The 144,179-nt window shown below is 43.3% G+C and overlaps 2 protein-coding genes across 5 annotated transcripts; both read left to right on the forward strand.

Moving 5' to 3' along the window:
- Nucleotides 1–10,337: 10,337 nt before the first annotated feature.
- Nucleotides 10,338–78,808, forward strand: LOC147902453 (ribosomal protein L11 methyltransferase-like protein). 3 transcript variants are annotated; one of them, XR_015540874.1, is made up of 9 exons: nt 10,338–10,824; nt 15,183–15,269; nt 16,428–16,484; nt 35,935–36,075; nt 47,199–47,264; nt 71,048–71,215; nt 77,618–77,890; nt 77,962–78,388; nt 78,494–78,808. XR_015540874.1 is itself a non-coding variant. In XM_087373456.1 (8 exons), the coding sequence occupies exons 1-8, from the start codon at nt 10,495–10,497 to the stop codon at nt 78,067–78,069; spliced, it is 1,230 nt and encodes a 409-aa protein (XP_087229582.1). In that variant the 5' UTR covers nt 10,338–10,494; the 3' UTR covers nt 78,070–78,808. The 3 variants fall into 3 exon arrangements, 1 of the variants encoding a protein (XP_087229582.1); XR_015540873.1 differs by having other exon boundaries at nt 77,962–78,380; nt 78,484–78,808; XM_087373456.1 differs by having other exon boundaries at nt 77,962–78,808.
- A 21,385-nt stretch (nt 78,809–100,193) lies between these two features.
- On the forward strand, nt 100,194–118,718 carry LOC147902454 (DNA-binding protein S1FA-like). Of its 2 annotated transcripts, none has more exons than XM_087373562.1 (3): nt 100,194–100,243; nt 100,391–100,464; nt 118,054–118,718. In XM_087373562.1, the coding sequence occupies exons 2-3, from the start codon at nt 100,411–100,413 to the stop codon at nt 118,267–118,269; spliced, it is 270 nt and encodes an 89-aa protein (XP_087229688.1). In that variant the 5' UTR covers nt 100,194–100,243; nt 100,391–100,410; the 3' UTR covers nt 118,270–118,718. The 2 variants fall into 2 exon arrangements, with proteins under 2 accessions (XP_087229688.1, XP_087229687.1); XM_087373561.1 differs by having other exon boundaries at nt 100,205–100,243; nt 100,381–100,464; nt 118,054–118,717.
- Nucleotides 118,719–144,179: the final 25,461 nt, after the last annotated feature.

Here is a 144,179-nt window from a genome sequence, read left to right on the forward strand (position 1 = left end):
CACTTTGTTTGCTTACCACACTTAAGCCTACGTCTCTCACAGGAACACGACTCGAGGTCCTAAGCTACACATATACTACAACCGACAACCCCGATATATCTGTAGGTGACAAAATGCCTCGGAACCTAGCATACTGAGAAAACCTTGCTCTTCCTATGAAAGCAGTAGGAAAGAGCCAACAACAAGAGATCTTTGTTGGCGAGCAGATCTTTGTTGGCGAGTAGTTGTCATCTCGTTGGCAGCAAAGTTGCTTGAAGTTCTTTGAGATCCTTGATTGCAACAACAGGTTCTTATGGAGCTACTCCATTTTTAGGAGCAAGTTCTTGTGGATCTACTGTTGGCATGTTTCTTGTTGTCGGTGTTGCACCATTGAACATTGCGATCTCCCACATGTATCACTTCTGTGCTACTCATCGTAATAAAGTGATATATGTTCTATGTATCAAATGTGAGTAGGATTGTAATGTCTCAGAGATATCTTGCTTTTGTTGAGCCCAAGTTTCAGCTGAGAAAGTTGTCAGGGATGAAGATAATTTGTTGTTCACATTAGAAGGTTCTTGTGGGACTTCCATTGTGATGGGCATTACTTGTGTGGCCGATTCTTACATAGCTACCCTGATGATAAATGCCAAATTTCTCAGTAAGGAAGGTTCTTATGTGTCTCCCAACATGGATTCAGTATTTGTCTTGGCAGGTTCTTGTGTTACTGTCTCTTTTTTCAAGACGGGTTCTTGTGTTACTACTAGTTGCCTTGAAGATGGTGCAATAAATTGACATGCCTTGTTATAACTTGGGGTCGATCAGGTTCTTGTGTTACTGTCTCCTTTTTTGTCACAAGTTCTTGTGTAACTACTCGAGAGGAGGTAGATTAATTCCTTTGTGTATGATCCTCTTGCATTGTTGCTTTTCCCTTGTCCTTGCAAGCATGTTCTCGCTATTCTTGGCAGCTTTGCAAAGTAGGCTCTTGTGTGACTACTACTGGTGCATCTACACTTGTTGATGCTTTAATATTGATACAATTAGGGCTCCATTCCTACTTTTGCAATGGTGTAAATTTTGACTTAGGGCAAGCATGGATGGGCTATTGATTGTTGAGGCGAGGTTTGGGTACCCATATATAAGAGTTGCCAAGGTAATATCCCTGGGGGCCTCAAGTAATTTTATGGGAACCCATTGGTAATGTACCTTCGTTATTGGATGGCGTCGTCCTCTTCTTTGATGTTGAGGTTTGTTGTTTACATGAGGGGGTGGCTGGTGATGGTGAGGCTCGATGTTTAGAGGAGGGGGTGGCTTTATACGTTGAGGTTTCTTTGGAATCCAAAAATATGATTCACCCTCAAAGTATCCTTGAGCCTTCAATAGATCCTTTTGGACCCATATTTGCTTGGTTGCTCTTCTTCTTTGTTTTCTTTGTTGGTGAGGTGCTTGCCGAGGTTGACACGGAAGTGGATGTTGATGTTGGTGCTTGAATGTTGGGCCAGTTGGTAGTTCTTAGCACATCTTTTTGGGTTGACTCATCACCAAATAATCCTTTGTGTCCTGGATCCAGCTTTTACCAAGAATGGCGGCTTCTGTTAAGGTACCTGCAGGAGCTACAAAAAACTTGCAAGGCACAATGAAATTGTCCAAGGAAACATTCAACATTAAAGAACCAATAACCTTAATACATATACCCTCTATGGACTGAATTTCAAAATCACATACTTGAAGGCATACTTGACCAAGATGCTTTAATGTCTCCCAGGAGATGAGGTTTTTTCTTGCTCGCCAATCTTCCATGGCTTGTATTCGGCATGTTGCACGTGTTGATGTTATCTCTATCCAAAGTTGAGATGGAGTCATATCTATCTCATGAGGATCAATGGCATTGTCAACTCCTAGTTCAATTTGATTAGGTAGTACCCTTCTTATGGTGTAAAAAGGTGTAATGGAGTTAAATTGTTCATCATCAAGGTGCATTGTCTGAGTGCCCTTAGCAATTGGTAGATCTATTACCGCTAGTGTATGCATCCAATCAAGTGAGTCTTCTAGTTATGGTAAAGGAGCACACCAAGGTTCATCAAGACTCTCCTCATTGTCCTCCTTCTCATATTTTTAAACCAACTTTACCGGCATGGACCTATTGGTGGTATCCAATTCAACTACAAATAGATTTCCGGACCTATAGTGTGAGCCTTCCATGTTTGGAGATAAACCCTCATGACTTGCTGATCTTTCCTTGGATAAATGTTGTTGGAGTGCCAATCATGGATCAATCCTGCCATACTCAAGAAAGGTCTCCCTAGTATAGCATCATACCAGGCTCATACCTAGGGTTGTTTTGGAAATCCATTACAACAAGGCACAGCTGATATGTGAGACCAAAGGTTTTGATTTTAATGTCCTTGAGTACTCCTATGGGATGAGCCATGCCTCCATCAGCTAATTTAACTACCAAGAAAGTACTCTCTTGGTCGGGACTTCCCCACTTTTTCCAACATTGTTTCATGATGATGCTAAAACTTGCTCCTCCGTCTAAGATTGCTAAAGCTTTATGATCATGGAAGGAGATGGGTAACACTGCAAATGTGTCATCACTCTCAAAGTATTGGCCCAATTTGTTGACTGACATCCTTGGAAGGTCTGTAGTTTGATTGGGACTTCAACATTCTCAGGATTAGTGGATTGGGGTGTCACTATTTTCATCCAATCCAAGAGGTCTCTCCATAGAGTAGGATTACCCCGTAATAGTGTCGCAATGGGCATCTTGATCTCAGTGGGGATAGGAATGAGATCGGAGTGAGGCTAACCTTGCAATATCGCAAGGACCAGTGATAGGCTCCTTGCCTATGGAGTTTGACTCTTCTAAGCCATATAAGGACATGTTGTCCTCCTCCTTTAGTTGTTGCAAGGCGGGGTCTTCTTCAAACATCTATTGCATTAGGGTCGATCCCTCTATTAAAGGGCATGTCACACCTTCTTCATCTACCCTTTTAGGTATTTGCAAGGAGTTTGAGGCTCGAGGGTTTATCTCATATCTTGGATGAATTGTATTAGCACTCTTGCTTGCCTTGGGCCTAAGCTCACATTCATCTTGGTACTTGCATACCAATTTATGTGCCTCGGTGAGACCTTGTTTCCCCACCCATGGGCTGGGATATTCACAGTGACCCTCAGGTGTTGTGGCTTGGCCATGGGTTGAAGCCATTATCGTTGCCTCATTTGCATCATGCGGTGCTGCTTCTATTTGAAAAGGTACCACCAAAGGAGGAGGATGTTGCTAGGGAGGCCGTGTCTTCATCCGACCCATCTTGGATGATGACCTTATTTTGTCCCTTCCTAATCTTTTTTGCACCCTTGGTGCTTACTCGTGCTAATTAAATTGCCTCTCTAGGCTTTGACGTGTGAGCTTTATCCCTTTTGGCTTGTTTGCAAAGCTCTTTATTAAGGGCTTTAGCTTGTAACCTCATGATCACATTCAAGGATATGGATGACATTTGGCCTCTCTCAATGCTTAACAAGTTAAGGCTTGTGGACTTTGATGGCCTTCTCATCAAGCAATCCTTAAAAAGATGGTCCACACCACACCAAGTGCACAATGGCGGTGGTGTATTAGATGCTTGTGCACATGTGATTGGCTGCTTAGATTGCCCCTTATATGGACACTCATTGGCAAGGTGTGGCCCTTGACACATATGGCATTGAATGGGTTGTGCCTTGGTCAAGTTGTTCCTATCTCCCATTGTTTGAGAAATCGGTGCCGTTTGGTAGACCGTAATGTGTTGGTCATCTTGTATGATTTAGTGACTTATAATGTTGGACCAATTTGCCTTGTCACCATTTTGGGGATAGTTGTTTCCACTGAAGGTAGGTTTGGGGTCTCCCGAATCACTAGGTAGCTCTTCCACTAATACTTGATTCAAGGGAGTAATTCGTGGAGGTGGTGGTTGAGGTCTCAATACTGGCGGGGGTAATGGAATATTTTGAGCCCTAAATTTCCCTTGATTGGCTGATGTGTCTCCTTGTATTGCCCATTGTGCATAATTGGATGGATTGGGCGGTGCAGGCAATGGTAGATGCGGCCTTTGTTCATACATGGGTTGAGGAATAACCCTAGGATAATGACATTGGGATATGTCATGATTTCCCCAATGAACACAATGGGCATAGTAGAGCATTGGCCTGGCCCTAAGACAAGGGCATTCCTTAGTGGAATGATTCCTAGTGCATACCCCACACTATATGTTATCTCTTTGTGGAAATAAATGGGGGTTACTGGGAGCATCTTTTGGTGCTTCTATCTTCCATTGTTGGCTCAAATTGTTTAATAGATTTGTGGTCAACTCTTCCATGTTGAGCACCTTGGGCATCATGCTTGCATCCTTAGTTGCTTCTGAGGTTGAATCCTGTGCTATTTAGGACATATCTAAGGGCTCTAAACCATTGTCCAACCTTGCCACCAAGACTCAAGCTAAAAGCATTGACCTTGTCTAGATCCCCAATATCACCAAAGGTCTCGCAGATTTGTTCAAATCTCTCAACATGGGATATTGGGTCTAGCCCCAGACCTTTGCTAGTGAGGAGCTTCTTCGATGGTAGCAACATATTATGAAGGGCTCCAACATCTTTTGTTGCAGTAGGTTCTTGTGGACCTAGTCCATTTTTAAGAGTAGGTTCTTGTGGGTATACTGCTTTGGAATTGAGTGAATGTCATATTGAAGGAGTGGGTTCTCATAGCTTCATCCATAAGGACTGTTTACGATACAGCAGGATGTTGTGGAACGGTGGGTCCTGTCCCGTACATTGGTGGCCCTGATGAAGGGTTTCATGGATTTGATGGCACGAGGTTGGGATGGGAGGATCCATGCCCAATAGGCAATTGCATTGTGACTTGGGTTGGGTTGGGCCTAATAGGTTGGACTAGAGGTCCTCTAGGGAGTAGTATGTTCCTTGTAGGCATAGGCCTATAAGGGGCACTTGTTGGGTAGGGAATGTCTCCCATGTTTTGCTGCCAAGGAGGCATCATAGGTGGAGGGTCTTAATTGTGTGCCTTCAAGGCTACTCCTCTGCACCCTTTGCTCTAGCATTTGGGACCCTTGTGACAATGTGGGTCCAAATCCATCCCCATAGGATTGTCTGTCATCAAATAATTGGTACAACAAGGATTGATTTCCATCAGGTATCGTGGGACTTGGTTCCCTGATATTGCTTTTGACATCGATGGTTGGGCCAGCACTTGAGGCTCTATCATTGCCCTAGTCTACCCAATGAATTCACCATTTCTGCGGGTGGGTCACTCAGACCAAACCTTCCTAGCATGTTTACAAATGAGTCCCGTATTCGAAATGTTGTGGAAGGAGTAGGTAATTGAGGACATACTGAACTAGAGTTTGGAGCTACAAAGGCTCTAAGGTTGGGATTTTCACCCATCTCTCCATCAAAGCTCATTGAATTTTCAGAGCTGGACAACTCAGCTAGGGATGGTCCGTGCACTGAGTGGGCACCAAGTATTGAGGATCCTGAGCGAATAGTTGTGAAAGAGGGTTGTTACATTACCTTCCTAAATTGCTTAAAATGTTAGATATTCCCAAGGTCACTAAGCTCATGTATTGAAAGTTAAAACCGACAAGTCTTTCCCTATCATTCTTGTTTTCTTCTTGGCATTAAGACCATGTGTAAAGATGGGATCTATCACCCTACTTTGGAAAGCCTAATTTCCCTTTTTGCAGTGGCTATCCTCCGCCTCAAAACAAAAATAACTACAGCATCCTCTTGTTTTAAGTCTTTTGGGAGTTCCTTACTCCATCCATATAATGTGTTTCTAATTCAAGTTGAGGTGGCACTAAATGACGAGCGAACTAAGACAAACAAGAACAGTAAGCCTGGTAATGTGCATTCAATGTGGAATAGATCCCACAAAGAATTTGCCTTGGGTATCAAACTTTTGAAGCTGACATTTCCAAACCTCTTATGCCATAATGTACTCAGGTATGCATCCTAATTTTGATGATGAGCTATTAGGGCTCTTGGGATTGGGGCTACTGTAAACAATTTGAACATACAACCAATCTTGAAACCTTGGGAAATGATTGAGATGGGATCTCAACTTCCACAAATGTGCATCCATACTTAGGACAATCTCCATGTCAGCATCTAATAGAAAGAAGATCATATTTCGTTGTTGGGACATAGAATGCACCTCTTGTGCTCTTTCATTGTGCCTATATCACTATGAAGAGTTATGTTCCTAATTCCTTCTATCTTCCGAGGTGTGTCATCACATCGATCACAACATTCTCTTGAGGATTTTTGTTAGATCAAAGTTCTGCAAATCAATTTTTGTGTCATGTGGTTGCTTGTATCTAAGTTAAACCACCATGTGTCCTCATGTTTATGACTTTGAGTAGGTGTCTTCTTTGCAAGAGCATACTGAGGGATTATAAGTATTGGATTATTTTCTCGTCTTTTAGTGAATTTTTATACCCCTAAGACTCCATACCCCCTTTGAGTAGAATGACCATGGTGTTGGTTTTGGTTCCTTGAGGATGGAGTCTTTCTACAATAAATATGAGAAGTGTTTCGCTTAGCTTAATTGTCAATCCTTCCAATATGTCTTCCTCTACCTCTAAGGCTCCTCTTCCTCCTACTGAAATTATACAACCATGACTCCTTTATCATATTTTACCTCTTCTCAGGTGCTCCTATAGAAGTGTATCTAGCTTGATTTCAAATGAAGGAAATGCATCTCTAGAGACCATTATAGTCACAAATTGTTCAGTAATCTTTTCCCAATCAATTGAGGGAAATTGCTATCAATTGAGAGAAATCGGATCTCTTAACTTATTGAAGTCAATACATCAGAGTTTGCAACTTCCATGCATAATTAAATTGATTCTCTAATAGTATGATCCCGAACCTATTATTTGCATTAAAATGGCTCTCAAGATACTTTCATGCATTCACAACAGATGTTTGACCTCTAAGAATGGGTATCATAACATCTTTAACATTGTAATTTATGATATTTAATGCTAACCCTGACTTAACATCCCAATCTACTATTGCTTTTGGTATCTCTTGAAGGTTAATTATAGGAAATGATTCCAAAATACTAGTCTAGTGACTTTACAAGGGTGGCACATGAGGAAAATTTTCCTAAAGTAAATGATTGAACTACCAAGTGAGTCACTTGGATACTTCCTACTACCAAGGTACTGATATGGAATTAGATGTGTGAAAATATCAATGATAGATCTCTCTATTATGAGCTAATTTGGTTGTTCAAGCAAGGGCTTAATTTGTTTGGTGGAGCTTAATCTCCTCTTAACTTGTGCTAATCTACAACTAGCCTAAATGTCGATATGAGTAGTTCCTTTTATGTGTTGGTTTGGAGAGGTTGCAACTAAATCAGGAGAGGTTTTGATGATGAAGTTGTGTGAATATACACTATGTAAATGTTAAAAATCAAAATTGAGATCACAACTATGTAGGACATAAGCTGTTAATCATTTAATTGCTTGTTGCTCCCTCCAAATTCATTAAGGATAAAAAGTTACGGCTGTGCATATCCTATAGAGAGAGACTATCTATATGGCATGTGGCAAATGATGGTATGGCAATGTGATGAATGTTGATTGTTAGTGACACGATAGTGCTAATGTGGCAATATTGACATCGTAGTGTTGATTATTGACTTACTGACTATTATTTTGAGTACTCTAACTGTTAATCTAGTTGCTTTGATTATCAATTTGACTAGGCAAAAGGTGCCACATAGCAATTGCTTAGGTGGATAGAGGGAAGCTACAACAAGTGTTGCAGGAGTAAATGGTGTGATTGGTGCGATGCAGACTTTAGAGGCCACTACTAGACAGATTGTGCAGGATAGTGTATGTTGGTAGATTGTAGGCTCAGATGATGACAGAGTAGAGAAGCTGTGAGCTTGCTACTTCATATTGAGGTACGTTTTTCAGGAGCAATAGTAGCATAAGTTGTAGAAGATGGGTGTTGATGTGGAGGTGTGACAGAGTGTGGATTGTAGTATTACGATTCCTAGTTTTTCAGAAGTAGTAGCAGAGGACATAGGTCAAGTGTGCATAAGTTTTGGTGAAGAGCAGGGGTCACTGGGCTGTTGATTACACATAAGAGGATGGTAGAGACAGGCAGTGTAGCAATCATGGGTAGTAGTGGTTAGGTAGGACAGTGGCAAATACGAGTTGGTCAGCGACAACACAGAGAGACTCATGCGAAACATAGACTATGAAGAGGGTCTAGAGGAGAGCTATGCAAGGAGGTCTCCATTTCCTCCAAGAGAGTACTAAATAGGATTTGCATAGAACCTCTATCAAGTGGTGCTGTGCAATGGAGGCAAACATGTAGGAGGCCACTGGAGGCACAACAGGTGGAGCAATAGAGCAGTTGCGATATGAGTAGGAGTGAATGGAGTAGTAGTAGAACATGAAAATCATGGGTAATGCAGTAGAGGTAGCATGGCGAGGCTACTTGTCTGAGCTAGGAGGTGCATACCTTGAGGTAGCGGGACATTCAATGGATGAGGTTGATGATGGAGGCTTGACGACAACTTATTGTGGACTTCGAGGCAAATGGATGTGCAAAGTTCAAACCCAAGGAGGCAAGCAAGAGGTGATGAAAACCAAGGGGACAGCTTTGCTCATGTGGGTTCTTGAAGATCTCAATGAGTCCATTAGGGCTATTATAGCCAAAATATAATTTTGAACCCGTGCCTTGTGAGCACAGGGGTGAAGGACTACTCCACAAGATAGGCCTATGTGGAGGCTAGACACCACATAAATCTCAATGTAAGCTTTAATAAAAAAAAATTAATTCTAATATTTTTCCCCAAAAAGAATCTAACATATATCTTTATTTGAAAATAAATTTCTCTCTCTCTAACACTCCCTATTTTTTCCTAGCCCCCCCAAAATTTTCTATATTTTTTCTTACTTCTCAAATCTTTCCTATATTTTTTCCTTTTTTAATATTATCCTTTTTTGTAATCACACCCCCCCCCTTTTTAATTTCCCCCCCAATTATCCCCTCTTCCCCTAATTATTTTCAATTCTTTCTCCACTTTCCCCTAATTATTCCCAACTTTTTTCCTTTCTTATTTATTTCTAATTTCATCCTCTTTTCCTTAAGGTTCTAGATTTTCCTATTTTCTACCCGTAATTATATTCCCCCCCTTTATCCCCTTTTTTCTAAAATTTTAACCCCCTCCTCCTCTTACTCTAACTAAACCCACCTTCTCTCTAGTCCACCTTACCACACCAACCCCCTTTTGTGGCCCTCAAACTTCTCCTTATGGGGGAACGTATTTTTTTTGGAGCTGAATTATTATATCTTTCCTAACAAAGTAATATAAATATTTCCCCCCAAAAAAAAACTATGAGTTGGATCTATTTCTGGCCATTGAGGAACAGTGTTCCTTAGTTCAAGAAGTGTCAACCATCGATTCATGGGTGTTGGATAGTGGTGCCTCCCATCACATGACCTACAAGAAGGGTCTATATTGTTCCATGCAGCCTCTACAGGAACCCACCATCGTGACGGTTGTAAATAACGCAAAATGCCTTGTTGAGGGTACAGGTACGGTTTCATTTGTTTTTGTAAATGGAGATGTTAAGAAACTATCTAAATAGATGAACTCCCTTGAAAACATCGTTTGCTTTTTCTTTGGCTTTACCACTATACTAGGAGGTAGTGCCCATGTGCACTTACCCTCTTGTTTCTCTTAAAGACGTTTGAAGTTTTTTTTTTTTGGAAAATGTATTTAAAAAAAGACTCACCTACCCATGGTCCAATGAGGGGCATCGTGCCAAGGAGCAACGCAAGTATTGAACGCAGATAGTCAGCTCTAGTAGGCAGACCCCCTTGGGCTATGATGTTTCAAGTTAGAGGCTCAGTGATTCTACTGTCCACCACCTTGGTACAAAATATCATACTGGATTAAGGGTGTTTATAGACTATGAGTGGATTCATGCCACCCGCCTACCTATGGAGGAGGAATAGAATTGGAGGAGGATGGTTGCTGGGTGTGGTGGTGCACACCAGCCAGCGGTTAGCACGCTACTAACTTATGTCCCCAATGTGAGATGGGTGTAGTGGTTGGAGGAGATGGAATGGGCCAATGATGTCGCGGTTGGAAGAGTTGGCCATGGAGTGGGCATCCTCCGAGGGCCGAACATAAATCTTCTGTGTCATTGTCTAGGGCCGACCCTTCTATGGGGCCAACGAGGATGTAATACCTTCAACACCAACGTTTGCAGGATGGCTGGCGGGTGGTGTGAAGGCAAGCTATGTCCACCCATGCTTGCCTGAAGATGCATCTGGGGACATGGGCGGGAAGTGGGCAGGCAATCTTGCGGCGCGTATTGTTGCCGCGGGCTTGTTCTTAAGGCCCACGTGTCGAGTGACAAAATAAGGAAGCAGCTGAAGTACTGAAAACTCTTCTGTTGCAACCAAACATTTGTTTTTCTCAGTGTTGAAACTGAAAAGATGGCAACGCTCTCTTGTAATCACCGCCTGGTTCGTCTCCTTCCGGTTCTTGTGCTCCCCGTTTCCAATGGCCTTCCGAGACTCAAGCCTCATATTACCTTTGTAGCTCCGTTTCATTGCGAACATCCCCGGACCTCACGTTTGGGATCTAGACCTGGCACGTTTGGTTGCTTGCTGCATGCAATGCGCCTAGCACATACACGTGCTGCCACTTCTTCTGAGTTACTCGGACCAGTGGGTGCAAGTCAATTGGAGAATATGGGTGATTATAAACAGCACAACTTAATTCCAACCTTGTCAGCCAGAATCAGTTGTAGCGGCGATATTGCGGTACGTTTGCACTTTTTTTACGTCCAAAGCATTTGCAGGATTACAAAATGAAAATGTAGAGCATTGCATGGGAGCTAGGTATCTTTGTTTTATGTTTAAGCTCTGGGCAGATAATCTATGTTGTGTAGCTCTGGAAACGATTAGTTTATCTGCTGTGTCTAGTAGAAGTCCGAGAAGTTAGCTGAAATAAGCAGTGAGATTTACATTCGTTAAAGATGGACTGGGCTCGGACAGTCGACTCCTCCACAATAGAGAAGTCCATGAAATAGATGAGTGACTTGTTAATGTGCCTTTGTTAAGCCTCTTTGTTTGGCAGTCAGTTCTAGCCTCAATTTATCAGAACCAGTTACATCTAGTACAGATTGGAATTTGGAGGACATAGGTCCCTTGATATTGCTCCCATGCAAGCGTTTGCCTGTGAACGGCACTGACAATACTCAAATAAGACATTCCTTTTAGGTTTGTTTAAGGCTACCCAAAATTTGCAATCTTTGAATAACGTGTGATTGCGTGCTATGTCACTTGCAATTTAAGTGAATCAATTAGAGAACTCCCATCCACAAGTGAGCTTGATGATGTCAGGACCCTTTCAGAACAACAGTGCGTCATTCTTTGACTAAGTCATCCATTGGGTTTGTGTGGAAAGATTGCTTACATTGATATTTCAATAAATTCTTTCTATCGTTAGCTGTGCTTTGCCCTATCAACTATCTTATCTAAGCTTGTTTCCATTAAAATGCTAGCTTGGGAGAGACTAAAACGAGATACTTTAGTTTTCACAGGCATTTGTAGCACGAAGAGAATGCATTTACTTTCAAGCGTAGCCTTCTCCTTTTGTGCTAGCCTTTGTGGCTGAGCTTGCTCCTCATCTTCAAAGTTCTCATTAAAACTTATTACAAAGAGCAAGCCACCCTATATGTATCAAGGTATTGTCAAAGCATTGACTGCAGGTCAAAGTTGGACACAACAACAGAGACCTAGAGAAGGCATTCAGTGCTTTTTCAAAGACGAGGGAAGCCATCTAAATTATAGGGATGGTCAAAGGAACGATCATTCGATTGAAATAAGACAATCAAATGCTTCTATTGCAGTAAGATAGGGCATTGTGCCAAGGTTGTTGTGAAGGAGAGAAACACCATGGCAACATTGTTGTGAGGAGCTGTTCATACCATCGAGGAGGTACCTATTCACACCAATGTTATATTTGTTAATGAGGATAACCAAGTAAAGCACATAACACACAAAACATTACATGTGTAGTCGGTAAAGACGTGCCAAAAATAAAGTAATAAATAAATGAGAATGAACGTAAATTGGTGCCCATCATGTAATGATGGTCTGTTACACTTTCTCTGTTGAATCATCTCTAGGACTATTTGGTACTTGTTTCCACGTTTGAAATTTGCTTGGGTCTTTATGGCAGTCGCAGCTGGTGCAAACCCCTTTTAAAGAAGGTGGTTGTTCTTCTATGATTGGGCAGCTGCACCTTTGGAGTATTGAGGTGGTCGTTGCTATTGGAGGTTCAACTAGAAGAAGAAGAAACAGGATCCTGGATATGGCTGACGTAGAGTCTGCCATGAGAGCTTCAAGAGAACTTTCAAATCATGGATTGGCTTGGGAGCAAGAAACATATATGCATAAAGGGAAAGCAGTAAACTCAAGGCTGATTCATACAGATGTGGAGGGAGAAGATGAACAAAGGAGACCTGACATACGATGCTGCCTTGAAGCAGACCTAAGAAGATTACAACAAAACTGTTCAAGGCCAATATCGCTTACTGTAGTCTAAAGCTCCTTCCAACTGATGGAGAGGAGATGGAACTTTTGTGATGATTTGATGGAGAGGGGGGTGTCCCATCCTTTTTATAGGCTTCTTGAAGGGCAGATTAGACGAAGGGCTGACTGGACAGCAGACCAATCAGCCACCTGCCATGTAGCCTGCCACATGGTAGACATGCTGCTTGCACACAGCCAGCGGGTCTATAGATCTCATACATAGCTAGATAAATCCATTTGGTCACCTATACAGACGTTTGTAAACCTGTTATTTTGGTCCCAATGGGGTGGGATCTTGATGACATTGCCAATGCCACATAACCCACTATGTAGTTCACAATGGCAATTGTGATTGCACAAGCATGATGCATTATGGCGACCCAAATTAATGCATTCAGTGCATTGCATATGAAATTCGGCTCTTGGAAGGGGGCTTGGGTGAGTTTCATTTTGGGCCCAATTTTGGAAGCAAACACTTGGATGTTACTATTTGGGACCCCATGGCATGGTCAAAGCTACACAGTGCATGACGCAAACACCAAATCCAATAATCCAGCCCGTGATGGCTGAATTATGTCTTTCTCCCATCCTACATACATACCAGCTTCTCCTGGAGTCAAAGTGATGAAACCCCAAACTGCCCAATAGGGATCCTCAATGAACGGAGTTGAATCTAAGTATACCTTGGAGGATCGAGAAAGCCCTCATTAGAAATGCGCAAATACTGATCTTTGTGGGGAAGCTGAGCTTCACTGGAGCTCACTGGGTGCCAACCAAGTCCTGAATGTGTGTAGTTGTAGAAGGTCCTCACGTATGACCTCGTTGACCTCATGATACCCGAGTGGGAGAAATGGTGCATCAATGTTGTTCTGGAAGGGGGCAATCTATCAGTGTGGAGCCCCAATCTCTCAAACCACCTGCATGTGTGTGCGTACCAGCATCTCTGATCACCCTCAACTGCTAGGGTCATAGAAAAGGATAGTGCTAACCATGGTAGTCTGCGTCGCCGTGAAGTATAGTCACCTTATCCTCTGACAAGATACAGATAAGTGATGACCTAGAAGGCTATATCAAGATGCAATGGAGACGACCCAAACCATGGTTAACAAGTACGATCACGTTCGATGCGTACCGTTCGATATTAGTGCAGTACTAAACGAACTAAAAAATCTAAGGCGTACGTTCGATGGTACGTTTGATACCCAAAAAAAATGACAAAGATTTTAGAGTTTTGGAGTAGGTACTTGTACAAGCTTTAAAACTTGTACGAACATGTAATACAGATGCTTGATGGAGATAAAGAGGGAGAGAGATTTAGATGCTTGATGCAGCTTGAGCCTCGTCACTTGTTGGAGATGGAAAAGAGAGAGTCGAGACTCAGAGTCGGAGGTAGATGCTTAGTGTGAGATCATAGTGAGGAGAGAGGGGGTTTATATGGAGCCTTGCCATTTGGGAGGCCCATAATCAGTTTGGTAGAACCACCACCAATAACAAAACCAGTCATCCAAAACAACGAAAGCAAAAAAAAAGAACATAACGTATGGATCGTACGGTACCGTACGGAACGTTTCGTACGGTAAACGAGGGCAACCATGACCCAAACTTTGCCTAATGATCTAGTGGGACAGCTTATTGTGTATCATACGCAATACCATGAGAACCTAGAGACGCTCTACCCGAGCCTACTCTACATCAGAGAAATCCAATCCCCAACGAGGGCTACCATCTGTCTGCTGGCCGGACCAAGGAGTCGAAAAGGAGAGCCTTGGTCTAAGGGTCCTAAAAGTGTGAGGGGAAGCACTGTCTCTGCAAACTGGCTAACGAGGCACATCCTCTGCTCAGCATCGCCGATCCCATCGTAACAATAGGACCAGAAAAGAGAAGCCCTAGATCATGGGCCCTATACGTTGAGCAATTAATGACTAACCAAGTGTCGAGGTTGTGGAGCATTGAATTCAAATGATTCATCCACAAGAAAATTAAAAAGCATTAAGGACCCAGTATTGGTTGAAACCTAGGCAAAACATGGTACCCTCCAAGTAGATTAATTCAATCCATCATATGCCTTCTCAAAATTGATAAATGTTGACATGAGTAGTGGCTTTTCAAAAAGTGGTTCAAGGTACTCCAATTCTACGTAGAACTCGTTCGGGCACTATAGGCATTCATGGATCTAGATGAAATACAATAGCTTTAGGCAAGGCATTTAGGCCATAGAGAGTAGTGCGATCCTTCTCCAATAATAGGGTCTTATCATCCCCTTTGGGGACAAAAATTAGATATACATTAAGACCCGACCTTTTGTAAAGTGGCTACTTTTTGTTTCTTTTTCTTTTCCTTATAAAGTGGTGAAGCTTTCTCTTTCCTCATTGAACTTTGGTTTGTTCTCCAATTATATTTTCGTATGTTATACACTTACTTCATGAGCTCCTTTGAGCTCTGTACCTTCGTGAGTGTTTTTCATTTGTTTTAAGATTAGGGAAAACATTTTCTATTGGCTGTAAAGTTGGTTAAATTGAATAATTTTAATTGCACAAAGAGTCTTGATTTTACACTTTGTTGTTGGGCTTATCATTTCATAGGATGGATTGATGGAAGCCTTGATGAGTTTTGGGGCTTCTTCAGTGAGCATTGAAGATGGGAGTTCTAGTGGAACCGTGGATGAAGAGGTAATGCCACACAATTGAGCAGGCAACCGTTTTTTACATGTTTCTTCTTGGAGTATTCTTGTTGTATTTATCACCTAGCGTTCTAAGGATCTTACTGTATGTTAAACCTCAGACTCCATGGAGTCCACAACTCTAGATCTAGAGTTGCATTTCAAAGCATCATTCAATGGTAGAGTTGCCTTTTACTCTTTCGTATCCGCAAGGGCCCAAGCGCTATCTTGAGAAAAGTTGAATATAGATGAAGTGTATACATTGCACCAATCCATCCAATGACATGAAATGGACCTAGCAATCTTGAATGTCCTAGTCCCCTTTCACAGCATTAGACTAGCCTAACCCCAAACTAGGCTAGATATAACTTCTACCGTATGATATGTAGTGGTCATGTGAGACCTAGTTGTTGTGGGCTGTTAAGCAACCTCAATCCTTACGACAATTATTATGCATTTGTAACTGCAGCTATTCAATTACACAAGTGCATATGGATCCACATGCAGGTGTAACATTATGTATATGCACACACTTACACTTTCATGGGTGCCCATGCATACTCCCATACTCATATGTACAAGGATCTCATGTGTACCCCTACATTGGATGCATACTCATTTTATACATACATGCACTCATCCACACACACATACAAGAATGCACATCCATTTTGCATGCATGAATACATATATAAACTTAGACATTTGCCACCATTAGGTCCTCATTGTCAAGACATTCAAAATAAATATCCATTGCACAAACTGCAATTCTAAAAATAGTTGCTGCATTCTTTCCTTTGATAATATGTTTGATGCCCATCATATTTTTTGATAACGTGTTCAGTATTTATTATAAAAAATCAAGATGCTGCATTCTTTCCTTTGATAATGTGTTTGGTGTCCATTATGTTTTTTGAAGATAGGCCTAGCAAAAATAATTCATATTGATAGTTCGAGGGTTTAATTCGTAGCAATTTGCTGACAAATACCTATTGAAAGCTTTTGTGTTCTGAGAAGCTACTTGCATTTAGATGCGTTTTTTACTTGAGCTAAAGGTTTGCAAAGAATATCTATTGTGCTACAACTACAAGAAATGCATATTCTTTGTGCTTTGAACAATATATATTGCTAATTGATGAGTTATGTCCACACCCACATTCCATTTTAGGGTTCGTCAAATGGCCCGGAGGCTTGGGATAACGAGAGGCGGCACTTTTGGAAGCAGGTACATTCCCTAGGTGGACCTAATGTGTTCCCCTTTTGTGGTTATGTGAATTGACTGCAGGCTACCAAATCCCAAAGAGACCAAAGATAAATGCATTGATAGAATATCGAAGCATCGTTTGATGAACTTGTGGAAAGGTTTTGAATTAGAAGTGACCTGTATGGGTTTGAAAAAGAGAAAACAGAGATAAACAACAACAGGAAGAACGTGTCTTTAGCTCTCATTCCAGATGATCTTTTCTCAATTTTGTTAGGTATTAAAAAAAGAGGCCTTGCTTTAATGAACAACCATTTTGCTTTGTGTGTAAGCACTACTTAAAAGAGTATCTATTGGGAACACCTCTACCTAGATACATTCATATATATGTGTGTGTGTGTGAGAGAGAGAGAGAACAAGAAGAAGAAGAAGAAGAATATATTATTGTCCTCTGAAGACCAAAAAATCGGCCTATGGGACCTGAGCAATACAAAATTCTTGTACACAAAGACTCCTCCCTTGGAGGGGAGGGTATTAAGAGAAACTACCTTTATGTAGGTGAGTTCCTGTGCTTGAAAAGCTTATAGACAAACGTTCCTAAAGCTGGGGGTGACCCGCTATGTAGCATATCAGCCAGTCTGTTATGTCCCTCGAGAAGAGAGCTAAATGCTTTCCGGATGTGAGTATAGTAAGGGCATATCATTACCATGTGTTCTTCAGTTTCTGCCATTCCTTGGTCACATAATTGGCATATTCTGCTCTCTTTTGGCATATCTTTCCATCCTCCTATTTCAATCTGCAGCTGGTGTGATCGGGTGCGAAGTGAGGCCAAAGCTCTTCGCATATGTATTGCCATAGGTGTGCAAATGTACTTCTGCGTGGCTGTTTCTCTTCCTGTATAAGTAGCCCAATATTCGGGGTTAATAAATGTACGGTAGTACTCAAACTTATCTCTGTTTTCAGCTGTTTGCCATTTCCTGTGTAGTGCATTCAGCATGTCATGATGAAAGGCATCCTCATCTACCTCCTCTGGAGAGTAGTCCAAGTACCTCTCTACCTCCCATTTTTGGAACCATTTTTTTAAATCTAGTGCCCATCCAGATGCCAAAATCTTACCCTTATTCATCTTTTGGGACTTTTGACTTTCTACCCATGCCCTCTTTGGCAGCCTTTCATTATTCATGCGCTTGACCTGTGTGATGTATCTGAGTACTCTCTTCAAGGCATGCAACTCTATGGGTATGCATCCTATCTCTAGGAGTAGGAGAGAGTAGGGTGTGGTAGCCTTGATGCCAAGGTGTCTTCTAATGAAAGATTTCTGCATTTTTTCTACATCATTCCATTTTGATGATGGTATACTCCCCCCCCACACCTCTACCCCATAGAGCACTGTTTGTACCACATATGCCCCAAAAATCATGTTTCGTACTTGCCACCTTCTTGTGTTGGTATTGCTACAGTCATTTTCAAATTGATAATACTTTCCCCATCCTGCATCAATTCTCCGTTGCACACAGCTGCTCCATTTGTTATTGGCTGGAGAGAGAGAGAGAGAGAGAGAGAGAGAGAGAGAGAGAGAGCTTTTTGATTGCCTGCAATCTCGTGTCTTTGATCATGATGTATATTTGTCCTATAGTGGGATTTTCTCTTGATGTATTATAGCTCTCCCTTTCTGGGATAGCTTCTTTGTAATATATGACTAAAAGATTCCACCAAAAAAAAAAAAGTGTGTGTGTGTGTGAGAGAGAGAAAGAAAGAAAGAAATTTTATTAGAGTCTTCGGAAGACCGATGGGTCTATGAGACTGAAAGAAAACCTGATACAAATCACAGTAAGGGTGGAGCTACTGAAACGAGCATCATCACCCGTGCTGAATCCTAAGTTTGATCATACATAATCAAATACATCTGGATGTAACAATGAAAAGAAAAGGACTGGAGCGGAGCGGAATCCTCCGTATGTCATGTCCCTCTGGCTGGTGCATAGCCGGTGATGGGACGCTGGTGCCGGTCAAGGGGTGCCGTGCGTCTCGGTCTCCTGGACGAGGCTCGACGCAAGACCAGAGCTACTGTGACTCCCATGGGACATATCCCGGGTCTAAACAATGATGGGATCCTTGTGGTAGCCTATATACGATCTTGAAAGTTGGATTTCCAAGATTGGTGGCTGTGGGTGTTTGTGTGTATGTGTGTACATATGTATGTATGTCTGTATGTATGTATGTCGCGAATTGGAGCCATGCCTGCAAAGCTCAATAAACCAGTAAAAACTGCCGCAGCTATTGATGGAGTAGCTAGCTTGCTGTTCGTAGGCAAATCTGCTCTTTTGAAGACCTCACAAAAAACCCATGGAGCTGCCATAGGGTCTGCGCCAACAGCAAGAAGTTGGGCCAAGGGGGCCGTTGATCTGCGCTTTCAACTTTAGGGACCAAGAACCTACCCAACTGCCCATGGGGCTGCTGTCCCACACTAGCAGTGGTCAAAAGAGGGCAGGACTGACCTGTCAAACACAAATCAATCTTAGTGAAGTACTTCGCTCTAGCCAAATGGTCTATCAAATCATCAGAACGAGGAAGAGGTTATCTATTCTTAATTGTCACTTTATTGATCCCAGGCTAATTTACTTGGGCGAATATAGCCCATATTCAGATAATCTTGTAGCTGTGAAGCTAACTCATCCTCCTCGAGTTGGCTCATCCTATAAGGTGGAATACTAATAGGTTGAGCTCAAGGAACTAAATCTATGCGATGATCTACATCCCGTTTTGGAGGTAAACCTTCTGGCAGTTGAGGAAGGAATGCATCCATGAAATCATCTAGCAACGTTCTCAATTCATGGTGTTCAAACACACTTAAATCATTTTTGTTATTAACAGAGACAACAAATGAAGAAAGTGGAGTCAAAACACACTGATACACATCATAATGAGAAGCGTTTATTATATTCGAAAGTTGCATCACATATACAATAGGTCCCTGAGAAGAGGGAATATTATCACATTGAATACAAAATTGGGTGTCCTTGTCCAAAAAAGAGAGTGTATGATCTTTCCATCCAATCAGAATATCGTGGGTTTTAAACCACTCGATTCCGATTAACAAGTCCACATATTCCAAGTGCATGACATAGCATGTAAAAGCAGCTGTGTAGTCTTGAATCCGAATAGAAAGTGCATCGACCTTACTATGCCAAAACTGCTTCCCAGCTGGAAGCTGCACCTCGTAGGTATGATCACTAGGTGTCGTGGACAGCGCCATCTTCTGCACAAGTTTGTAGTTCACAAAATTGTGAGAGCTGCCCGGGTCAAAGAGAATGTGAACTCTTTGGTCCCTTACTTCTCCATAAGCTTGGAAAAGATCATGGGGACCAAATAACGAATTATTAAAAGTGCAACTACAAGAAAGTGGGCAGGTAATGACATTTACAGAAATACTTGTCATCGAGGCTTGGTTAGCTCCCTTAGCTGTGGTACCTTGTCCCACATGGAGCTTTGGTCCTTGCGCTTCCTAAGTGTGGCCCCGCTCCTCGCAAATATAGCGACGTTCTTCTTTCTTTAACTTCAAGGTGCGTAGGAAACGGGCTCGACCATTCTTCGTCTGAGTCGAGTTCTTGTTGGAGGCGTTGTCAATTGACTTTGACTCCCCGGTAGCAGTTGTTGACTAGAAGAACTTCCTCTTGTTCTTTCCACTCGTGTCGGCAGTAGTGGTTCCCTTTGCGCTAGCCATGGTATCATCGTAGATGCGCGTATAGTTCATGCCCTCCTGCAAAGTGGTACACTTCTTGTTCTTGGCTTGTATGAGTCAGGCAAACCTAACAAGGTGACATGATCCATCTTTGTAGCTCTGGTCTGCAAATCACGAAACTTTTGAAGATAGACTTCAAAAGTCAAATTCAGCTTGGACATATCGAGGGCCTTGAGCGTGCCTACGATATTATAGTCCTCCTCCTCCTTCAGAAACTCTTTCTTGAAGACCTCTTCAAATTCAATCCATGTGGCAGGCTTCGGTTAGAGTTCCTTCCACCACAATAAAGCCTTCCCTAATAAATACCCTGTTGCAAGCTGCATCTTCTTCTCATCGGGGTAAGGGTGAAACTGGAAGTGTGCTTGCCACTTGTGCAACCAAGTGTCAACCACCTCCTTGGTTCTGGATTTTTGATCTCCGAGATAGGGATGTGGAGTGATGTTCAGACCTAACACTGAAGCCAAAGCATCTACATGCGTGAGTGCTTGAACTATGGTGGTCAAAAGCGTGATTGAAGCTTGAATCCCTCGGAATTGCTGTGTCAACCCCGTTTGATTCGCATTAACCAGCTCAAACTTCTCATCGAGAGCAGTGGTGAATTCATTGAAGGCAGCCTTCGTAATCAAATCATCGTAGAGGCCCTGGTCGTCCCCACCTTGGTAATCCATATCTTAGGCAGCAAGCAGAAAACTGCCATGAGATTGCACTAGGAGGAGAAAACGGCAAGCAAAGGGGTGGCAAACTGATGAACTGGAAGAAGAGGGGAGGGGGACTATTCCGAACTGTCGACTGCAGTGAACCAGCCCCTGGCTGACGGGATCTAATTAGAGATGGCGGGTGAGGAGGTTGCTTTGCGCGTGTGCGGGTCTTGGAGCTGCTGCATGAGAGATGGCCGCCGAGACAAAGCGCCATGATTTGTGGCTTATAGAAGCCTGCTCTCCCAAAAAGCACACCCCTACTTTTAGTAGGGTTGATGCTTTTTTAATCTTTCCCAGCCCCGATTATCGTCCAGCCTAGTCCCGAGAGACTGGCATCTGTTGCACACCTCTTTCTACCTTCGCCATCAGTGCCTGCTCCCTTGTGCTCACCCAGAAGGATGCATGCAGCCTTCCATCCTGTCTTAGCCCCTGGCTTTCCCTTCATCAGCTCGCTCCTACTTCATCCCTTGCGCCATCCTCTCAACCAACGATCCTCTCCAGAGCTCTTTCCTACTAAGCGATGCTTCTTTCCCTAAACTTTCAGCCTCTCTTCCAATCCACCTTGCTTCCCTCGAATTCACAAGAACTCACTCACCTCTCTTCTATCCCAACCCAGAACCACCAACCCTAAACGATGAAGCAACAAGCACTTGCAGGGCATTAGCAGGAATTTCGAATTTGAGACATACTTGGAGAAAATCACGTCCAAACTTACTCGTAACAGAGATTCCTACCTCAGGAGTTGGCTCTGATATAAACTGTCACGACCCCAGCACTGCTAAAACCTTAGATATGCAAGCAAACACAAGAACATACCAAACGTGAGGATTCCGAGCAGGTTGCTCACCACCCAACCATGACATCTACGGGATGTGATCCCGGATCATGAGATGTCTCCTCCGAGCCACGAGCTGAGCTACTGGCACGAACTGCCAATCAGATCCCGACCAGCCTAGTGTCCCATACCACTAGGTGGCGCCTAGAGGCCTTGGATCTGCTATTGGGCCTTAGGCTACGCTAAGATGCAGGCGTGCGTCCGCGACTCAATCTAGGATTAGACCTAGCACGTGGGAACAAGACTTGCTCCCATTGGTTCTTTGAAGGCTGAACCTCTGGGTCCCTTTTATAGGCTCGGTCCCAATGTGCCAGAAATAGCGAAGACCTAAATCTGGTTCGTACCCTTGCCACTCAACCCGAGAATCAAGCCTGCCTAGCCCTAAGCCTCCCCATGCTGCTTGAGCTCGTCTTGTGTACCCCAGTACACGTCAGATACCAATCCGTGCACATGACAATTGACCCACCAGGATACATGTAGACCCACTTACCCCACTCACCGAGGATCTCTATTGGGCATTTGTGGGTCTCTTCACATAGACTTCATATCAAGAGTGACAAAGCAGAGGGCCTACCCAGGGAGAGGCGCATATGCACATTGTGTGACGTACAGGAGGTTGAGACGGAGGAGCATTTCATCCCCAAGTGTCTTGTTTACTATGAGATCTGAGGGCGTTTCTACTGCCTCTTCAGAGATAGCTCTGGGGTTTTTGTCCCGGTTCCTCTCCTATCTAGACCAGAGATGCTTGACGGCTTTCATTCATGAGGCAGTCAGGCACCCCGAGAGGTCCTGTTTACTATGAGATCCGAGGGCGTTTCTACTACCTCTTCAGAGATAGCTCTGGGGTTTTGTCTCGGTTCCTCTCCTATCCATACCAAAGATGCTTGACAGCTTTCATTCATGAGGCAGTCAGGCACGGCGAGAGGCTACTTTGATCACGGAGACAGGAACAAACTTCTTCCTTGGTAGATACCTCTTAGAGCTCCATCATGGAGTTCTTCCTGCTAGATCACATGGATCACATGGACCCCCACGGGACGAGACCTCAACATGATCGTGACCCAGAGCCAGCAACTCGACAGAGGGTTGACGCGCATATTACACTTGGGGATATCCCCTCCTTGTTCAGAGTCGGAGCCCGGCCGACAGGGGTTACTGTAGCCCTTGTTAGGCACAGAGTTATGACCAGGAGACATCATAGGGCCACACCCGTGAGCGGCCAACAGCACTCTATTGCCGTGTTCATCCCTCCATTGCCTCATCCATCCTGATGTCTTGATGATGTTGACGATGTTGGTGATGACGATGGTGGTAATATTGATATGTAGTCGACCATTGACATGACTATGTTGTACTTAGTACTACGCATTCTGCATTGGTGTGGATGGCCACTTTAGTAGCTCCACCCTCACAGTTAGTTTGTACCAGGATTTTCAGAGTCTCATAGACCAATCAGTCTTCGGAAGACTTTAATAAACTTTCTCTCTCTCTCTCTCTCTCTCTCTCTCCACCCCCAACCTGTGTTGTGCGGGGCTCTTTAGTCTTAGGGGGCTGCTTTAGCCCCCCCGCCACTGCATACGTGCTGCTTCAGGCCCCCCTCTACGAGCGAGGGCCTGTTCCAACCTCACCAGCAGCACACGGCCTCACTAGCAGCATGCAATGGCTTCACACCACATGGTGCTGCCCCAGCCCCCGGCCTTCCTCTACAATAGCGTGGGGCTGTTTCCAGCCCTGCATCTCCCCTCAGGGTGCACGGGACAGCACCACACAAGGCGGGGTTACTGCCCGCGTCTCTACACTGCCCCAGCCCATCACTTGGGCCTGCTCTACCCAAACGACCTGTTCCAGCTGCTCCAACTGGTCCTATACTTGCGCAACAGCAAGAAAAGCATTAAGAAGATCCAGAAACAACAACAAGGTACTTATAGGAGCCCCCAAAATAGCTCTCATTGAAGGCTTTTGTACACCCAGACTTGGCTGCAGGAAAATACACAGAGATTTGAGGAGGAACAGCATGGAAAACAAAGGAAAACAGAGGAAAACAGATACAAGCAATATGCCTGGCATGTAAGTGGAGGGAAAAGAAACTTGTCACACTGAAAAACTACATGGAATTGCAGAATTATTTGATACAATATCTACATGGGGATGTGTGGAAGACACATGGGGAAAGCAAGCTTTGGAAGGTGCCGTGAATGCCTACACAGTAGGAGGACACCCAAATGTATCTCTAAGGTCATCTGTCACCTTCATAAGATTTTGAGTGGGAGAAGGAAAGAGCAGCATATGAATCAGAGAAGATCAGCCTTAAAGACCAAATGCAAGCCATGGGGTCCAGACTACAGCAGCTAAGAGACACGCAAGGAGCTCCGGAAGGTGCACCTGCATCCTTGTAGGCCACCATGCAAGGCAAGGAAGCTCACAGCGGCCCCCAAGAAGGAGTTTATCTCGGATGCCTTGGAAGAGGATAAAAGGAGGAACATTAGGATCTTGAATGTTTTGGTTCGAGGCCTTACAATGGGAGATACTCGAATGGTGGATGCCAAGGCTTTGTTCACCAAAATGGGCATTGAATCTCATGTCTGAGGCAGCCTCGAGAGTGGGTAAGCTTGAGGACTCTGGGTCTCTATGTAGAAAACTATATCTCATCTTGTGTATGACTACAAGAAATTCCATGGATATGACCATAAGGAATGATTATATTTCCAAACAGTGCAAGTCAGGGTCTCAGTACCCTTGAGTCTCATATGTCTTGCCCCCAATCTGGGAGGGGTCCATTTGAATGTCTATTGGGGTCCTGTCAAGAGACACACATCTCGAACTGTTGCCCCCTTCCCCTCCTTGCTGGTGACATCCCATTGCTAGAGGAGGTTATTACTGTCCTCTACTTGTAGAGATGTGAGATCCTCATCCATGTGAAACTATTGACGGTTGCGGAGCACTGTGCATCAGAATAATGCTGCAAGACGGGCCTTTGAATTTCTGAACGAATGACAAAAGGCCAATCCTGAGTGGTACACAACCTCTGAACGATGCTCCCTCAATGCCTGGACCCCCACGGTGGAGGTCAGGAAACTATTGGCATCCTCAATGAAACTGGTGGAGGTTTGTGAGATCCCTCGAACTCTGATGTTGAGAGCCGTGCCGGCTCTCTGCTGCTGCTCGAGAATGGTGTCTGGAATGGTGGCCTTCGCAGGTTTCTATTTTGCCACGTCCGCCCATCTAGTATTCTCCTTGATAGCCGACTGCATGGTGGCTATCCGCTCCTGCTGGTCTTCCTCTCGGGGCTATCTCCACCTGATGATGTAAATTGGTGAGCTCAATACACAGATTTGAAAACTCCTGGTGAAGCTATAAATATATCTTTGCTGCTCAGCCTCTCGTGCACGGAGACAATGAAAGTCTGCGATGGTCTGCTCCAAGATATCTGAGGGGGCTAAGAGCTGCTGTGGCCGGCAGGTGTAGAGGAGGGAGCCGAGGACTGGATGTGAGTGGAGGGGTGCCCGGCGGTGGGTAGGGAGGGCATAAAAGAAGGCTGGGTGAGGGGTATATGGACAGTGGAAAGGGGGTGGAGTGGCAGAAAGGTTGGAGGGATGAGGAGACATTTGAGAGGGGGGCTAAGGTCAGCCCATTGAGAGGCGGGAAGGGAGGCTGGCTGAGGGGGAGAGGTGACAGGAAAGTAGAATGCTATGGGACAAAGGGGGCACTGTGGTAGCAGGGCTTGTACTGGAGGGGGACACCGAAGCTGAGGTTGAGGCTGAGGCTGCTACACAGCGCCAGTTTGGAGCCTACTGCACGTCTTTCTCTTATTTAGGTTGTCGATGGCGTCATGCTGTCCTTTTTGCTTTGTCTGCTATTTCTTTTGCCTTTCCGTCTCCTTTGTCTCCTTTGCCATGTTTTCCCATGTCTGTCTTCCTCTTGTTCTTGCACTCTTCTTGGGTTGCTGCTGTTTTCTTTGTGCTTCACTTAGGGAAGAAGTGCATAGGGCCCTTCATGCCTTGCATTTCAGCAGCTTTGAATTATAATCGGAAAGCGAGGGAGGTGGGGAGGGTGGCAGAAGCAAGGGCAGCATAGTGGGCAGGGGGGCAGGGAGGGAATGGCAGGAGGAAACCAGGCAGCACAAGAAAGGAGCAAGGGGGGGCTGGCCCCTTGCCCTTATATAGGGCTGGTTGGGCTGAGCCAACCAACTTGATTTGCCCAGAAACAAGCCGGTCAGCAACCAACCAGGCCAGTCAGCCCATTTAGGGCTGGCTGGTCGGTCAGTTTGAAGGGGCCTTGGGCCCTATCAAAGGAGAGGCCTTGGGCCTCATTTTGCATCCAGCAGTGCAGCCTTGCAGGAGCAGTAAGGAGCAGCAGCAGACCTATACTCGGGCCTACTTCAGGGAGGTCAAGGAGAATCAGGAGTGCTGCAGACTTAGCTCTACATTGGCTGAGACCTAGGCTGTCTACCAGGGCAGTAAGGTGCTGAGATATGGACAGAGAGTCTACATACGCTCAAGGTAGAGCACGCGGGTTCGAGTCTAGAGATATCCGGCAGATAGTAGAAGTATGTGGTAAGATCAAAGGACCACGCTCTGGTGGGACTTTGGATCTCTCTCTCTTTTGTATTGTGTCCATAGCTTTGGACGGAAATATATATTCTTTTGGTAGCTTTTATATCTGGCTTGTTCATTGTCTATTGATGAGTCTGCACATCTATATGATGCACATAAGTTTAAGAAGTTTGTGATTTCACTCACACTGTGTGAGCTCCTGGGCTATTCTATCAGTCTTCCGCTGTGCGTACCCTCGGTTGGTCGATTTCTAACAAAGCAGAGGGGGCATGGGACAGGGGGGAAGTCAAGGGACAGACGGGAGGGGGAGGTGGGGACAGTCAGGCTAGGGAGGGAGGGAACATGGTGTGAGGTTGGGGAGTGGGGGAACATGGTGGGAGGCGGGGGAGCAAGGTGGGAGGGGGCGGGGGGGTGGGGGAGCAGTTTCCACATAACCCTTAATGGATTAGGTGAAGGTTTTGATGATTGTTATTTTCCCTTAAAAAAAGTACCACCGATTAGAAGCTTTGAAAAATATACAAAAATTAGCAATCTGCAAGGTGCTGAAAAGAGGTCTGGCTGTCTTGCAGCCCCCCTTTCAGGGTCCTAGAGCATTGCCTAGGGTACCTTGGATGTTAGGCACCAATAGTAGCCAGTGTTGTGGAGTATACAACTGGTAGATACCTCAATCCATGACAGTGTAGAAGATGCTGTAGGTCATGCCTTATAGGAACCGTCTCACCTTTCAATGGCCTTCTAGAACTTTCGGTGCCTTGCTTCTAGATAGTTTATTAGCGAATGATATCATACTAGATATTGACGATGGTAGCCACATGTCAAATCTGCTGCCCCCCCATCAACAAAACTGCATCGTGCAACTCAGATATTCCAAGCTATGATACTTGCAATTGTCTCCCAAGCATTGTCATCTAGCGAGAGCTCCGGGAACCAACAAGTTGAAAGAAAGAAAGAAAGAAAGAAAGATTTTTTATTAGAGTCTTCGGAAGATCAATGGGTCTATGAGACTGAAAGAAAACTTGATACAAATCACAGTAAGGGTGGAGCTACTGAAACGAGCATCATCACCCGTGCTGAATCCTAAGTCTGATCATACATAATCAAATACATCTGGATGTAACAATGAAAAGAAAAGGACTGGAGCGGAGCGGAATCCTCCGTATGTCATGTCGCCCTGGCTGGTGCATAGCCGGTGATGGGACGTTGGCACCCGTCAAGGGGTGCTGTGCATCTCGGTCTCCTCGACGAGGCTCGACACAAGACCAGAGCCATTGTGACTCCCGTGGGGCATATCCTGGGTCTAAACAATGACGGGAGGTCCCCCAGAGTGATCTGTGTGTCCCCTCGATGTCTCGTGTGTCGTGCTGCGATCGTCGGGTCGGGTTCTCTGTCACGTCTGCGGCTAGAGACTGGACGATCAATGTCACTCAATGGGAAGAACTCTGTGATCTTGCTCTGAGAGGTGTCTGATGATGTGGCCAAGCCCCGTCGCCTGAGTAAGCACTCTGTGTCGGACCCCCTCGTGAATGAAGGCCGCGAGGCATCTCTGATTTCGGTAGGCGAGGAATCTAGAAAGGAGCCTGGGGCATCTCGGAAGAGGTAGTGGTAGCGACCTCGGATCTCGTAGTACACTGGGCACCTAAAAATAAAATGCTCCTCCGACTCAACCTCTTGACAGTCGCACAATATGCAGCTCCCTAGGAATCCCCTCTGCTCTGCCACTCTCTATGCGGAGGCGGTGTGATGATACCCGAAACTGGCCGATGGAGATCCGTAGTGAGTGAGGCATATGAAGCTCAGTGTACCCCGGTGGTGTGATGAATCCCTCCTCCGAAATACGAAGACAGTAATCTCTATAGAAACTTAGCTTCACTGGAAGCTCCCTCGGCTCCAACCAGGTCCTAAAGGTGTGTAGCTGTAGCACATCCTCTCGAATGACCTGGTTGGTGTGTGGCCCGATCGGGATGGTGGGTGGGAGTACCGGAGGGGCATCTAAACTGTACTGAAAAGGAGGTATCCTATCAATGTGGAACCCTAGTCTCACAAACCATTTGTGAGTCCGTGCATACCAACATTGCTCGTCTCCCTCTGCTGCCAACCTCATGGAGGAATCGAGAGCCAACCATGGCAACCTCTGTCTCCCTGATGTGCAGTCCCCATATGATCTAACCCGGTGTAGATATGTGAGGTCTGAAAGGCTACATCTAGCTGGAGTGGAGAAGCACCAAACTTGGCCTGAATGATGTAATGTGGTACAGACGGTTTCCCTTGGGTCATCCGTGAGAGCATGAGGATTTGTAGGCGCTCCACCGGTGTCAACTCTATCTTTGACATGTCAGGCCCCCAACAAGGGCTGCCATACATACCGGCTGGTCAGACCAAGGAGTCGAAGAGAAGAGCCTTGGTACGAGGGTCCTGGAAGTGGGAGTGGAAGCATTGTCTCTCTAGACGAGCTAGTGAGGCGTATCCCCTGCTCAGTCTGGCCTGCATCGCCGGTCTCTATGTGATCCATAGTCCCATGGTCTCGCCTGAAACCGGCCTGACCCTCTGCTCTGAGCCCTCTCATCTTTGTGAATAGATTGACCGACACATCCAATACAGCTGCATAGATCTTGGACATCACATGTCCAATCATGATAGTCCTGTAGTTACTCGGGTCCATGGGATCCCGTGCCTTGTGGATGGGGGTGATGGTGTTGAGTGTCCAAGTGCGGGGGAAGCCAAGGCAAACAGCATGATTGAATAGATTTGCTAGGATCGGGGCTAACGTGTTGATCCCATATGCGATAAACTCAGTGCATAGCCCCTCATGATCCTTAGCTCGGCCATTGTGCAGTTTCAATGTCGCGTCCTTGACTCCCCCTCTGGTGAACAACGTGCAAGTGGTGGGGCGAGGTGTGTGTATGAGATCTGGAGTGGGCTGGTGTGGGATATCATAAAGATGGTGTGCATACGTGTGCCAGACTCTCGTGTCGGTGAGGGGTGATGGAGACCTACGCTCAACGAATCTCCGCAAAAAACCCTTAGAGTTGTTGCTGTATAAGATGTGCAGCAGCTCCTCCTCATTTCAACGAAGAAATGCTTGCTTCTTCCGACGTACGAGATGTCAGTACTTGCGTACTGTGTCTGGTGTGTTCAGGAGGTGACGTTTGGTTTCAAGTCGGAGCTGCCGGCGATAAGCCTTGCACTCTGCATCGTACCAATTGTTGCAAGGTACATAACCAAGAGATGGTGGTCTAGTGGACCGTGTGGTGTGGGGAAAGATTTGGAGGGCAGCCTCGTGGAGTGTGCGACTAATTAGGGCAACACGGTCCTCTATGAGTGGTATGTGATCTATGTAGGTTAGAAGTTTGTTTAGGCATCCAGAATAGGCCGGTGAGAGGCTGTGATCAAAGTGTATGTCGTGGTAGCTGTTGTGCTTCCTATGTGGTGTGTGTGGTGTGGCTAAGCGTGGGGTGGCGATAGTGAAGAATAGGTATGTGTGATCAGCTCCTGGAGGGAGTGGTGCAACGGTGAAGTCGGTGATACATGAAGTGAAAGTAGGGGATCCCATGATGTAATCTACTACACTAGTGCCCCCCCCCCCCCGGTGTGGGAAGCAAGTAAAACGACCTGAGCAGGGCCATAGGTCAAGCCCGTTGTAGATGATGAGATCATGCATCCTGCCTAGATCAAGGAGCGTGTGTCCATATGGTGTAACAAGCCTTTGTCGGTCCGATGAGGTCCTGGTCATACTTGCTCCGTCTAGGTCCATGTCTAGTAGCATGATAGAGTCGTCTCGGAAGTCCAGGAGTGGTGCCTAGCGCGTGCTCGTCCTGGCGTTGAAGTCCCCAACAAGGAGAACTTCCCCGCGGGCTGAAAGGTCTGGGATATCCTGATGTAAGGGTGCATATGGCGATGTCTCACCCTCCTCTCATGCCACTCTAGCGAAGTGGGATGTGTCTGGCGGGAAGTAGCATATTGCTATGAAAAGGTCACGGGTGTCTGTGCGTCGGATCTGGATCCACATGAATCGGGAGTGTGCGTCCTTCCTCTCAATGGAGATGGCTCCAGCGAGGGAAGACCTGTACAATACTGTGACCCCGCCTGATCCTCGGACTCCTCTTGTATCCCTCATCTCATCCCTGAAGGCTGACTCCCATTTGTAGCCACTGACTATCGGTAGTGGACGCTCTGGGCTCTGGTGCGTCTCCGTGTAAGAGACTATGTCTCGTTCTGTATAAGACTCCGAGAAGTTCCCTAGGTCTAACCATAAGGTACCATTACAGTTCCAAATGGTGCAGTCTAGGGTCTGGGAAACCTGAGTCTCATAGGCCCCCTCCCCCTAGGGGGTAGGGGTGGGAGCCCGACAGGTGCCGGTCAACAACCTACCATCTCGGACCACGGCCCATTTCCCATCCTTGCGGGCACATCTTGCTACTGCAGAAGAACTCGTCGCTCCTCAATCTGTAGTGGTGTCAAATCCTCGTCCATGGACAGGGTGGGATGCTCTCGTAGAGCGACTCGGCGTCGGAGTGTCGCTAGTCGGGCATGTGAATCTCTGAAGTGAATGACTAGGGGCTGCTCTCAGTTGGTTTCTCTCCCAACATGCCATGCTCCCTCTATGCCATGGTCAGGGACCCCCATGGTGGTGGTCACAAAGGTGATCGCCTCCTCCATGGGCGTCGTAGACTATAGTGGTGCTAGTGCTGTCTCGCGTGATCCCTCGTCTCCGAATGTTGAGGGCCTTCGAAGCCCTCTGCTGCTGCTCGTGTATGGCGGCTGAAACGGTTGCCTTTGCGGGCTCCCGTTTCGCCACGTCCACCCATCTAGTCATCTCTGCTATAGCCGACTGTATCGTGGCTATCTGTGCCTCTATCTCTGTGACTGGGGTCCCTCCAGGTGCTGCTCTGAGGGTCTGGAGCTCCTTTAGAAGCTGTGTGATGTCGTGTCTAAGTCCTTGGATAAGGGTGCCCTGCTCGTGTATAATGCGGGCCTGCTCCTGGGTGTATCGGGCCTGCTCCTGAGTGTAATGTGTCAGCTCTGCTTGATGGGCCCGGATGTTGTGTATCTCAGCCAATAGGGAGTCCCAAGCATCTGGTGGGGGCCTAAGATGTCCTAGTCCAGGTGGGAACTGGATCTCGAGAGGGGTTGGAATGAAGGTGGGCTGCTGAGGTTGTACTGAGGGTGGGGACAGCATGATCTAGGCAGGGGAGTGGTATGTAGGAGTAGCGAGGCCGGACGAGGTGATGAAGGGTGGCTGACTGAGAGGTAGAGGTGATACGAGGGGAAATTACTGTGGAGCCGTCGCCGGTGGGGCCAGTGGTGAGGCTACTGGAGAGGAGACCTGTGATGATGATGCAGGAGAGGGGGAGGAGAGAGGTGGCGTAGATGATGAGGCGGATGATGGTGGTGAAATAGTGGTGGTAACCATAGAGTTTGAGGATGTGGTAAGCGGCATGGGCTTTGGGTGGGCCCCTTTCTTTTGGGCCGTGGTGCTGTCCATTGTCAAACCGCTCCGGTTGCTGCGTTTGTTGAAGTCCTCCAGATTGAGTTGCTTTTGTGTTTTTGCCTTGTCACCGTTCCCCTTCCCCATCTCCACGCATATGCAAATTTGGACCGAAGGGTCTCCCGCCTAGTCTCCTATCCTCATCCCCCTGTTCCCTTCATTATGGGGGAGGTAGCAGCGGGCAAAGAAGGGATTGCAGGAGGTCGGAGCTGTTGAAGAAGAAGAAGAAGAAGAAGAAGAAGAAGAAGAAGAAATAATTTATTATTATTATTTTTTTTTCAAAGGGTCGGAGCTACGAGCAGGGGTTTTTATTTTTAAAAGCGAGGGGGGGTTTGGGGGGGGGGGCTGATCGAGGGGTGGGGGGGGGGGGGGTAGCGGAGGGGGTAGTGGGGGGTAGCGAGGGGGTACAGAGGGGTAGCGAGAGGTAGCATCGAGGGGGTAGCGAGGGGTAGCGGAGGGGGCAGAGGGGGTAGCGGAGGGGGTAGCGAGGGTAGCAGAGGGGGTGGCAGGGGGGTAGTGAGAGGTAGCGGAGGGGGTAGCGAGGGGGTAGCGAGGGTAGCAGAGGGGTAGCAGAGGGGGTAGCGGGGGGGTAGGGAGGGGGTAGCGAGGGGGTAGCGGGGGTAGCAGCGGGGGGGTAGCGGAGGGGGTAGCAGAGGGGTAGTGAATATCCTTGCTGATGACCCACTGTCCATCTATCAAAGAGGCTAGCGAGTTTATCTCTATAGAGAAAGCATGCGTTCCCTCTGTCAACCAAGCTTCCATACCCCAAGTGAGGACCTGATAGATTCTTAACATCTTGGCAACAATCCTGAGAGAGCCCAACCATATCCTCTACCCCAAAGGGCAGCTCCACAGTCACAGTGCTATCGCCTCTAGGTCTTTGGTGACTCAACACTGATATGTCGTGTTGTTAGGATTCATGACTTACATTTCTTTTCTAATTTGATCATGGATGGATTTGTGGTTAGACGCTTGTGGAAGGGTATGCCGTTTTGACGGGACACATCCCATGAGGCATAACTCTTCACAAGAGACATATACCTGTATGGAAAATTTCATAAGAAACACTTACTATGTATAGATATTCATGTATACCTTTCTCAAGGGTCATACAGCTTCATAAGGGGCACAACCTTTCATGCATACACGTCTTGATGCTCTTGACCTTTCAAATTTTCACTGTCTATATAAAGAGAGGACATTCATCAAATATTCCATTACTTCTAGTGAATCTTTGTCACTCTATTGTTTACTTATTTACTTCCATTTCTAAGAAATTTTTTATTATAGTTAATGATAAAAAAGTAGCTAAATTTATTACGGTCGTACGAGAGTAAAATGTACTCTCCTGCTATAAGGAACGGTCCCCCACCTTTTAGCCTCTATTTGATACCTAGCCAAGCCCTAGAAGGTATCCGCACATTGGCACATGGAAGAGACAAACAAAAAGCATGCACAATTGTACACCCACCACACTATATGACTGCATGGAGTCCTTTCCACAATCCCATGTCACCAGATGACATGAATCACCATGCTGTTTCCATGCCCCTTTGTGTGCTTGGGCTATCCTAGATTAAGGGACACACCCTTTGGTGTAGGGTCGTGCCCCTTCATTCCAAGTCTCCTAAGGTTTCCAAAGAGTGCCCCTTGGGCAAAGGTCATACCCTTTGGTGGGCACTCTTTAGAGAGCTCTTTTTTGCCAAAGGTCATACCCTTTGGTGGGCACTCTATAGAGAGCTCTTTTTTGCAAACCCCCCCACCCCCTCCCCTTCTTCTTCCCTTCTTTTTCAACCCAAAAAATAAAAGTTAAAAAAAAAAGCAAAAAAAAAGAGTCCGTGCCGCTTTTTTCTGCTCGTGGCATTTTGCAGCCTGCCCAAACTGCCTTTTTGCCTTCCTCCTTGCCTTGGCTGTCCTCATCAGCAGCCGCCCCGTTGCTGACTGTCCATGGATCTTTAGAGGCTGCCATGCCTGTTTCAAGAGGTCACTTTGACCTGTCTTGGGCCTGCTTGCACACCTAGGGCCCAACCCCCATATTTGGTACCAGCATACATGCCCTTATTGCCACCATACAAGACTGCCCGGCCACCGTATGATGCTCCGACCTTGTACATACAGATGGTTGTACAAGTAGCTCGTTTTGTTGTACCCTTTATGCCTTCCCCTACACCACCCCTCCACACACCCCCCACCCCTTGGTTCTGTCCCTTGCAATAGCTGGTACGATGATGAGTGCAAGGCTCTTCGCCTTCAACTCAGATGCGAGACCAAGCATAGCCTTTCGAGCAAACTAGAGACGATATGTGAGCATTGCCGATTGGTATGCCGGAAGAAGCAGGCTTTTGTATGTTGAAACGAGGAGTTAGTAAACATTTTGTTAGCAACAACTCGACTTTTGGTAGAAGTTCATTGAGCGGTGATCCCCGGCCCCACCACAGATACCCCCAGATTTGACACACCTACGCATGCACACTACACTATACAACATTCCACACTAGCCTCCCGACCTGTCACACTCACCTCCTCCTACCTCGTGCACTCTTTTCACCAAGGGGGGTGTTGAAGCTTCATAATGGCCGAGTGAAGGATCATGCACTAAGTTCATTGCATATAGGTCGACACCTAGCCCCGATCTTAGCAAAGCTCTTCAATGAGTGGTTATGCACTGATTTCCTTGCCATGGGCAGTCTCTACATGGACGTGCTCGAGACATTTATGTTCCCTTGTTGTTTTCTTGATTCATTTTTGTATGCAAGTGATGTTGTGTTGTTATCCTTCTCTGCAGAGGGCCTCCAAACCCCAGAGACACTTAGATGCGTTACAATCATTTTGTGAGTCGCATGATTTGAAGGTCAACCTTTGTAAGACCAAGGTCATGATTTTCAACACATCCCGAGCAGCTATGCATAGAGGGTAGTTCACTTTTGATGGATTACCAGTTGGGATTGTTTCATCATACACCTGCATTGAGAGTGGGCGAGCTGAGGGAGTACCTAGGGAGAGGTGGTTATGTGCCTTGTGTGATCTACAGGAGATCGAGTCAGAGGAGCATTTCATCTTTAGATCCCTCGTGTACTACGAGATCCAAGGCCGCTATTATTGTCTCTTGAGAGATGGCTTCGGACTACTCTTCCACTCTTTTTCTTATCTAGATCAGAGATGCCTAGCTGCCTTCATCCATGAGGCAATTAGGCATCGAGAGCGCTTACTCAGATCACAGAGATAGGGATGAGACACCCTGGAAGACTCATCTCAGAGGATGATTATAGAGTTCATCCAGCTAGACCACATAGATCACCATTCCACGAGCAGTTGGTGAGGTAGGGATCCAAAGCCAGCAATGCAACACACCCGACAGAGGGCGGACACATAGATCATGCTTGGAGACATCCCTTCTATGTTCAGGACCAGTGCATGACCAACAGGTGTTACCGTGGCCACATCCATAGATAGCCTCCAGCATTCCCACTGGGTCCATCATGAGCTCCCTTCTAGGGGCCCCATTATCTGCTTTACCAGACTAGACTGGGCATTGGATATGATGATGATGATGATGACGACGACGACGATGATGTTGATGTTATGACTATGTAGTACTGATGATTTTATGACTATGTAGCATTTAGCATCTAGCATGGGGGATGATGCTCGTTTTAGTAGCTCCACGCTTTCAGCTTGTTGTATCGGGTTTCTCACAGTCTCATAGACCCATCAGTCTTCTGAAGACTTTAATGAACTCTCTCTCTCTCTCTCTCTCTCTCTCATCCCTATCCTTTTCGTACTTGTGTTTTGTGTGTGGGTTTGGGTTTGTGCACTGGCACTAAACTTACTTTCTCAGCTTACTTGCTGTTTCTATATTATGCATAACAAGCCATAGACATTACTCCATGCATGCGTTGCTCCTGATTTTGGATTTATTAAAGATATAAGCAGGAAAGTTGTAACATGCATCCCATGAATTGCAGTGTGTTGATTTGCCGAAGAATTTTAGAAGATTTTCATAACCATGGGATTGGGTTCTGCATAATAAGGTTTTATAAGATTTCCGCAACCATGTGATTGGACTTCTTAATTGGTTTTGTGGTTGTTCCGCTGTGGTTCTGTCCTGTAAGACCGTATTAACTTCTGTCATTATTTTGCTGATTTGGTTTTTTATTCCAGAGCCAACTTGTTGCGATGTTTCCACCTGGCCAAAATGTAGAAGAAAGCGTAGCGTTTGCTTTCAACTCTGTGGGACTCAGTGAAGTGCTTCCTTATGAAGTGAAAGAAGTTGCACATGAAAACTGGCAACAACAAGTGAAGGTATGTCAAGGATGACATCTCGTTGTTGTACAAGATATTTGCCAAAAACATATATTTGCAGTACAATACTGTGATTTCAGTGATGTCTCATTTTATGATACTAAGAGTTCTTGACATAGGCTGTTTAATGCATGAAAATGAAAATGGATGAATGGATGCACGCAATTATAAGTCTTAGCTCACTAAGTGGGAAAGGTATTATAGAGATAAATGAGGCATCCAACAGCCTGACTGTTTTTAACAGCATCAAAAGGTTCACCTGCATCATACATGGACACACCTCAACCCTGGCTCCATGGGAGTTGAAACAGGCTTGCATTTCTGAAAGTTGAACCTCTTAACAATCCTTGAATGTATTTTGACTGTTTGAGCACAATGCCTTCCACAAATCCTTCTCATCCTTCTTGATATAAAGGGTACTCTCAGTTGGACTATTCTATAGACCTTGACTAGTCGAAATGTATGAATCTTCTTGTACCAAGCCCATGAGGCTTGTTTCAGCCCATAAAGTGCCTTAATGCAGCTTGCATACTTTGCCTTCCTGATCAGGCATCTGAAAACCAATAGGCTGACTCACATACACTTCTTCATGTTTGAGGAAGGCTGTGTTTGATCTCCAACTAATGTACTTCCACCGAAAATGAGCACCCAATGAAACAACACATTTGATGGTGGTCATCCTTGAAGTGGGGGCAAAGGGTTCATCATAAATTATAATCCATTCCCTTTTGTTGAAAATAGCCCTTGGTAAGCAACCTATGGAAATCAGTTATCAGGTTCTGCTTCAACTTAGGCATCTATTGGTTAGAGCATTCTATGTCATATCATTATCAGTCCTAAATACATCTGAAACATAGCTTACATCTTCCAACACCCGGCAGTAATTGTTCTAAGTGTACTAACTAGGAATAGTAGTAACCGTAGTAACTGGTCCAAACTAGCCTATAAGGCTCATACCATGGAATGTGGCAACTTTACCCCCCCTCCATGGGATGGCTGAAGTATCTTGGAGAAGTAACAGGAATAGTTCGAAGCTGAATCATGGTTGCACATGTTCAAACTTGGGTCTCGGTAGAGTCTTTGTTGAAGAAAGATGCTAAGTTACCTTCCATTCGAACATAGGATAGTTGTATGTCTCTAGCTGATAGTCGCTTTCGAACATGATGATAGTGAACCTCTGTGTGCTTGTTACGCACATGAAAGACAAGATTACACGCAATAGCCAAAGCAATGTGGCTGCCAGTTTAGATTGTAGTAGAAGATGCCCAGCCGACATCAAGATCTGCAAGTAGCTTCCGGAGCTAGACACGCTCCCCAGTAGCTGTACAGGCTGCCTTGTACTCAACCTCACAACTAGAAGTAGCGATTGTAGGCTGCTTCTTGCTGAATCAAGAAACGCATGAAGCACCAAGCATGAAACAGCAGTGACATGGTTGTAAGACACGTTAAGACACGACACGTTAGACACGCTTCAGACACGAGTGTCTAAAGTGTCTTAAAGATAAGACACGTAAGACACGCCATTGTGGTTATAATAATAAATATTTAATTAATATATGTATAAGTATACAAATGTACAACTTGCTAGCATAGCTAGCTGCTAGATTCTAGAAGTACAATAAGCTACACTTAAATAATGCAAGAAGAAACAATGCACTTGTACAATGTAGTTAAGAGTCAAACTCGTCACTCAAGACTTAAAAGTTAAAGTTAAGACTCACGATTGAAGAGCTCGCAAGTTTTGAGTACTAAAAGGTTTAAACTGACAATTGAATCTTGTCACATGTGACATGAATGAAAATTGCATCTCGATACATATAATTGAAAGAAAGCTTTTGACTCTCAAGACTCAAATCTCTAAAGATTCATCCTAATCTGAATCTATGAGGTCGCTCCCAGTGCTAGATCCAAAGTCACCATCAATGATAGCATGGCTAAGTCAAACTCAATGTGTGTTGTTACTCTTCACCCACCCAAAAAAAAAAAAAAAAAAAAACACTAGAGTGTCTAAAGGTGTCTTAAGATAAGACACGTGTCTTAAGTGTCTTAAGTGTCTTATCATAAGACACGAGTGTCTTAACAACCATGAGCAGTGACCAGTTTTGTTTGGGCAGCCAGCTCATTCGCAGTGCATTTGTGTAGAGCACATTTCTTTATTTGGGGAATTTACAATGGCAAGTAGTGATTCACCTACAACATCTTGCTGCAAAATTCTGTCATGCAAAAGTCCATCCAAGAAAACTCTATCAAGAAAACTATGGCCAAGAAAAGACTGGCCAACCTGTAATTCAAGGGAAAAATCTGTTCAAATTTGTACAAATATACTGAAGTGGAGAATCCCTAGGGCAGAGAGGCCAATGCAAGGCAATGAGAGCAAAACCTCAAATTTTTGGCAAGGCAAATGTGTGAAAAGGAGTGGGCATGGCCTTACTAGGCAGGCTGCAGATTTGTCAAAAGCCCCAAATTTGTGGAGGGCAACTGAGTTGATAGAGGGCAAAGGTAGAAGAGGCCCAAATTTCACTGCAATTTCCCAAGATCCTGAGCCAAGAACAAAGCCAAGCCTAAGGCAGAAGAGCCCCAAATTTCACTGCAATTTCCCAAGATTCTGAGCCAAAACCAAACTCTAGCCAGCTGCTGCTGGAACTTGCCGGAGCAGCTGGGAACCAATTGTACGCTGTTGGCAGTAGATCCGTAGAGCTGAAAATCGGTCGTAGAATATGTAACCCGTCGGGGAATGAATTCAATCTCTCACGGGTATCTCTCACACCATAAATGCACACAGGCGCTAAATCCACACTCGAAGAAGTATGCAGGAAATAGAGAAGGAGAACTTACTCATCCACAAAGCATGGGATAACAGCTTAAAGAAGAGCAAGAAACATCCAGCAAGGTACTGGGTAAATAACAATCAGAGGTGACTGTTATGCTGAGATCATAATCATGCACTCCTCTTGCATTGCCTTGGATATGCTTCAGTGGGACTGATGGAGTGTGCCCGAACAGACACAAACCTTGCAAAACCCCCCCCCCCCCCCCCCGTGTGCCCCCCAAATTTCACTGCAATTTCCCAAGATTCTGAGCCAAAATCAAAGCCAAGCCAATTGCTGTTGGAACTTGCTGGAGCAGCTGGGAACCAATTGTACGCTGTTGGCAGTAGATCTGTAGAGCTGAAAATCGGTCGCAGAACAAGTAACCCGTCGGGGAATGAATTCAAGCTCTCACTGGTCTCTCTCACACCATAGATGCACACACACGCTAGATCCACACTCAGAGAAGTATGCAGGAAATAGAGAAGAAGAACTTACTCATCCACAAGGTGTGGGATAACAGCTTAAAGAAGAGCAAGAAACATCCAGCAAGGTACTGGGTAAAATAACAATCAGAGCTGACTGTTATGCTGAGATCATAATCATGCATAAGCATTGCCTTGGATATGTTTCAGTGGGATTGATGGAGTGTGCCCGAACAGACACAAACCTTGCGCCCCCCCTTCCTCCCCCCCCCCCTTGCGCCCAATTCATCCACAAAGTGTGGGATAACAGCTTCAAGAAGAGCAATAAACATCTAGCAAGGTACTGGGTAAAGTAACAATCAGAAGTGACTTTAATGCTGAGATCATAATCATGCAGTCCTCCTGCATTGCCTTGGATATGATTTAGTGGGACTGATGGAGTGTGCTCGAACAGACACAAACCCTGCGGCACCCCGCCCCGCCCCCGAACACACACACACACACACACACACACACATTTTTTTTGTGAAACCACTGTATTTCTTGGGGCAACCATTGCTCCAACCTTACAAGTTTTTCACACACACACACACTATCACGAAAAGATAGAAGATCCAAAACCATTTATGAAGCTGCAATGGCCCTCCAATGGGGGAGAGTGCCCATGTGTGCAAGACATATGTATTTTTGCTATGGACTTCTCTACATGCAAGGGACGTTGAGAATTGAAGGGGGAGAGATTGAGAGAATGCGAGTGAAGGGAGAATGAATGTGTGACATGAAAGGGTATCACCCTTTCAATAGTGGCCTTTGGAATCCAAGGCCCATGTACCCATTTCACTACCCTTAGCCTATGACCATGACTTCCTACCATTCAAATGAACCCATGCATCCTACCCATTCCTACCCCCCTAGGACCTAGCATGTGTGAGTGCTCATCTTAATATAAATATCAAATAGTCAAATACATAATCCATGGCTCTTTGCCATTATACCTACCTAGCCTACCTTCTATCTTAATACATTCCATCGATTAACCTAATACAATCTAAACCATAATATTGTCGTGACATGCCCTCTTGCTTGGGGATCAACTGTCCTCAATTGACAGGTCTTCATCCTGTCATAGTCTTTATGTTCAATTCCATGCTTCATAGTTCTACATTAAGCTTCATTTTCTGTATTCCCTTCTCCATGGTATATCTGCCAAGAAAGTCAAGCATTAGTATGTCTCCATGTAATCGACTTCCAAAAAGAAACTGAAAAGCATAGAGTACTTATCTGTGATGCATCCCTTTTTATCTTCATGAGCTTATCTTCCTGCAAAACTTATTCATGTTTTACAAATTAGGATAAGTACCATCAATCTCGTTTCTTCTTTTCACATGCATCGGTCAAAGCTCCAAGTGACCAGCTTGGAACTCTCTAGTCTTGGGTTGATCAGACCCAAAACTGTCAAGATCACCAGACCTTGTTGAGATATCTCAATGAATCCACAAACCCGCAGGTAGGACTCCATGTCCCAAGTGGATCCCCATAGTGAGCATGCTCACATGAATCACTAGATTCCTAGGAACTAAAAAAGGACCCTACATACACATGAACCATTCATACTAGATCTTGGGCCTCCTCTTGCTTCGCTATCAAGACCATCTAAACTTTGACTAGTGGTTAATGGATTAGGCTTAAGGTAGTAGGCTCAATCCTCCACCGCCATGCGTCATTAAACTTAGCTTCCATGTGTCATCGATAGCAATCTTTGTTCTCCTTGAGCTCTTTTGGCTTTGTGGATGAAGGCAAACCTTTTAGCTCCTCTCATTCACTTCTCGGGCAGCTTAGTTTTGTTGACATATAATAAACTTTGTGTTCCTCTCAAATAGCATCTCTGTCTCTAGAACTCCTTTGGCTCTGGCTACGAGGACTTGAAAGCTTGTTTTGTTGGGACGTGGTAGATTCCTGGGCCTCATTGTGGCATGAAATGATTCCTCTTTGTTGAACTTCTATGCCAACCTATTGGAGTTGCTTGCGCTAGCCGCCTTGCCTTTGTGACCTTCTTGATCATCTATGCTAAATTGTATTTGGTCTTCCGTTGCCTCTTTAATAGATTCTTCGAACCTCTTCCTTTTCTTGTACTTCAATTGATTGCTTTAATTGTGCCCTTTGGCTACTCTGTCGTTGATCTTTGTGCTATCTGTACTCATTGATGGTTCTCACCATTGCTGACTCGTTGAGGTTTTCTCAATTCCCTTACACATGCAGCTTGCAAGCGATCGTTCTTTTTGAGTTTGGCTCCCATTTGGCTCAATTGTCGTTGTTGTGTGTTGATGGAGATTCCGGTTTGCTCCCCAAAAATCAACTTGCAATGTTCAGCCTTGGACCTCTATGATGCAAAGCTGTTGTTGGCTCTCCTTCTTGTGGTGTCAAGCCACTCCTCGTGCAAAATGCCTCCTATTGATGTTGATCCTGCTGCTATGGTGCATGCTTGTAATTCTAGTCTTGCTATTGCTACCAAGTCATCTAGAGGTTTATTTCTCAATTTCTTCATCCTTATACTCCGCTTTTTCTCACTTGCAACTGGGATCGTTGCTTCATTGTGTACCTTGTTCTTCAAATGACTGGCTGCTTCCCTTTCCATCAGTGAGTATTCTGACTTTGTGGGGATCAGCGGTCCCGCCGACGTAGGTTGGCACCACTACCGTTAAACCAATAAGAGCTTGTTCAAGCTTCCAACATAAAACAATAGCCTCCATGGCCTCAACGCATTGCTCTTGAAATTGTTCTTTGAAAGACCGAAGAGGCATCTTGTACACTACTATATTGTTCTTTTTGTTGAACGACATAACATATGATCTGATGGTCCATTCTTTTGCAATTTCCCCAATCTCGGGGGTCCGGGATAAATTTTCAGAGAATTTCCTTATATGTAAACCATGCAGTCTTATATATGTGTGCAATCTCATCAAGATTTGTGTTGGTGAGAAGCATTGCTGTAGATCTGAGAACTCCTCATCATTTGCTTGCCGTAGTTATAGCGTTGAAGCAAGAAGAATATGAAAGATGAGACAAACCAAGGTTTATCGTGTAGAAGAGGTTGCCTCATTCTCGTGTCAGTGTGTTGATTGGCCTCGCTTCTTTTCACTGCTTCTATTCCCTGCGGCATGCAGAGTTTGAACTACCACAAGCCGAGGACCATACCATGTCGTAGAGTTTGAACCATAGCATGTCGCAGAGTTTAAACTACCACAGGCAGAGGAGGACTATAGCTCTGATACCACTTGTCACGAAAAGATAGAAGATCCAAAACCATTCATGAAGCTGCAATGGCCCTCCAATGGGGGAGAGTGCCCATGTGTGCAAGACACATGTACTTTTGCTATGGACTCCTCTACATGCAAGGGACGTTGAGAATTGAAGGGGGAGAGATTGAGAAAATGCGAGTGAAGGGAGAATGAATGCGTGACATGAAAGGGTATCACCCTTTCAATAGTGGCCTTTGGAATCCAAGGCCCATGTACCCATTTCACTACCCTTAGCCTATGACCATGACTTCCTACCATTCAAATGAACCCATGCATCCTACTGATTCCTACCCCCCTAGGACCTAGCATGTGTGAGTACTCATCTTAATATAAATATCAAATATCAAATACATAATCCATGGCTCTTTGCCATTATACCTACCTAGCCTACCTTCTATCTTAATACATTCCATCAATTAACCTAATAAGAAGAACTTACTCATCCACAAAGCGTGGGATATCAGCTTAAAGAAGAGCAAGAAACGTCTAGCAAGGTACTTTGTACAATAAAAATCAGATTGTGACTGTCATGCTGAGATCTATAAGGAGCAAGTATAATCATGCACTCCTCTTGTGTTGCCTTGGACATGCTTCTGCAGATCTGCAGTCAGTTTTGTTTGGGCAGCAAGCTCATTTGCAGTGATAGCCTTGAGGCTTGGCATCTGGCAAAGCTGCAAATGCCAGAGCACATTTCTTTATTTGGGGAATTGACAGTGGCAAGCAATGATTTGCCCACAACACTGGCTGCACATGCTTGCTTGCAAAAGGCTGGCCTACAAAATTCCGTCTTGCAAAAGTGCATCCAAGAAATTTCTATCCAAGAGAACTCTGGCCAAGAAAACACTAGCCAACCTCTAATTCAAGGGCAAAATCTGTCGAAGTCTGTTCAAATATTCTGAAAAGGAGAATCCCCATGGCATAGAGGCCAATGCAAGGCAATGGGAGCAAAAGCCCAAATTTCTGGCAAGGCAAATGTGTGAAAAGGAGTGGGCAAGGCCTTACCAAGCACTTTGAGAGCAAGAGGCTGCAGATTTGTCAAAGCCCCAAACTTGTGGAGGGCAAGTGATTTAATAGAGGCAAAGGTAGAAGAGCCCCATATTTCACTGAGCCGAAACCAAAGCCAAGCCAGCTGCCGTTGGAACTTGCCAGAGCAGCTAGGAACCAATTGTACTTGTTGGTAGTAGATCCGTACAACTGGAAATTGGTTGTACAAGTAACCCATTTTACGGAATGAATTCAAGCTCAGTGATCTCTTTCTCACTATAGATGCATACACACGCTAAATCCGCACTCAGAGAAGTATGCAAGCAATAGAGAAGAAGAACATACTCATCCATAAAGCGTGGGATAACAGCTTAGAAACATTGAGCAAGGTATCTGGTAAAATAACAATCAGAGGTGACTGTTATGCTGAGATCTATAAGGAGCAAGTATAATCATGCACGCCTCTTGCGTCCTTGGATATGCTTCAATGGGACTGATGGAGTGTGCCCGAAAACCCCCCCTCTCTTATTTGTAGGGTGAAGGGGTTGTTTCCCCAAACAGGCCAACTTAGGCAGAGCCAAGGCCCACACTTGACTAATAGATTACCGACCCCGGTCTGTTGTTGCCAATCCCGGCCTGCTACTGCTAGTTCCAATCTGCTGCCGCAAGGTCTATAAATAGGTCCGGGCCTTGCTGCAATGCTGCCACGCATCTGTTGCTGTGCGCAGTTGCTCTTTAGTTAGGCGTTGACTTGCACATTGGCCACGTAGTGGGAAAATTATCTAGGTATAAGCATCCATGTCATGGTCTACTGAACCCTTGTCCTCCTCATATTGGGGTTCACAGATGGGTCATGCTGTTGCCGACCCCGACTCGCTACTGTTGGTGCCCTGATCTACTAGATCTTGTCCTCCTCATATGGGGGCTTGCAGATGGGTTAGTGACCTTGTCTCCCAATGGCATCAACAACCCTTGTGAGAAGCTAGATTGCCACATACTTGAGCATCCATTTATACAAAGTCTTCGTACTGAGTTGATTGAAACTTCACTATGTTGTGTTCTTTGAGGATGAGTTTGGGCATATTTCTGGATTCATCTACACATATGCTTAGCGGACATGCAAATTTCACCTTGTGAAGTTTTCCTTCAGGTTGCGGCTTGCTGGTATTGCGATAATTCTTTCTATCTTAAGTGGTGAGTTGCCCTATTAGCTAGATTTAGATGCTCGTCTGGGAGAGACTAAATTGAAATTGTTTAGTCTTCACAAGCAGTTGTAGCTTGAATGAAGAGATTTTGGACTACTTTGGGATTAGCCTTCTCTTTAGTGCTAGCCTTCGTCATGACTGAGTGTGCCCTTGACCTCCGGAGTGCCGATAGAAACTCAGTACGAAGATTTTGTATAAATAGATGCTCAAGTATGTGTGGGTGTCTGGATTTGTATATGTGAGAGCATATGTTTATACTATAGTCTACACCCACTGTTGGGCGTTGATGACGTCAGTGGGGGTGTCATAGTAGTTAGTCCCTGCTATCTGTGATGAAGTTTATGGTTTTTAACCTTATGAGTGACTATCATGAGATTGAAACTGCACTATGTTGTGTTTTTAGAGGATGAGTTTGGGCATGTTCTTGGATTCATCTAGATATATGTCATTAAATCAGAAGCTTGCACTGGATCCAGCATTTGCAGCATGTTCTTCTTTCCATTTGTCCATCAAATATGTCATTGGGAAATCCTGTCCACTATAAACAATGATTGTTTCAGGACGGCTATCTTGGCCAATGTAATAGTTACGAAGCAATGGACCAGACTGAAACCCTCATCTAGACTCTTATTAACAAGCCCACAAAAGGTAGCCATGGGAGCAAGAAGTTGCCACTGCCGATATCCATCTAAAGTTTATACACCAACTTCTTGCTGCACGAGAGTGCACTAGTATAGATGTTGTCAAAGGATCTACTTCCAAAGGATTGTCTCTAAAGTGAGGCCATGAAATATAAGCTTTTGCCAAAGAGTTTGGCCTTTCCCCTCTCAAAACTTGACCCTTCACGATTTTAGTACTTAAACTCTATTGCATCTCACTGTTTACTGTGATTGCCAAACTTATAAATGCTCCCTTGTAAGTTCCACATACGAGTTTCACTTAGACGAAAAGGCGGCTCAGGAATGACACTTCCAAAGTTGAACAATAATGTGATAAGGTAGGTGAAACAAGGGAGGGATAGATACATCTTGACAAGAAAAGCTATTTATCTGAACTCCTTTGGGCATAGTTGGGAGAGACACATTTCTTTCAAAGGAGATCACAAAATCTGCCAACATGCCTCCTGTAAATCTGCTTCCATATTGAATGCCAGAGCCTAAGGTACACGGGTATTTGTTATTTGGTCCCTAGGGCAGCACCATTTCCAAAACTCCCTTTATAGTGGATTCGAGTAAGAGGTTTCCATGGTGTGGTGATTTTCCCCAGCTTAAAAGGCACTTGACTGATCACCTTTGCGTATGGAAGATTCATCCCTTTTTTAGCTAAAGGAGTGGACTTGGCTATATGGTAAACTCCCTAATTTCTTCAAGTAATCTACATAGATTGTCTGCTCATCTAGCTATTGTTAGTAACTTGGAGGCTTCCCAGATCATATAGAAGGCTATTCCAGAGTTTTGTATTGCAGTGTAGAGGCCTAGACAAAGTTTTTGGTTTTTTGACTGCTAGCTCATGGGTGTTTTTTAGTCTTACACGGAAGCAGGTCTGGTTTCAATGGGTTTCCGTTAACTCTTTGCCCGTTTTGAGCTCCCTTACTTGGAGAGCCATTTCAATGGTTGGCACAGGATGATTCAGCATTACACCATTAGGAGCTCTCTGATTTATTTGCCTAAGTTATTGGCAGCTGCATGTTCACTTTTGTGCTGCAACATTAGTAATCCCATCCATTCTTTTCTTCTTGCCGGCTTGCATGGCACATTTAGAAGGGCATGTACACTTGATCGATGGCCTACCTATTTCGTGGAGGATGCTGTTGCTGCATCATGTGCATATGCTTTACACTCTATATCATGTTTCTGGGATCATAGTGCAGGTCACCTAATGCCACGTATGATCACCATGAAACTTTTATGGTGTTTCTGGGATACTAATGCAGCTCACCTAATGCAAGACTTGAACACCATCAAACTTTCCTTTGTACCCGATTATGATTTTCCTATAAATGTGTATCATTGAAGCTATTGAATGACATTACTCTCATAAATAGCATGGCTCTTTCTTACCTTTCTATCGTAGCAGGCTGAAGGTTGCTATGAATATGCAGAGATGCTTGCATTGATGACATATGAAAGCTGGGGGACTAATCTTGTTTTAAGTTCTTGACTCTCTTTAATGCATTGGTTTGTACTGTATTTTGCACTTGAGGCCTATATCAAAATGGAGATGCTGCTCACAAACAAATGTGTGGCTTGCAACTTGAAACGCACTGTAGTGTAACATTCTGAACAAAAAATTCACTCTATACAGAACATTGTATCTCTTAAGTCTGAATGAATGACAATGCTTCACACTTAAATGCAGGTATGAGGTTTGATTTTAAGTTAATATTCTTTGTCATATTTGCAGGATATGTTTCAACCATTGAAGATAGCAGATAACCTCTGGATCGTGCCAAAATGGAGTACTCCACCTGTATGCTAGCATCCCGATGTCTGTGATATTTTCAGCACTGCACTCTCTTGAAATTATACCAGTTTCAAACCTGCAAGTCGTTTGTTCTCAGAAATCCGTAATTGTTGGTACATGAGAGGAATACAAGATCCTTCGAGCCTGACCTAAAGATTGAAACTGAATACTATCATCTTTCAGAATAGCTATTAATCAGACGACAATGCCGTGAATAATGGGATCATCTACATTCTGAGATCAGTTTCACAGGATAAGCAAATATCAGGAAATCAAAACAAAGGGAGAGGAGAGGAGTCTAGGTAATGCAAGCTCGTGGAACGACGCGTTGTGAAAAAACCAGCTCACCTCTTCATCAGTGACAGTGGAAACATCGTCACGGACAATATCGATGCTGCGGGATGGTGTCACCTTGCTCTTGGTTTTAGACATAGCACGTGCAGATGCCGCTGGTTTCCAAATGGCGTTCACGATAGCCGTTTTGAGAGTCCTCTTGGTAAAGAAAGATGACCGCATTAAATAAAGTCACAATAAAGAATAAACTCCCAATACCTCACATTGATGATGAAGCCCATGGAGAATCACTAGGTTAAATTTTCTTCCTCTCTAAAATGGTTGATTTGTTCTTTTTAAGCCTCCTTGTCTTCAGTTTTAATAAGCCTATAAGGGGCTTTACAGAATGTGCATAAATTAGGGAAGTATTACTACAGACAGATCTGAATTATGCCCTGAAGGCAAATCATCATAAGGCAAATTACAAAGAAAACGTCTTTAGATTCAATTAATAAGTCATCCAGAGGAACTTTATACTTTTTACAGAACTTGAAAAGCCATAAGAAATAAAATCACAGAGAATTACTTTGCATTCATCTTGAACAAAAGTCGTTTCAGTTTATTTGAGTAAGCGAGCAAAGGATTTGGTATATCATGTTTTTCTTGAATCTGTAAGACCTTGTCTGTGTCCAAACATGATGAAGGTTTTTAGACAATTTCTCTACAAGGTATGCCCTAAACTACAGAACCATTCCCTACCAAGGGCAAATCTGTCTTCTGTAGATGTATAATTTGAAAATCTAGGGCATCTTTGTATCCATTTACTGCCACCTCTATATCGTAACGTCCCAAGTATTTTTGTCCTTGCCCTTTGCCAAAGACACTATATACTTGTGCACTTGGACTTTTTGGCAACTTTAATTTCTTAACTAACAAGTAGTTCAAGAAATTATGGGTTCCACTTTCATTAACCATTACTCATACTGTATGCCCTCTTATGTTTCATGCATCCTCACTAAGTCATGGGTCGAAATATGGGCTGCCACATTTTCCATTGACATATAAAACATGGTCAATATTGCCCTTATGATAAAGTCCTCTTCCTTGATATCTTTTAGTGCCCGATAACGGTAAAGCATGTACCATATGCACTTGCTTTTGCTGAGATTTCTTAGAAGTATAGGTGACCTATACCATATGCACTTACCTTTCCTAAGATTGTCATGAAGCAGTAGTCCTTACCCATACAACTAAAATATAAAGTCCCTTCTTTTTATTTATCTCACTCCCTTGTAGGTAGAGGAGAGACGGATCCTTGTATCCTTGTATTATTGTCCATATGGATGAGGATCTCACTCCCTTGCAGGTAAAGGAGGAGACGGATTCTCTTATAGCAACGAGATGCCACCTGTAAGGAGGGAAAGTGGCTAGTGGTACGGGAGGGATGACTCTTGACTACTCCTAGATAGAGGCCTTTTGACACACCCACATAGGTAGAGGGGGTCTATGAGACTTTGAGGACTGACTCATTGAGACCCTAAGCTACATCATGTTGAAAGGCTACCTTGATTGGCCTTGACAGTATATGGCACTAGAGACAAAGGGGGATTAGAGGAGCTATTGTGCTTGGACGCGTAGATGGTTTACAGACCCATGACTTCATCTAGACAGATTGCCATCATTTCAGTATAGCCTTGAGGCCCCATCCATTCCGCTCTTGTATCATGCGGTGAACCAGGTTCATTAGAGAGAACCTTCTACAAAATCTACCCTAAACCTTACGAGCTTTTGGTGAAATGCAGCTTCTACAGAGATTACTGCCTACAGATCTTGGATGAGGGTTTTCTGGGATCCCCCTAGCTATATTCGGATCCATCTCCTACATGCCTTGAGGACTTTGATTGGGCAGTCCGAGTATCCTCTTAATGGCTAGATAGAACGAGCAGAGGGTACCCCATGCGAGAGATGGATCTGCACTTTATGGGACATGCAGGAGGTTGAGACAGTGGAGCACTATCTTGATTGGGCAGTTCGGAGTGTCTACATATGGAGACAAGACAAGCAGAGGGCACCCCGCATGAGAGATGGATTTCCACTCTATGCGATATGCGGGAACGTTTGAAATAGAGAAGCATTCAGATGGCCCGTGTACGATGAGATCCGTGGATGGAATTATCATCTATTTAGGAGCAGATTTGGACCACTTGTGGATTTTCTGGCCCATCATGTTGGCTTTCTTACTTGAGGTGCTTTCTTACTTGAGGTCCAAGGACATACAGACTGGCTCCTTTGATTGCAGAGATGAGACAAAGTGGGCCCGTCAGAGTCCAACCAAAGAATGACCACAGATTTCTTCCACCCCAATGACTCATGTCAAAGGCAGCAAGGGATGTGACACAGTCGAGACCCAGAGAGCTTGACACTGTAGACTCGCTATTGGAGTTTAGGTTTTCATCTCCCAATATGTGAGCCCCCAAATGAGGAGAGCATGGGGAAGGGGCAATAAGGAGATCTCCAGAATACCATGTGGATCTCCATGGGAGCAGAGATGAGAAAGAATGCAAGGCTGCCACATGGGCAGCAGTCAGGCTGCCATGTGAGCAGCATGTGGAGAACTACCTGGCTGTCTTTGGGACCTACAGACAAGGCAGAAGCCTTCAGCAAAGGTCTGCGCTGCAGCAGGAACTATACAGACCTGATTGAAGAGGATCTTGTGGACAGAACTGTACGAAACATGGCAAAGCTGATTCAGGCAAGACAAGTGCAGGTCGGAGGAAGGACAGCAGTAGAAAACAGGCGCAGAAGAGGTGTGTGGACATTTGTTCTTACTGCGCAGTGTTTGGATCTTGTCCTGGAGGTCCGGGCAGTGACTGAAGGTTACTGCATAGGCTGGAGCAGATGGCGCATCTGTACCGGTTTGAAAAAGTACTGTAGCAGATGGAGATTGGCTGGAGCAAGACCTGCAGACAGGTGGAAAGAGAGCAGGTCAAATCTGGACCTATTTATAGGCATATGGGACCAAAGGGGTCCAAGTTTGAGGTGCCGCACCCTTCCCTTAGCCGTGGGAAGTCCCAGTAAGGCTCCACGCCCCTCGAACTCACCTAGTACCCCCTACAGGCTTCAGCCTAAATAACTCCCACCTGGAGTCTCTCCTCAGGCATCCATTTCCGCAGCCTCAAAGAGCTCGACGTGCCCGTCACAACGGTTCATGACGCCCCAATCGGAGTCCAGACGCAGAAGTTATGCCTTTCTGAAGTTTTTCCGTCTATAGGGTTCCTCACTGCGTGTGTAGTGCAGTGACCACCCATGGCCTGTAGCTCGATTCCACCCCTCTCACTCGTGATCTTCACCCCCTAACTCCTAGCTTTCCTTCGTGCGTTCGAACGTCTACAAAGAATGCTTGTATTCACAAAACATCTAAAAAACGTCCACACACAAGCGACAATACACCACTTGAGAGACCTCCCATATATTCTTGCCGGTTCGATGGAGCTTGAAGTCCCCTTCAAGCATTATAGAAGTTGAGAACCATGTCGCCAGGGTCAATCATATGTGCCTTGGGAATCCACCTACATTCTGTCATGGACCTACCTTTAAACTTAACATAAAATTCTACCCTACCCCGTAACATTCTATATTTCAATATTGCCTCCAGCTCATATGGTAGGCTTACAGTGTTAGAGAATGACGAGGGACTTTCCTACCAAACTTGTTGTCTGAGTAGAAACGACACAACAACTGTACATGAAAAGCATTATGAATGCAACCTCCGGTGGTAACTTCATTTTGTAGGTCACCTCATCTAGTGCATACAAGATTTCATACGGTGCATAGAACCGATGATTGAATTTCGGTGTCATGTTTTGCGGGAGCTTAATGTTGCGAGAACTCACAAGCACCAAGTCGCTAGTGAAGAACTCCACGTGCTTGTGCTTTTATCTTTGTATTTCTTCATGACTAGTTTACTTTGTTGCAAGATTTCCTTTGCAATTTTCAATTGTTCTTGCCATCTGTTTAGGAATTCTTCTATGTTAGGATCATCCACCTTTATAACCCCTTATACGCAAGAGCCATTGGCATGATAACTTCTTTATCTGTGGCCAGTTCGAATGGTGTGAAGCCCGTACTCTGATGCACTGTCTTGTTGTAGTGAAACTCAAGAATGTCCAAGTAATCCTTTTGGTCCACTTGAACATAGTTGCGCAAATAATCCTCCGTGGTTTGATATGCCTTTTCAGTCAATCCATTAGATTCAGGATGAAACGATGAGCTGAATCGCAACTAGGTCTCCAATATTTTGAAGAGTTGAGTCCACATGTCACTTTAGAACCCAGGATCCTAGTCAGAGAGGATTGCTAACGGCAGCCCATGGTACTTAAAGATATGTGTGAAGTACAATTGGGCCACATGTTTTGCAGTGATGGGCGATTTGATCGGAATAAAATGATCTTGCTTTGAGAAGTAGTCGACCACCACCATGATTGCAGTGTAGCCATGAGAACTGAGTAGTGCAGTGATGAAATCCATGCTCACCACTTCCTCTTGGTCTGATTGGCCTTGATAAATTGGCATGTTGGACATGTACACACATACTTCACCACATCTTCCTATGTACCCCGCAAGTTTATAGTCATGACACTCCCATAATAGAGCTTTCTTTATATCCAAATCATTCAGGATGTACAAGCGGTTCTCATAGACATAGAGTAACCCATTTTCTTCAATGTACATAGGGGACAACGATCTGTCACATGTCTTGAAGTAATTTATGAGATTTCGCATCTCGTTCCATGGCCTCCTTGATCCGCTCCATCAGGGAGCCTTTGCCAATGTTGATTGCCATAAGTTCTGGCTTTTTTGCTCAATGCATCCAGCATTGCATTCGCTTTCCCTGGCTTATACTTAGTTGTAATATCAAACTCCGCCAAGAAGTCTTGCCAACGTGCTTGTTTCACATAGATATTCGGAAAGTACTTCAATGAGATGTTGTTGGTGAATACCTTTGTGTGCTTGTGCTGCACGTAATGCTTCCATTTTCTAAGACATTCTACCACTACCAACATTTCCTTCTCATGCGTCGTCTACCAATGCTCTGCTGCATCCAATTTGCGAGACTCATAGGCCAACGGGCGCCCATCCTACATGAGCACCCCTCCCAGTGCCAAGTCTAATGCATTTGTATGTATTACAAAAGGTTTGCCAAACTCTAGGAGCTTCAACACAGGTGACGAGCTCATGATCTCTTTCATCTCACCAAATGCGTTACCGCATTCATAATTCCAGTCGAACTTCTCTTCCTTTTGTAATAGGTCATTTAGTGGAGCTATGACAAGGAGAAATCCTGATTGCTGCTCTTTTGAGAGGTCTTTTTGTACTTTGAAGACATTATGTGTACAAATTATATGATGATCATAATATAAACAAACTCTTTTTTTTCTGCCCAAAAGAAAAAAGAGAAAGAGGAAGCTTGAACTGAAATTCGGGTGAAGATACATCCACAAAGCACACATAGGCAGGGTAGGGTGTGACTGGTGTATTGTGAAATACTACATGGGAAGAATCTTCAGCATAGAATAGCACATAAACAATCTTAAAAGGACCAACCCTCATGATATCACATCCTCTTTACAAGCGAGGGTTAGAGATGCAATGCTGCATGAGGTTGTTCATCAAGGCAAACAAGAATGCCATGACAAATGTCAACAGTTGGAGAGCTTGCACATCACCTTCAGCTTCTTCCAGTTCTTGTAGTCGCCATGCTATTTCTTCAAGGGGTGTGCGGTCTGGCATCCTTCTTTTGAGCAATGTCCTTGAGGACCTTCCTGATGATCTTCCGAAGTCGGTGAACTCGTATCAAGTATGCCCAACACTGAGTTTCATGATGACCACAACCTTTGCACTCCTTACAAATGATCACCCTCCTTCGTGGCTTGCGGCTTTGTTGGGGTGGTGCTTCCACTCGCGTCATGCGTGATTGAAGTACAAGCTTCACGTGCCAAGAAATCAGCAACTAGATTTCAAGCTCGAGGGATATGCTGAATTTTTACCTCTTCAAATTGGTTGCAAAGTTCCAATGCTTGTTGATGTCGTGGAAGCAAGCCTTTGCTCCAAACCTCTCAATCACATTGAGATCAAACTCAAAATAGAAACCAAACAGGAATCTATTCACCAAGATTCGAGAAAGGGAAATCCAATTGCCTTAGTTAAGTCCAATTTAATATGTAACAAAGTCTTAGGCATCCTCAATGTACCATAATCTAAAAAACTTCAAGATATATGCAACAAAAGTACACGTTATATACTTTGAAAAAACCATCAAATTATAAATGCCACTTAGTCACAAATCAAAACCAAATAACCAAAACTTGTCAATTTAATAACAAGCAATTTAGAACATAATTCATACAAAATCGGGAAACTTGTTGAACCAAAGTGGTTCAAAGGTCATGTCGAGCCAAAATAATTGGGTATCGGTCAAAACTGAGGATCTCAAACTCTTCATCACTTCTGAATAACACGGAAGCAGTACGACGACTTTAAAACAGGAGCCTTCGTCAATATATTTCTGGTTCTATAGTAGTGAAGAGCTGCCTAGACTTCAGAGTTCATCCATCAAGGAATCCATCTCACGTAGTAGCAATTCATGAGGTCTACGAGGAATGATCTTCGATGTAGCCTCGTCCTCCATCTCGATAAAACAGTAATCAAGCGAAGGTGTCTGGTTACTTTGATGTCCTTCCATTGTTGGGAAACAACTCACACATGAGAGGGACTAGAAGAAAAGCAGCTGCGTCCAAACTCGTGCTCCTCACGTGAGCAAGAGAGAATTTGGTGCCGCATGAAATCAAGGAAGAAGGTGGGTAGAAGACAGTTGGAAAGATGGCGGAATATGGTAGGCTGATCTCAGACTAAAGAGGGTGGGAAATTTGCGTTCATGCGCTGAAGTGAGAGAGAGAGAGAGAGAGAGAGAGAGAGAGAGAGAGAGGAATCCTAGGTATACAAATAGCCAGGAAGGGCCATCAAAAGCTAGGTGAATTCAGGGTGAGTGCTTGTTTTAGAGAAAGTGCCTATCCTGCTAGAGAAAAACAAAACAGCAACCTGCTTTTGGGCCAAAAACAATCTAGCTTTTTATAAAGCCAATCCCACTATTCTCCAGCCAGCCAAAAATAGCCAAAACGCGCTGAATTCAGCCACACATTCCTTCCAAAGCTAAGCGCCTGCCCCAATCTCATCGCCCTTTTTCATGAGGCCCGAATCTACTAGACAAGCCGCTCTTTGGGCTTATGAACGCCCTCTCTTCCCTCCAACTTCTCAACTGCAGCCTAACTAGTTCTCTAGGTAGGAATCTCATCCTCGAGAACCTAGAGCGTATTCTTTCCCTAACCAGCCCACTCTCATGAAGGGTCACGTAGACAAAAGAGAGCACGTACAAGGTACAAGGGTCGATGAGAAACGCCATCACATCAACTAGGATAATAGAAAAGAAAGAGTACAAAGTACTTGTACCTAGACCTAGGACTAAGTGTCCTAGGTGTCACATAGGACTAAGTGTCCTATGTGGCCTAAAAGGCACTAACACTACAAGTGTCTATATTTATGCCTACAAGGCACATACCATGGCCTATAGGGCATCACTAGAACCACCAAGAGATGGCCTACAAACCCCCCTCCATGGGATGGGCTGAAATACTCTGGAAACGTCTCAGAATACCTGGTATTTTTTTGTCATGGTGGCACATGTTCATCCAAAAGAATATAGCCACCTATGAATGTACAAGGGATGTCAGATCATGTAACAAAGGGAACCAAGTGTAAAGCCTGTCGAAAGACTTCAAACTTGGGACGAGGAAGTGCCTTTGTAAACATATCTGCTATGTTGTCCTCTGTGGGAAGATAGGACAACTCTATGTCTCCTGCTGACAACCGCTCCTAAACATAATGATAATGAACTTCAATATGCTTGGTACGCACATGAAACACTGGGTTACGCGCAATGGTGAAAGCACTCTGGCTGTCAGTGTAGACAATAGTGGAGGATGTCTGGCGAATAACAAGATCTGTAAGTAACTGTCGAAGCCAAACACACTCTACTGTAGCAGTGAAAGCTGCCCTGTATTCAGCCTCATAGCTAGATGTGTCACAGCCTTGAAAGCTGCAATTTGCTGAGTATCTGGGCCCGTGATGAGCATATCATCCACGTATAAAATCAGCACTAAAAAATCAGATTTAGTCCCACAGACATAAAGAGTGGGTTCTGTGGAACTATTTTGAAAACCAAGGGATAGTAAGTGTGCATGAATTTTGGCATACCATGCCCTAGGTGCCTGCTTCAAACCATAAAGGGCTTTTCTAAGCCGGCATACCTTATTTTCAGAATTAACAACCTCAAAGCCAGGAGGTTGTGTGACATACTTCTTCCTGCAAATCCCCATGAAGAAAAGCAGTCTTGATATCAAGTTGGTGCACTTGCCAATGATGATGGGCTGCAATGGCAATGACACATCTAATGGTAGTAATCCTGGATGTGGGAGCAAATGTCTCCTCAAAGTCAATGCCTTGTTGTTGGGCATACCCTTTTGCAACAAGATGGGCTTTGTATTGATCGATTTTTCATCAAATTTTCTTTTAATTTGTAGACCCACCGGGTTCCAATGGCATGCTTGCTGGGAGGGAGATCTACTAATTCCCATGTGTCATTTTTAGCAATGGAATGTAACTCAGCTCTCATTGCATCCATCAACTCTTTGCTGTCAAAAGCATCTTTATGGCACAGAGGCTCTTGATTGCAAGCTGAAGCAAGGAGTGCAAACTCAAGAAAGTGACCATGCTGTCTATTCCCTGATCTTGTCCGGGCAGCAAAAGGCTGATCTTGTTTGCTGTCCCTCAATGTATCAAGAAGCCATCTGGAAACTTGCCTTTGCTGTCTATTGACAGCTCTTTCTTCAATGACTGCATCATGAATAGTGGGATCATGCTAGAAGAGAAACCTGCAAATCAGCATGGGGTAGTGGCTGATTATTCCTTGGTGGAGGGGCTTGCAGGAGGCTCATGTTGCTGGTCAAAGTCCTCTTCTGAGGATGGCAGAGGTAACCAAGATTCAAAGGCATCAAACATGTCAACATCTGGCTTAGCTTTGCAGTCCACGAGAGGAGAAGCTGAATGTTCAGCAAAGATTACATCTCTACTGACAATAATCTTCCCAGTATTTGGTTGATATAACCGATACCCTCTGCTCTCCTGACTTTAACCAATAAATATGCATTTGATTGCCTTGTCATCAAGCTTATGTCTCAGCTGAGATGGTACATGAACATATGCAAGGGACCCAAAAACTCTCATGTGTGAAAGTGAAGGCTTCGTGCCCTTCCTACCTTTCCATGCTTCATCAGGTGTAATAGTCTTCAATGCCCGTGTAGGTGATCTATTCAGCACATAGTTGGCGCATCAAGCCAAAATTTATTGGGCAAAGACTTGGCCTTAAGCATGCATCTAGCCATCTCCATTGTGGACCTGTTTTTCCTTTCAGAAATAGGATTCTGCTGAGGAGTGTAAGGAGTAGTGCATGAGTGAATAATGCCTCGTGAAGACAGAAATGCATCAAACTCCTTTGACATATACTCTCCCCCCCTATCTGTGTTGAGGGTGACAAGCTTGCATCCTGATTCATTCTCAACCATATTCAGCCACCTCTGAAAGCATGAGAAAACTTCATATTTGGCTTTTAAAGGATATGCCTAGCAATATCTTGTATCATCAATGAGAGTCATGAAATACTTATACCCCCCAATGGCATTTGTCCTCATTGGGCTACAGAGATCACTGTGTACTACCTGCAATTTCCTTTGTGAGAGTTTTGGACAATTCTTTTGAAAAGGAAACCGATGCATCTCACCCAAAAGACATGTTTGAAAACTGTGTGAGTTTGAGGTACATCATTTGCGATCTGCTGTGAATGTAGCTTTGCAAGAGCTCTATAATTGAGATGGCCCATTCTTTCAGGCCAAAGATGAGTTTTAGCAAGCTGTGTATCTGAAATAGCCAATGCTTCAATAGAAAGTGCAGATGAGTGATGATCAAGGTGATAAAGCCCCTTTTGCAAAGTGCGAGTGAGAACTATGGCATTGTCATCACGAAGATCATAAAGTAGGCATCTGTAGCCATCAAAAATCACTCTAAAACCTGAAGTAGCAATTCCTGAAATTGAGATCAAGTTGACTTCAATTCCAGGCACAAAGAGAACATTTGTCAAAGTGACAGGATGACTTGAAATAGATGTGAGCTTGACATCTCCAATTCCTTTTACAGCATATGAAGCATTATTAGCACATGTGACAGTCCCCCCTCGAGGTGCATTAGCTAAAGAGTGAAACAACTGTCTGCAAGATGTGACATGCTTGGAAGTGTGAGAAGGGGGAGAGCAACAGTGAGAGCAAGAAACAGGAGAGTGAGAGAGCTGAAAACGTAGTTGCAATTAGATGAGAGAGTTACAACTAAATGGAGTGATAGGTTTTGTCTAAGTGACAAAACCTTATCCTTCACTAACCATAGTTAGTGAACTAACTGTGGTTAGGGGGAAAAACCTCTAAGTGAGGGAAAAGTACCCCCTAACCTACTTATTACATTACATTGGTCACTGCTAAATTATAGCAATAATTCTAACACCCCGTTGCAATGCCAATGTCATGTACAAGGAAAAGATCAATCACCAAAAGGAGATAAGTTCAGGGCACTGCGAAATGCCTCAAACTTTTCACGTGGAAGTGCTTTGGTGAAAATGTCTGCAATATTGTCATGTGTTGACACATAGATCATGCTGATCTCTCCTGCATGCAACTTCTCTCTGACGTAGTGATAATGAACCTCAATGTGCTTCGTGCGAGCATGAAACACAGGATTCTTTGCTATTGCAATAGCACTCTGACGATCAGTGAGAATTGGAGAAGGACCCTCCAATGAAAGATGAAGATCAGCAAATAAACGACGCAGCCAAACACATTCAACTGTCGCTGTGAAAGCTGCCTTGTACTCAACTTCACATGAAGAGGTAGCCACTGTAGATTGTTTCTTGCTCAACCAAGAAATACAAGCTTTGCCCAAAAAGAAACAATTGCCACTTGTGGACTGCCTAGTGTCATAATCTCCAGCCCAATCTGAATCACTATAGGCATGCATCTGCAAGTCACCCCCCCTGGGAAACATCAAGCCAAAAGACTTGGTACCTTGCAAATAACGGAAGATGCGTTTTACAGCCTGCCAATGCATAGTCTTTGGGCTGTGCATATATCTGCTCACCTGAGAAACTACAAACTGAATATCAGGTCGTGTATTGCAGAGATAAATGAGGCATCCAACAGCCTGACTGTAGAGTGTGACATCAAGTGATTCACCTGCTTCATGCATTGTAAGCTTCAGCCCCGGCTCCATGGGAGTAGCTATGGGCTTACAATCCTGCATGTTGAATCTGTCCAAGAGTTTTTGCACATACTTGGATTGAGACATACCGATGCCACTTTGCTCTTGAGTGAACTGGATCCCCAAATAAAAGTGTAGCAGCCCCAAATCTGACATGTCAAAAGTGGTCTGCAATTCAGCTTGAAAATCTGCAATATTATCTTCATTTGACCCTGTGAGCAGTAAGTCATCTACATAAAAAATGATGACTAAAATATCCCCCCCATCCTTCTTGATGTAGAGGGTGCTTTCAATTGGACTGTTGTGCAGCCCCTTGCTGGTCAAAAAGGCATGAATCTTTGCATACCATGCACATGGGCCTGTTTTAGCCCATACAAAGCTTTATTCAGCTTGCATACCTAAAGTGCATTTCCTGAAATTTCAAAGCCTGGAGGTTGTTTGACATAAACCTCGTCCAATAAGTCTCCATTAAGGAAGGCTGTTTTTATGTCCAACTGATGAACATTCCACTGAAAATTTGCAGCCATTGCTATGACTGACCGGATGGTTGTCATTGTGGATGTAGGAGCAAAAGTCTTCTCATAGTCTATGCCCTTTTTCTGAGCATATCCTTTTGCGACCAGCCTTGCCTTGTACCTGTCAATGGTGCCATCTGGCTTTCTTTTAACTTTGAAAACCCACCGTGTACCTATGGCATGTTTACCTGGTGGCAAATCGACAACTTCCCATGTCTGATTTTTCTTAATGGACTGCAACTCATCGTGCATGGCATTCATCCAATGCACATTATCCTGTGCCTCTTCAAATGTCTCAGGTTCCTCTTCATCAAGAAGAGTACCTGCATAAGTTGATTCAACTGAAAGAGCACCTCCCCCATGCCTTACTGCACTCCGAGTTCTGCCAGGTAATGGAGCATCAATTTTACTCTCTCTGAGAGTCTGTAACAGCCAATTTGGGACTGTTTTTGCTTCATGTATATCTGCAATTTCTTGCTGAACAACCTCTTCCACGGCTTGTGGAGGTGGTATGACATCTTGTGGTCACCGGAAGAAGAAGGCATATCAAATTCAGCTTGAGTGTGAGCTGAATTTTCTGAAAATATTACATCTCTACTGACAATGATCTTGCGTGTGACAGGATTATAGAGACGGTACCCCTTGCTTTCTGCACTGTACCCAACAAAAATGCATTTGATTGCCTTATCAGACAACTTATGCCGAAACTCAACAGGTACATGAGCATAAGCAAGGCATCCAAAGACACGGAAATGATCCACAGAAGGCTTTCTCCCCTGCCAAACTTCATAGGGAGTCTTGGTCTTCAAAGCTTTTGTGGGTGCCCAATTTAAAACATAATTGGCACACATGAGACCTTCAAGCCAAAATTTGTGAGGTAATTTTTTGCTTTTCAGCATACATCTATCCATCTCCATAAGAGTACGATTTTTTCTCTTAGCTTTCCCATTTTGCTGAGGAGTTAGCCTCACTGTAAGCTGATGTACAATGCCCTTGTCTTTCAAAAAAGCATCAAAATCTGCAGACAAGTACTCCCCTCCTCTATCAGTGCGTAATGTCTGTATCTTGAGTCTGGATTCATTCTCAACCATGGCTACAAAGTGTTTGCAGACCATAAACACTTCTGATTTGTGTTTCAGCCCATAAACCCAAGTGTAGTTGGAGTAGTCATCTATAAAAGTGACAAAGTAAAGATGACCACCCAATGATGGAGTCCTCATGGGACCACAGACATGACTATGTATAAGCTGTAATTTTCGAACAGCTTTAACTGATCCATCCTTCTTAAAAGGAGATATGTGCATTTTACCAAGAATGCACCCTTCACAGGCATGTGGAGGAGGTGTTTCAAGAGGAGGCAATGCATCAACCATGGCATGTTTTTGAAGCGTCATCAAGCTGCCATAATGCATGTGTCCATATCTCGCGTGCCATAACTCCGCATTCTGCATAGCAGCAGTAGGAGTGGAAACTGTAAGAGCATGTGCTGGTCTTTTCTCATACATGTCAAGCTGAAAAAGACCACGCAATAGAGTGCTAGACAATCTCAAGGCATAGTCATGCTCTCTATCATGGACTGCACACTTGTCATCTTCAAAAATGACCTGAAATCCAGCTCTGTTAAGAGTGGACACTGAAAGTAGATTTTTTGTGATACCAGGCACATAGAAGACATCAGAAATTCTGAATGTTGAGCCATCAATGGCTGTAAGTTCAACTTCTCCTGTACCACGGACTGAATAGGAGGAGTTGTTGGCACATGTGACCTTTTTACCAAGAGGTGGTGGATGCAGAGATGTGAAGAGACACTTCCTGGAAGTGATATGCTTTGAGGCACCGCTGTCAAAATACCATGTATTATGTGTCTCATTGACACTGAAAGCTGATGCATCCTTGGAAGAATCATAATTGTATGTCAGAAAAGCATTAGTGTCATCATTACAAGTGGCTGTACTATCCCGAGCAACCAACTGAGAGTTTGAAATGCAAGACAAGAAGGCATAGTCATGCTCCACAAAGTTGGCTGTAGCTTGCTCATTGTCAAATGCATGAGGAGCTGAATCAGAGACAGCCATACCGGAGCTGTTTTCCTTTTCTTTTGCAAGCCTTTTCTTGCATTCTCCAATGTAGTGACCTGGCTTTTTGCAGTAATGACATATTCCCTTCTTCTTGGGCTTACCTGCATCACCCTTAGCCTTTTGAGAAGGCTGTCGTGAACCATTGAAAGGCTGATTTGCTGAAGTCTTTGCCTGTTCCTTTACTTTAGGCTTGAATTTTGAGAGCATGGCATGTTCACCTGCTCGTGAAGCCATGTTTTTCCTGGTCTGCTCTTCCTGCAGCAGAAGTCCTATCAACTCGTGAAAAGTGAGAGGATTTGCACCCCCCCTCAACGACAAATTCAGCGAGGTATGAAAGCTGAGATAAGACTCAGGAAGAGAATTCAGAGTAGTGGTAATCATCTCTGAATCAGGAATGATCTCATCAATATTCAGCAACTGCTCTCGTAAATCCTGTAGCTTTGTGAGGTGCACTAACATGGAGTCACCCTCTTCCATATGTGTATGAGACAATTCTCTTTTCAAAAAAGACACCCTGGCATCATTCCAAGCTGCATACATGCTCTCCAAAATATCCCATGCTGCCTTTGAGGTCTTACACGACTGGATATGTGGAATGATGAATCTTTTCACTGAAAGAGAAATACACGACAAAGCTAAAGCATCACGTGAACCCCATCTCTTCTGCTCTAGAAATAACTTGTGTTGCAGCTGTATCCTGTGCACGGCCTCTGCCTCCTCCTTGTTGGGGAGGGGTATTAGGTGCCACATTTGCTGTCCGGAACTCATCCCCACTTACATAGTCCCACAAATTACAAGAAATCAGAATATTGCGTACCATAAAACTCCAGAGGGAGTAGTTGGTACCATCCAGCTTGTCCTCTTGTGAGAGACCACTGAAACCGAAATCATTCTGATTTTGTTGGGCCATGTCTGAGAAAGAAAATACAGCAAATGCAAATCTGAATTCCCTTGCTGGGAATGGAGTGCACAAATCCAAAAAAAAAACACAGCCAAACACTGGCTAAAATTGCAACTCAAATCTCTGTCATGTCTCTACTAGAGCATGCAATCTCTCCCAAAACCTGCCAAAAGCGCTTCAAAGCACTCATAGAAAGGCAGTGTGAACTGAAACCTGTCAAATTGCTCTCCCAACACAAAAGCCCCAATTTGTGGCTTGAAATTGCAACAAAAAAGGGGCAAATTTACTAAAAGCCACAAATCTGCAATTTCTGAACAAAAGCCCCAAATTTCAGACTAGATCTGCAGATCTGTCTGCAAAAGCCCCAAATTTCGAGTTGAAATCGAGCCAAATTTCACCCAAATAGCTAATCTCCTGCAAAAGCCCCAATTTCTTGGCCAATCCTTGCAATTTGCTTGCAATGTGTGCCAAAATTTTTACAAAAGCCCCAAAATTGTAATGTGTCTGCCAAAGCTCCAAATGTGTTCCCAAAAATACAGCCAAACAATGGTTGTATGCACAAGAGCCTGACAAAAAAACTTTCCAATATCCTCCTACAAAGCGAATCCTGCAAAAATGTGACTTTCCAAGCCTACCTTCAAACTGTACGGACTAACAGTACGGAACTGTCAGTCCGGCTATACGGCAGTTGTACGGATCTGTCAGCAATGTACGGTCGAAATCCGTACACCTGTACGGACGAGCTGGTACGGACGGTCGACACGTGCAGGTACAGGCGAGCAGTGTACAGAACTGTACGGCGAAGATACCTACGGAACCGATAGTACGGCGCATGTACGTACGGGGTTGCAGGCTGTACGGCGCCTGTGTACGGAACAAAGCTGCAGGCCGTACGGCAACGAGCTGTACAACCGTACGGTGATGCAGGCGTTGATACGGCGACGCAAGTGTAGTACGTGCTCTACCGCCGTATGGTGATGCAAGAGGTGCTGTTCGGAATCAGTGCAGGAGCTGGTACGGGTGTCGCATGTACATTACGGACTGTACGGAATCAGTCCGTACAGATCTGTACGGACGATACAGCGAGCTGGCACGGGAGCTTGTAGGGCTAGAGGACAAGGCGCAGGGAGCAGGATCAACCTGCTCTGATACCAAATGTGAGAAGGGGAGAGAGCAACAGTGAGAGCAAGAAACAGGAGAGTGAGAGAGCTGAAAACGTAGTTGCAATTAGATGGATAGGTTTTGTCTAAGTGACAAAACCTTATCCTTCACTAACCATAGTTAGTGAACTAACTGTGGTTAGGGGGAAAAACCTCTAAGTGAGGGAAAAGTGCCCCTAACCTACTTATTACATTACATTGGTCACTTATAGCAATAATTCTAAGAGGAAGCACCACTATCAAAGTACCAGGACCGAGCATTATCAGCAGTAAAGAGTGCATCAGCTTTGGAGGAATCAAATGAGCAATGGACAGCCCATGCCCAATCATCCTAAAGAGCATGTGCATGTGAAGCATCTGCTGGCTCATGGGATTCAATAGCATATGAGGCATTAACTGTCAATCCTGCTTTCTTTTTCTCCGAATCAATGCGCTTCCTGCATTCTGAAATGTCATGTCTAGGCTTGCGACAATAGTTGCATCTTTTCTTCTTTGACTTATCTGCTGTATTTTTAGATGCATGGGAGGAATTGCAGCTGCTATGCGCAGATTTTGGCTTACCCATAGGCTTGGAAGCCTTGCCTCTTCCTGTCTGCTGTGAAGCAAATGCATGATCAGGAATAATGGCTTGTCTATTAGCTCTACTTTACTCTTCCTGCAAAAGTAAAGTAACTAGCTGATCAAAAGAATAGTGGTCTGGATTACCCATGGCCACTAATCGAAGGGTTGTAGCAAACCCTTGATATGTATCTGGCAGTCCATTCAATGTGGTACTGACAAGCTGTGAATTTGGCACCACCTCATCAATGTTGGCAAGTTGTTCCATGAGGTCCTTGACCTTTGTCAGGTATGCATCCATAGAGTCACCTTCATTCATACTGACTTCCTGTGATTGCCTTCTCAAATATGCAACACGTGCTTCATTGCGAATCTGATAGAGAGAAGCCAATTTGTCCAAAGCATCCTTTGCACTCCTGAAGACCGGATGTGTGGAATAATGATTCTCTTGCATGATAAAGCAATACATGAATGTGCATTTGCATCTCTTGCATCCCATCTTGTCTGTTCCTGAGTTGGAAGAGTAGTAGCAGGAGTGCTAGAGGATGAGGCATCAGGAGGAGTACCCCCTGTAGAGGGACCAGCAGTAGAGGCAACCACTGTAGCATTGGCTGGCCTCAGATCAACCCAAGAAAAAATATTCCACAAATGCTTTGCAACAAGAATATGTTTCATGAGATAAGACCACATCGGATAGTTGGTGCCATCCCACTTATCATCTTCACGAAGAATGCCAAATAGATCTTGATTGTTCCCAACCATAGCAAATGTGATACCCTGAAAAAGACCTGAAAACCCAAAAGCCTCAAGGCTATCACTGCAAAAAGCTGGCTGTCCAAAAATGACAGCAAATATCTGCAAATTTCCGACCCAAATCAAAGGGCAAATGCAGATTTGACCCAAATGTGACTATGGCAGGCAATGTTCACTGCAAAAACAGCAAATCTGGCAAAAGCCCCAAATTTAATGAGGGCAGATAGGCCAAAAAGAGGGCAAATGCAGAAAAGCCCCAAATTTTGCTGTTTTTTTTTTGCAAATGTGACCCAATGTATGATAATCTGACCCAATGTATAGCCTCAATGCTTGAAACTGCAAAAGTATGAGTTACTGTCCCAAACACCAGTTGAAATTGAGCTTCCAACACAAAGGCCCCAAATTTTGTTGACCTGAGTGATGACGCGGCACAATGTGACAGTCCTGAACCTGAAATTAACTGAAAACTTCAATTTTTGGAAGGATTTCAGTTGTCAACCTTGTCCAAAGTATTGTATTGACAGGTTGAAGGTCCAGATGTCAAAAAGCCCTAAATTTTCTGTTGGAAATTAGGGTTTGACAGTAAAAACTGTCAAAAAACAGTAAAAAATTCAGCAAAGAAGCATGTGGATAGCAAAAGATAGTTGAATCTGCTGGAACAAGTTCTCAAATGCAAGTACACTCATCCACGAGATGGGAGCAGCCAATAGAAGCTTCAAGGGAGTAGCTGGAGAGGAGACACCTTCTGGAGAAGGTAAGTCGCCACCTTCTAGTGCCACTGAAGGTTGAAGCTCAAATCTGGTGGGAAATGGATCTAAAGTTAGTCGCCCAGTTGAGAGGGCCACCTGTAAGTGTAATGGAGCTGGATAAAGGGCTGTAGCAGCAGCTCGAGATGAAAAGGCAGCAGCAGCAGGGCTGGAAATGCCTCAAATCAGCCTCGAACTGAGCGTAGAGCTGCAAGGCACCCTTGGAACAGCCTCTAGACAAGTCGCGACTGGTAGGCGCCTAGTGTAGAAGCAGTTCGAAGTAATTTCCAGCAATGAAAGGCCTTGAACTAACCACGAAGAGCTGATATGGTCCACGAAAAAACTGGAGCAAGGTCCTAGAGCAGATTGGAACCAGCAATGAGGCATGTTTTGGCGATGAAAGAGCGCTGGAAGCCTGGGACAGCAGCTGGAGGAAGTGTACGGGATCCGTACGTATCTATACAGACGTCCGTACAGGTGTACGAACAGTACGGAAAAGTGGCGCAAGAAGCAGATGTGAGCTATGATACCACTGAAGGGTCACGTAGACAAAAGAGAGCACGTACAAGGTACAAGGGTCGATGAGAAACGCCATTAGGCCAACTAGGATAATAGAAAAGAAAGAGTACAAAGTACTTGTACCTAGACCTAGGACTAAGTGTCCTAGGTGTCACATAGGACTAAGTGTCCTATGTGGCCTAAAAGGCACTAACACTACAAGTGCCTATATTTATGCCTACAAGGCACATACCATGGCCTATAGGGCATCGCTAGAACCACCAGGAGATGGCCTACATCTCATGCTTCCCCACAGATGCAGTCGTATCAACAGAGTAGCATGATAAATTTTAGGGCGGAAGCGAACTATCCTCATATCACTTGCTGAAATCATCAAGTCTTCTCATTACCTATCCTTCTCAAGGAATCTCAATTTCCAAATCCTAGCATGTAGCAACCGAGAGAAAGCACACATCCCTTTGGTCATCTATTTCTTCCATGACTCTCCCAACATGAGTGTGCATCATCACAATGATTCAGCCCATACATGAGAGAAATTCAGAATTGCAGGAGCAATCTCAAAAAGCGTACCTGGAAGACATCCTTTCTACGTTGATTTCTATCGACATAGGATACTTCACATATCTATCTGTTGTGAAAGGGTGGCTCTAATACCAAATGACACGAGCCCGTAGGATCTAACCCTATCACTGACTTGGAAACTCGTCCTCAATCCAACCAGAATCATTGCACAGGCGCCTTGATCCGCCCGACCACCCCCGAGACGTGGGCTACAGCTCGACTCATCCATAGGCCTATATCTAACCAAGGCGTCCCATACCACCTGAGCCCGTCCAAAGGACCTTCGATAGACCACCTGTGATCCGCCATGTAGATGGCAAGAGACCTGACCAAGGTCCAAGCCCCATCCATTAGTTGAGGAGCGCTCAACTAAACTCCACAATAACAGTGGCCCTTTCTCTATATAGAAGGAAACCCGCTATAGATAGCACGATGCTATGAATGGCTCCCTCCATATAAAGCGAGCACTATATATGAATCAATCTCTATATATAGCAATCTCGGCTAAAAATAGCCATCCAATCCTATGCTATCCCTTAACCCACATTCACCTGCTATCCAACCCTAGGTACACCATGCACATGACAAACCTCTACTGCTAAGCTGAAATCTCCTGGCCTTTCTAACTGTGTAACGAAAGAAGGGGATGCTCTTCTCTTGGTTCCTTTCATCAGTCCACTCCCACTCCCCTGGGTCCCACTGCAAGAACTTAAAGGGGGAACCACCATATAACCAGAGTCTCCAAGACCCAAGTGCCAGGAGAACAAGGTCAGGATCAATATACCACTGTGAGTCCTTGCCCCACTCCATGTAACCTGCAATCCTAACAGGCTGGAAGGCAACCTCCAAAAGAATATCATATGAAGATCTAAGAAGTCTGCCTCCCGACCGAACATCAAAGATAAGGGTCTCCTCAAGTGCATCCCGCAAGGCAATAACCTGTAAAGGAATACCCGTCCCCGTAAAAGCTCTGGACTCTGTGATAGGCATGTCATCTATATCTATCCACTCTGCTGGTATGGCTGCATCTATCTGCTGCATCTTGATTGTACTCCCTCTGAGGTGGCCAATTGATAAGAGTTTCTGATCCTCTGGAAGCTTCCTGAAAGCCTTCCAGGCACCTAATGTGGAAGCAGGTTCCCTCTCCCATCTAGACCACTGCATATAATGTGACACTCCTAGTGATCTACCATGCTCATCCAAAATAGAGTCATTCCACATGACTGGCTGCTTGTCTATTTCTTCGTGAGAGGAGAGTGGAACTCTCGGAAGAGTGTCTCCGAAGCTGCCCCAAGCTTTCAGAATGGCAGCCATGAGAAAGCACAATTGAATTGTAGGTACATATGGTACACAATAAACAAATTCATTGCACTCTTAAAGGAGTTGAGATTGAAGTCCCAAGCATCTATTCTAAGCTCCAACACCAAATGTCACATGCTTCAAGTTTGAAACTCATAGTATGCATGGTCCAGGATTCTGGAATGTCAGCATAGAATTCAAGAAAGGAGAATTACAACATAGGAACATACAAAGAGAAGGCCATAACATTTTAGGCCATTCCCCTAGTAAGAAGTCCCCCACCATCCACAATATGTGTGTGTGTATCTCCTTACTATGTCTAGGGCCAAGAGTAGAGAAGAACTGTTTGTTGACTCTACCTCCCATCTGAGTTCAAAATGACTCTTTGGCATGAAAGGCAAACTCTGCTCTCTTATCTAACAATGACTGTTGCTGAGCCCTTGTTGCAGCAAGGCGCTCCTGAACCCAAGCATCTGTAGGCCTCTTCTGCTCTTCCCTGTGAAGAGCAGCCAACCGTTGGCGGATACCTATCTCTCGCTTGAGGATATCACCTCTCCTGGTACGAGCAACTGAATGATAAAAGTCACTAATATCTGAGAGGGCTGCAGCTATATCTGACGGGGAAAGCTACCCATCGTGCATGTGAGATATCCAAGTCCGCAACACTGTCTATGTGAGACCCTCCTCTGCGAAGAAGGCATCTGGAATTCTAATACTGGCAGAGTGACTTCTCACATGAGGATTTGAAGAAACAAACAGAACAACTGGAAAGTGATCTGAAGTGGACATCCCAGGTGTAATGCATGCTGTCCCACATCTGTCCAGAGCCCAATCATCCACATAAAATCTGTCAATCCGTGGATAGGCATCTACAACCTCCTGTTCGACCAAGAAAACAGGAGTGACTGTGGTTGTGTGTGGAAAGCATCATCATACCATGCATTGGGGTCTATTCCAGCCGAAGTGTTTTCAATATTTTAGTTTGCTTGATTTCTAGCCCAAGTCTCATGCATTTTGATTGTTCCAAGGACTCTATTCTAAAGTTTATAACTGGTTACACTCGTGGCTCTCTAGCAAGGAAAAACCAAAGTTGTAGGAAATATTCTCAGCTTTGTTGGATAAAGATGCATTGGATTGCCACAGGAAGGTGAAAGGCATTGCAAACAAACATGATATTATGTCTTCCACAATGACAACATCGAAAGAAAGGAGCTCACAAGGTCCAAGTGGATGCTATAAACATCGCCCACATGTTTTGCTTCTCCAAGTTGACAACCGTGGAACAGAGAACACGAATAGATATATGCTCAGCTACTGATCTTTGCTTATTGCATGTGGAAATTTTGTAAATGGTGCAACTAGGAATCTTGATTGTTGTTCACACACATGATGCATGATCTATAATACATAATGGCACCTTAATGGGGATTTCATGCTCTACATGCTCTAGGACTACATGAACAAAGAGAAAATAATGTGCTTAGTAGTAGTGAATGGGATTGCCCGAATGTTGTAGCTCTTTTGGCAATTAATTGTTGGGAAATATGGCAATTTATGAGGGGGGGGAGGGGGATACAAAAATCAGGCATCCATGCCTCCAAATTCCTTTCAAGGGAGGAGCCTAGCACATAAGGTGTCACAAAATCCATTTTGCTTTTGGATGCTAGGCTTAAGGTCTTTATTTGTGTTAGGTGAAAAGCTTCTCTTGCAAAGTCAAAGTATAAAAAACTAGAGGGTGTGATTTGTGCACATCGTCTCGGTTCTTGCTTGGTTGGCAGATACCTTCAAAACATCCTAAATGCGATACAAAAACCACCACAGGTTATGGCAATTAGTATTGAGTGCTTTAATGTGCCCATGAAAAGAAAAACATAAATGATAAATAAAATCAAAATTGCTCATGGAATTCATGAGATAAATTTACCTCTTTTCCATCGCATTGCAACGCCTCACTGATCTTCTTCTCATCATCTACAGCATTCCATACTCTTGGAGATTATCGAGCTACGTTTATAAGATATTTAGGCACATATTATAGAGACTCATAAACAAGCCATCCTTGTATCAGAGACCCTTCAAATCGTGCTCTTCGACAAACAATTCCTTGATGACTTTCATAAATCTCTCAAAAAAGAACGTCCATTGACAAGTAGTGACACTTGCAACCATCCACAAGATGAACACATTGCCTTTTAGGAGGTTGTTGGAGAAGTCCCACCCCATGAACACAAGTCCTAAATTTCTTTTTTATTGTGCTATTTGAGATTGTTGCGCGAGCCTCATATCTAACGAGAAGCAGTCTATATGCCATTGCTAAAGCCTTGTCTATGGTTCAAAGTCATCGTGATTCAAAGTATGGGAAAAAAGCCAAAATATTAACACTTTCAAGTGGGAGGTTGGAATCATAACTTCTCATTGGGTCATGGAGCATTACTATGTCACTTAATCTAAGAAGAAAATGGATTTGAATGTGAAATTTGGTATTACTCTTAACCTTTTTTGAACTGGTACAAAAAAGAAACCCTTAAAGATTTAGGCAAATAGTAAATGCAAGTGAGAATTTAGAAATTTGCCATCTAAGATGACATGAATGCAAAGCATGCTTTATATCGTGTTTTGTTACTATTCATAAACGACGACACTGAGACGGTAATATAATAATTGAAACTTTCTTGAGCTATGATATAATGATTGAAACTTTCTTGAGCTTGAGATGGTAATATAATGAGTGAAACTTTTCTCAAAATTGTGCCCATGTGGTTGTGTAATATTTGTATCCTTCAGTTCTGCAAAGTGGTGAAGTACCTAGATTTGTATTAGAGGTAATGGTAAGCATTTTATTGGAGCATAAGTTAGAGTTACTCTTTTGATTTAGTAATTTTAGATGGACACATTTACTGTTTTGAGTGGAGAATCTTACATCTGATACTTCAAAAGGTTTCAACTAACTATATGCCAACAGTATGTGTGTGGCTTCTCTCAGTTTTTTTAATAAAGTCTATCTTGTTGGGCAGGATGATTTAGCAACAAACATAATACTAGATCCAGGACTTGCCTTTGGTACAGGCGATCATCCAACCACTCAATTATGTTTGCAGTGGTTGAATCATATTGTGAAGGGTGGGGAATACATCTTGGACTACGGAACAGGCTCTGGAATATTGGCTATCTCAGGATTGAAGGTTAGCATTTGATATTATTATGTTTTCTGGTTTGCTTTCTCTGAAATAAATGAGCCCTGGACTACATTCTGCAGCTTATCCCATATTCCTTGTCATAAGGATCAGAGTAGGAAGACTTCAGGGAGATATTTTCACCTTTTCTTGCTGGCTCTAGCCAAGATAAAAGTGGAGTCGGGAGTGTACAAACCATGGCCCCCCCAAACACAAAGCAAACCAAAACGTGGATTAGGAGAGAAAATAGAGCCAATCTTGCTAATTGTACATAGGTGTACTCAATGGGCTTAACGGTTGTTCACACCTGTGTATATCTTTAGAGGCCTCTTTTTCATGTTTACAAATGCACAAATGACATTAAGATTGCTTCATCAACGCCTTCAGGCAAGATCGACATCATAAAGTAGGCCTTCCCTCAAAATGGCGAACCTAGGGTTGAAGAAGGCTGAGTGCTATAGTGCCAATATATCAATGTGATGTTACAAATTTGAACTGTCCCCTTTAGGAAATGCTTATTGACATCAATATGCTTGGTTCTTGAATGGAAAACTAGATTGGTATGCTAATTGATTGCCGTACTATATCATTATTGGCTTTGTGTAATCAACTCAATCTGTTTCTGAAAAATAATTATGTATAGACTTTGTGTTTTTTATCTTTGGTGTAGTCAGTCGGGGAAATCAATCTAACCTTGTGTCTCTTCCTTTGTATTCTATTCCAAGTTTCTTTATTCCTATGATATATCTCAAAAATGTTTTTATTGCATTCTAGTGAGATTGTTTAAGCTTTGACATATACTGTGTCAATGAAATGATAGCATAACAAATATCTGTCCTTTAAATCAATGAGCCAATAAGCTGCATTTAATACCTTACATTCACTATAGGCTTGTCTTTGTCAATGAGAGATTCTGCTCAATAGGCATAGTAGCAATAGAACAACAAAAATTCTAAATTTGTACGATTGGATATATTCTAGTCTTACAAAGGTATATTTTTCTATCACCTCAGCGGACATGCAAATTCTTTGAATTTTCATTCAAGTGGTGATCAGTTGTTCAACTATATTGAGTTATCTTACGCGGGTGCAGAAGCCCCAACAACTAAAAAATCTCAATTAATTAAATATTTTTATTCTTTGTGGAATTTTGGATTCTAGAACAACAAAAAAACTAAATTTGTACGATTGGATATATTATAGTCTTACAAAGGTATATAGTAGCAATCTTGCAATCTGGCAGGTGAAATACCTTCAGCAAATTATAGACATATTTGTACTGATTCATAAAGATCGATTTTGAATTTCTCAAGAATTCAATATCGAGAGATAATCCATGAGTTCTTAATCTCTCATGTCAAACTCTGCAAACAAGTCTTTCTTCAATTTTGTGGTCAAATCCTACAAAGAGATAATCTATATACAGAAGTACAATTGTGATAGCCGTACTTTATAGTAGAGGGTATAATATGCATAGGACTTTGTGTATCCTAGATTAGCAAAATATTTGTCAATTCTTTGTATGAGCTTTTGGGTGCCTCAAACCCTACAAACTTTTGTCAATTTGGAAATGTTTTTCACTTTTTCTTTTTCAACAAATCCTTGTGGCAGTTGTATATAAATGTCTTTATCAAGATATCTGTTAAGAAATGCATTTGTAACGTCAAGTAGATACATATATAATGTTCCATTCAAGTTTTGAATTGTATCCTTAAAATAAACTCTCTTTTGTTTTATAATAGTTGTTTTTAAAGCAAAATTTGTGCTTTCAACTTGAATTGGTTGACGTTCTGGAACATAAGTCAATCTCTTATTGATCTTTGGGTTGTTGATCTTTAGGATTTTGTATTTGTATTTGTTTTGCTTATTGTCCTTTGCTTGGTAGGTTCATGTGATGCTGAAGGTGATTTGCATCCTCATAAAAAATTGTATCTCTTGAAACAATTTGCTTTGTGTTGGCTGAATCAAATAACCTGTATGCTTTTCTTTGTTCACTACAACCAACCATAATATACTTTCTTGATTTTACCTCCAATGTTATGATCATCATGAATGTGTGCATGCATGTGTGCATATGCTATACAACCAAAGGTTATGAGGTGTCCAATCTTTGGCTTCAAACTTATAAAATTTTCATACGGTATCATGAATGTGTGCATATGCTATACAACCAAAGGTTATGAGGTGTCCAATCTTTGGCTTGAAACTTATAAAATCTTCATACGGTATGATAGCTTGTACTAGTCTATTGGTAACTTGCTCAATGTATAATTTGTTGCATTGATGGCTTCTACCCAATGCATCTGCCACCATCAACAGAGGATGCTTTTCATTCAACATAGCCCTAGGACTGTCTACTAAAGTTGTATTTTTTCTTTTTACTACTGCATTTTGCTGAGGTGTATTTACACACATGTCATCTATCTTCTGATTCCATGCTCTTAGCAAAAGCTTTAAAAATGCGAATAGATATACACTATGTCTGTCTTTAGCGCATCTTAAATTTTTTTCCACCATAGCTTGAAAATCATACCCTTGAATTTTTTACCATAGATGTGAAATGATAAAGCATTCATTCTTGACTTTTCTTTTGACATTGAGTGTGAATCAGGAATCTGGCAACTATGGCCTTTGCTTGACAAGTGTTGATCATGAACATAATCTGACATGATGCTTGAAAGGAGCATATCAAAAGGACACAGTTTTCTGCATATAGCATGCCTATATGCTAAATTGATCATGGGCTTGTTTGATTAGAAGCATAAATGCTCTATGGCATTTCTGGTTTTCATGACTGAAAGATGGCCAAAAATGCTATATGGCCTTGGAAATATTGCTTATGTCTAGAAGTAAAAAGGTGGCAATGACCTTTTTGAGCAAGCATGAATTCTTGGATTTGCTAAAGTGATTTTGTGCATGCAAAAGATTCATTATGTTGGACTATGCCAGATTAGCCTTCTCCTTTAGTGCTAGCCTTCGTCATGGCTGAGTCTTCCCTTCACCTCTAGAGTGCTGGCAGAAACTCAGTACGAAGACTTTGTATAAATGGATGCTCAAGTATGTGTGGGTGTGTGGATTTGTATGTGCGAGAGCATATGTTTATACTATGGTCTGTTGGGCGCTGATGACGTCAGTGAGGATGTCATAGTAGCTAGTCCCTGCTATCCATGATGGAATTTATGGTTTTCAACCTTATGAGTGACTATCATGAGATTGAAACTGCACTATGTTGCATTTTTCGAGGATGAGTTTGGGCATGTTCCTAAAATCATAAGATATATGTCAGATTCTGTTTACATAAACAAGTGCTCAAGGCACTTTAACATCACTTCTGCTTCAGGAAGTAACTAAGTATACTTGTAAATGCACAATCATTCTGATCTTGTACTGAATTGACTGTCAACATGTCATGTCGGTTTTGTGACCCATATGTCTGCATTGCATGGATGAAAAGCTTGCTAATCTGAGCATTTCAGCCTATCCTCAGTTTTGATAGCCTAGCTCACTGTAAATGCCACAATAGATGATATGTAAATATAAACGAAACAAGGCACAATGGAGACCTGCTGGGGGCCCAAATGGAAGGACCCTCGCCTATCCAAAAAAGAAAGAAAGAAAGTTTATTAAAAGTGTTCGAAAGACGGAAGGGTCTATGATACTGAAAATACTGGATACAATGAGCTGAATGGGTGGACCCTCTAAGCGGGCATCTACACCCAAGACAAGTGCAACATAAACATAGAAACAGGAGACCATCTGCATAGGCCACATAGAAGAGATCAAGATGCTCAGCCATATTCTACTTAGTATGTGATCACCAAGTTTTTCTGGCCAAATAGCAAGAACCAGTAGACCCCAGGGACACAGCGTAGCCAAGGCCCGGAGAGAGGGACACGACAGAGCCATTAGCAGGTTGATGCACACATTAGGCTCTAGAAAAGATCCCTACATGTCCATTGGACCAAAAGGCATGACCGATGTGTGTGACAGTGACAGTGGCACTTGCCCGATGTGGGGCCACAGCTAGGAGACCTCAGCTTAACACACACACACACACTCACACACACTGATCATTGATAGTGCCCTATGATGGGTCTAATGCCACCACAGCCTCATACATCCTTGGGACCTCCCATGGGCTCTGGGAGCATTTGATGAACCACTGCAATGATCATACACCACACCTCCCATCCTCTCCATGAGCTTGGACATTTATGGTACCAAAGTCTCCAAGCATCTCTGATCTAGGTAAGATAGGGACTGAGAAGGGGTCCAAATTCATCCTTAAAAAGACAATGGTAACAACCTTGGATCTCGTGGTACACAAGCCATTTGAAAACAAAACTATCCTCTGACTCAATCTCCTATAGATTACATAGAGTGCAAATGTGCCCCTCTCTAGGTATTCCTTTAGCCTGCCTGCTCTCGATGCGTACTCGGTGGAATCACGGAACTGCTTGATCAATATCCTCAAAGAATGGGGGAGGTGGATTCATGTATAACCCTCCTCTGATATCCATGTCGATGATGGCATCCTCTGATATCTGTAAGCTGTAAAAGCTGAGCTTCACATCAGGCTCGTTGGGAGCTAACCTGGTCTTGAATGTGTGTAGCTGTAAGAGATTCTCTCAGATAACCTAATTAGCCTCATGGTAAGTGAGTGGAACTTAGGTTAGCCTCATGGTAAGTGAGTGGAACAGAGGGAGCCTCAAGGCTATATTGAAGGGCAGGTAATCTGTCCATATGGAGCCCCTAGACTCTCAAACCATCTGTGTGTGGTGCGTACCAACAGTCTGATTTCCCTCAGCTGATAAAGTGTCATGGATGAACACAGGACCAGCCATGGTAACATGCGTCAGCAGCCTGAGGTCGAGGAACCATGATCCCTGACTCAATAGAGATATGTGATCACCTTGAATGTTGCATCAAGCGATAATGGAGGTGCCTCAAGGCCGATGGCTTATGGTGGATCATTCAGGACAATAAGAGAACCTGGAGCCTCTCCGTTGAAGCCCAATCTACCTCTGATATGTAAGGCACCCAGCAAGGGCTGCCATACATGCTTGTTCGGTGGACCAATGAGTCAAAGAGAAGATACTTGCTTTGGGGATCCTAGAAATGCGAGAGAAAGCACTGTTACTCAAGTCTAGCAAGTGCAGTGTATCCCCTGCTCAGTGGAGCTTGCATCACTGGTTGCATCGTCAAAATTGGGCGAGAGACAAGAACCCCCAAGTATGTGTAGGATGCAACAGCCTTCACTGGTAATTTCTAGTGTGAACTGCACTCTGTGCATGTCTGTTCCAGATGTGTTGAAGATCGTGACCTTGGTTTTACCAAGGTTCAGCTGCGTGTTTGATGTCACCGACAGTGAACAATGTGCAAGATGTGGGAAGTGGTAGTTGGGAGAGGTCAGGCGATGGCTGGTGAGGAATATCGTATAATGTGCTTGATATTTTCATGGTAGTTGGGAGAGGTTAGGTGATGGCTGGTGAGGAATTTTCATGTGGGACATGGTAGTTGGGAGAGGTCAGGTGATGGCTGGTGAGGAATATCGTAAAATGTGCTTGATATTTTCATGTGGCAATTCTTGAGGATTACGGTTATGATGTCAACTTGAGGCTTTATGTAACCCAAAGTTGCATCAGTTATCCTTCCATTGATGACCAACCAGACCACAATTTGCAAATCTCCATCGCTTAATACTGTAGTGTATCTGAAAGGCTGTCATGTGAGCAGATGGCATTTTTTAAAGAAACAATTACCGTTTGATCTGAAACTAGGAAAATGATGTAAGATTAGGCAGAGGTGTCTTTTATCATTTTCTTGAGGGAACCAATTCAGGAATTAGGATCTGAGGCAACTTTATAAATTTGCTTCAAATTTTGTTCAAGGCTGCAGCATCTCAGTTAGTACGATTTCTTAATCTTGGGCATTTTAGTCTGAGGTGAATATGGCAGACGTTCCTGTTAGATCTTGCAAAAGCAAGGGAGTTGCTTTCTAGGTGCAATACAATGGCATGAAGACTCACCAGGCCTGCCTTTTCCCTTTGGCCAAAATTTGGTATGTCTAAGATTTATTGACTACGGAATTCGTTCTACTACTAGCTGAGGAACAAAAACTGGGTTGCGATAATATCTATCAAACGCTATGGAGCGTCTTATGGGTTGTTCAATGACCTAGATTTATATTTACGCTACTGGCTATAGACTATCATGGACCAACGAGTATAGGTGTTAAAGTAGATGCCACCTTGTTACTTGTCTCTCACAACGATTCATTAGGTTTTGTGTTATGGGTGTGCGTGCGTCCGCACACACATGGACACACACCTGCACCCGCATCCACCCGCACATTTTTGTGTGTGTTATGTGACATAGGCCTCAACTCTGAAATACTGTGAATTATGTGCAGCTTGGTGCTACTCAAGCTGTTGGAGTAGATATTGATCCTATGGCAGTATCTTCTGCAACGCAGAATGCTATGCTCAATGGATATGGCTCTGATTCGCTGCAAGTATATTTGGCTGAGATTTGTGGCAATGATCCAATACCCTGTGGAGATGCAAAATTTGATGTAGTTGTCGCAAACATCCTTCTGAATCCTTTACTGGAACTCTCAGAACGTCTGTTGGGATATTGCAGACCGGGGGGTCTCCTTGGTGTTTCAGGAATATTAGAAACCCAGGTATGTCTGTCTTTTGTGTGCAAGGTTTTTGGTTGAAGGTTAGATACATTGATCTTTTTGCATTATTTCAGGTGGATCAAATTAAAGAAAAGTACTCTTCCTTCTTAGATAACATCGAAGTATTGACCAAGGATGGTTGGGCAAGTATCAGTGGCACAAAAAAAGGCACACAGCTATAATGCATTTGGGTTCTTGTGATATTTCCAAACTGGCTATCTGCTTTTATTTGTGAGGAAAAGTAAATGTTTCATGATGACACCAAAGGTGAAGAATGAAGGGATGCATAGCAGTTGAGGGGCATAGTCCTGGTTCCATGCTTACAATTGAAATTCTACCAAAGGAGGAAAACAGAATTGCCACTCATTTTATTGGGAAGAAAAGCATAAACGGTCATGCATAACTTGAGTGCACACAAATCTAAGTTCCAGAAAAAGTGTTCATGCATAGTGCTTTCCTCAAACAGAGAATAATACAGTGCGCCAAATTCTCTGTAAGGAGGTTGAGATCTGTTACGGACATTGGAACATGCAGGTTATGTGCTCTTCTGGATTCCTCTGATACAGGTAGAAAATAACCAAATTATTTTGCTGCAGCCTACAAGAGAAAGGATTTCCTTTCAATGATTTTTGAAGAGCTCCAGCAGTCAAGCCAAGTTCGTGTACAATGGTGCAGAAGGTCTACGAAAAGTATGGGAGAGAAGAACCAAGAGATGGTGAATTGCTCACCTACTGTTCTTTGCCAAATATCAACAGACGTTTCCATAAACAATACGCCATATAAAATTAGAGCAGGGGCAGTTCATTAGCTCCTGAAGAATGATTGGTTTTTGCTGGAGCTTCCTAACTCTTGCACTAAGGACTGTTTTGTGGGACCCAGTGGCAAATTAGCATGTATTGTCCTGTTACCATTAGTCTACATTTCTTCTGCTTCCATGTACAGTCATGACCACGTGGCTTCTCTTCTTTTGTCATTTGCACACTGTCTTTCCGCATATGTTCTGCTTTGAAATATGTATACCATTGTTAATGTCTTTGAGCCATCTCTTTCTGATTGAAGATTTGTGTTTCTGACTTCCATGCCAATTTCACTACCTGGCTTCACTCTTGGCTTCATAGTTGACAAACGTGTTGCACTATTTTTTATGCTTTTTTCTCTACTTTGAACTGGGACTATAGCTTGATCACACTAAGTGCATTCAATGCATCTGCTTAATCAATTGACTTTGTTGTCACTTCGCACAGACTGTAAGTAGTATTCAAATCGTTCGGCGCTCTTCACATGTTTGTTCTTTAATGTTATCATTCTCTTCACTATTAGTTTGTGGGTACTCCTGACCTGTATCAATCTTGTTGTTCTCTTGCATTCTCTAATACATGAGTCTAATCTCAAAAATCATGCATATCCAAATCGCGTAGTGTTTCAATCTTTGTAACTTCCTATGTGCTGATAACCTATCGTTTTGTGACTTTTCAATGTGTGTTGCTCCTCCGAATAGTCTTGAAATATTTTTTCATTTTTCTACTTTGCTAATTGGTTTCTTTTTCCTGACGAAATTGTGTCAATCTCTTACTAAATTTTCTCCATCTCTTTGTTTTTGTATTTAAGTGATATTTTATGTAGCTTTGCTTCCAATCTTTTTTGGCGGTACTCTTGAAAGAGTTCCAGAATCAAATGTATCCAGATTGCATATTAATATTTTAGCTTTTCATTTGCTATCACCTATTGTTTTATGACTTCGCAGTCCATGTTGGCTGCACCAAATATTCTGAAAATAATTTCCCTTTCACTTTCATTGTTCTCCAATTATTAAATTGTGATTAATAAGTTGGAAGTATTTATGTTTTGCAATTTACTTTGGAACCTTATCACTTATGATGTTTGAAGTATAATTTTTCTATTTCTTTGTATTTGTTATAAGGGGTTTTCCCAATCTATTGGTGCTTCCTATTGAAGACTTATCCAAGCTTTCTCCCTTTGGAAGGCTTACCTAATGTGGTCTTTCACCAGCTCCATTTGGTTATCCTCCCCTTGAATGTCTCTCTTCCATTGGAAATGCTCTATTGCCGATTGATTGAGGCTTTCTCTTCTTGTGTTGTATCAACCTTATTTTGGGTATGTGAAGTATTATATTTGACTAGGTGGTGCATATTATTGTGAGTGCCAACCAGATGGATACTCTTATATTAGAACGTGGGAAAAGGTCAAGAATGGCATTGAAATTTTGGATCAGTCACTCAAAACAATTTTGGCATAGGAGATTCTATTTTCAAATGTAAGAGTCACAACATGTCTCAAAGAAAATAATGTAGTGGATTGAGATTCCCTAAAGAAGGCTCTCAATGTGTGAGGAGCTCATTGATGATAGCTTGGGATGGATATTTAAAGGCCTTAGTGCAAGAAGATGCACGCCCTTTATGTGACTCACATGAAGATTTACAATTCTTCAAAGAAAATGACCTTAGTTTCGAAACATTGGAGTTGCCAAAGTCCCAAGTTGGATCTACTCACGTGGTAGATCTTGTATGCTTGTGGTATGGTATTTGTTGTTATGTCATCTCCCACCTATTCGCTTGCATGGCTTTGATATGTTGTTTAATATGATGTAGCTTGTTTTTTTTCTAATGGGTGAGAAGAAAAGATTGTATTAAATTGAAAGAAAGAAGTAAATACAAAGGAGAAATGAGCAACTAATATAGCTGATATTCCATAACAAATGCAAGGTTTAAACCCTATACATGATTTACCATAGCCGTTACTAAGGTATCTTAACAATTGTAGAGCCTGCTGCCTCATGTTGAGCTAGCTAGTAATAATCTTGCGGGATCTTACAGCATCAGAATTCCATTAAATTTGTATTCACCTATATTTCTTGAATAATAACTGTTGTCACTAGACTCCACATGCGGTACTGTGTACCTTTAGGACCTCTTTGTTACCCAATAGAATTTGCCTCTAATTGTATGGGACAATGATGTGTGCTCTGCTCAACTAGGAGCAAATACATCACCAAAGCAAACATACTATAAAAGAACACAAAGGTGACATCTTTCCACTTGTTGATGCGATCTTTGGTGGCCTGATGTAGCTTGTTGACTTGGCAAATGGGACTTGTACTAGCCTTTGGACTAATTAGGTGTTGCATGTATATCTTGTATACCAAAGACTTTTTTGTAAACCCTTGTGATTTGGTTGTTTTTGCGAAAATCATCTTTATGCAATGTGCTCAAATCTTCATTGATTTCATTAGTGTCATCCATGAGGTCTTTGTGGCCTTCTCCAAAGGTTTGGAAGCCTTGGGTATTATCTTTTTCAATTGGCTCAAAATTAATCATGAAATGCACTTACAATAGGCCTCTCAATCAAATAGTCTTCGTCATTTTATGGTAAAAATATACAAATGACAAAAGGTACTCTTATAACAAGAGCACAAAATTCTAGCTTTTTCATGTAAGGAGTCTTGGTATCTTGTTAATTTTCTTACCACCGCAAGCTCCACAATATCATTATGATTAACTCCATACTCTATATTGACAATATGTTAATCATCTCTCCCATGGTTGGATCATACCCAAGTTTAAGAATTTCATCCTCATTATCAATGCAAAGTAAAACTCAAGGTGCCTCATAGTCTTTCTTACTAGGTGGTTGTCTCTCTTTCAAGAAAATCTCTCATACTTGATCACAGTAACTTGGTTATTTTCTTCTCATGGCATTTACTAGAAAAAGCAAAGCATATTTAGAGTTGAAAAACCAAGCTAAAGCAAATTACATTGATATTCATTTAAAAGTTTAGTGATACCACTAAGTCACATCGTAGGTTCATTGGTAATGTAAACATGGACATCCGTTTAATGTTGATGCAATGATATTTTAAATTTATGCATCAATGATATTTTAAATTTATTTTAAAAATTTAATATATCAATATTCTAAGTATGCATGGCATAAATGTAAAAGAACTAGATATTAATATTAATGGCTTAAATAGCTTTCACACCTCCTAATACTTCATAGTTGCCAATTTTCTCCACTTAGAATGATTCCCCTTCTCTTCCAGTATGTTTATACAAGATTTATAGGATTATTATGGAATGTTGGACAATGTTTTGCGTTGCACTTTAGGCCTACATATTCATCATTTCAAGTTTTTATTTTGTAAGTCTTCCATTGAAATTCCATTTTTAAAGGCTTATTATTAATGGCTCAAATCATTCTCATATTTATGCAACCTCATACACTTCATAGTTATAAATTTTCTCTACCTAGAATGATCCCCATTATCTTACCCATTGGTATCTATAGTATGTCATTATAATGAGAGATTTTTAGGATCATTATGAAAGTTGTGGACTGTTTTGCCTACATATTTATCATTCCAATGTTTTATTTTTGTATGTCTTCTATTGAATTTCTCCTTTTAAAGTCAATTATGTATGACAAAATGTGATAGAAAAACGTGGTCATAGATACTTCAATATCTTAATAAAAATGCATTTGTAGTGCAATCTTTATATAACATGAAAAGACTATTGTTTAATTCATACATATCCTCAAGGTTGCCCTCGCTCAATAAAGTTTGACGCCTTGTGATTCTATTCTTTAAGGCTTGACTCATTAGAGACAATGAGTCAAGCCTTAAAGAATAGAATCACAAGGCGTCAAACTTTATTGAATGCTGCCATATCCCTTCCTTGAGAAATCAGAGGATGAGCCATTCGTAATGGCCATACATGTGCGAGGGCAACCTTGAGGATATGTATGAATTAAAGTGATTATAGTGATACCTCCAATGAGGCTTTTCTCAATATTACCAAGCACAAACATCTCAATGAAGACAATGAGTCAAGCCTTAAAGAATAGAATCGCAAGGCGTCAAACTCTATTGAGCGAGGGCAACCTTGAGGATATGTATGAATTAAAGTGATATCTCCAATGAGGCTTTTCTCAATATTACCAAGCACATAATAGTGATACCTCCAATGAGGCTTTTCTCAATATTACTTACCAAGCACAAACATCTCAATGAAGACAATGAGTCAAGCCTTAAAGAATAGAATCACAAGGCGTCAAACTTTATTGTGTGAAGGAAGCCTTAATGATATGTATGAATTAGACAGTAGTCTTTTCATTGTATAAAGATTGCACTACAAATGCATTTTTATTAAGATATTGCAGTATTTGTCCTAGTGATATTTTTATAAAGATATTTCTCTCAGGTTATTAGGTCATTTCATTTCTACTCAAATGTATGGCAAGCTTGTTCACATACTTGACCTTGTTCATATCTTTTGTGCCTCTGCTCAAGGCATTTGGTGAAGTTCCACAGCTTCCTAGATTTCAAGGAAACCCATTCTTTAGATTATATGCCTTGTATATTCTTATTATAAGGAGATATACCTAACAAAGTATTGTTAGTCAAATGCATAGCTTACCCATGCGTAACTTGTTGTCCAAACGGGGAAAGATGATGTCAGTGGGGCACATCAAAATGGATAAGAACTTTACCCCTTCTTCTTGAATGAGTAACTCCCATCATCTTTAACAAAAGAATTTGTTGCCTCTATCATATTAGTGTGCAACTTGTATAAATCCAAAAATGATAAAGGTTGATGACATGATTGAATGGGGATCCTTCATGTCAATATTATACATAGGGTTGAATGCCATAACATAACCAATGTTGGTTGTCTTCATCATTTCAGAAACATTGATGAACTAAAAGTTGAAGGACAATTGACATTGATGTGGTCATTTGCATAACATATTAATAGCTAAGGATTGAATTTGCAAGCCATGCGCTTTCGTTCTCTTTGCCAAATGTTTGAATGGCTCTCTTGCAATCGGAACTATACTTGCTTGAAACCCCCTAAGTTCTAATAGAACCTTCATGATGGGATCCTTGCATCTTCTCCTTGGCACGCTGGTCCTTCTATCTCCACCTCTATGACCTCAATTGTTTCCATTGCCTCCACCAAGCTAGCACCTACTTCCACCTTTGCTTTTTTCTTGTCCTCCTCTTTCTAGTAGGGACTTGCCAATAGTTTGACCTCTAGATAGCAAATAATTTTCTTTTGTTTGAGTTTTATTAAAATACTCTCCAGGATTGCTCCATCCTTGAGGGTGCTCCTATCCAATAGCCCATGGTTAGCCCCTTAAATGTTGTTGATGAATCCTTGATAAGTATGTTCCATAAACTCTTTACCTTTTTATATATTGTTGTAATTGTATCCATACTTGTATGTTAACTAGGTCCAATAAGGTGCATCTCTCACTATGTTGGTTCTTGCATAGACACTCCTTACATTGTGGCCTTCATTAGAAATAGAGCTAATCCTTCTTTCTTTGGCTAGATGTCTCTTACCAATACCCTCATCGAAGGACTCATTGTTGCTATCATCTGGTGAGTTTTATTGCTCTTCTTCCCTCCTTTGTGGCTATCATTAGGACTAGGCTTATCTTGGGGTCTCACTTTAGAAAATGCATTCACACTAGGGGGTTTTTTTTCTTTTCAATGTACATTATGATAGAGGGTAAAGAGGGGATTTTTTTTTTAAAGATATGCATTTATAGTAGACAGTAGCCACTTAATTTATAGTACAAGTTATGAATTACTCATATTACATGCTATATATAGGGATTTATTCTTAGATCAGTGAACACACATGATCAGGATGATTCTTTAAGAGGGGTTCCTTGTATGCTCTTGATTTTTCTAGCTCAAGTTTGGTACCTACTGTGAACGTCCCCTTGCTTGAGCTATCATTTGGTCAAAACATTGAAACTTAATTTTTGCTAACTATTGAATGAGATCATAGCATTAAATTCATATTCAAATGAGGGTATCAGTCTCAAATAAGCATGGGAGATAGGAGATAGGAGTTCCATAGTATACGAATTTACAACTTCTCTACTTCAAAGTTAAGGAGATGATATAATAAATAAAACCTTAACTATGTGCTCCCCTAGATTCATAAGGATTGTTCACACAATGGACTAGGTCCCAATGCTTAAGTTTCCTATAGTCCATACCTAAACTATGTGCTCCCCTAGATTCATAAAGATTATTCAAAAAATGGACTAGTTCCCAATGCTTAATTTTTGTATAAGCCTAACCCTCTATCCCAACTATGCACAATACATGTATCGCTGTATATATATGAGGCAAATAATAACAATTATTTGGGGATCATGGGACATAAAAGACATGATCGTCATGCTATACGAATGTACACCTTCTCTAATAGAAAATGAAGAACATGATCCAATATAAACAATTTTGATTATGCCATTGGGTTCCCCTAGATTCATAAGCATTATCACAGTGGACTAGGTCCCCACATTTAGGGTTCATATAATCCGAACCCTCTAATGCTAGTTATACACAGTATATGTATCACCTTATATACATGAGGTGGACCATACTAATTAATGGGAATCATGAAATTTTCTCCACATAAAATAGAGTAAGACAATATTTGAAATATTCAAACGTCTCAGTAGGGCTTTGATAAATATATCTACTACTTAGCCCTAGAAAAAGAATGCATTGGCTAGGCATTGTTCCCGTTTGCCATAATGTCATATGAAATGGTAGGAGATTTGATGTGCTCCAACCTCCAGTGATCTCTTTGGATCCTTGGCCAATGTGATGGCATTGTGGTTGTCACAAATATCACTATGGGATGATCTTAAATTGCTTGAAGATACTCTAACAGCCATCTCATCCAAATTGCCTTGCATGCACACCAAGAAAGAGAGATGTACTCTTCTCTCCATTATAGATAAAGCCATGGTGGGTAGCTTCTTCGTAGACTAAGATACATGAGTTTAGTTCAACATAGGTATGTATCCTAAACTAAGCTAACTCTTAGGCCACTTCCTCAATCTACATCACAAAGTCTAACCAATAATGGATTGATGCGCTAGCTAACTTTGAGGTACAATAGCTTATAGCATGCTATCCCACTAAGATATATGAAAATTCTCATCATCCCATTCAAATTATGAATATATGGCTTTGCCATAAATCGACTCACAAGACCAATTGCATAGCATATGTATTGTCATGTCAACTTCATTAGGTAGATCGCCTTGCCAATTTATGTACAAAGTAGGATCAGAGGAGATTCTCCATTTTCTTTCACTCAAGAATATGTGGAGCAACAAGCATCTAATTGTTTTGTAGGGGTTTGATAATCAACAAGACAACACTCTATTCAGATTGTAGTTTCATCTATTCTATTTTCAATCAAATTCTTTATGGCTATCAATCCTTTAGAAGTCCAGAAGCCCATTTTTAGAGAAGTCCTCCTTCCTAGTTGTTTTAACCCTACACCCGAACGCTCTTTAAAGTTAATAGCTTTGGTCTACTTTGAACCAAGATGAGCACCTTTGGCCAAAACCAAAATCACAATGGAGAGAAATAGGCTTGTGATGTGACAGTGTGCCTAAGTCTTCATAGAGCTCATGCTACTTAAGAGCCCTTGGGAGACATAGAATCCATCAAGTCTAGCCTCCCTTCTAAATTCACTAACTTGACCATTGCACTAGGTAAAGTCACACTCTAAATCAGTGTCCACTACTTGAAGATAGTCATGGGAAGGGTGGCTAGCTGAAGATAGTCTTTGAACTCTTCCTAAGACTCTAGCTCAGTACCTCTTATCATTGGCCCCTTTTCCAACCATTTGTCCCTCCACATAGTACAGTCGTCGAATGCAGGGTAATCAATGATTAGAGGTGATTAGGCTTCATGATTTACTTCAACAGCTACAGCCATGGAAGGAGTACAGTACAAGCTCAGGGCGTTTGAGCCCCCAATACCCTAACGCCAAAGATTGCAGGCAACATGCACAGGTTGTATGTTTCAGCTGCAAGCTGTAGTTAAGTGTCTCGCGGGAGTTAAGCCTCGCCACTCCAGGTTTTGAGCCTTGTACAGGGGGTTTGAGCCCCAAATAGCTTAAGTCTTGGAGGCGTGAGGCTAACACAAGCACTATTTGGGAGCCGATTAGGAACACCTCCTAATGCCAGGTTTGTCTCAAGCACTCTTATATGGTTAACACAAGCACTATTTCCGCCGCTAGTAGGGAGAGATGGAAAGAATAGCAATATGCCTTGACACCCTAGGGGCCCAAGAGCCCTTTATTGTAAAGAGAGAGAGAGTGCTAAAAGGAAAAGGGTTAGCCCTCCCTTCTAAAGGTGACTTGTATAAAAGGCCAAATGGATGACTTTGGACTTCATTGTTGTTTGTATAAGTTTGAATACAAGCTCCCTCTTCTCTTCCAAGAGTGTTTTGGGCGTTCCTTTGTTTCCATTGTAGTTCCCTTGTATTTGCCACTCTATCCCCCTTCACTCTCCTCTTCCCTTCTCCTTCTCCGTACCTTCTCCCCTCTCCCCCTTCCCTCTTTCTCTCGTGAAAACACATTGCAACAATTCGAAGGCCACTTGAGTGACACTTGTGGATGGCTCGTGCCTTGCATTGCTCTCACAAGGAGTAGCTTGGAGTGGAGGCTCCATTGGCATCTCTTTAACATCTCCACGACACGTGAGTCACCGTCGAGACCACACATTTTTGGCACCGTTGTTCAGGAATGGAGGTATGCTTTTGCATTGCACTAGTCTTCTTCCGTTATCTACCCATTGCACAAGGCTTCAAGCTTAACTTGGAGCTTTGTTAGTGGAGTGGTAGGAGAGGAAAGGGTGAAGAAGTGAGAGTTTTGGTCGAAAAAGTTAGGAAAGATGTGGGGTTCGCCCCCAACGGCCATAAATGGAGCTTAATTAACTAGTTGTATGAGATAAATCAGAACAACAAGGAATCCCTTAGGGATGACATAGCCAGGATCAAGCACTCAATGCCTGCTGTGAACCGTACGAGCAGATGAGCGACAAACGATTATTGCCCCGCTTCCTCATCGGATTGGTAGACCCGAAGCTATATGACCACCTAATGGTGATGAATCCTACCTCCTTTGATCTATGCAACAAGGTAGCCATCCGTATAAGTGACAACATGATGGACAAGGCAAACGCAAATAAAACCCCAAATCCCTCAGAATAGCTCCATCAATTAGGTCTTCCAATGTAGAAACGATCAAGGAGACCAACGAGCCCAAAGGCTTGGATATGAGTGAGATGGCCTCCAATTTTCTAAATTGGCTAGGCCAACAGTGGAGGTCAAGAAACTCCAAGGAGGTGCCAAGCAACCCCACTTGTTTCCATGGAGAGACAATGTTTGGTGTGGGGTATGCAACGGCAACCATCCCTCCAATGAGTGTCTGTGCCTGATCCAAGTTGTGTGCCTAGGAAGTAAGTCCCCTGCCCTTAAAACATAGAGCAGGACACCATTCAAGCTGTGTGCCTAGGAAGTAATTCCCCTACCCTTAAAACATACATAGAGCAAGACACCATTCAAGTCCAATATGAGCGCTCTACAATCATTCTCCTCTGCAAGTGGCATAAGATTTACATCAGGATAACATTTTCCCAGACAGGTAGCACTTGAATGATGTCCTCTATATCCTCCTCTGCTGGTAGTTGTCTTTTCTCTCTTAGCATCTTTTTTTCCTTTGGTTTCCCAAGAGCCAACAGTGTCATTTTTTTCTCCGGTTTCCTAGGACACAACAATGTCTTTAACTCTTCATGACACACTATGGTTGGTATGTGCACACATGGAAAGAAATTACGAGGCATGTATGCTTGCAAATATGTTAAAGCAAACATCTGTGAGACCCACACAACACGCATGACACCCCCTCCTGACCAATCAATGACAATGCATATGAAGGGAGGTAGCCAAATAACTAATGTACAACCAATAGGAGCAAAGCTTCTGCAAAGAAAGTTGCAATACTTAAGCACAACAATAAAAGATTTTGAGTCATGCATAAATAAGAAAGGGAGATAATTATATATGTCATTGACAAAATGGATTTTTCTCTATCATTGTTCTTACAAAACACACCTCCTAGAGGTGGGGATCTTACAAAAAGACACCTCCTAGCATCCAAGAAACTATGAACGTCATAATTTCTTCCATGCACGCGGTTTGGGAGATTTTGTTATGGGGGTTTTTTGATGCACTTGATGTGCCCTTGCCTTTCTTTGCAGGAGACTCTCGACTCATTGTATGGTCATGTCCCTTCTTCCTCGATAAATTTTTTTAGAGGGGAGCCAAGGGAGAATCGCCTTGAACTTTTGCATCTTCAATCTCTTTTGGGGTATACCTAGCAGATGCAAAATCTATGATGAGGTTGTTGTAAGAAAATAATAATACGTCTGTGCTCAACAGACAAGAGGCTCATTTACGCAAGAGAGAAAACAAGATAGTATAGAGAATCAAAAATTTGATTACTGTAGAACTGATACAATAGATGGCGCTGCCTCCCAACCGTGTGCTCCTATGAAAGAAGCTTCGATGGCATGCTGGAAACAGTAGAAGACGGAGGCTGGATGCTAAGGAATCAGGGTTGCTATAGCTAATGAAGAAATGGGCTTCACGGGCTTGCTCTTATATAGCCACCAGTCGTAATCGGTTAGGCTCAATTGGGTGACCGACCCAGTCTGCCCAAAATGGTCGACTAGGGGTCAGTCCCGAAATAGGCCACCGACCATACAATAGAACTGGTGCACAAAACAGAGCAACTGACTGGTTCGTAGCCTAGAGCCATCTGGGATCATCTGAGGCTCCAAACGGGCCCTACAACCCGAGAGTGGGTTGCCCCGAGAAATGCTCCGCCTACCCTCAGTGCGGTCAGTCAAGGGATGCCTTTCCGCACTTGCATGTAGCCTAGTTGGCAGTGTGCCAACTCTATCTGAAGCCACCCAGCCATCAGGCCACACATGGCCCCCATCTGGTGTCCAAACTAGGACCTACTGGATAACCGAGCTACTTAAATGCCTTCTCCTCATATGGGGGGCTTACAAGTAGAGTTAGCTGGTACCTACGTAGTTACATGAGAGTGGAGCATTGATATCTAACACCCCCCCTCAATGTCCACCCACAAGAGAACTTACTTTTTTGGTCCAATGCCAAGTCAATGAAGATGCCTCTCTAGCAAGTCTCTTCCAAGAGCCTTCGTGAAGATGTCTGCAGCATTCTCTGTAGTCGGACAGTACACCAAGTCGACCTCTCCATCCATGATGAGCTCGCATACAAAGTGATATTGAATCTCAATGTGTTTTGTGCGAGCGTGGAACACCGGGTTCTTTGCAATTGCCATGCAACTCTGATTGTCACATGATAACTGTGTAGGCTTGTTCTGCACTGCACCCATGTCCTCCAAAATCCTCCTCAACCACACTGCCTCACAAGAAGCAAAGCATGCAGATTTGTACTCGGCCTCAGTAGAAGAAAGAGCAACTGTGGGTTGCTTCTTGCTGACCCATGACACAACTCCAGATCCAAGTGAGAAACAGTACCCTATCACTGATCTCTTACTGTCCACGTCTCCTGCCCAATCCGAGTCACAGAATCCAGTCAAGATGTTGCCCTTGGTATAGGTGATGCCATAATCAAGTGTGCCTTTGATATATTTCAGCACCCGCATCCCTGCCCTCCAATGGTTCTCCCGGGGCTTATTGGAAAACCTGCTTAGTATACCAGTTGCAAAACTGATGTCTGGCCGTGTGTTACACAAGTAAATCAAGCTGCCTACAAGCCTTCTGTACTTCGCTTCGTCCACCAGTGGTGATGAATCCTCGTTTGAGAGCTTCGCGTCAACCTCCATGGGGGTACCAACTGTCTTGCACTCAGCCATGCCAAATGCCTTCAGTATCTCTCCAGCATACTTCAGCTATGAAATGAAGATCTATTTCTGCTCCTGCCAAACTTTAATCCCCAAAACAGAAATGCATCAGTCCGAGGTCTGTCATTTCAAACTCTCTTCCTAGCAAATGCTTCATCTGCGAGATCTTCTCTTCATGGTTCCCTGTTATGACAAGGTCGTCCACATAAAGGACCACGATCATACACCTGCCTCCTTCTCTGAAGATATACAAATTTGCATCATATGGGCTCCTCCTGAACCCGTTTTGCAGAAAGTAGGCATCAATTCGATGGTACCATGCTCGTGGGGCCTATTTCAGCTCGTAAAGTGCCTTCTTCAGTTTGCAGACTTTACCTTCTGAACCGGGGATCTCAAAACCTGGTGGTTGTTCCACGTATACCTCCTCCTTGAGATCTCCATTCAGAAAGGCAGATTTCACATCCATCTGAAACACGGGCCAACTTCCCTGGGCAGCTAAAGCCAAAACACTACGAATTGTGGTTAGTCGAGCTGTGGGAGCAAAAGCATCTTGATAATCAAAACCATGTACCTGTGCAAATCCTTCTGCCATGAGCCGAGCCTTGTACTGCCGAAAATTTGGTCTTGTACATCCACTTGGTTCCGATTACCTTGCATTTTGGTGGTCGATCCACAAGGTCCCAAGTGTCGTTCTTCATTATGGAGCCATACTCCGACTGCATAGCCTCCATCCACCTATCATCGCCTTGTGCCTCTTCAAGACACTTGGGTTCATCAGCACGAATCACTTCTATCATCAAAGCATAGTTGACCAAATGTTCCTGTGCCCCTTCTTTGCTCCTCTAATCTCTTGGACCAGCGATGTTCGGATGGTTCCTCCTCAATGGCTAGAGGTTCTCTGCCGTCCAAAAGCTACTTTACCCACTTCGGGAATGGCCATTGCCGTTGTGGTTCTGTAGGCTCTTCTTCATCTTCTTTGTCTTGAATCCTCCCAAGCACCGTTGGGGGAGTTCAGTCTGCTATTGGTGGCAGTACTGGATGGATATCCTGGTCCTGGTTGTCTAGGAAGGAAGCATCCTCCTCCAATTGATGCGGCTGTTCTGAGAAGACCACATCGCGACTTACAATTACCTTCTTGGTAACAGGGTTATTGAGATGGTACCCTTCACCTCTTCACTGTAGCCCAAGAAAATACACTTCCGGCTCTTCGGTTCCCATTTGGTCCTGGTAGCATCAGGGACATGCACAAAATAGTCACATCCAAAAACTCTGAAATGTGCAGCTGAAAATTTCTTACCAGAAAAGGCTTGCAGTGGAGTCATCCCATTCACAGCCTTCGTGTAGCTACGATTCAGGATGTAAACTACAGTGTTACATGCTTCAGCCCAGAAAGTCTTTGGCAAATCTTTCCCTTTCATCATACTCTAGCCCATTTCACAGATGACGCGCATCTTGCATTCTGCTACTCCATTTTGCTGTGATGTATGTGGCGGGGGTTTCTGCCTCTTGATTCCGTGACTTTTGCAGTAACTTTCGAATTCAGTTGATGTGAACTCTCCACTCTGTCTGATCTGAACTTCTTCACCGTCCTCCGCGTTTCTTTCTCGACCATTACATGCCATTCCTTGAACCTCCTAAAAGCCTCATCTTTAGTCTTCAAGAAGTCTAGTCATTGATCAGCGTCATGAAGTAGTAGGAACAACCCAAAGCTTCCGTCTCCATCTTTCTACAGAAGTTCGTGTGAACGAGCTCTAGAGGAGCCTTTGCCCTGCTTGCCCATCATGCAAGCTTCACATACATCGGGCAAATTTGAAATTTCTGGTAGGTCTGCAATCATTCCACTTTTATGCATCTCCTTCAAAGAACTAAGGTTTAGATGACCAAACCTCTCATGCCACAGCTTAGTGTTCTTCACATCCACTCAAGCACTGAAAGTTGAGAGTTCGTAAATGTTGTTGCGCCGTGTACCTTTACCAACGACCTTTCCTTGAAGATCGAGGATCTGTGCACCATTCTTATCGAATTGAACTTTGAGGTCTTGATCTCTAATTGCGGAAACAGACAACAAGTTCCTCTTGATATCTGGCACATAAAGAACATCGGACAATTGTTTTACAACTCCATCTGACTTGAGAGCAATCGTACCTTTTCCTTTTGCTGGACATTTTGCATCATTGCCGCCTGCTGCTACCAGGATGTCATTCCCTACCGGCTATAGAGAGGTATACCAATCCTTCCGACTGGTCATGTGGCACGATGCACCACTGTCAATGATCCACGGTTCATCCACAGGTACATGAACTGCCTCCATGCAAATCTCCTCAATTGCGACGAATAGCTCTACTGGTACTGCCTACGCGCTGTTGCCGGACTCTTTCTTTACTCCGTTCTTCTCATCTGCAATCTTCTTTCGGCACTCATTCTGCTTGTGCCTTGCCTTGTTGCAATAGAAGCACTTGATCTTCTTCTTTCTCTTTTTATCATCAGAGGAAGATGGGTTACCAAAGTCGTTACCCTTACCTTTCTTTGATCCCTAGTCCAAAAAGCCGAATCTTCTCCAGTCCTCGTCTTTTGACGCATCTCCTCCTCCAGAAGCATCGCGCTGAAATCCTCAAAGTTGAGGGGCAGATTTCTATTCTGTGTATTCAGCACCATAACAAGACCATCGTACTTTGGTGGGAGAATATGTATGCACCTTCGTGCTAGATTCTCGCTAGTGATGGTGATGCCAATCGCAGCCATCTGATTGCGCAGATTCTTTACCCTGGTGATGAACTTCTCTGCCGCTTCAGACTCAAACAACTTCTCGTTCGCGAGTTGAGTCTCTAGATTCTGAATTCGTGTTTGATTCGTGGTCTCCTACTGATTTTTCAAGACCATCCATGCCTCCTCCGCTGTGGTGACATGTTGAATTAATGCCATGACGGAATCACTAACACTGCAGGCAATAGAACACAGTGCATCTGCATTTCTTCTTGTCCACGCGAGAATCTCATCTGCAATTGGTACTATCTGTTGTCCTGCATTGGCTGGATCTGGTCTCGCAACCGGCCTCACGTCCACCCCAGTAGCAATATCCCAAAGCTCGTATGTGCTTAGGATGGTCTTCATCTTGAACTTCCAGAGTGGATAGTTAGAGCCGTCCAACTTTCTACTTTCGCCGAACGGTGGGATTCGCAGTCTTGCAGGTTGGGCCATCTCTCACAATCTGCTTGCAAACAGAAACACACTACCAAATCTTCTTGCTAGAGTCCAAGCTCTGATGCCATGTAAGAAAATAATACGTCATCTGTGCTCAACAGATAACAGGATCTCGTACGCAAGAGAGAAAACAAGATAGTATGGAGAATCAAAATTTTGATTACTGTAGAACTGATACAATAGATGGCGCTGCCTCCCAACCATGTGCTCCTGTGAAAGAAGCTTCGATGGCGTGCTGGAAACAGTAGAAGATGGAGGCTGGATGCTAAGGAATCAGGGTTGCTGTAGCCAATAAAGAAATGGGCTTCACGGGCTTGCTCTTATATAGCGACCAGTCATAGTCGGTTAGGCTCAATTGGGTGACCGACCCAGTCTGCCCAAAATGGTCGACTGGGGGTCGATCCCAAAATAGGCCACCGACCATACGATAGAACCGGTGCACAAAACAGAGCAACTAACCTATGGTCTCCGTTCGGCCCAGAGCCATCTGGGATCATCTGAGGCTCCAAACGAGCTTTGCAACCCGAGAGTGGGCTGCCCTGGAAAATGCTCCGTCTACCCTCAGTGCGGTCAGTCAAGGGATGCCTTCCCGCACTTGCACGTAGCCTAGTTGGCGATGTGCCAACTCTATTGAAAGCCGTCCAACCATGCAATATATGATAACCAACATGCAATATATGCTAACCATCATACAACACATGCTAACCAGCATACACCTAGCATACAACATATGCTAACATACAACATATGCTAATATACAACGCATGCTAACTAGCATACAACATATGCTAACTATGCATGGAACATATGCTAATTAGCATGTGTTAATGGACAAATGGACATGTGCTAACTAGCATATATAACATGTGCTAACCAGCATGAAACAAATGCTATAAAGCATATGATAAATGCTAACTATTATATGTAAAAGAAAAGGGACAACGTATCAGAGTCATCTGATTGTCCTCCAAGCAACTCCAACATTGATTGATTTGTTGCTATCTGCACCTCAAGTTTGGATCTCTCAATGGAATTTTCAAGAGGCAAGGAAGCCAACTTGGCTTGTGCTGATAGAACCTGAGCTTTTAAAATACCGAGGGCTACACCAACTTTCTCATTGCTCATCTTTTGAATCTTTGCTTCCTCCATTGTCTTTTGCACAATTGCAAGTCCATTCTTTGTAGTGTCCTTTCTTCTTTCTATGTCTTCAATTAATGCTTTAATATTCAAGGCCTCACCTTGTGGCATGCAAACTACACTCAAACTACCACTATTTGTTACTACTATTGATTGAGGAGTTTTTTCAATTTTATATTGTGCATGAAAATCCTCTTTCGTGAGGCAGAAAATCCTTTGTCATGGATAATCACCTTTTGTGCCTTCCACCTCGCTGTGCAAAAACATAATATCAACATCAAAGAAAGAGACCCATGCAAATAAAAATAACAAAGAGAGAGATGCAGTTACAAAGAGGGAGATAGAGAGAGAGCTCGAGCGATCGAGAGCTAGAGAGAGAGACTAAGATCGAGTGATAGATTCCGGAGGAGTCTCGCTTCGTTTGCATATTCGTCTCCTCTTCTGTAAACAAGCTCGAAGGTAGCGGGTCTACTCTTTTCCTCTTGTGCTCCAGCTATTCTCTGGTTCTCGCTCACTTCATGGTTGCTTCACACGAAAACGTCGACAGAAGACGTAGTCGAAGTACTCATTCCACCACCCAGGGCCCCCGTATTTAGTTATACTTCATGTGCCACTCATCATTATTCAAATGACTTGTTATTGGAAAATAAAATTTTGTGTAAAATAACTAAAGGGACAACTTGTATTCTTGTTACACCACCTCTTGAAATGTGCTTACAAGCATAAATAACATAGCATATTAACTTGCTTACACCCTTATAGGAATCATAGGATTCTCCTCCACAATTTCTTTCACTTGGTCAAGCAAATAAGAGATGGCCAGAGCTAGCTGATTAGAAATTGGATGTTCGAGCTTTCGCTCCCCATTCCTCTCTCATTCTTTAGTTTCTTTGCTTCTCTTTCCTAATTAGTTGTCCTTAAGGGCAATGTCAAAATTGCCTTTGATAAGCCAACCCTTGTTGCTCCACTTAACACATTCCAACAACCATATTTTGTGGGGTTGGTCCTTATGATTTTGACCTAAACGAATGGATTACTCCTTGCTTTTCTCAAACCCTCTTCATTGAGGTGTATTCATTTGTTGGTGCCCTTCCTTTAGCTTCATCCCTTCATCTTTGTCTATTATTGAAGCCCTTTGTTTAGGGTGTTCAATAAATACCACCCTTGGTGATGGCCCTACCCCGGCAAATACTTTCACCCAAACTCCCATCTCCCCTCATCTCTTTCCTCCCATTCCACCTAAGATCCCATATCCTTCTAAGCTTCCATTAACTCCTTGAGAAGGTCAAAGCCCTTAACCTTAACAGGAATAGAGGACACTAGTTTATCATACCATGTCATGGACCTTCATCTATTCAGGACCTTATTTTTTGCCTCATTAATAAATCAATGCATCAGAGACACCCAAGCTATATTCCATCCAAAGGAGCTATATTAAGTGCAAGAGACTCATACCCAAAGGGCAATTTGAAAACATATCAAAGATCAAATTTTGAAACCTTTCTCCACATCCCATTTTTGTTAGCAGCCTTAGAAGGAAATCCCACCTTAAATGAGTATATGCCTTGTCTAGATCTGATCCAAATAGGATACAGTGCTAAGTACTTCTCCTCACAATATCTATAGCTAAGAAGATGGAAGAACATCTTCAAATATGTCTCTACCTTTTACAAAGCCTAATTTACTATGCTTTTGCACATCTCCATTGCCTATGAGACCATGGCTTTGGCCATTAGTTTGTAATAAGGATTGAGCATAGTTATTGGTCTCTTCAATCCCTGACTTGGAGTATGCTAGGTTTTAGGGAAGAGCTTAAGAAATCTAGCATTGATATCAACAAATAGTTCTCCAATCATGCAAGTATAATCTAGCATTGATATCACCAAATAGTTCTCCAATCATGCAAGTATAATTAACCATCTCAAGTTCAAAAAAATTAACTAGGTCCTAAAATCCACTATGGTGCTCCATAGTAAGTCCATCAAGCCCATGTGAGTTCTTTGATTTTAGGCATTGCTTAATATATAGCTCTTCCTCTTTAAATGTCCTAGCCAACATGCTTCTTTGACTAACGGAAATAGAATTCTTTGCAAGAGGATCAAGAACCCCATCACACATCATATTCCTAGCGTGGATGCTAAAAGTTTTACTAAGGACCTTAATGAAGACATTTGCAATATGCCAATAGTATCATGTAACCATAACTCCCATTTAGGCAATGCCTTACTTTACTCAACAAACAAGAAAGATTTGTTTTAGACTTTCTTAAACTCCTTATCCCACTGACTAGCAACTTGATGAATTCTCACATTGCCTTATCCCATGTTAAAGCATGATGCACCTCAGTATCTAAAGCATGTCTCTAGATCTCATGAACCCTCTCATAAAACACCTTGCTTATGTGGTCAAATTTTAAGGGGATGTCCCTCGGTCTTTTACTATGATAGGATGAGAGAAGCAAAAAGATATTGGGAGAGGATAAAACAAGGAAGTTCATGGGAGCTTTCATCTACCACCTCCCCCCTTGATGCGTTAAGCCTATCAATCCTAACAACTCTAAGCTACCCTCCCTTTTGTTTAATATTCCACATGAAATTGCTAAGCCGAATTAGATCAATCTCCTTACAATCAACAAGATCTAAATAACCAACAAATCATTCCACACATCAATGTCAACAAAGCCTTCATCATTTTTAGGATGAGATCTATCTCCTCTTGCAACATAGTCTTGTTCCAATCCCTAGCAAATAGCCATTTGTCTAGAATGTTATAGCCAAATTTCCCTATCCCAATTCTATAGCCAATGCTTTGACGGCCTCATCTCTCCACAATTATTTTGACAGAGATTATAGCATGCACAAGGGTGGCAACTACCAATATGCCCTTCCTCAAATCATGACTACAACATGAGAACCCGATTTCTTAACATATTTCTAAAGAAATCAGCCTCCCACACTTATTTTCTTGAAGAATTAGTGCATCCAAATGTTCTCCTAGCACTGTAACTGAGATATAACTATGCTCTTTATTTTGTTTGCAACAACATCTAAATTTCCAAAATGTGAAACTTACTCTATGAAATCCCCTTTGGACCGAGAGCTTCTCAAGAGCTTTGCATTGTGCAAGTATGCATTGGTTCCCACCTATCACTCAGCTCTCTATAGCTTGCACTTGGCCATTGTTTTCACACAATATATACTTGTTGCCATGGTAGATATATATTTATTAGCAGTGTAATGCTAGTTAGTAGCGGTATATTTTATTGATGATAAATATTGATATAGAACCTATAAGTTGATTAGTTACCATGTAACATTTGATCATGTGGTGAACACTCTATCAAATATAATGACTAATCACACTCAATAATGTAACGACTAGTCATACTCAATAATATGCAAAAAAAAAAGAATGTGGCTTTGTGATTATGTATTATAGTAATGAGTTTCCAATGTTCAAGCCTCATAGGCATGTATTAGTATTTCTCCTCTCTAGAGTACACATGGTGCTACTCCTATCAATTATATACAACACCAAAACAACATTATTACTCCATGTTATATCTATTTCTTGGTATATATACTTGGTGATAATATATATATGTATAACCCAAGATACCATGCTATCATTTGTGATATGTAAATATAGTTGGATAAACAATTGGCAAACCATATGTAGATTCATGTAAAAACTCTTTACAAAGCCCAAAGAACTTGCTGTTGAACCACAAGGTTCACATTGCACTATATCCTTGGCAAGCAAGACACTTTGTTTATGGACTAAGAGTAAAAGCCTTGCGAGAATTAAGTAATTTTCACAAGGTTCAAATCTTGGTACTTGACTGGCTGTTTGACCTAAAAATTGATTATTTATGAGCTTACATAAGAGTGTTTTAAAAATGGTAATTCAACAAATTAAGCATTTTGCCACCCATCTTCGGTAAAGCATTTAGTTTTGAATAGTAACATTTGTACCCTCTTACTTTATTGCTACAATAGGTACTACAATAGGCTCTACAATAAAGAAAACATGGAAAATCAAGGAGTATTTTCATACTTCGATATGACAATTTAGAACTATATTAACATTTTTCAAAATGATTCATTATTATACAACACTGTAACCCACTAGTGCATGATATTCATACCCTTTCTTTTTTGGACAAGAAAGATCCTCTTATTGGATATTTAATGGTTTTCCTTTTTCTAATCTTGTTTGTCCTAAAAGAGCCCTCTTGGTTGTCATTAATTTCCAACCTTAGCAACATGCCTTTATTGCATCATGACATTGCTTACTCTTGTTTCATATTTCTTGTTTCTAGCTAAATAGCTGCTTTTATTAAATATTTTAAAACGGTTATCTTCTACCTGTTCTTTATTAATTGTATGCAACTTGGCACATTGTCTTTTAGCCAAGTTTTGATGAGTCTTACAAAGGTGTCATGGTTAGGTGTGTCCAAATCAATAACCATGTTGTCTTAACTTCCCTTTTACGCTTAAAGGCCACATCAATAACTATAAGACTTTACTGAAGTTAACCCCTAAGGAAAGGATGTGTAAGCTAAGCTCAACATATAAGTTGCAATGAATATATGATTTTGCGAGTAATGTATTGTATTTTGCATGAAAATTCACTTTATATGAGTCTTTCATGGAGCCTATGTTCAAAGAGGATAAGATGGGATTGTGCTTGTGCTTTGTCCTATAAGAACTCATGAGTACCTATGGTACAAGGCATTGCCTTTTCCCATTGTTGCCTGATTGAGTGAGTGCTCACATGAAGAGGGTGCTTCAAGCATGGTGAGACGATTTTGGGCCTTTCTTGATTGGTAAGGGCTTTAAGGAGTCTAGCAAGAGCAGCTATTGGTCCAACGAGACAATTTCATGGGGCAGATTAATCTTCTACAATGGTAATGCTTAGGTGGTGAAATTCATATTTTGGAGTCCGAGTGTTCTTATGCTGATTACACACCTACCAATGGACGGACCCTTTGTAAAATTGGAGGAGAGAACGGGGGTTGGAGCCTCACACAGCGCTGCTCTGCGGGGACGAAGGGGTGTGCCCTGTTCTCCATTGGCTGCCGAGCTCCTTGCAAAGAGGTGGCAGATGAACACGTACCCAACACAGGTGCCCTCAAACTGGGAGAAGCGACGAGTACTGGCGGTGTGTAACCACAGTCTAACCAAGGTTCAAAGCTCGAACCGAAGTCAAAAGTTTTTATATTCAAGCAAGGAAGAAAGAGAGAGGAAGAGAGAGAGCAAGGAAAGAGCTTAAGGTATTGTAATGGTTGTGTTCTTACAGTTCCCTGCTTCCTGCAGCTTTCTTCTTACAAGTCCATAGCTTTTGTTTCATTTGGCTCTTTTGGATTTCTTCCCTCTCAGCTTCTGCTGAATCTGGAATTCCTCCTGCTAGAAAACTTTAGCTTCCCCTGCGGCCTTGGCTATGGCGGACGATTTCGGACCTCAGGACATAGATCCGTCTGTCTTCGATCACCAGGTGCTTCCTCTGTACCTCATCCTCCTTCCTCCATTGCTTTGGAGCCTCTCAAATCCAGGTAACGTGCATTTCGCAGCGATCGATCTCTCTTCGTACCTTCCATTGAAGGACCTATACGGGGTTTGTACCCCCCGCAACTGTTTCGGAAAGTGAATTGTCAATATGTTCAAGATCGGATCCCTTGGAATTCACGATTCCCTTGGAACAGCGCGTGAAATCACATCTGCTCGCATTTGTGGGGCAAGTTGTCTCCGGTTTTTAAAAATGATCTTCTGGTGCATCCTCTTGCTAGAACTCCAGCGTGACATGTGACGTAGAAAGAATGGGCAGGAGTTATAGCCACGGTGCACTGCCGCTGTATAGGATGATCGGCTGATCAAGTGTAGAGACTTTCTCGATTCCAGCACCTCTAATGTTTTGCAGCATCTATTCCAAACGATTTCAGGACTAATTGGTCATGTCCCGCAGCAAGAACTTAGGGTGCATCACTTGAGATATCTGTTCTTAGAGTTTTGTTTAGAGCAACATATGCAATGCGAGAGCTCTGCTGATCAAAGCAATCTTGACAATCTCAACAAATGGTGTGTTTGTCCAACAAGCTCTCTTTTCTATATATTTTATTGGAATGTTGTGTAAAGGGATGAAATACGTGTCTCCTTCCAACACTAGGACCGGCCAAATGAGATCTTAGCTGTACAGCTCTGCTTTCTGCTGGTACGCTTCCTTGCTGCTGTTGCGTCAAACCTGCGTCTCAGAGGAGACAGAGAAATTAAACACGTTAGAATGCATGAATGGTAAAGCAGATTTATTTTTAGGCATGTTGGCCTGCACTAACCTTTAAGCCCCAATGATGTAAACAAGGATGTCAGGGCACATAGATATTGCAGAGCAAATCATCATTGCAGCAATTTCAGGATCTATCGCCTAGTGCTTACCAAACTTTGATTCTTTGCCACTAGATTGAGTCAAGCTGATGACTCTAGCTGAAGGACCCTGCCAGAACTGGTACGGTAGAACACCGGTGAGGGCTCATAACACAGCATGCCATCCTCTCCCCATGTGTGGTGGTAGGCAAGTTAGGGAATGAGAGAGGTGAGGATTGTCACTTTCAGAGTACCTGCCTGACGCAAACTCTTTTGCCAAGTCTGTGGGTTTGCTGCCTCTATCCCATTGATCCCGCACCATGCTTTGTTCATGCATTGCGTGTCATGCCCCTTCTGTGCATCAAAGTACTTAGGCGCTCCTAGCTGCTGAGCTAGTCAGCTCCAAGTCCACATGGAGGCATCGCTGTCCCAGTGCATGCAGTAACTTACTTTTAGGATGTTCCCCTTCGTATCTTGTACTATCGAGTGCCTTATGAGTGACTACAGCTTGATCTCCTCTCTACACTACTGGCTGGCGGGCACAAGACCAGCACAAATTTATTTTTATGCCCTTATCATTCTTTGCATCATTGGGAGCCCTTCCCCAATGGGGGGCTCCGGTAGAAGCAACAGAGAGTCTTCCTGTAACACGTTTGTGGCCTAAGTCTGACTGCTACGCACATGCATAGTTTTTGCTACTGCTTGCTACTGTTGTGGAATTGTGTTCACATCCATGCTTGCTACTGATGAATGCAAGAAAGACAATCATATGACACAATGTTGCGCAGCAAGTGTCATCCACCTTTCCAAAGAGTATTTTTATGTCAAGGGGCTCTGGCTGCTCCTCATGTTATGCAGAGGCTGCCTCTATGAAGTACTTCTACTTGTTCCCAAGGGTTGCTGCTTGGGGGGCATGAGAGGCTACTATTTGAGAATCAGGATGCCACATGGGTAGATCTAGCTGGAGGGAAACATCCATAGGACAGCCACATGGGCAACACTGTAGGCTGCCACGTGGTCCACTGTTAGAGGTGGGCATAAGCTCTGAAAGAGGGAAAACCTGTGAGCAGCATGCAGCAAGAAGAGGGCGTGAGGCACAAGCTGCACAGCGACATCTGCAGGTCTTCCTGGAGTATCCAAAAGGCGCGTGGATCTGCAGTATGGCTGCTGTGCAGGACTGCGCAGGTGCTGCCAAGGATAGATGTGTTGGTAGGCTTTTGCAGGTGCGGAGATTATCTGTTGGCTGCAGCAGAGCTGAATCAGGATCCAGCAGCATAAAGCCTGCAGAAAAGGGCCTTACAAAGGCATGAATAGGTCAGCAGATTCACAGACCAGGTCGGCTGGTCTGTGGCAGGTTGGTTGGCTGGTCGGTCTGTTTTACAGACTGGTCGGTTGGTTACTGATTGGGTCAGCCAATTGGGGCTTCCCAGCTCTCTATAAAAGGCCCCGTTGTGGGGGCATCTTGCCGATCAGGCTCTAGGCATTCCAGCCCACTCCAGTGTGCAAACCAACTATCTACGGAGGGCAGAGGAGTGGATGAGTGCAGCAGGAGAGGTTCTCACATACAGTTCAGACTGGAAGCAGCACTCTCATCTTCGAGCAGATCTTGGTGCATATCTACAGCCTGCATGTCTGCAGGAGGTGCCTCGCAGTACGCAAGGACAGTGAAGCTCACTGAGGAGCACGCAACCTGAGGAAGTACACAAGTAGGAGCAGTGTTTGTGCTCACCATAGAGCATCCAGGGCAGCGTATTGCTGCATGTTTTAGGATCTCTGGTGAAGCTTTCTGTAATAGTGTTTGGCTCAGATTTGTGCAACATATTCTGAGGCATTTTTTAACTGTCCTACTGTTGTCCATCTCCTGAGTTTGGTGTTTGTGAGTTCTATCTTGTGGACACATAAAGTTGAAGTTTTGAATGATAGCATTCCCTTCTCCTCTCTAAGATTTTTCTGTTGTGCACACTTATCCATTTACTATTTCTGCTGTGTGGAGAAACTAGCCAAAGGGTCTAGGTTTTCTAACATGATCTGACCGTTAACATGCTATTGGCCAAATTTCATTGGATGACGAGGTTTGGCCAACTTCTACTGGTTTTTGCCCCCTTTGAGAATGTACGGGCAGCTTTGCTTACTGAGTTAGTTTATTTTTTACTTTCCTTATTTACTAGTAATTTTGTTTAAAGTCGCTTACAAATGCCCTTCTTTCCTTTCGCTTGTTTATAAAAAATTAAATTCGTAAGATTGGATATATTCTAGTCGTATGAAGGTATATATACAACAAGAAGCTTACAAGTTTGAGCAAGTATATCCCCCCATACATTGAAAAATGGGAATTTCCCATTAATTAGTTGTGGAGAAGAGAAAATGGGTGAAAAGGAAGAGGGAAAGGGCATGATTAAACTAAGGGATACATTGGGGAGGGAGGAGTTTCAATTAAGAGGGACCACTTAAGAAGGGGGCATTAAAGAAGAAGGCAGGTGCTAAAGGGGGAGGGGGAATAGGGATCATTTGAAGGGGGCTTTAAAGGAAAAGGCAAGTACTAAAGGGGGAGGGGGAAGAGGGACCATTTATAATATTTTAGTTAGCACTATATATGCTCTTCCACTCTATAGCTTAGTGGTAGGTCACATGTGGAAAAGACAACATTGTGGGTTCGAATCCTACCCTCTTGAATAATGTGCATTCCTCTTAGACATAGCTTAAAATAAATTAATTAACCCAAATAAATTAATTAATCCGTGGACAAACATAAGTTAATTAGCCCCCATGGTCCAAACAAATAGGAATAAAATAAAGTTGAGCAAGTATCTCCCCCCATACATTGATAAATGTGTGTATATATATACATTTATCAATGCCATGGCAGCATTAAAATGCAAAGCAACAGAGATGGTAAGTAGACTATAGAGTCTTGAGTCTAATCTCTGTGCTCTAGAGCCTGTGTCCTATATCAAATTCAAATATAGTCAATAAACTAACTATCTCCCTTCCTAAGATGCACATCTCTCGCTTGTTGCTGCAGCTCCTCCTCCTCCTCCTCATATCATGTTGGGGTAAAGGCACATTGCCAACCCTTCATTAAAGATAGGACACCTATGACTGTCTTAAGACAGTCATAGGGCAAACCTAATCTTAATAAAACAAATGAGTTTGTGGTGTGGCTCATCACTTCACACCCGCACACCTTGAGTCCTCTCTCTCTCTCACTCTCTCCCTCTTGCTCTTCTTCCCCCTTCAGTACCTTTCAACTGGTATCAGAGCCTTCTACCCTTGACCAGCCTACCCACCCCCCTCCGTACAACGCAGTACCACAAGGCCGTACGGACGTACGTCGTCCGTACATCCGTACGGACGGACATCGCGGGCGCGGGTTGTGTCGTGGGCACGGGAGCAACGCGGGCGCAGACGCGGGCTGTGGCGTGGGCACGGGAGCAGCTCGGGAGCGGGCACGGGTTGCGGCACAGGTCGCGGGCCGTACAGTAGCTGCTGACAACAGCAGAGCGTCGCCGCATCAAGTCAGCAGCCAGCAGTTGCTACTAGCTGCTAAGCCCTTCGGGCGTCGCGCAGTCCACACAGGGGAGACCGTACGGACTGTCGTATAGTCGTACGGACTGCCGTACAGCTGTACGGACGACGCCGCCACACCTTTCGACAGTTTTTCCTCTTCTGGGATTCCGTACAGGAGCCGTACATCTGTACGGATCTCCATAGCGCAGGTACAGGGAGCTGCTTCCTATTTTTGCAGCAGGGAGTACATTTTCTTTGTTTGGGGAAGAAAAAGAGGTGAAAGCGCATTCTGCTCTTCATTCCTCTTGATTCAGGGTCTTTTTTCAGTTCACAAAACTGTGTTATCTTGACAGTACAGCAAGTACTTTCATTCATCTCGTGCTTGAGGTGAAGAGAACCACAGTGTGTGGTTGATTGCACAGCTATTTTGTTCTGGGAAGGTAATGCCTTGATTTTGCAAGAGGACATATGCTTTTACTGGGTTTGAATCTCAGTTTACAGGTGAGCAGATCATAGGGCTTTTGCCCGGAAGGTGATGCATTGTATGCCTTGAGGCAGTGTGATGCCAGAGAGCACACATTTGTCTTGATTTCCGCAGTGTCGAGGTGACATTTTCTTGCAGGTCACATTTCTTGTGCCACACTCCGAGAACCTCAGTTGAGCCACGCTTGGCCAGGGCGCATCGAGTTTACTCGGTCCCTAACTGTCCATCGTTGACAGTGCTCAAAAGGTTCCTCATTGAGTGTTTGTACGTTGGGATCTGTGTATGTCATTTCTACACAGGGCAGTATATGCATTACATTGGTGGATGATTTTGTCAGAGAGATTTTCACTTTGCATGCTACCTCAGTGTTGAGGTGTTCTCCACTTGATTCAGGTGTCAGATCAAGGGGCTTTTGCCCAGATTTTGTTTGATAGCACTTGGGTCACCGACAGAGATCTTCAGATGCATTTTATCCCCTTGGCAGAAGGGTGATTGCTTGGGATTTATCCCATTTTCTGTTGCAGGTTTTGTGACAGGCTGAAGTGTCATTTTTTTTTGGGTGTTTGCCAAGTGGTTTATGCATGTTAACTCAGTGCAATACCTCATCTGAGGTGGGAGAAGTGATCAGTACAGTCAGTACAGCAGTGTTTACAGCAGTGTTTGTGCTTTGTCAGATGATTATGCACTGTTAAGCACTTGTTGAGCAGCTGCAGCAGTCTGAAATTACTGTTTTTTATACCTCTTTGAACACGGTACAGTGTGTCAGAAGGTACAGTATTTGCAAGGTCATTTACTGTTTTGCTGCAGATTTTCCTGACAGTAAAAAACAACCATTGAGAGTGCTTCTGGCTCTTGAATAGAGCAGGTTTTTTCTGAGAAATCAGAATTTTTATTCAGTCTTTTTTACTTCCAGGGAGTCAGGTACTCTCCTTATCTGATATGGCATCAGGGGGAAGTGATTCTTCAATTCTGAACATAAAGAAACTGGAAGGAGCACACAACTATGCATTATGGGTAGAACAGTGCTTGAATGTACTTCTGTTAAAGAAGATTGCTAAGCCCATAAGGGTGAAGGGTGTCAAGCCATCTGACATGGCAGCTGATGACTGGGAAGAGCTTGATTTGTCCGCAAGGGCAGCTATCATGCTCACTATTTCAGACACTCTTGTGTTCAATGTTCAGGCTGAAAAGACCTCTTATGGTCTATGGCAAAGGCTAGAAGAATTGTATGCCCAAAAGAGCTCAGCCAGTAAGGTTTATTGGCTGAAGAAGCTGGTTGATCTTCGCATGAAGGAAGGTACAGCTATGACCTCACACTTGAGTGAGTTCAATGCCATCTTTACACAGCTGATTGCACAGGGGTTGAATCTTGATGAGGAGTTCAAGGCTACTTTCTTGTTGTGTACCCTCCCTGAGAGTTGGGACACTTTCAAGACCACCCTGTCTAATTCAAATGTCACTCTTATATATGCTGATGTAGAGAGCTCTCTCCTTATGGAGGAGATGAGCAGAAGAATAATGCGGGCAGCAAGTCTTCAAATGCTTTGCAGGTACAGGGCAGGTACAGGATAGAGGCAGGACTCAGCAGAAGGGGAGATCTGCTAGTAAGTCCAAATCCCGAAGTCAGTCCGTGGTAAAAAGGATATTGAATGCTTTTATTGTGGCAAGAAGGGACATGTGAAGTCTAAGTGCTTCAAGTTCATACGGGATCAGAAAGCCAAGAAGGCTGAAACAAAGGATGCAGGAAATGCAAGCAAAGGCAAAGGCAAGGCCAAGGCAGATGACTTGGATGCAGTGAATGTTGCAGCAGAGGACAGTGACAGTGACATACATGATGTTTTATGCTCTTCTGCTGTAATAGCACATGCCTTGGTTATTGATGGTCACGACATGCACACCTGGCTCTTGGATTCAGGTGCCTCTTTTCATGTTACTCCTCATAGGGAGTGGTTTACTTCCTACACAAGTACTCATGGAGTTGTTCATCTTGGGAACAACTATGCATGTCAGATTGCAGGGATTGGCAGTATACAGATAGTATTTCCTGATGGACGCATATTCATGCTTGATGGTGTCCGCCATGTGCCGCAAATCAAGAAAAATCTGATTAGCACTGACTTATTGGATGACAGTGGTTACCACACCACATTTGGGGATTCCAAATGGGTGATTACTGATGGCCAGACTGTAGTGGCTGAGGGTTTTAAGAGTGATACCTTGTACCCTCTTTATGTTTCCAGTGTGGGTAATCATGTTGTTGCCATAACCGAGCTGCCAAAGGTTTCATTGTGGCATAGCCGGTTGGGACACATGTCTGTTAAAGGAATGCAAGAACTGTCACGTTTGGGTTATCTGCCGCCTCTTTCTTTTTCAGATTTGCCTACTTGTGATCATTGTATATTTGGCAAGCATTCTGTGACTCCTCATAAGAGGAGAACTCCCCAGAATAGAGCACCACTTGATCTAGTGCACACTGATTTGTGTGAGATGCCACAGTTATCACTAGGGGGTGCAAAATATTTTATTACTTTCATTGATGATGCCACACGCAAAGTGTGGGTCTATTTCTTGAAGCATAAGGGAGATGCCTCAGATGCTTTCAAGAAGTTTGTTGCTCAGGTTGAGAATCGGACAGGTCGCAGGCTGAAATGCCTCAGGTCCGATAATGGGGGTGAGTATGTGTCACATGCTTTTGTGCAGTTTTGCCAAGCTAAGGGCATCAAATAGGAACTCACAACCCCTCATAATGCATCTCAAAATGGTGCAAGTGAGCGTATGAATCGAACTATTCAGGAGAAGGTTCGATGTATGTTGTCTTATGCTGCATTACCCCATGGCTTTTGGGCAGAAGCTGTGCAAACAGCAGTTCACATTATTAACAGGTTGCCAAACAAGGCTTTGGAGTTGAAAGTGCCAGAAGAGGTGTGGTCTGGCAAGCCACCTTCATATAAGCACTTACGTGTATTTGGCTGCGAGTGCTTTGCTCATGTACGCAAAGAACTGCGCACCAAACTGGATCCAAAGTCTATTAGATGCATCTTTATGGGTTATGGTGACGAAGGTGAAATGGGGTACAGGTTATGGGATCCCGTTAAACGGAAGATTATACGCAGCAATGATGTCATCTTTAAAGAGGATAGTGTACACAAGGAACCCGTGCAACCTGTGGAATACAGGAGGGTTATTTATGATGATGTTGGACAGCAAAGAATGCCCATTTATATGCAGCAGCAGCCTGCTGCAGATTACCCTGTTCAAGGGGGTATACAGGCTGAAAATCAGCCAGAGAATTTTGCCAATGATGCACCACTGGATATGCCAGCAGATGGGGCTGTAGAACAGCCAGATATGGTGGTACAGCCACCCGTCATGCATGAAGAACAGGCTGGACAGCAGCCTAATCCGGAACATTTTGTTAGGAGGAGCACCCGTGCACAACGGCCTCCTGCCAGGTTTGTTCCAGGAGCCAATAATGTGGCTGATTTTATCATGCTGACAGATTGTGGTGAGCCTTCCAGCTTCAAGGAAGCTATGGGAAGAACGGAGAAAAAGAAGTGGGAGAAAGCCATGCAGTCAGAAATGGACTCCCTACTTCAGAATGATACATGGGACTTGGTGCAGTTACCTGTAGGCAGAAAGGTTTTGCCATGCAAGTGGGTTTACAAAGTCAAAGTGGATTCAAATGCTTTACCTAGGTATAAGGCCAGATTGGTTGCCAAGGGATTTAAGCAGGAGAAGGGCATTGACTTTGATGAGATTTTTTCCCCTGTAGTCAAGATGACTACTTTGAGAGCAGTGTTGGCTCTTGTTGCTCATGACGACATGGATTTATGTCAGATGGATGTGAAGACAGCCTTTCTTCACGGAGATCTCCATGATGAGATCTATATGAGTCAGCCAGAGGGATATGCTGTTAAAGGGAAAGAGCAGCTTGTGTGTAAGCTCAAGAGGAGCTTGTATGGACTCAAGCAGGCGCCAAGGGAATGGTACAAGAAGTTTGATGCCTTCATGCAGTCCCAAGGGTATCATAGGTGTGAGACCGATCATTGCTTGTACACCAAACGGGCAAAGGATGGCAGTTTGATGCTACTCATTCTATATGTGGATGACATGCTTATTGCCAGTAAATCTCAGCATGAGATTAGTGCTTTGAAGAAACAACTGCATAAGTCTTTTGACATGAAAGACTTGGGTGATGCAAATCATATTCTTGGCATGCGGATTACTCGTGACAGGGACTTTTATTTCTGTCACAAAAGGAGTATATTGACAAAGTACTGCAGAGGTTTAAAATGGAGGGGGGGAAGTCTATTAGTACCCCGTTGCCTCCACATTTAAAACTTAGCAGTAAGGACAGCCCCAGATCAGATGATGATAAGGCTGAAATGGCCAAGGTTCCGTATGCATCTGCAGTTGGTTCTTTGATGTATGCCATGGTTGCCACTCGTCCGGATATTGCTTTTGCGGTGGGAGTCATCAGCAGGTATATGGCAAATCCAGGCAAGCGGCACTGGGAAGTAGTGAAAGGTGTCTTGAGGTATCTCAAGGGTACCAAAGACTTGTGCATATGCTATGGTAGGCAGGATGCGTTGGTGCATGGTTTTACAGATTCAGACTATGCAGGGAATGCAGATAACCGGAAGTCTACTACCGGTTATATTTTCACATTTGCAGGAGGTGCTATATCATGGGTGTCTCGGTTGCAGAAATGCGTTGCACTGTCAACCACTGAAGCTGAATATGTTGCAGCCACTGAGGCCTGCAAGGAAGCAATATGGCTTACTCGGCTGGTGGGAGATTTGGGCATTACAGGAGATATGCCAGTTTTGCATTGTGATAGTCAGAGTGCTATCATGTTGGCAAAGAATCCAGTCTTTCATCAGAAGACCAAGCACATAGAAGTGAAATATCATTTCATCAGGGAGGTACTGGAAGACAAGCGACTTGAGCTTGTGAAGGTGCATACTGATGATAATCCTGCAGATTTGCTCACTAAGAGCTTGCCTACAGAGCGGTTTGCACATTGCCGCCACATCATGGGATTAGGATGAGACCATTCTTATTTTATGGTCTTGTATACAGTAACTGTATATTGCTGTAATTTTTATTCTTTTCTCCCCTTTAGGCACATTGGCCTTTAGGTGGGAGGTTGTTGGGGTAAAGGCACATTGCCAACCCTTCATTAAAGATAGGACACCTATGACTGTCTTAAGACAGTCATAGGGCAAACCTAATCCTAATAAAACAAATGAGTTTGTGGTGTGGCTCATCACTTCACACCCGCACACCTTGAGCCCTCTCTCTCTCTCACTCTCTCCCTCTTGCTCTTCTTCCCCCTTCAGTACCTTTCATATCATCAAGCATCACTAGCACTAGAGTGAATCTGAGTGATTTTGACTTTCTATCTCCTGGTCTATTTCTAGATTTTGGGCTCTCTTTGAGCAGTAGATAGAGAGATTAAAGAGAGTGATGAGCATTCTTTACTATCCTTTACTTATACTCCAATGGGGGTTTGGCTACACATGTTCCCCTGATTTCAGACATTACAGGAATTTTGACCGTTTCCCTTTTTATGTGATACTAATGTCTTGAAAATATCAACATCAATAGAGATAGCACAACATCCAATTAGAGACATCTCTTTGGTCTATCATACCATAGAATTCAAAATCGAAGGCACAAACTTCATATTCTAAGTAGCTTGAATAGCCAATATAGGGGATATAGGATGAATCATTGTGAAGACCTAATAGAACCATATGCAAGAAATGTAGACCTACCAAGAAACTGAAATAAGAGTCATGGTAACTTGAATCACATGAAGTGTCGCAATCAGGAAATGCCCTTGTGGAGACAAATATATTCAATCTTTGATACGTTGACTTGTCAAATGTTGCCCTTTGGAGTCATTATAGAAGAAACATGCATCTAAACCTCCCCCCCCCCCCCACAAATTTCCCGATGGGAAAGAGGGTTTTGAATCATCTAGATATTCCTACTATCTTGCTTTCAGCTTAACCTCCTACGCTGCCCACTCATGGTTCCCAATGCTTCTAGAAGCAACTCATACATTGTTCAAGATTTTAATGTTTGTTGTTGCTTGAACGTTTGTATGTATGTATGGTGGAGATCACATTATAGTGAACACACGTTATCTCCATATTCATGCAAACACAAGGGACGACAATCTTGATGCAGTAGATAATGATAAGAATATATGATTGATTCATATGAAGAATAAGTGCTTCAAGGCATAATTTAGAGACTTCACCTGACATGCCCATATACCATATGTAAAGGGGCTTTGTAGTCATCATAACAAAACATTTTGGGGGGTGAGCTTTTACAAAGAAGAAAAGTGAAGGGTTAAAGAGCTTCTTGGAAGGTGTATTCGCTTCCTTCTTCCTCTAGTAATATGGCTTTGCAATATCATTGCTACAATGCTAGCAAGCTAGCAATCCTAGCTATCTAAAAATCCTCGCTTGTTATCTCTATAAAGTGCTTGCTATCGAAAGATTCTAGAAGTCATTTTTGCACTATAGACACGTAATATCACAAATGGATGCTACAAATGACATGCTTTTGTAGAGAATTATTTTATGGAGGGCATTGTCCGCAAATGGGCTTAATTTGTAGTTTCAGTAAATTTTTATGGTTGCAAAGCCTTGCAAATATCGTCAAAGGAGATCACTTGCAATGCACATGAATTGAATTCCAAGGTTTTGGCATGCATGCCCAATCATAAATAATATTAATAATCATGTGTATGGAGGTTATATCCCATTGGTGCATCACATAAAAGACACAATGGATTTGCAAAGGGTAGCACTATGGCTCTAATACAACATAGTGATGGGAGAGATGAGGAGGTAGAGCACACAGAAGAACAATAATACTTAGGAAATGATCATCCTCTCAATTAGAAACAAAGCTTTACAAGAATCTCTCTCTCTCTCTCTCTCTCTCTCTCTCTCCCCTGTCCCCTCTGATTAACACTTGGCTCTGCTACCCCCCCGCTCAGCCCCCGCTCGTGGATCTTCTCTCTGCCACCCTCCGCTACCCCCCCGCTCAGCCCCCGCCACCCCTCCGCTACCCCCCACCACCCCCCGCTCAACGCCCCCTCGCTCAACTCAGCCCCCCGCTACCCTCCCGCTCAGCCCTCCACTACCCTCCCGTTCAGCCCTCCGCCACCCTCCGCTACCCCCCCACTCCCGCTCAGCCCCCCACTACCCCCGCCGCTACCCCCCCTGCTCAGCACCCCCTCGCTCAACTCAGCCCCCTGCTACCCCCCCGCTCAGTCCTCCACCACCCTCCCCTACCCCCCGCTCAGCCCCCCGCTACCCCCCCGCTCAGCCCCCGCTACCCTCTGCTACCCCCCCACTACCCCCCGCTCAGCCCTCAGCCACCCTCCGGTTCCCCCCCGCTCAACACCCCCTCGCTCAGCTTTCCCGCCGCTTGCAGCTCCGACCTCGCTCAGCTCTCCCGCCGCTTGCAGCTCCGACCTCGCTCAGCTCTCCGGTCGCTTGTAGCTGTGATCTTTTTTTTTTGCCCCCCACTTGCAGCTCCGACCTCCTACAATCCCTTCTTTGCCCGCTGCTGCCTCCCCCATAATGAAGGGAACAGGGGGATGAGGACAGGAGACTAGGCGGGAGACCCTTTGGTCCAAATTTACATACGCGTGGAGATGGGAAAGGGGATCGGTGACAAGGGGAAAACACAAATTTGGAGGACTTCAACAAACGCAGCAATCGGAGCGGTTTGGTAGTGGACAGCACCGCGGCCCAGAAGAAAGGGGCCCACCCAAAGCCCATGATGTCACCACATCCTCGACCTCTATGGTTACCACCACTATTTCACCACCATCATCCGCCTCATCATCTATGCCACCTCTCTCCTCCCCCTCTCCTGCATCATCATCACAGGTCTCCTCTCGAGTGGCCTCACCATTGGCCCCACTGGCCATGGCTCCACAGTACTTTCCCCTCGTATCACCTCTACCTCTCAATCAGCCACCCTTCATCACCTCGTCCGGCCTCACTACTCCTACATACCACTCCCCCACCCGGATCATGCTGTCCCCACCCTCAATACAACCTCAGCAGCCCACCTTCATTCCAACCCCTCTCGAGATCCAGTCCCCACCTGGACCAGGACATCTTAGGCCCCCACCAGATGCTTCGGACTCCCTATTAGTTGAGATACACAACATCCAGGCCTGTCAGGCAGAGCTGACACATTACACTTAGGAGTAGGTCCGATACACCCAGGAGCAGGCCCGCATATACACGAGTAGGGCACCCTTATCCAGGGACTTAGACACGACATCACAGCTTCGAGAGGAGCTCGGGACCCTCAGAGCAGCGCTTGGAGGGATCCCAGTCACAGAGATGGAGGCACAGATAGCCACGATACAATCAGCTATAGCAGAGACGACTAAATGGGTGGACGTGGCGAAATGGGAGCCCGCAAAGGCAACCATTTCAGCCGCCATACAGGAGCAGCAGCAGAGGGCTTCGAAGGCTCTCAACATCCGGATACGAGGGATCACACAAGATAGCACTACGACGCCCATGGAGGAGGTGATCACCTTTCTAACCACCACCATGGGGGTCCCCAACCATGGCATATGTTGGGGTAAAGGCTCTATGGCCACCCAAGTACAGTTAAGTACACTTATTTGTTAAGTACACTAAGTACACCGTACTTAGTATTGTAACCTTATACCTTTATATAAAAGCTTCACTATGTGCTAGGGGAGGTACACACATACCTTTTATCCCCACACTCCTTGTTTGCTAATCTTGCTTGTGTGTGTGTGTGCTCTCACACTCTCCCTTGGCCACCCAAGTACAGTTAAGTACACTTATTTGTTAAGTACACCAAGTACACCGTACTTAGTGTTGTAACCTTATCCCTTTATATAAAAGCTTCACTGTGTGCTAGGGGAGGTACACACATACCTTTTATCCCCACACTCCTTGTTTGCTAATCCTGCTTGTGTGTGTGTGTGCTCTCACACTCTCCCTTCCACAGCATAGAGGGAGCATGGCGTGTTAGGAGAGATCCCAACCGAGAGCAGTCCCTAGTCATTCGCTTCAGAGATTCCTTGAGCATAGGTCTCCATCACCCCTCACCGACACGAGAGTCTGGCACACGTATGCACACCATCTTTATGATGTCCCACACTAGCCCACTCTAGATCTCATACACACCCCTCATCCCACCACTTGCACGTTGTTCACCAGAGGGGGAGTCAAGGACGCGACATTGAAACTGCACAATGGTCGAGCTAAGGATCACGAGGAGCTATGCATTGAGTTTCACATATGGGATCGACACGTTAGTCCCGATCCTAGCAAAGCTATTCAATGACGCTGTTTGCCTTGGCTTCCCCCGCACTCGGACACTCAACACCATCACCCCCATCCACAAGGCAGGGGATCCCATGGACGCGAGTAACTACAAGACTATCATGATTGGACATGTGATGTCCAAGATCTATGCAGCTGTATTGGATGCGTCACTCAGCCTGTTCGCAGAGATGAGAGGGCTCAGAGCAGAGGGTCAGGCCGGTTTTAGGCGAGACCATGGGACTATGGATCACGTACTCACACTCAGGAGTGTCATTGAGGAGGCCAGATCACGGAAGGAGAGGGTATATTGCTGCTTTGTGGATTTCTGCAAAGCCTCTGACACGATACCTCGAGCTCGTCTCATCACACGCCTACAGACACTAGGATTTGATCAGGAGATCATCTGGACAGTCGTGGCACTTTATAAGAGTCTCAGGCCGAGTTCGGACAGGTGCAAGTTGGACATATGAGATCTTGAGTGCCATAGGGATTAAACAGGGTTGTCCCTTATCACCAACCCTGTTTGGCCTCTACATCGATGAGCTTGAGACTTTCATGGGGGTGTTCGGAGGGACCAGTTGCTCACTTGTCGGGATCATCATCAAGATTCTTCTTTATGTAGATGACGTGGCACTGTTGTCGTCCACACCTGAGGGGCTCCAGCGACAGCTGGATGCACTGCAGGCTTTTTGTTTATCCCATGATTTGGAGGTCAACTATGGCAAGACCAAGGTCATGATGTTTAACACCTCTCAAGCAAACATGCAACGGAAGCAGTTCACTTTCGGTGGGTCACTAGTTGAGATTGTATCCTCATACACTTACTTGGGGGTCATCTTCTCCGGCCCGATTTTCATGATGAGACCAGCGATGCAGGCCACACTGAGTAGGGGATACGCCTCATTGGCTCGGCTAGAGAGACAATGCTTCCACTCCCACTTCCAAGACCCTCGGACCAAGGCTCTTCTCTTCGACTTCTTGGTCCGATCAGCCGGACACGGGTGGAGTGCGTGTAGATCCTCATGCTCTCACGGATGATTCGAGGAAAACCGTTTGTACCACATCACATCATTCAGGCCGAGTTTGATGCTTCTCCACTCCAGCTAGATGCAGCCTTTCAGACCATTACATATCTACACCAGGTTAGATCATATGGGGACTGCACATCAGGGAGACAGAGGTTGCCATGGTTGGCTCTCGATTCCTCCATGAGGTTGGCAGCAGAGGGAGACGAGCGATGCTAGTATGCACGGACTCACAGATGGTTTGTGAGACTAGGGTTTCACATCGATAGGATACCTCCTTTTCAGTATAGTTGAGATGCCCCTCCGGTACTCCCACCCACCATCCCAATCGGGCCACACACCAACCCGGTCATTCAAGAGGATCTCCTGCAGCGACACACCTTTAGGACCTGGTTGGAGCCGAGGGAGCTTCCAGTGAAGCTGAGTTTCTACAGAGATTACCGTCTTCGTATTTCGGAGGAGGGATTCATCACACCACCGGGGTACATTGAGCTTCATATGCCTCACTCACTACGGATCTCCATCGGACAGTTTCGGGTATCATCACACTGCCTCTGCATAGAGAGCGGCAGAGCAGAGGGGATTCCTAGAGAGCATCGCTTATGCATATTGTGTGACTGTCAGGAGGTTGAGTCGGAGGAGCATTTTATTTTCAGGTGCCGAGTGTACTACGAGATTTGAGGTCGCTACCACTGCTTCTTCAGAGACGGCTCCGGGCTCCTTTCCAGATTCCTCGCCTACCCAGATCAAAGATGCCTCAAGGCCTTCATTCACAAGGAGGTCCGACACAAAGAGTACTTACTCAGGCGACGGGGCTTGGCCACATCATCAGACACCTCTTAGAGCAGGATCACAGAGTTCTTCCCATCGAGTGACATTGATCGTCCAGTCTCTAGCCGCAGACGTGACAGAGACCCCGACCCGACGATCGCAACACGACACACGAGACATCGAGGGGACACACAGATCGCTCTAGGGGACCTCCCGTCGTTTAGACCCGGGATACATCCCACAGGAGTCACGGTGGCTCTAGTCTTGCGTTGAGCCTCGTCTCGGAGACCGAGATGCATGGCACCCCTTGACGGGCACCAGCGTCCCATCACCGGCTATGCACCAGCTAGGGTGACATGACATACGGAGGATTCCGCTCCGCTCCAGTCTTTTTCTTTTCATTGTTACACTTAGATGTATTTGATTATGTATGATTAGACTTAGGATTCGGCACGGGTGATGATGCTCGTTTCACTAGCTCCACCCTTACTGTGATTTGTATCAGGTTTTCTTCCAGTCTCATAGACCCATCGGTCTTCCGAAGACACTAATAAAATTTCTTTCTTTCTTTCTTTTTCTCCATACACACATGCCTGTGTGTGTATGTGATTTTTATTTTTATTTTAAATTTGTATGTGTCTATCTATCTACAACACACACACACGCGTGCGCCGCACATATATGTACGTACATACGTATGTGTATTTCTAGATATACGTGTTTGTGTGTGTGTTTTGGGGGGGGGGCTAAATATCACTTCTTTCGTGCCTCTCTACAACGATCATTTTATGATTGTCTGCATGCACAGTACATAGATTTTCAGCCTTCTTGTAGTATAATGATATCTTTTGATGTTTGTAATCTGGAATCCCTCTTTTTGGGACAGTTTTCTGTAATATAATGACAGATGGATTTCACTAAAAAAAAATTGTGTGTGTGTTGGGGGGGGACTAGGGGTTTCATAGAGCACTTTGGTCTTTCAAAGATGTAAAAGAAAAATCTTTGTTTGTTTCTCCCCTTTATTGGTTCTTCCCTCTTCCTCAAGTGTTTCATGAAAAGTCATTGATTTGTATGATTGGAAATATTCGGAGGGACCTATATTGGATCGAATATTTCAAGTGCTATTTTATTTTAAACTAGGCAGGAGTTTATTCAGGGGTACTAATGGGAGAATAAATGTTTTTTCCTTAAAAAAATGGGAGAAAAAATGTTGCTAAATCTGGTTTTTCTTCTCTACTTTTCAGTTTTCTATGTGCGCTTTTCTAAACTCTTTCTCTCTCCCCCCCCCCCGCCCACCCCATCTATTTTACGAGTGCTTGGGATGTTTGTCTATGATGTTTTTTTAAATGCTCAGTGTACAATAAAGGCATTTCCATCTTGTTGCCAGGAATTGTTCAAATTGTAACAAGACATTAGCTGATGAAAAATTGAGATGCTTTGTTTGTTTGGAAGCTCTTTATAAGCAAGCCAGAGTCTGGCTGTGTTCTTACACACAATTTTCTTGAGCATTAAATATTCAAGCTTGTCAACATCCAGAAGTATGTCATGTTTTTTAGAAAGGTGCATGATGTTTCTTTCTTGTGCAGGAAATGTTTAGTACAAAAAGGGGAGGCAGTGGGTTTAACCCTGCTCTTACTGTCCTGTTGGTGGTGATCGGTGTCGTTCTACTTTTTGTAGTTGGCAACTATGCTTTATACATGTATGCCCAAAAGACCCTTCCTCCCAGAAAAAAGAAGCCAGTCTCCAAAAAGAAGCTTAAACGAGAAAAGCTCAAGCAGGGAATTGCACCAGCAGGAGAATAGGATATTTTGACTCAATGAAACCACATTTTTGTTCGCTTGTAGGCTTTACCTTCTCTGCCAATGGTTGGTTGTTTCTTTTTCCTTGGAAGTTAGGAGGGACCTGAGGTCTGGCTTCCAGTAATGTATTATGGTTGCTCATGGCATCTGACAGTTAAAACCATTTTCAATTGTCTGAATAGTCACGGCAATACATGAGAGAGAAATATATGAATATATGAAGATAAGTTGGCTCGAATTTTGAGACATAGTACATGCATCGAGTATTAAGTAGCAGTGTAGTTTTTAGTTTTAGGGAGTCTGGTTACACTGGCCATGTCAAATAGTGTGATTTGAGGATAGTTTTGAGTACCGATTTCAATCTGTTAAGTATATTTCTTCCCTGTTCATGATTGGGAGTGCTGAAGATGTATGGAGCAGAATTTTTTAAGAAACCAAAAACCGTAATTGGTCTTGGTTGAGGAATGCTTTGTGTGTGCAATTGCCAAGCCCATCATGTGCCCTTTATCACTTAACATAACATATTTAGTTAGCATTGGTGTCACCGGGCTGGTTTTGATGAAACTGGAGCAGATTTTTCCCAGATGTGGATCATTGCAAGCTTGTTGCTCATGCAGGATAAAATATGCTTGTGCTGAAGCTTTTATTTACATGCTATCCTCTAGGATTCAGCACATTTTTGCTTCATTTGAGTCGATGGAATTAATTAGGTGCGTAACTGACTTGATGTAACAAATCTATGGTTCTATCTCAGTTTCAAATTCTTAGAGGTGGTTTTCAACAGATGCAATTAAGAATCGGTGTCAGTTTTTAAAACATATTTGTAAGCTCATGGGGACTTGGCAGGAGGAATCAAGGCTACAGAGGAACAATATATGCATAACTCTTGTTGAACTCTTTGCAAGTTGTGCACCATCTCATTGGTTTGATTTATTGAGAAAGACTTGTGGGCAGGTTAGAAATGATTGATCCTCCATCTCAAAAAAATGTACCATCAGATTGGATTGGGAGCTAAAATTTATTGCAAGATTCCAGTCGTCAATTTTCAAGTTTTTTTTCCAAAACGTTCTCATTTCTGTTTTTTCTGTAGAATATTTTTTGTTTCAAAGGGTGCCAATGAGTAGAAGATCCATATGTACAAAAGAAATACTCATTTTCTGCTTTGTTTCTTCCTTATGCTATCAAATTTTTTGTTGTTTGGGTTGCTTAGTAAGCCCTGGGCTTATGCAAGAGATTTTGAAGTCTTTTGAAACCTAGATGGCAGCTTATGCTTGGGTACTAATGAGTTACTAAGTTTTCTAAAAAATAATTTTGCTCATTTACTCATAGTTTTGTCTAAAGTTGCTTACAAACTCCCTTTTTTTCTTTTGCTTTCCAAGCAGTGCTCTATGTCGTTTTTATGAAAGTGTCCCATTTTTCTAATTGAAGTTCACACTCTCCTCATTTTCCAAGGACAAAGCCAACATATCATCTACAAACAATTGAGGTCACATCTCGTTCGCCAAAGGCAGCCTCACTCTTCAATCTTACCCACAACCACCCCTTTTTTTGTCATACACACACATGGAATAGTGCAAATAGCAAATAACAGAGGAGCCAATGGACATCCCTGTCTCACAGAGCTCCTAACTTCAAACCTGCCAACCACCCCCCCAATTCAAACAGAGAATTGCAGCTGCATTCTTAAACGAGGCACCCACCATGCTATAGAACCCTAATCCAAACCCTAGCTTATCCAAGACAGCCAATATAAAGTCCCACCTAACCCGATCAAAACCAAATCCTAGAAATGGGCATCTCTGCCAGACGTAGCCACAAAATCTAGAGAACCTGAGACATTTAAGATATTTTCAAAAATGTCTCTAGCCTCAACAAACCCGTTTTGCTCTCGATCCACCACCCTAGCTCAATGCCAATGCCTTAGCCATTATCTTGAAACAGTCCCTAACCTTCAGCCTGTTTTCGCCTCTTTGGGAGCAATTCCATTAAGCCCACATTCACATCTCACATTCACATCTTCTAATAATACTCCTCTCTACATAGCCCAATTCACCATCACCACATAATCCCTCTTAATTACACTCCAAAAAGCCGCCAGTCAAACCATTAGGTCCTAGAGACTTATCAGCTTCCAGCCTATCTAAGGCCTCCCAGAGCTCCTGTTCGGAAAATGGCTATTCCAGCCCTGCCCTTTGGCAAGTCTCTCTGATCAATTTCACCTAATACCTCCTACATCTGAGCCATGCACTCATCTTGAACACCTTCTGAACCCACAATAATAAACAACTCCTTTCTAAAGACATTAGCTACGCGCCAAAATTTAGAAACCATATACCTTGCTTATCCATCTCCTCAATTATCTCCTAGAAGAAAAGCTTAGTAGGGAAATCCCCCAAAGACAACCACAAAACCTTGCTCTTCAACCTCACAACCTCAACGCATTCTAGGTCTTCATTTCTCTGTGCATCCTCCACTTCAACCAGCAGCGTGGACAAGAAAGGGTCAATAGAGTCCAGCATCAGAGCATTCTTCGACTTTACCCTACAATCCACCAGCAGATCATTGAGATTAAGCTTCTCTTCCCTAAAACTGTGATCCCAATCTTTGGCCACTTTAACTACCTCTCAAATGGCTTTATCCCATCTCTCACACGGATGATGCACCCCTATTGACGTCCTTACCCAGGCCCTCTCAGCTCCTCACAAAACTCTGCCCTCCTCAAGAGCCTTTTATCAAACTAAATTGGGAATGTCATAGGATCTCCCAAATTTTCCTAGTATGGAAAATGTCTATCCAAGCTTGTACATGATCAGACAACCCCGATCATATCAGAATTCTTCTACCAATGGGAGCAGTAAGCCACAATCCTATTAATACAGCTGGCATGAAATTCTAACCCCTTGTGCCTATTATTCCAAGTGAATGTCCCTAGCCCATCCGGATCAATCTCAAAACAATCTACCAACCCCTTCTCTAAACATAAGCTCTCCCAAGCCTCCAACTCACCCGCCAAAATCCCCCTCTAGAGTGTAACCGATCCTCACTACTTTCCATCATGTTCCAGTCCCCCCCCCCAAAGATCTACATACTACCAGACTTCTCATTCAACTCCACCTAGCACTCCTCTCTATCCCTAACTTCATTCGAAGCATATACACAAGCCACATTGAACTTAATACAAACCTTGATCCCTTAAAGGAAAATATCCAGTGACCCTTCCGAAGTCATGCTACCTCAACATAAGTGTAACAGCCCACGCACATCCAGGGATTATGGGAACTCATCCCTAAAACAATTAGAGAATTCCTCTGCTATTTGATCAGCCAACTTGGCCATATCTCCATTTTGGGTAACATCAGTGCTAGCCGAAGGACCATCAATCGGCTCTACCGATGCTATACAAAGAAACAAAAACTCTTCTTGAGCTTTTCGAACTTCCATTATGAAAACCAACTATCCTTGAGGTATATCTTTTTCACCTCGTAAGACATGCAACACATCATTCATCTTGAACTGAGAAATGTGCTTTTTCCAATCTATGGTTGGATTCTACCTAGAATGCGAAGCCTTACCTGGGGCTATATCTGTGTGAGCAAGCTTTGTCATTTCAAAATCCAGCTTCTCTGCATTGTCATAAAGTCGAAATTCCAACTGGGTAACCCTTTGGTCCCATATTCCACTTGAACTTCCATCTACCATTCTGACTGTATGCATAGTCAGATGGGCTAGTCTTTAATTTCATCCTCTTTACAAGCTTGGAGTTAATTACATTGTGCGTTGATGTTGAGTCAAACAACACAATGACGTCATGATTGGCTACTTGCCCTTCATCTTAATTAACTCCGCATCATTAAAGGATGTATACCCCATTGCTGCAGGCTTTGATAAGATATTATCAAGTGCACTGTTTACTAGCTTAGCAACAGACACACATAACAAAACAAGTACTGACCTTTGAGAAGATCCTGCTATAGCTGAATCTACATTTGTTCTACTCTAGGACTTTCCTCCATTTCCACGTCGCATTCTGAGATCACCATCTCAGCCATCCGACAATCCTTGTTTTGTGGACAATCTTTCCATTGATGAGGCTGAGACATCCAAAACACAAGCCTTCTCTCCTCCCTTTTTCTCTTTGCTTTGGGTTCAAAGAAGAATTCTACCAAGCCCGGGCTACCATTGGTGTTACTTTTCTTTTCACTCCAATGGTGGTACTTGGTTTAGAAGGAGTCTCAACTGGCTTTGCCTACTTGGCTTGGCCACTAGGCTATGAGGCACTCCCTTTGCTAATCCACTTCTTCTTAAACCTACTCATATCAAGTCCCAACCTGCACAAACCCACTTGGTATGTTCCCTTTGGAAGCCTCATAATTCACGGCTATGGCGATTGCTTCATCTAGCGTGTTCGCATACTTAGCCCGAACTTCCATTTTGATCTGGTCATTCAATCCAAAGATCTTTTACCTAGACTAATTAAGGTAGAGGTTCATAAACTTTCATTACACTTGCTGTGAACTTATCAGTGTATTCTGCCATTAATAAATTTGTCTGACAAAGGTTTCGACACAGATCCCAAGCTCGGGATGCTTCGTCAAGAGGTAAGAAGTGTTTTCTAAATTCTTTTTAAAACCCCTCCCAAGTAGTGGATGCCACTCCATCTTTCTGTTGTTTTATTTACCATCTATCCACTCCCTCATTAAACATGTGGGTGGCCTTGCGGATTTTCTTGATATCATTCCTGATTTCACAAATGGCAAAGGCCTCATCCCATTTGTGTAACCAAGTCTCTATGATATCGGAACTATGCTCAGACATCCAACCAAAATACTTTTCTGGTCTATAATTGGCAATATTAGGCACCTTAGCCCTCCTAGGCTTTTGACCATATGAACACTGGTTTCACGCTCCATTAGAGCTTTACCTTTCTCTTTACGAGATGGTCTAGTAGACATACTACGAGCCATTTTTTTGATCTCGGATTGCCCTACATTTGCTTGCAATTGTTGAGCTAGAATCTATTGCAAGTCATCCTCCAATAATGCATTTCTACTAGACAGTGTATGGCCTACTAGGTGCGACACCTACAGGGTCATGGACTCCCGACTCTATGGGATCCACCTGAACAAATGAGCTGTGCAATGGATTGATTAATAGACATGTGGACATAGCGTCCATCAATCACAATGATCACCAGCCACCCACAATACAATGCTATAGCAATCTTCACGAACGTTAACCCCTACTCGCATGTTAAACTTGTTTTGTGTAGATCACATCACGGTCCCTTTCTTCTTTCCAGACGTACCCTACGCAGACACCATATAATTACAAGATAAAAGCTTGTCCCAGTCTGTGCATGATCAACGACCAATCCTCTTCACGATATTGCCCATGTTCACAATGAAGGCATGAATCCTGGGCTCAACTACTCGTTGTTCTTGCTCCGTAACTGCAAACCACCACGATTCCTATACCAAGGCTGAGGATGTTGAAGCCTGCGCGTCTAGTTGCCCTGACGTCAATGTAGTACACGTGATTGAAAGGCTTATAGAAAGCATCAATCCGCTCCCTTAATGGGCTCAGTGTTGATACCAAATGATACGAAGAAGTCAAACGACAGCCTCGCAACAAATTCACCCAAAAGATGAGTTTTTAACATCCCTACATCTTTTTATTGTCAAATATAAATGGCATAATGTTATATATCAAATCAAATGACAAGGCATGATTTAGATCAATATCATGCCTTTTTGCACCATCTAAAAAAATTGTGCGCATGAGTATATGAATTTTGTGAAATTCTGTCCAATTTTTTGCACAAGTTTAAAGCAAGGTTTCCCATAATGGGGAGCGAGAAGACACTGTCTATTTTGGCCAAACAAAGACCAAAATTTAAAATCCTCTACCTTTTAATTGCACTCTGGGGATCACTCTTCATAAACCCATAAAGCATGTGCAAGTAATCATGTATTAAAAATTACCCCTATTCTTGCAATTTACATTTTGTCATGTAAATGGTTGAACCCATGTATGTGTTTACATTTTAAAATATCTATATATATAAATTACATTAAGTTGCTATTTTATAAATCCCCTCATGCACATAAACAACATGTAAGTCCCCCTACTAAAAAATACCCCTCAATGCACAAAAGTGGTATGTTACATGTTTATGAGTGACCCCCCAGGATAATTGCCAAATGCAAATGGGGTCATGTTACAATAGTCCTTAACTCTAGACTACTCAATTTCAAGAAATGTGACACATAACCACTCTTTTGAATACTTTATACTTCAAGCAATGATTTTATTAAAAACTTAGATTCGTTCTTTGCTTGCTTGATTTTCCAATCACTTCAACTAATTGTCGCTCACTTTTTTGGGCTTGCTCGCTTTTTCTCGCTCACTCTATTGACTGCCTCCATCCCTATCAGTAGCTCCAAACCACCTCGTCACCAAGTGGGGCATATATCTAAGCAATGTGATATGGGGATGCCTTTTGAGCTAAAGAATGCACTAGCCACATTTCATGCTGAAGAATGCACTAGCCATATTCCAACACTTCATGAAGGAAATCTTCTATGAATACATCAATGAATTCTTACCAATCATCCTAGATGATTTTTCAATCGACATCATGAAGCAAACACACCTAGAATGTCTATAATATGAGTTCTTGAAAATTGGAGAGACCTGAATCTCCCTCAACTTATACAAGTTTGTGGTGTACATGTTCTCAAGAGTCTTGTTGGGGAACATGATTTGAGCAAAGGCATCATGAGTCCTCCAATTACTATTGTAACTAGTGGGTGGGTTGTGTTGAGCTAGTGAGTTTATTGTACTATTTTTGTGTAGATTATTTTCTAAGTGATAGAAAGAATCTATCATTTCATTGTCTTGAGCACCTCTCTCTCTCTCTCTCTCTCTCTCTCTCTCTCTCTCTCTCTCTCTATCTATCTATCTATCTATCTATCTCACGAGCGATAAGACTAGTGACGAAGGCTGGTTTGAGTAGGGGGTACGCCTCACTTGCTCGCCTGAAGAGACAGTACTTCCACACATTTTAAGGACCCTGGACTTCTCTTTGACTCCTTCGTTCAACTAGCAGCATGTATGGAAGCCATTGTTGGGGGCCAAATCTCTCAAACAGAGTGGGTTCGAGTAGAGAAACTACAGATCCTCTTGCTCTCATGGATGATCTAAGGCAAGCCATAAGTGCCACATCATATCATTCAGGCTGAGTTCGGTGCATCTCCACTATAGCTAGATGTGGCATTCTATACCATTATCTATCTACACCATGTCAGACAGTACGAGTCCAGTATAGCGAAGTGACGCAAGTTGGCATGGCTGGCTCTATCCTTGTCCATGGACCTTGCAAACACTGGGGATGAGAAAGGTTTGTATGCCCATAGACATAGGTGGTTCAAGAGATTGGGGCTTCACATACAAAGACTGCCTCCCTTCCAGTACAACTTAGATACTCCATCGATCCCACTAGGATATCATGAGGTCAACTAGGTCATTTGAGAGGATCTACTACAGTTGCACACATTAAGGGCCTGGTTGGAGCCGAGGGAGCTTCCAGTGAAGCTCAATTTCTATAGAGACCACTGCCTGTGTATCTTTGAGGAGGGCTTCATTGTCCCACCAGAGTACACTCAGATCCACTTGCCATACTCACTGAGGATTCTATTGGTGAACAGTTTCAAGTCTCATCACACCGACTCTACATCAAGAGCGAACGAGCAATGCACATTATGTGATCAATAGGACAGAGGAGCACTTTGTGTTCAAATGCCTTGTGTACTACGAGATCTGCGGTCGATACCATTGTCTTTTTAGGAATGGTTTTGGGCCACTATCCAGACTTCTCTCATACCAGACCAGGGATGCCTTGTTTCCTTCATCCATGAGGTGGTCTGCCATAGGGAGCACTTACTCAAGATGTAGAGACACTCCTCGAGCACATGGCCCAACCCTTATCAGAGTAGGATCATGGAGTTTTTTGAAGCCTCGTAGCCATTGATAGCAGGCGCAATAGAGACCCAAAGCCTAAGGCATGCCGTACTTGATAGCAACCCTCTTTGGTTTTGGGAGTTGGAAAATTCAAAAGAGTTCTATGATTTTGGCCAGGGGTGCCAAGTGTGGGACTCTATATCCCTTATATGTATCAAAGGTGTTGAATCATGTTGTTGCAATAACCAAGCAACCAAGTACTTGTTTGTGGCATTACCGGTTGGGCCATATGAGCCAAAATGGAATAAAACTCTTATGCCGTTTGGATTATGTACCGCATTTGAGTTTTTCTTACTTTGAATTTTGTGAGCACTGTCTATATGGAAAGTAGACTAAATCATCCCATTAAATAAGGGGAAAGAAAGAGCTTGAAAAGCTTGATTTGGTGCATTCAAACATATGTGCTTCCATGCCTACACGGTTATTAGGCGGGGTTGAATCCTATGTGACATTAATTGATGATGCAACTAGGAAAGTGTGGGCTTATGCTATAGCTTGGAAGAGTGATGTGTTCCAGGTATGTTAGAAATGGATGGCTTTGGTTGGAAATCATTCAGGTAGAACGCTTAAATGCCTATGGACTTACAATGGTGGAGAGTATCTCTCTCATGACTTTCAGCATTTCTATGATACACGTGGAATCAAGAGAGAGCTCACATCCCCTCGTACTCCAGAGCAAAATTCAATTGCAAAAAATATGAATTGCACCATTCAAGAAAGGTTGCAATGTATGCTTTCCAATGCAAGTCTTTCTAGTGGTTTGTGGGCTGAGGCAATGAAGACTGCAGTGCATGTGATCAATAGACCTACTAATAGTTTGGATGGTGGTATTCCTAAAGAGGCATGGAGTGGCAAGAAGCCCTCTTACTTTTATTTGTGTATATTTGGGTGTGAGGCATATGCACATGTGCCAAAAGAGCTTCGAAAGAAGCTAGATCCTAAGTCTAGAAAATGCATCTTTCTGGGTTATGGTGAAAGTGGAAAGATGGGCTATCATCTCTGGGATCCAAAAGCAAAAAAGATCATATGAAGCCTTGTTGTGGTCTTCAACGAGAAGAAGATGCATAAGACACCCATAAGGGATGTGGAAATGAGAGAATCACTTTCCAAGATGTGAATCCACCGGCATATGTTGATAGGCAAGCAAGCTGTCCATGCATCGAATGTGCAAGAAATGGTGCCACGACATACTCCCATAGGTACACAATGAAGGGCAGATGATGGATCATCTATTAGTGGAAATGATGAGCCAAATGTGGCTGATATGCAAGATGGACAGCAAGCTGAAATGCCCTTGAGAAGATCAATTAGAATGTCTAGACCACTTGATAGGTTTGTTTTAGGGGCAGACTATGTGATGCTACTGATTGCAGGGATGCTTCTTGCTACAGAGAGGCAACGATGCGCAAGGATCAGCGCAAGTCGAAGTATGCTATGCAATTAGAGATGAGTACAGTCATGAAGAATAAGACTTGGGACTTGGTTTCTTTGCCACATGGAAAGAAAGCATTGCCATGTAAATGGGACTACAAAATGAAGGTCACAAGTGATCATGTGCTCAAGTACAAAGCCCATTTGGTTGCTAAAGGATTCAAGCAAGAGAAGGGTGTAGACTTTGATGAGATATTTTCTCTGATTGTGAATATGACCACACTTAGATGCGTACTTAGAATAGTGGAAGTACAGGATATGGAGCTTATGTAGATGGATGTTAAGACAATTTTCTTGCATGGGGATCTACATGAGGAAATTTACATCATGCATCCAGAAGGCTTTGAAGAAAAGAGCAAACAACATTTGGTTTGCAAGTAAAAAACTGTCTCTATGGCCTTAAGCAAGAGCCTAGAGAATGGTATCATAAGTTTGATGCTTTCATTCAGTCCTAGGGTTTGAGAAAGAGTGAAATTGATCACTACCTCTACACTAAAAGGGCTAAGGATAACAATATGATAATCCTAGCGCACTATATTTGGATGATATGCTATTGACTAGCAAGAATACTTATGGGCTGGATGCATTAAAGACCTAGATGCATGAGGCCTTTGATATGAAGGAGTTGTTGAGATATGGTGCTATGAGCACATAATTAGAGGCTAAGGTATGGTATAGGAATGTATTCAAGTAGTCACCCTAGGATGTGGACTACATGATGTGGAGATGTGGATCAAGGATATCCACACAAGGAGAAATGTCGATGAGAGGATCCCACAAGTGTTGAATATTCTAAGGGCACTCTCTATATAAGAGGCCTATCATGTATTATTGAACAAAGAAATGCACATACACTCAAGATTTTGTTTATGAGTCCAAGCTGATCTATCTTGGAACCTAATTGACTTAAGGTACATGTCATGAACACTCTCTTCATTATGTTTCCACATAGGTTCCATCCACCTTAGTGTGCTCCATAGATCCTGAGGCACGCATATTTTGTCATAGTATCAGAGCATGGTTCTTCCTTCCGCTGAGGCACCATCCTTGTGAGAGAGACTGAGTGTTTCATTCTTCTCCATTGAGAGAAAATTCCGTCCATTGAGAATTTCTATTCAATTCATTCCGTCATGAGAGAGAGAGACCTTGTTTCTTTATTGTGAGTGAGTCTCTCATTCTTCCAAAGAGATAGAGAGACTGAAAGAATGCAAAAAGCATGCCAAAAGCACAAGTGTATGAGATGGCCATAGCACAAAACATGGCATCCACACATAAAGCATTAAGGCACATGGTAGAACAAAGCATCATGCATCATCCTACATCAAGCAAAGAAGAGAACACCATCGACCCTCAAGCATTGAGAAGCAACAACCTTACCACCTTTAGCCCACATCTTTGTAAATCAAACCTAACCACCTGCCTGAGAGTAGCCATGTAAGCACCCAGGGGAGGATTTGATCTTGTAATACCCACACTAGACCATCTTATGTAGCAAGGTATGCACTAAGGGGAGTTGATGGAATGTAAACTCACATCTGACCACCTTGCAGTAGCCAATGGATCATGGCACCAAGGGGAGGTGTTGAGATATGGTACCATGAGCACATAATTAGAGGCCTTAGTATGGTATAGGAATGTATTAAAGTAGCCACCCTAGGATGTGGACTACATGATGTGGAGATGTGGATCAAGCATATCCACAAGGAGAAATGTGGATGAGAGGATCCCACAAGTGTTGACTATTCTAAGAGCACTCTCTATATAAGAGGCTTATCATGTATTATTGAACAAAGAAATGCACATACACTCAAGATTCTGTTTATGAGTCCAAGCTAATCTATCTTGGAACCTAATTGACTTGAGGTACATGTCATGAGCACTCTCTTCATTATGTTTTCACATTCTCCTTTAAGTGGGAGGTTGTGGGGATTAAAGGCCACTATGCCTTAACCCTGATTATGTACACAATACTGAACATATATATATGAATGACATAGAAGATAAGCATTAGCGGAGAATTGGGGTCTCAAAAGGGCCTCATAAGGAATGGATTAGTCCTAATGAAAGGGCCAAATTAGGTCCCAAAAAGTCCTAACCCCCCCTCACGTAGGTGGGTTAAGCCCACAAGTGACCCCACCTCTTACACCTCTTACACAACTCTTACTCCTAGGTGGGAACCAAAAATTTCAAAATTCAAAAATTCAAATTTTGAATTCCCTCCCTCCTTCTCTCTCCTCCCTCCCTCCCTCCCCCTCCTCCCTTCCCCTCCCTCACTCCCCCTCCTCCCTCCCTCCTCCCCCTCCCTCCCTCCCTCCTCCCCCTCCCCTCCCCCTCCTCACTCCCTCCTTCCCCTTCCTCCTCCTCCCCCTCCCTCCCTCCTCCACGCTTGCTCCTTTTGCCCTCCCCCTCCCTCCCTCCCCCACACCTACTCCTCCTGCCCTCCCCCTCCCTCCTCCTCCACTGTTGTTCCTCCTCCCCCCTCCCTCCTGCTCCTCCCTCCTCCATGCCTACTCCTCACCCGCTACACCTGTTGGTCTGCCCCCCTTTCCTCCTCTCCAACGACTGGTCCTCCCTCCCCCATCCCTCCTCCTCCTCGCCCTCCCTCTTCTTGCATGCTGCTCCTTTAAGCCTGCATCTCCACATCTTCTCCTTCTCTACACTCCTTTAGTCATGGCACCATTCGAGGATGTCTCCAACAAGTACCAGGTTCACTTAGAGTTGGAGGCTGAATATGCAAGCACACGTAGTCTAGGATTGAGGGGAGCTTCCAAAATCCACAGTCTTCGTTTGTAAGGAAAGAAGCATCTCGACCTTTGGGTAGAAGGATCCTTGTATCCTTTAGATCCTGCCAACCAAAAGAGCCCTCCTTTCCATACAATGCATGAGCTAGTTTGGTTTGTTGGAAATGGACATGCGGGGTTGCTTGGTTATTGCAATTGGTTAAACAATGCTCAGTCAATGGCTATGCAAGCAAGTGAGATGCGCAAAGCCTAAGCAGAGATGCTAGCACATTTAGGAAATAGCACCATTGTTGCAATGGATAACTCTATGCAGGATCTTCAAAGGGAGAACCGGGATCTTTATGATAAAGCCAAAGCATTGGACTTGGAGCGACATAAATTAGAAGAGTCACTCTGTAAGCTAGCTGAGTCCAAAAAAGGCTTGGAAAGATCTATATACAATCAAGTACGATGAGCCATAGAGAAGGAATGAGAGAAGGCAGAAGAATGAGTGCAAAAGATAAAAGAAACACCTTTGGGATTGAAGGATAGGAAAAGAAGGTACTTACATAACATGGATGCATTGGCACCCACTAGTGGTGCTAGAAAGAGGAGAGTCCGGGCTACAAGGTTGGTTATCAAATGTTCCAATGAGATTACACTCTTTTGTGCTACACTCTTTGTGACTAAATTTTTATTGTGTTCTTCTTTAGGAACTTTACGGAAGATGTGATGGGAAGAACAGACGGGGATGATATTAACTGTTCATATGCTCTAGCTAGTTTATTGAAGTCAAGCGATGTCATTAGGATACTAAGGGACCCAAGACACAAGCGCCTACATGTGCAAGTTGCTGAGGAGGTGATGAAGGACTTCAAGGATATTGTGGATGCAAAGGAGATGCTTGTAGCTTGTGATACTGCCGGTGTAAGTCGTGAAGCTTACACATCTATTTTCAAAATTTTCAAGTCTGCTGTTTTGGAAAAGTATAAGAAGTCTACAGTGCCCCTACCCACACCTTGGTCTGTGAGATGTGCACGGCGAGAAACAAACCAATGTGCAAGAGAAATGCTTGGAGGGTACCATTGCATAAGGGGCACAATGACTTGGAAGAGTAAAAAGAAAATTGGCTTGCAAACCTTTGAGATGAATGCTTTCAACAATGTCTACTTAGATGTTGAGAAACTGCAACAAGCAATGGTCAAATTCTATGGCATGAGAGAAGATGGTAAGAGGAAATCCATTATAGCATTGCACTTTACTTACATTTCCTATATCATGTTTATCCTAACGATTTTTCTCTTTTGTTGTACAGATTGCAATGGAAAGCTCATATTTGTCATCAAAATGGATGAAGTTCAATTGGTGAAAGAATACAAGTTAGAGAGAGTCAGCATCTGCATTATGAATAAAGCCTTAGCCTTTATTCAAGGGGATGAATAAGTAGAGAAAATTTCTCAATGCAATCAAAGAAAGATATATGGTGGCTTGCAGCATTTGAGACTCCGAAAGAGTACCATGAGACATTGAAGTGGGTTCTAGATAGAACAGGAATCCCATCGACCATCCGAAGACAAGAGGAAGGGCAAACATTGATAGTCAATGGCCATGGAACCTTTCAAGTTGAATGGCATCTTGCTGGTGATTTGAAAACCCTCAAGTGCTTGCATGGTTGTGATACAGGCGCAAATGCAATGAACATATGCCTTTATTGCATGTGTTCGCAATGTAAGCGAAAGGCTAGCTTACAATGGGAGAATGGCATTCTATCTTGTAGCCAAACGTAAGCTCTGAATCCCAACAAGAAGGATCCAAAGTGGGATCCCATCTTGCCCATCCCACTTGAAAGAGTACACATATGTACTTTACACGAAGAATTGCGCGTACTTGATAAGTTGTTGTATTTGCATCTTGTTTATGCTTGGAATTTAATTCCGCAAGAAGTATCTGCACAGTGCATTGCAGACGTTGAGAAGTTGTTGTCAGAGATGGGATTCCATGGAGGACATGTCAAACTTAAGGAGGATAAGAAACTGTCTGAGGCAACATAGAATCTTCCTGCAAAAGTGTCCATGGGTGGAGGGAAGGCAAGGAGATTCCTATTGAACCACAATCTCGACAAAGACAAACTTACATTGTCTCAAAGTAGTTTGGGTTGGGAATACTGGAAAGCATTGTGTGAATGCACGACCAATAAGACTTCTCATCCTCAAGTAGTAACTTTGAGAGCTAAAGTATGGACAAAGGTAGATGCATTGATGAAATTGCTTCGCCAGGTTCAAATCGATGAGATGTATTATGAAAGTTTCAGGATGGCTGTGAAAGAGTTTATGCAATTAATGGTGAAAGCATGGGGGGAGTCGCACATTACACATTACATGGTAATCTTGGCACCATCGTAATATTTAGCACTTGCTTTATAAACAGTTTTTGTTGCTGATTTGATTCTCATCCTATTTGCAGTATATTCTCTATGCACACGGACCATGGTTTGTACGAAATTGGGGTCCTTTGTCAATTTGGAATACACAAGGCAAGGAGAAGTCGCACTATAGAGCCAAGGCAGCATGGTGGTGGTGTCACTCGCAGCAATGCACTGCATGAGATGTTCGACTAGTTTTTTAGATGTTTACCAGGAAGGACTTTGAAGTCTGAAAAGGCAAAGGCATCAAAAATTGCAAAAGCTGTTCAAATTGTATTAAAGAATAGAAGGCATAGTGCTTGGAAAGCATCCATAGGGAGTCAAGGAGTCGCACATTAGTTGCAAGCTAGAGTGAGAGAAGGGAGTAGATGGGTCCAACCACCAATAGAAGCTATGGTGTAATTGTGTACAAATATGAAATAAAAATATTGCTTATTTTGACCACAATTTGTGTACTCTCTTAAATATCTTGCTTATTTTGACCACAATTTTTGTACTCACACAACGTTGGGAAAGTGGGGACCATGGTAAAGAAGGGGGGAGAGAAGGGAGGGGCGTGGGGCAGGGCAAGGGGAGGGGTGGAGTGGTAGCAAGGGTGGGCGGAGAGGGGGATGGGGGTATGGGGGAGGGCAACATGTGTGGGCGGGGCAAGTAGGGGGAGGGCAAGGGGGGGGAGGGCAACGAGGGTGGGGGGGTGGAGGGGTTAGGGTGGGGGTAGGCGGCACGATGAAACCCTAAATGTAATTAAAAGGGATGTCAAAACATGATGGGCCCTTATAAAAAGATTTTAAAAACCCTAACTCTGATTATTCAATGGCAAGAGTGAAGAACACTGCTAGACCCACTGGACGCCACCTCCACCCTTCCTCCTCTAGCTCCACCACCTCCATGGCGTCCATGCACACGAACCTATTGGGGTCCTGGTGGTGCCTCCCCTGACTCTCGTGAGCCCTCCCCCAACTCCCCCAAGTCCCGTGAGCCCACTCCCCAACCCCAAAAGCATGAGCCTTCCCCTCAGCCTTCTCCCTAGCCTTCCCCTCAGCCTTCCCCTCAGCCTCAGCCTCAGCTTGAGACCCTCAGCCTTCCCCTCAGCCTTCCCCTCAACCTACCCCTCAGCCTTCCCCTTGGCCTTCCCCTCCCCATGACATCACCACTGCCATTCTCCACTAGTGGCATTCTCCACAGAGATTGACACAATTCCATATGACCTCTGCACAGCAGAGACAGTGATCACTACATAGAAGAATGCACATGTGAGTTTAGGCTTCTCAATGCCATTTCTTAGGGCCTAATAAGAGATTGGCACCACTGCCATTCTCCACTTGTACAAATGTTTACCCTACTATTCTAGGAGGGGTATTCCAGTGATCATAGGAGAGTGGTGTCCTATTCCATTCCACATGTGAGTTTGACGATCTCAATGTCATTATGTAGTTGCCAGCATGAGATTGGCATCACTGCCATTCTCCGCTAGTGGTAATCTAGACAAATTGAACCTATAGATTGACATTCCATTAATTTTATTGGTTGCAGTAAGATAATGGAAAAAGTGCCAATGCACATGTGAGTTTAGGATTCCTTGTGCATGTTTTCAGGTCATGGTATGAGATTGGCATCACTGCCATTCTCCACTTGTACAAATATTTACCCTACTATTCTAGGAGGGGTATTCCAGTGATCATAGGAGAGTGGTGTCCGATTCCAATCCACATGTGAGTTTTATGATCTCAGAGATTGACACAATTCCATATGATCTCTACACAGTGGAGACAGTGATCACTACATAGAAGAATGCACATGTGAGTTTAGGATTCCTTGTGCATGTGAGTTTAGAAGAATGCACATGTGAGTTTAGGCTTCTCAATGACATTTCTTAGGGCCTAATAAGAGATTGGCACCACTACCATTCTCCACTTGTACAAATGTTTACCCTACTATTCTAGGAGGGGTATTCCAGTGATCATAGGAGAGTGGTGTCCTAATGCATTCCACATGTGAGTTTGATGATCTCAGTGTCATTATGTAGTTGCCAGCATGAGATTGGCATCACTGCCATTCTCCGCTAGTGGTAATCTAGACAAACTGAACCTATAGATTGACATTCCACTAATTTTATTGGCTGCAGTAGGATAGTGGCAAAAGTGCCAATGCACATGTGAGTTTAGATTGGCATCACTGCCATTCTCCACTAGTGGTCCAATAATTTTATTGGCTGCAGTAGGATAATAGCAAAAGTGCCAATGCACATGTGAGTTTAGAATTCCTTGTGCATGTTTTCTGTTCATGGTATGAGATTGGCACCACTACCATTTATTAGGGCCTAATAAGAGATTGGCACCACTGCCATTCTCCACTTGTCCAATAGTTTTATTGGCTGCAGTAGGATAATAGCAAAAGTGCCAATGCACATGTGAGTTTAGAATTCCTTGTGCATGTTTTCGGTTCATGGTATGAGATTGGCACCACTGCCATTCTCCACAGAGATTAACACAATTCCATATGATCTCTACACAGTGGAGACAGTGATCACTACATAGAAGAATGCACATGTGAGTTTATGATTCTCAATGCCATTTCTTGGGGCAAGCATGAGATTTGCATCACTTCTATTCTCCGCTAGTGGTAATCTAGACAAACTGAACCTTTCCACTAATTTTATTAGCTGCAATAGGATAATGGCAAAAGTGCCAATGCACATGTGAGTTTAGGATTCCATATGATCTCTACACAGTGGAGACAGTGATCACTGCATAGAAGAATGCACAGTAGGATAATGGAAAAAGTGCATGTTTTCATGGCATGGTATGAGATTGGCACCACTGCCATTCTCCACTGGTGGCATTCTCCACAGATATTGACACAAATCCATATGATCTCTACACATGTGAGTTTAGGCTTCTCAATGCCATTTCTTAGGGCCTAATAAGAGATTGGCACCATTGCCATTCTCCACTTATACAAATGTTTACCCTACTATTCTAGGAGGGGTATTCCAGTGATCATAAGAGAGTGGTGTCCTATTCCATTCCACATGTGAGTTTGATGATCTCAGTGCCATTCTCCACTGGTGGCATTCTCCACAGATATTGACACAAATCCATATGATCTCTACACATGTGAGTTTAGGCTTCTCAATGCCATTTCTTAGGGCCTAATAAGAGATTGGCACCACTGCCATTCTCCACTTGTACAAATGTGAAGAATGCACATGTGAGTTTATGATTCTCAATGCCATTTCTTAGGGCAAGCATGAGATTGGCATCACTGCCATTCTCCGCTAAAGGTAATCTAGACAAACTAAACATATAGATTGACATTCCACTAATTTTATTGGCTGCAGTAGGATAATGGCAAAAGTGCCAATGTACCATATGATCTCTACACAACGGAGACAGTGATCACTACATAGAAGAATGCACATGTGAGTTTATGATTCTCAATGCCATTTCTTAGGGCAAGCATGAGATTGGCATCATTGCCATTCTCCGCTAAAGGTAATCTAGACAAACTAAACATATAGATTGACATTCCACTAATTTTATTGGCTACAGTAGGATAATGGCAAAAGTGCCAATGCACATGTGAGTTTAGGATTCCTTGTGCATGTTTTTAGGTCATGGTATGAGATTGGCACCACTACCATTCTCCACAGAGATTGACACAATTCCATATTATCTCTACACAGTGGCGACAGTGATCACTACATAGAAGCATGCACATTACCACTAGCGGAGAATGGCAGTAGGATAATGGCAAAAGTGCCAATGCACATGTGAGTTTAGGATTCCTTGTGCATGTTTTTAGGTTATGGTATGAGATTGGCACCACTGCCATTCTCCGCTAAAGGTAATCTAGACAAACTAAACCTATAGATTGAAATTCCACTAATTTTATTGGCTGCAGTAGGATAATGGCAAAAGTGCCAATGCACATGTGAGTTTATGATTCCTTGTGCATGTTTTCAGGTCATGGTATGAGATTGGCACCACTGCCATTCTCCACTGGTGGCATTCTCCATAGAGATTGACACAATTCCATATGATATCTACATAGCGGAGACGGTGATCACTACATAGAAGAATGCACATGTGAGTTTTATGGTCTCAGTGTCATTATGTATTTGCCAGCATGAGATTGGCATCACTGCCATTCTCCACTAGTGGTAATCTAAACAAACTAAACCTATAGATATACATTCCACTATATTTATTGGCTGCAGTAGGATAATGGCAAAAGTTTCAATGCACATGTATGTGAGTTTGATGATCTCATTGTCTTTATGTAGTTGCCAGCATGAGATTGGCATCACTGCCATTCTCCACTAGTGGTAGTGCCAATGCACATGTGAGTTTAGGATTCCTTGTGCATGTTTTTAGGTCATGGTATGAGATTGGCACCACTGCCATTCTCCATAGATATTGACACAATTCCATATATGATATCTACACAGCAGAGACGGTGATCACTACATAGAAGAATGCACATGTAGTGGTAATCTAGACAAACTAAACCTATAGGATGACATTCCACTAATTTTATTGGCTGCACATGTGAGTTTAGGCTTCACAATGCCATTTTCTAGGGCCTAATAAGAGATTGGCACCACTACATAGAAGAATGCACATGTGAGTTTAGGCTTCTCAATGCCATTTCTTAGGGCCTAATAAGAGATTGGCACCACTGCCATTCTCCACTTGTACAAATGTGGTCATAGGAGAGTGTTGTCCGATTCCAATCAACATGTGAGTTTGATGATCTCAGAGATTGACACAGTTCCATATGATCTCTACACAGTGGAGACAGTGACCACTACATAGAAGAATGCACATGTGAGATTAGGATTCCTTGTGCACCACTGCCATTCTCCACTGGTGGCATTCTATAATGGCAAAAGTGCCAATCCACATGTGAGTTTAGGATTCCTTGTGCATGTTCTCAGGTCATGGTATGAGATTGGCACCACTGCCATTCTCCACTGGTGGCATTCCCCACAGAGATTAACACAAATCTATATGATCTCTACATAGCAGAGACAGTGATCACTGCATAGAAGAATGCACATGTGAGTTTAGGCTTCTCAATGCCATTTATTAGGGCCTAATAAGAGATAGGCACCACGGCCATTCTCCACTTGTAGAAATGTTTACCCTACTATTCTAGGAGGGGTATTCCAGTGATCATAGGAGAGTGGTGTCTGATTCCAATCCAAATGTGAGTTTAGGATTCCATATGATCTCTACACAGTGGAGACAGTGATCACTGCATAGAAGAATGCACAGTAGGATAATGGCAAAAGTGCATGTTTTCAGGTCATGGTATGAGATTGGCACCACTGCCATTCTCCACTGGTGGCATTCTCCACAGATATTGACACAAATCCATATGATCTCTACACATGTGAGTTTAGGCTTCTCAATGCCATTTCTTAGGGCCTAATAAGAGATTGGCACCACTGCCATTCTCCACTTGTACAAATGTTTACCCTACTATTCTAGAAGGGGTATTCCAGTGATCATAAGAGAGTGGTGTCCTATTCCATTCCACATGTGAGTTTGATGATCTCAGTGTCATTATGTAGTTGACATCATGAGATTGGCATCACTGCCATTCTCCGCTAGTGGTAATCTAGACAAACTGAACCTATAGATTGACATTCCAGTAATTTTATTGGCTGTAGTAGGATAATGGCAAAAGTGCCAATGCACATGTGAGTTTAGGATTCCTTGTGCATGTTTTCAGGTCATGGTATGAGATTAGCACCACTGCCATTCTCCACAGAGATTGACACAATTCCATATGCAGCGGAGATAGTGATCACTACATAGAAGAATGCACATGTGAGTTTAATGATCTTAGTGTCATTATGTAGTTGCCAGCATGAGATTGGCATCACTGCCATTCTCCGCTAGTGGTAATCTAGACAAACTGAACCTATAGATTGACATTCCACTAATTTTATTGGCTGCAGTAGGATAGTGGCAAAAGTGCCAATGCACATGAGAATCTAGATTGGCATCACTACCATTCTCCACTAGTGGTCCAATAATTTTATTAGCTGCAGTAGGATAATAGCAAAAGTGCCAATGCACATGTGAGTTTAGAATTCCTTGTGCATGTTTTCAGTTCATGGTATGAGATTAGCACCACTGCCATTTATTAGGGCCTAGTAAGAGATTGGCACCACTATGTAGTGGTAATCTAGACAAACTAAACCTATAGATTGACATTCCACTAATTTTATTGGCTGCACATGTGAGTTTAGGCTTCACAGTGCCATTTTCTAGGCCTAATAAGAGATTGGCACCACTACATAGAAGAATGCACATGTGAGTTTAGGCTTCTCAATGCCATTTCTTAGGGCCTAATAAGAGATTGGCACCATTGCCATTCTCCACTTGTACAAATGTTTACCCTACTATTCTAGGAGGGATATTCCATTGATCATAGGAGAGTGTTGTCCGATTCCAATCCACATGTGAGTTTGATGATCTCAGAGATTGACACAGTTCCATATGATCTCTACACAGCGGAGACAGTGATCACTACATAGAAGAATGCACATGTGAGTTTAGGATTCCTTGTGCACCACTGCCATTCTCCACTGGTGGCATTCTATAATGGCAAAAGTGCCAATCCACATGTGAGTTTAGGATTCCTTGTGCATGTTTTCAGGTCATGGTATGAGATTGGCACCATTGCCATTCTCCACTGGTGGCATTCCCCACAGAAATTGACACAAATCCATATGATCTCTACACAACGGACACAGTGATCACTACATAGAAGAATGCACATGTGAGTTTAGGCTTCTCAATGCCATTTATTAGGGCCTAATAAGAGATTGGCACTACTACCATTCTCCACTTGTACAAATGTTTACCCTACTATTCTAGGAGGGGTATTCCAATGATCATAGGAGAGTGGTGTCCGATTCCAATCCAAATGTGAGTTTAGGATTCCATATGATCTCTCTACACAGCGGAGATAGTGATCACTGCATAGAAGAATGCACAATAGGATAATGGCAAAAGTGCAAGTTTTCAGGTCATGGTATGAGATTGGCACCACTGCCATTCTCCACAGATATTGACACAAATCCATATGATCTCTGCAAATGTGAGTTTAGGCTTCTCAATGCCATTTCTTAGGGCCTAATAAGAGATTGGCACCACTGCCATTCTCCAGTTGTACAAATGTTTACCCTACTATTCTAGGAGGGGTATTCCAGTGATCATAGTAGAGTGGTGTCCTATTCCATTCCACATGTGAGTTTTATGATCTCAGTGTCATTATGTAGTTGCCAGCATGAGATTGGCATCACTACCATTCTCCGCTAGTGGTAGTCTAGACAAACTGAACCTATAGATTGACATTCCACTAATTTTATTGGCTGCAGTAGGATAATGGCAAAAGTGCCAATGCACATGTGAGTTTAGGATTCCTTGTGCATGTTTTCAGGTCATGGTATGAGATTGGCACCACTGCCATTCTCCATTGGTGGCATTCTCCACAGAGATTGACACAATTCCATATGATCTCTACACAGCGGAGACAGTGATCACTACATAGAAGAATGCACATGTGAGTTTGATGATCTTAGTGTCATTATGTAGTTGCCAGCATGAGATTGGCATCACTGCCATTCTCCACTAGTGCCACTCTCAAGGACTTCTTATGAGGTCTTTCAATTTATCTCAAGGGATATTGGCACTAGTGCCACTCTCAAGGACTTCTTATGAGGTCTTGGAGAATGGCACTGGTGCCATTCTCCATTTAAAATTAGAATTTCAATCTCTAAATTTGCCATTCAATCATGAAAATCAAAATTGAGATTGAAGTTTAACTTGAAATCAAAATTTGAAAACTAGAATTTCGGTTTTGAAATACAATTTCAAACAGAATAATTTCAATTTGAAATACAAATTGAAATTAAAAATATCAATATGAATTTGAATTTGAATTTAAATTTGGAGAGAATGGCATAAGTGCCACTCTATATATCCAAAATTCAAAAGGGAACAATGGCGGGAAGAGCTATATTTCAAAATTTGAATTATTTAGTAGTTTCAAACTATCACTTTTAACTTTCAATCTACATTTCAGAGAAATCAAGACCTTTTCTCTCATTTCAATTGATGCCTTTCCCTCATTCACTTTCTATTCATTCCAAACAACTCATTTTAATTTAGCAGAATTGGAGAGGAGTCTCAGAGTTTTACTCACCACAGCTCTCAGAGGCAGGGGCAGAATCGACTTTGTGAAGTCCCTTTTGAGGCCGGTGACTTTGTGAAGTCCTCTTGTGGGATTTTACCACTGAGATTGTTGTGACCAAAGAGGTGGTTGAAGGACTTGAAAGAATCGGGATTGCACCTGAAAGAATCGGCTGAAAGGTCGAGCTGCTCTAGGGCGAGAACGAGAGTTTGCAGCTGGCAGCATCCCGTGATAAGCAAACGAATTTCATCGAGCAGCTTATTACTAGCATTTTTTCTACCGTCTTCTTCTTCTTCATCATCTCTTTGCTTAGGCGGCTAATCTGAGGAGGCAAAGCTCCCGTTATTTGGTTGCCTCCATGCAAGATGGTGTGAACGAAAATCACGTTGAAGAGCTCGGGCGGGAGAGTTCCATGGATGCTGTTTCCCTGAAGAGCTCAAGCATTAAAGAGCTCAAGTGGCACGGCTGATCGAGCGCTCCAAAAGCACGGGTATGGCTCAAGCGGCACAGCTCATTGACCGATCCAATTCATATGATGGCGTAGCTTTCTATGGGGCGTTGGCGCAAGAGACGCCACTCCAATAGCAAGGCGTGTCGTTGCTCACGAGAGTGCAACTTCCCACGAGAAAACAGTCGATCAACATAGGGCAACGAGCGCAATGACAGAGAAGATATTAGGGTATTTCAATTTTTTACCTTCTAACCTTTTGCTTTTCGTTAAAAAACAAATTTAACAATTTTTTACCTTCATTAGTTTAAGCTTTTGCTTTTTGTTAAAATTGCATTCAAGGCTTCATACTACATTGGCCTAGCCTATAATTTGCCATTATTGCCAGTCTTTATAATTAGCATCCATAGGTTGATCCTCTTTATCACATCCTCTTCATTTATTGTTGTTAGGGATTCAGATAAAATCGAAAAAGTGCCTTAAGATGTTTTCCAAGTAAATACTTGCAAGACTTTCTTTGGCAATTTCCCATTCCTTGCATCTGCATTCTAAGCAATTCTAAGCAGCACATGCTTCAACATGTAATCCTTTGATAAGTCTTGACACATTTCTAGGGAAGCACTTTTTTCCAATCAGAGCTTGGAAGCACTTATTTTTGTGTGCAAGAGTGTACATGCTATCTTTTATCACCTCCAAGCTCGTTGAGGTGCAAGCACACCTTAAAGCTACATCGATTATCGAGATACTTGTCACCATCGAAGTATATGTTGCTTCCATGTTCTCTAGCAATTGCCTTTTTTGAATAATGTAGTAATGAGTATCATAGAACCAAATCACACTAGTTGTATAACAAACACGTGATCTTAACTTGAAAAGGTGAGTATCTCAAAGCCAAATCACACTCCTTATTTTGTGAACCACCATGTGGTCATAACTTGGAAAACATGAGTATTATAAAGCCAAATCACACACCTGATCTTAGACATCATAATGATCCCATATTTATTCTCTATTATGACACTAAAGCAGATACGCTAAACCTTAAGATCAAACAAGCACACACTCAAAAGAAGTACAAAGCCGTTAGTGGCTACAAAGAATTTCCCAACAAAGCTTTCATTGATGTTGACATCATTGATAAATGAAGGCAATTCCTATTTTGTGATAGATGATCTATTTCAAAGTTTTTAGTATATGCTTTTCAAGTTGCTTTTTAGTATAAACACCAATTAGCCAACTAATGGAGGAATTGGGACATATCTAACATTTATTTTATTTCTTTCCTTTAACATATCTAACGTATGCATTTCTTTTATTTCTATTTTACATTGTCCACACTCATTTTCTTCCTTTTTTACATTGTCCTCACGCCTTTTATTTAACCTATTCTCATCTTCCTTTAAAAAAATCCATAGCTTGCGATCTAATGATGAGCATGATTACAATTTTTTTAACATGGAGAAAAATCACATTCTCGTCAACTAATTCAATCTATACCTTAAAATTTTACATTACTTGGACCTTGATCAAGAAAAACATACTCTAACATAAAAATTTGTAACTTAACCAACCTAGCATAACCAAACTAACGTGAATAAACTCACATAACGAGCTAGGTTTCATAAAGTAATATCGATCAACTTTACCACATATATGAATAAATGGAAGTAAAATAATGTATGGTTTCAAATGAATACCACGTTCACACACACACACAAAGTCTATGGTCTCAAGTTCTGGCATTGCAATGGGAGAATGGCACTACTGCCATCCTCCAATCTCCCCATTTTGCAAAGCTAAAAATTTCTAAATTTGCTCCACTTCCATTCTCCCATTGCAATGTCCCAATTCAAAACATTGGCTTTGCAAAGGGGGAATGGCACCAGTGCCATTCTCCCATTGTGATTTACCGAATCAAATCTTGGCATGCAAAGGGGAAATGGCACTAGTGCCAATCTCCCAGATTCAAAGTTTTGGCTTCACAGAGTCAAAATGGCACATGTGAGTTTGATGATCTCAGTGTCATTATGTAGGTGCCAGCATGAGATTGGCATCACTGCCATTCTCCGCTAGTGGTAATCTAGGCAAACTAAACCTGTAGATTGACATTCCACTAATTTTATTGGCTACAGTAGGATAATGGCAAAAGTGCAAATGCACATGTGAGTTTAGGATTCCTTGTGCATGTTTTCAGGTCATGGTATGAGATTGGCACCACTGCCATTCTCCACAGAGATTGACACAAATCCATATGAACTCTACAGAGCGGAGACTGTGATCATAGGAGAGTGGTGTCCAATTCCATTCCACATGTGAGTTTGATGATCTCAGTGTCATTATGTAGTTGCCAGCATGAGATTGGCATCACTGCCATTCTCCGCTAGTGGTAATCTAGACAAACTAAACCTATAGATTGACATTCCACTAATTCCAATGGGAGAATGGCACCGGTGCCATTCTACCTTTGTGAAGCCAAAATTTTGAATCAGGACATTCCATTGGGAGAATGGCACTAGTGCCATTCTCCATTTTCCAATGGGAGAATGGCACACTTTCCTATTACAAAGCCAAAAATTTTAAATTTTAAATTTGCACCACTGCCATTCTCCCGTTGCAATGTCCCGATTCAAAACTTTGGCTTTGCCATTCTCCCCATGCAATG

This window comes from Dipteris shenzhenensis, chromosome 4 (assembly GCF_047967505.1).
Source record: "Dipteris shenzhenensis isolate YYH24624 ecotype China chromosome 4, Dip_SZ_1.0, whole genome shotgun sequence".
Classification (NCBI taxonomy): domain Eukaryota; kingdom Viridiplantae; phylum Streptophyta; class Polypodiopsida; order Gleicheniales; family Dipteridaceae; genus Dipteris; species Dipteris shenzhenensis.

Coding starts and splice junctions, on each gene's coding strand:
- LOC147902453 (XM_087373456.1), top strand. CDS start 10,495: ATGGCAACGCTCTCTTGTAATCACCGCCTGGTTCGTCTCCTTCCGGTT. Junction 36,076..47,198: donor ACTGGCAACAACAAGTGAAG/GTATGTCAAGGA, acceptor TCATATTTGCAG/GATATGTTTCAACCATTGAA. Junction 77,891..77,961: donor CAGGAATATTAGAAACCCAG/GTATGTCTGTCT, acceptor GCATTATTTCAG/GTGGATCAAATTAAAGAAAA.
- LOC147902454 (XM_087373562.1), top strand. CDS start 100,411: ATGGCGGACGATTTCGGACCTCAGGACATAGATCCGTCTGTCTTCGAT. Junction 100,465..118,053: donor CGTCTGTCTTCGATCACCAG/GTGCTTCCTCTG, acceptor TTTCTTGTGCAG/GAAATGTTTAGTACAAAAAG.